General features: G+C 52.2%; 3 protein-coding genes across 17 annotated transcripts; all 3 read left to right on the forward strand.

The window, feature by feature from the left end:
* The first annotated feature begins 6,952 nt into the window (after window positions 1–6,952).
* On the forward strand, window positions 6,953–43,896 carry Dtx2 (deltex E3 ubiquitin ligase 2). 14 transcript variants are annotated; one of them, XM_042267770.2, is made up of 13 exons: window positions 6,953–7,129; window positions 8,400–8,569; window positions 9,802–9,896; window positions 21,776–22,118; window positions 23,332–23,968; window positions 27,673–27,720; window positions 33,097–33,200; window positions 37,047–37,184; window positions 39,176–39,249; window positions 39,767–39,925; window positions 41,485–41,646; window positions 42,263–42,352; window positions 43,297–43,896. In XM_042267770.2, exons 4-13 carry the CDS (start codon window positions 21,851–21,853, stop codon window positions 43,522–43,524), a joined length of 1,908 nt encoding a protein of 635 aa, XP_042123704.1. In that variant the 5' UTR covers window positions 6,953–7,129; window positions 8,400–8,569; window positions 9,802–9,896; window positions 21,776–21,850; the 3' UTR covers window positions 43,525–43,896. The 14 variants fall into 14 exon arrangements, with proteins under 14 accessions (XP_042123704.1, XP_015857454.1, XP_076417128.1 ...); XM_042267771.2 differs by having other exon boundaries at window positions 6,962–7,129; window positions 9,802–9,907; XM_016001968.3 differs by lacking the exon at window positions 9,802–9,896.
* A 5,594-nt stretch (window positions 43,897–49,490) lies between these two features.
* Window positions 49,491–56,296, forward strand: Upk3b (uroplakin 3B). Its single transcript, XM_006971270.4, has 6 exons — window positions 49,491–49,712; window positions 49,859–50,008; window positions 50,956–51,181; window positions 52,575–52,654; window positions 53,840–53,969; window positions 54,899–56,296. Exons 1-6 carry the CDS (start codon window positions 49,631–49,633, stop codon window positions 55,056–55,058), a joined length of 828 nt encoding a protein of 275 aa, XP_006971332.1. The 5' UTR covers window positions 49,491–49,630; the 3' UTR covers window positions 55,059–56,296.
* A 3,333-nt stretch (window positions 56,297–59,629) lies between these two features.
* On the forward strand, window positions 59,630–76,429 carry LOC102925430 (uroplakin-3b-like protein 1). Of its 2 annotated transcripts, none has more exons than XM_006971400.4 (7): window positions 59,630–59,770; window positions 68,741–68,995; window positions 71,268–71,420; window positions 71,597–71,816; window positions 73,011–73,087; window positions 73,348–73,456; window positions 76,154–76,429. In XM_006971400.4, exons 2-7 carry the CDS (start codon window positions 68,914–68,916, stop codon window positions 76,251–76,253), a joined length of 741 nt encoding a protein of 246 aa, XP_006971462.1. In that variant the 5' UTR covers window positions 59,630–59,770; window positions 68,741–68,913; the 3' UTR covers window positions 76,254–76,429. The 2 variants fall into 2 exon arrangements, with proteins under 2 accessions (XP_006971462.1, XP_076416545.1); XM_076560430.1 differs by lacking the exon at window positions 59,630–59,770 and adding an exon at window positions 65,478–65,828 and having other exon boundaries at window positions 76,154–76,424.
* Window positions 76,430–103,120: the final 26,691 nt, after the last annotated feature.

The raw sequence follows: 103,120 nt of genomic DNA on the forward strand, positions 1-103,120 counted from the left end.
TTTATTTATTTTTTGGTTTTGGTTTTTTGAGATAGGATTTCTCTGTGTATAGCACTAGCTTTCCTGGAACTTGCTTTGTAGACCAGGCTGGCCTTGAACTCACAAAGATCCGCCTGCCTCTACTTCCAGGGTGCTGGGATTAAAGGCGTACACCACCATTCTCAGCTTGGACTTTTTAAAAGCATTTTGCCTGTGTGTGTGGGTGTGCGTGCATGCATGAGTGCACACCTGTGTACATGTGGAGGTCAGAGGACAATTTTATAGGAGTTGGTTCTCTTCTTTCACCATGTGGGGCCTGCCCATTAAACTCAGGTTATCAGGCTTGGTGGCAACCTCCTTTACTCCCTGGACCATGTCATTGGCCTCACTTTCTTGTGTGTATGTGTGTGGGTTGTTTGGGGGTGGGTGTGGGGGTGCTTGTCTCACACTGTAGCCCAGACTGGCCTGGAACTCTCTTATCTCCTTGCCTTAGCCATCTGGGTACTTGGATCACAGGTGTGTGCTACCACCGTGGGCTGGTGAGGCATAACGGTTGTGGGGTAGTGGTCCATTTGTCATCCCACCTGATCTTACTCCTGTCAGTCACCTCGGCCTCCAGTTCTCCCTAGCTTACATGGAAATGCACGTGCACCTGCTTTCTTTTAGGGCCTTAGAGATGACTAGTCTTTGTGTGCCATGTCTGGCGTGTGTTCAGTGGGCACTGTTTCTCAAAAAAAATTATGTCTGAGGCCCTTTGAGGCCTGTTGGCACATGATTTTTGTTTGTTTGTTTGTTTTTGTTTGTTTGGGACAGGGCTTCTCTGTAGCTTTGGAGCCTTTTCCTGGAATTCACTCTGTAGCCCAGGCTGGCCTCGAAGGCACATGCCTTTTGTCCCAGCACTCAGACAGGAGAGGCAGGCAGATCTCTGAGTTCGAGGCCAGCCTGGTCTACAAAGTAAGTTCCAGGACAGCCAGGGCTACACAGAGAAACCCTGTCTCTAAAAACCAACCAACAAGCCAACCAACCGATCAACCAAATAAATAAACGGAAAAATTACTTTGAAAACTATTTAAAAATTTGCGTGTAGGGGTGTTGTGCCTGCCTGTCTGTCTGTACACCCTGTACACCGTGGGCACGCCGTGCCAGAAGACGGCATCAGATCCCCGGGGAATGAAGTCCCAGATGGTTGTGAGCTGCCATGTGGGTGCTGCAGAGCAAACCCAGGTCCTCTGCGAGCAGCCTGCTGAGGCCAGAACTGGGCACTGCATCCCCTGAAGCTAGAGTGCAGATGGTTGTGGGCTGCTCCATGCGGGTCCTTGGAAGCAAACTTGGGTTCTCTGGAAGGGCAGGGCGTGCTCTTCAGTGCTGAGCCCTCTGTCCAGTCCCCGCGAGGCACTGTTCTGTGAGTGTGACTCCAAGGACATGCTGGGGACCATTTCTTGAATGAAACTCCATCTGTTCCTTGTCCTCAAGTTTCCGGGTGTTGTAACAGTCTGAGAACGTGTCCTTCATTCAATTCCTTTCATTTCCTCATAGCAAAGAGGAAGTGGCTGTGTCTGGGGTGCAGAGGAAGTGTGGCTAGGATCTGACATGCAGGCAGGGCCATCTGATCTTCAGCTGAAAAGCTATCCCGTCCCCAAGAGAGGTGGCCTCCCCCCAGGGATACTGAGGCAGGCTTGCAAAAGAGAGCATTGTGGAGACATGGGAGAGGGTGGAGGCTCCGATCCCTCCATCTGATCTGCTTTAACTGATGAGGAAGGTAGAAATTATGCTCATTTAGGGCCGGGTGATGGCTTTCCCAGGAGAGACACATCAAAGATGTCAAGGCAGCGATTAGGCTGTGATTAGAGATGAAATGATGTGTAACCTGGGCTGGCATGATGGCTCAGTGGGTAAAGCTGCTTGAGGAATGGAGTTCAAGGTCTGGTTCCCATATGGAGGAAGGGAAGAACAGATTCCTGAACGCTGACACCTCACCTCCAGACATGCACACACACACACACACACACACACACACACACACACACACACACACGGCTTTTTTGGTTTTGGTTTCTTGAGACAGGGTTTCTCTGTGTAGCCCTGGCTGTCCTGGATCTGACTCTGTAGACCAGGCTGGCCTTGAACTCAGAGATCCACCTGCCTCTGCCTCCCGAGTGCTGGGATTAAAGATGTGTGCCACCATGACTTTAATCTGGCCATTTGTTTTCTCTTTGAGACAGGGTTTCTCTGTTTATCCCTGGCCATCTTGGAGCTTGCACTGTAGACCAGGCTAATCTCAAACTCAGAGATCCATCTGCCTCTGCCTTCCAAGTGCTGGGATCAAAGGTGTGTGCCCCTACGCCGGGCACCATTTTTTTTTTAAATTAATTTTTTGGTGTTTGAGACAGGGTCTCTAGGTAGTCCTGGCATCTCGGCTATGACTGTAACCCGGGCTGGCCTTGAGCTCACAGAAGTCCTCCTGCCTCTGTCTCCTGCCTGTGCCACCATGCCTGGCTGTCAAGCTTTGTTAAAATTGACATAAAATGTTGTTTTCACTTCATCCCTCTTGTACCTTACGCTGCTCAGAAATAGACCTCACCACTTTGTTTACTAAGAAAATGTCTTTGATACTTTAAAAAGATTGTATTTTATGCGTGCAGGTGTCTTGCCTGCATGTATGTCTGTGCACCAGGTTCCTGCAGTGCCTGTGGTCAGGAGAGGGTCTTGGATCCCCTGGAACTGGGGTCACAGATGGTTGTGACCTGTCATGTGGGTGCTGGGAATCGAACTCAGGTCCTCTGCAAAGTAGCAATCACTCTTAACTGCTGAGCTCTCTCTTTCCAGCCCCTGAAATGCTTTAAATCTTTTCCCCCCAACCACCAGATAGAGTCCTCGATGTGTAACCCTGGCTGTCCTGGAACTGACAGAGACCCACCTACCTCTGCCTCCAGAGTGCTGTAAAATTCATTAACTTAATTTTCTCACGAGTTACACTCTTCAGGCAATGTTAAACATGGGGTATTCTCTTCACAACCATTAAAGATGTAACTTGAGAGCCACCAGGAAATCTGTGCAGACCTAACTGTAGCTGGGTATGGTGGCACATGCCCTTAATCACATCGCCGAGAAACCCTGTCTCAACCCAAAACAAAAAACTTAATCGTGATTGTCTACAAGAAGCCCATACTTGTCCTGTTGGGTGAACTTTACTCTCTTTCTTGGAGAACCCTATTTAAACAAAATGTACACTTTTGTACACTTTTGGATTGTATGGACATGTGTGGGCACATGGTAACTGATCCTCTGGGATCAGTTACCACGAGGTTGCCAGGGACTGAACTCATGTCACCAAGTTCAGTGGCAGGCATCTTTCCCCACGGAACCATCTTGCTGATTCCATTTTCCTTCCTTCCTTCCTCTTCTGGTTTTTCAAGACAAAGTTTCTCTGTGTACCTCAGGTTGTTCTGGAGCTTGCTTTGTAGACCAGGCTGACCCCGAACTCATAGAGATCCACCTGCCTCTGCCTCCTGAGTGCTGGGATGTGTGCCACCACTGCACAGACCATTTTTCTATTTTATTTATTATTCTTTTTCTTTTTTTCTTTTTTCTTTCTTTCTTTCTTTCTTTCTTTTTTTTTTTTTTTTTTTTGGTTTTTCGAGACAGGGTTTCTCTGTGTAGCTTTGTGCCTCTCCTGGAACTCACTTGGTAGCCCAGGCTGGCCTCGAACTCACAGAGATCCACCTGGCTCTGCCTCCCAAGTGCTGGGATTAAAGGCATGCGCCACCACCGCCTGGCTCTTTTTCTTTTTTTCAAGACAGGGTTTCCTCTGTGTAGCTTTGGAGCCTATCCTGGAACTCGCCCTGTAGATCAGGTTGGCTTCGAACTCACAGAGATCCGCTTGCCTTTGCCTCCCAAGTGCTGAGATTAAAGGCATGTGCCACCACCCGACTCTATTTTTCTATTTTTAATAGTTCAGCTTTGCTTCATTCTTGGCTCACCCTAAAACTCATTTATTTATGAAGCATGAATCCCAGTTTTGCCTAGGTGGAAATCTCTGAAATGCTACCAATGCGGTATGGGGAAATTGTGTCCCAGTAGCTGGAGAGAATTTCAAACTAGCCAGGGCCTAGAAATATAGCTTAGCGGGTAGAGCGCTTGCAAGTAAACATTAAGCTCTGGTTCAGAATCACATAACCCAGGCCTGGTGGTGCACAGTTGTAATCCCAACAGGTAGGTCAGGGGTTCAAGCCCACCTTCAGCCACAGAGGGAGTTTGAGGTGAGCCTGGCCTCTTCCTGACCTCAAGTGGGGCTGGCCAGCAGCTGAAAGTTATCTTGACATATGTTCCCCAAACCCCCCTTTTCTCTAGTGTCTATGGCTGCTTCCTACATTTGACTTTGTTCCAAAGGCTTCAAGTACATCCTCCAGAAACACTTCAGGGATGAGCGGAAAACTTTGGCTTTGTGATTCACAGAAGACAGAGGCAAAAGGGAAGCTGGATGTGAATGAGTCATTAAAGGACTGAAAATTAATATTGTATACACAGTGAAAATGTCAAATATCTTGTTTAAGCCTTGGAATTATATACATGTAATTACATATGTATATATAAAACTTACTTAGTCCATATAATGTTACGTGTGTGTCTACACACACACACACACACACACACACACACACACACACACACACACATATTAAAAAGAGGCCTTGAATTTGAAAAGGCAGCAAGGAAGAAGATACTTGGGAGTGGTTAGAGGGAAGAAAAGGAAGGAAGGGATTATGGGGTGATATTTTCATTTCAAAGAATAAAATACCTTAAGAGAAATCTTGTTTAATTCATTTGCTTAGATATTAGAAGAATGGGATAGAGGTGTGGCCCAGAGGTACCGTCAAACTAGTTAAAAGTCAATCCATGGGGCACCAGTCAATTGCATTTTCACTGAAAAGAACGTAAGGATGGGGTGGGAGTGTTTCTTCACCTTTTTAGAGTATTTGTCTGGGATGTGAATTCAGTGGATTTAAGATGAAACTGTTTTAATTACGTGTTTATGCACAGAATCTAAAATATAAGGAAGGCTACAAGTGTAAAACAAACTGGGTCACACAGTGAGCTCAAGGCCAGCCTGGGCTACGTAGGGAGCATTTGTTTAGAAAAAAAAAGTGGGCCGGGTGGTGGTGGCACACACACCTTTAATCCCAGCACTCAGGAGGCAAAGGCAGGTGGATTTCTGTGAGTTCGAGGCCAGCCTGGGCTACAGAGTGAGTTCCAGGATAGCCAGAGTTGTTATACAGAGAACCCCTGTCTCGAAAAACAAAAACAAAACAAAACAAAAATATATATATAGTGATTGGCTACAGCTGAACTTTGGGGATGAATTTCATATGAACATCAGGCCATCTGATGGTTCAGCAGGTAAAGATATTTGTCACCGAGTCTCATGGCTTGAGTTCCATCTCACGACTCACATGGCAGGAGAAGAGAACTGAAGGACACATCTCTGTTCTCTCTATGCATGCTGGGGCATGCCCTGTCCCCGCACAAAGACATAAAATTAATAAAAAATATGAGCCCTTATCTGTTAGTTCAGACTTGGAAAACGGCAATCAGCAGATGGGGGGGGGGAGTCTGTCCAGTGCTCCAGGGCTGGGGAGGGATGTAGCCCAGTTAGAGTGCTTGCCCTGCATGCTGGAAGTCCTGGGTTCCTCCCCCATGGAGAGATGACACACACCTGCAATCCCGATGCTCTGAAGGGAGAGGCAGGAGGATTAGGAGTTGAAGGCCATCTTTGAAGCCAGGCTAGGCTGTATAAGACCCTGCCTAAAAACAAAACAAAACAAAACAAAAAAACCCTCCACTAGGAGGGACTTATATAGACAGAGCTTTTGGGGGACAGACTTGTGTATTCCTTGAGGCTGTGAAGTCATTAAGATCTTACACGTGGGTCCTGTGTGGCTACCATCATCACCAGGAGATGCCAGGTGCCATCCATTCATCAGAAATAATGAGCCAGCAGCTGTATCTTATCAGACTGTCCCTCCAGAGTGTCAGATGGAGACCAATTAGCAGAGGCAGGCAGCACAGTTCTGCCTTTCCAAGCAAAACAGTAGCAAGCGCTCCAGCCCCTCGGCGACAGTGCCGATTCCAGGCCTCTCTGCTTTGCCTGTGTTCATCTTTTCTGGCTTCTGGGTCAGCTGGGAGCTGGTTCCAGGAAATGGGACAGGTTCCATCATGTGGAGTCTTAAGGACTTCTTTTGCAAACCCGAGGGTCTCCTGCCTCCTTGCTAAATAAGTGCTCTACCACTGAGCAGCGCCTCCATAAGCCAAGGCTTAAACAATTAAAAAAAAAAAAAGGCTACTTTCTTATTTTTAAATTTAAAATCTATGTTTCTTGAAACTGTGTTTGTAAGCTCAGCCATTAGGAAGCAGACGCAGAAGGATCAGGAGTTCAAGGACAGCCTTGGCTATGCAGTAAATTCAAAGCCACTGTGGGCTACATGAGACCCTGACTTAAAAAAAAAAAGTGAATTTCACGCGGCTGGGGATTCGTTAGTAGCAAAACACTTGCCTAATGTTCTTGCCTTGAATTTGATCCCCAGCACCACAAAAAAGAAACAGCAGGGGCCGTCAAGATGGCTCAGAGGGTAAAGGCGTTTGTTTGCTGTCAAGCCTGACAACTTGAGTTCTATCCACGGAACTCACGTGAAGGTAGAAGGGGAGAACAGACTCCTAAAGTTGGTCTTTGACCTCTGTACGTAACCCACCTCCATCATATACACACAAATTAATAATAATAATAATAATAATAATAATAATAATAATAATAATAATAGACATAAAAATATTAAAAACCAGATGAATCAGTAATTAACGAAGGAGTAAGTCAGTAAGCAGTAAGTGAGGGAAGGCTGGGTACATTAACATCTGCTGGTGCATTTTGGTTCCGCCCACTCCGCCTCGCCAGAACTACATTTCCCAGAAGGCACCGCTTGAAGGGGGGGGGGCATGCGCAGCGCGGCGCTGGGAGGCTGCGACGCCGAGTTTCACTCCGGCTGCCTCCCGCTCGGAGTCGGAGCTGTAGTCGGTGGGTTCTTGCCAGGCCGAGCCAGAGCTGAAGCCGGAGGTCGGCGGTCCTCTCCACCTGTTCCCCCTGCTTCCCTCAGACTCGGTGAGCGGGATGGGCGGGCCACCTGCTGGCGCCCAGGCTGGGGTCCTGAAGGTGGGCGGGTGGGTTGAGGAGAGGGGGGCTATTGAGCCAAGCTGGGACCGGAAGGGGGCGGTCGTGCGAGGGAGGGAGGGCCGTGCCGGCGGGATGGGTGAGTCCTGGGGGTGCCGGGAGCTTTGGGCTCCGGGGCACCGGGGTTCTGGAAGCGGGAAGTCGTAGTTGGGACGCTCTGGGCGGTGGGGACAGGGCTGGGTGTGGTGAGAGCCCTATTTTTGCAGAAACGGGGGTCGCATGCCTGAGAGTTTGAGCCCTACAGGACCTGGAAGAGCAGTGAGGCTATGGCTAGCCCTGGCTCCCTGAGGGGACAGTTTCGGTCCTGAGGGGGCTGCACCCAGGCAGTGGTGCTCCACCAATGGCTGCGAGTTGGACTTGGGAGGCGTATGCCTTTCCATTCTCGGTCTCTCTCAAACTGGGTCCCTGGGGCACTTTGGGGGAGCCTCTGTTTGAAGCTCCGCTTTTCATCCTATCCCTCGGAGCCAGCTGCGGGGCGCCCGCGTTAGCTTTGCCTCCACAGCGGCACAAATACGAATGTGTACCGAGGCAAGACCTTTAAGGAACTCTGTTTCTACATGCCATCCTTTGTGGTTCTGGAGAGCCCAGCAACGTGGTGGTGCATGCTCGTAGTCCCAGTACTTGGGAGACTAAGATACCAGGGTAGCGAGTTCAAAGCTTCCCTGTGCTGTGTCGCAAGCCTGTATATTAACCATGCCCCCTTCCAAAGCAAAAAACAACAGAAAAAAAAGTGTTAGCCGGGTGTGGTGACTTATGCCTGTAATCTCTGCACTTGTGAGGCAGAAGCATGAGAATCAAGAGTTCCAGGCCAACCCTAAGCTGTATACTGTGGACCCTGCTCAAAAAAAAAAAAAAAAATGGTACCAGTTCTATAAAGTGGACTTCTAGTAGCCAAAAAAAAAAAAAAAAAAAAAGGGGGGGGGGATTGATTTCAGCTATTCAGGTATCTAGGCCCTTGGTGTATTTACTGTGTGGACTGTCCGATGGACTGGTTTCTGAAGTCCTCTTACGGGCTCCTGGGGAAGGGCTTAGTTGAGTGGTCTGAGAAAGACTGTCATACCTTCTGTGCTCTGCCCAGGCTGTTGGGAAATAAGTCTGGTAATTTCCAGTCACCAGCCACAGCACACGGGACCCAACATCTGTGTGCTCATTTTCTCTTGCCGTTTCTTCATTGAAGACTTAATCATCTTTTTTGGCAAAGGTACCTCGGAATCGGTGTGGCTGAGTCAGCAAGCCCGCAGATTTGCCCGGTTTTTGTTGTTTGCCGTTCATATCAAGATGGGAACTCAGACAAGTTATTGCTCCTGAAGATAGATCTGGTGTCTCCATCAAGAAGGGACAGTTTGGTGCCAGCCCTTCAAGTGAGAGGAGGTGAGAGCCATGGGGAAATTCACCTTGATGCTTTTGAAATCTGGTTTTCAAAAGAGAAGGTGGGTGTGGGCATTGAAGGGAGATGGCTCAGGTCCATACAGTGCTTGTCTGACGAGCGTGAGGATCCAGATTCATTCTCCAGGACCAGTGTAAAAAGTGTGGCGTGGTGGTATGTACCTGAGATTCCAGTGCTAGGGAAGAGACAGGTGAATCCCTGGGGTTTGCTGGTCAGTCAACCAGCTGAGCCTATTTGGTGAGTGAACAGGTTGATGGTACCCGAGGAACTGCAATCCAGGCTGTCCACCAGCCTCCAGGAGCAGCCATGCATCTGTGCACACATTCACATAACTTTTACACATGCACACATATAGAGAAGCAGGCAGTGTGGATGGTGGGATTCTGGGGTTCCAGGAGCAAAGTGAAGCCTGGGAGTTGATTGTTGATCGCCTGCTGTTGCAAATAAATTCAGTTGGCTTCCTGCCAACCCTGCTTCTGTCTAACCAGTCTTAGAGGATGCTTCCTACCTTAGGACATGCTTTATGGGCTGGGAGGCAGCCTTCGTAGAGTGCTTAGCTAGCATGCAAGACCCTGGGTTCAAGCCCCAGCACTTGAAAACATTTTATTTTTTATTATTACTTTTTTTAAAAAAAATTGTTGTGTGTATGTGCCATGGTGTATATGTGGAGGTGAGGGGCAGTAAGCAGGAGTCAGTTCTCTATCACATGATATCTGGAGATCTAAATAATCTATTTTTATCTTATACGTTGGTGTTTTGCCTGCATGTGTGTCTGTGTGATGGTGTCAGACTTTGAAGATATAGACAGTTGTGAGCTGCCGTGTGTTCTGGGGATCGAACCAGGGTCCACTGGAAGAGCAGTCAAGCATGCCTAGCAAGGTGGTGAATGCCTGTCATCCCACACTTGGGAGACTTAGACACAACTGGGAGTTTGAGTTCAGCCTGGGCTGTGTAGCCAGTTCACCCTTGCATGATATTATAAGTTGTAATCCTAGCATTCGGTAAACTGAGGCAGAGGATCATGAGTTTGGGGCCATCCTGGGATAGGTAGTGAATTCCAACCCAGCCTGGGCTACATGGGGAGATAATTGTCTCAAAACTAAAAACAAACCGACCAACAAACCTATGCTTTGTAGGCTAGAGAAATGAGTCACTGTCACTGCCTTTGAATCAGAAGCTTTTTTTTTTTTTTCCTGTTTGCACAAACCTCTGCCAGGTGCCAGACAAGATCTCCTCCTTCTGGCAACTTCTGGGGTGAAAAGACAGACATGCCCGTCAGTGACAGGGGGTTGTGATAGGTGTGGTGCTGAGGTGAGTCAAAGGTGAGTCCCCTCCTCAGGGGGAGGTAGGCAGCAGGGTCAGGAAGGCTTCTGGAAGTGGTGGCCAAGGTGAGCTGGGGAGAAAGTGGGGAGAAAGTCTGGAAGGAGTGTCAGCATCTGCACAGTCCGGAAGCTTCCAGGGCCGGGGCGGGCCGCTGTCGGTGCAGCTGTGTTGGCCGGTGCAGCTGTGTTGGCCGTAGAGTGGAGAGGCCGGGGGTGTGGGCAGGAGGCAGAGTACATATAGCTGGTCCTGAGGGCCTTGTCAGTGGCTAATGGATTGTCATCCAAAGATGTGCATACACCAGAAGCCTGGTCTCCGCTGTGGTCCTGGCACCGTTCAGCCTTTAAGAGGTGGACTCCAGGGCCAGAGGAGATGGGTCAGTAGTTACGAACACTTTGGGGTCTTGCAGATGACCCTGGTTCGCTTCCCAGCATCCAGGTCAGGCAGCCACAACCGTCTGTAACTCCAGTTCCAGGGGAATCCAGTGTACTCTTCTGGCCTCTGTGGGCGCCCTCCTGCACATGGCATACAAACGTGCAACACACACATGCATATAGATAATAAAAAAAAAATATTTTTAAGGAAGTCATTAGTGGGCTGGAGAGATGGCTCAGAGGTTAAAAGCAATGGCTGTTCTTCCAGAGGTCCTGAGTTCAATTCCCAGCAACCACATGGTGGCTCACGACCATCTATAATGAGATCTGGTGTCCTCTTCTGTCATGCAGGTATACATGCAGGCAGAATACTGTACGCATAATAAATAAATAATTTAAAAAAAAAAAGAGGAAGAGGAAGTCATTAGCTCCAGAGCAGATTAATGCTGATCTTGTGCAATGGGTTATGTCTCCCTGAAGCCACCTCCACGTGCTCGGTCACTTCCGTGCCTCTATTTCTCTATCTGCTTCCCTACTCCAAAGGGCTGGTACTGTGTCTTAATGGACCCTCCCGCCATGACAAAGATGAGCCAAATCAATTGCTTTAGGGCCTGGGAAGGTAGCTTAGCTGGTAGAGTGTTTGCCTACCTTGCCTCGAGCCCTGGGTTCCATTCCCAGCACTGCATAGGCATGGTGCCACAGTCCTGTCGGGTGGTGGAAGCAGGGGGATTAGGAAGGTCAAAGTTGACCTCAGGTACCTGATGAGTTCATGGTCAGCTTGGGGTTCGTGAGACCTTGTCTCAAAAATAACCAAGTAAGGGCTGGAGAGATGGCTCAGAGGTTAAGAGCACCGACTGCTCTTCCAGAGTTCCTGAGCTCAATTCCCAGCACCCACGTGGTGGCTCATAACCATCTGTAATGAGAGCTGGCGCCCTCTTCTGTGTACGTAATAAATAAATCTTTAAAAAAAAAAATAACCAAGTGAAAAAAAGTAATAGTTTTTCGCTCATAAGTTACTTAACACCACAAATGTATGCCAAAGCTCTGGAGACTAGAAGGATTTTAGAATTCTATGAAGAGTAGATAGAACACTGTAGAAGTTCAGAACGTGTTTTCTCTCTGTTTTAATTGGGCCTTGGGCCTGGGATGTAACTCAGCCGTAGAATAACTGCCTAGAATCTGCCAGTGAGGGCCTGGGGCATGGCTCAGTCATAGAGCCTTGCCTGGCATGGTCAAGGCTCTGGGTTCCGTCCCTAGCACCAAAACATACAATACATTTTAATTGAAAATAGAGGTGGAGGTTGAGGAGTTGACTGGGTGGGTAAAGTACTTGTGCACAAGCTTGAGGATGTGAGTTTGGATCACCAGAACCCATGGGAAAGGTGAGTGGACCAGTGCACGCCTGTAATCCCAGTGCTGGAAAAGTGGAGCCGGGGCAGTCCCAGGGGCTCGCTGGCCAGCTTGTCCTGTTGAATGGTGGAGCTCCAGGTTTGTCTCAAGAAATAAGGAGGCCGGGGCTGGGGAGATGATGGCTCAGTGGTTAAGAAAAAGCACTTGCTGCTCTCTTAAAGGACTGAGGTTCAGTTCCCAGCACCCACATCAGGTTGCTCACAAAAGCCTATAATTCCAGCTCCAGGGAACCATCTTGTGGGCTACATGGGTACTCACACACAGACACAAAATCAGTGTTTTCTCCACGAGAAAACGAGGTGCTGTGGATGACACCCAGTATCAACCTTTGGCCTCCACACACATGTCCCCACATACCTGCATCCACACACACAGAAAGTACAGGTTGGGTGAGGATAGTCCTCCACCTTCGGGGTGGAGCAGAGCATGGAGGAAAGGGAACACAGATCTTCAGTTAAATTCTTTTTTGGTTATGACATTGCCCTGCCCAGAATGGCCTGGAATTCTCTGTGGAGTTAGGGCTGCATAGAGTATCGGACTAAGTGACACACCCGCCTCTGCCCGCAGAGGGCTGGATTCCATATGTGTGCCCAGCATGTCATGATGGCTGTGAGTGTTGCCCTGCAGAACGTGAACTTCATTCTGCAGGTTCGGGGGACGGGAGAAAGAGATGAGATCAGAACAGACACTCAGAGGGGCTAATCTTGCACCTGTGTTTGAGGTAAGACTAGGAGAGATGAGTTGGTGAGGCCAGCTGGGAGGACGTGCTTACGTCTGTGGGAGGCAGAAGGGCCGCAGACAGATGTGGGCAGTGGCAGCCGAGGAGGTGATGATTGTGTAGGCTCGAGGCAGCTGTTGGGGATTGTGGACAGAAGGTTGAGAGGGAGCGAGGATCTCCAGTTTTTCTCATGGCTGCCTGAAGCAGAGTGGAATCTGGGAAATCCGTGGGGCAAAGGAGAATGGGAAGGAAAGTGAGTGTCTTCACATTGCCTGTGTGCGTGTGTGTGTGTGTGTGTGCGCGCGCTCGAGTGCCTATGCATGCATGTACATGTGTACGTGGCTGTGCATTCACATGTGTGTGAAGCCGGAGGTTGATGAGAGTCTTCCTTAACCCCTCTCCCTTCCTCATTTTTTTGAGATGGTCTCTTCTGGAACTCCCTGGTCCTGGCCAGTGAGCTCCAGGGACCCTCCTGTCTCTGCCTTTCCAGTGTTGGGATTGTGTACCACCGTGCTGAGTTTTTCATGTGGATTATGGGGAATTGAACTCAAGTCCTAATGCTTGTATAGCAAGCCCTTAGCAGCTGAGCTTCGGACATTTTGCAGAGAATTAAGAGGCCAGATGTTAGGGCTTGTGGGGCACTCGGAGTGCTGAGATGACTGAGCAATCTCTTAGGTGATTGTTTATCAGGTGAGAACAGCTTGATTAATGCACACACATTGCTCTTCATGCATGGTCTGCTTTTCAAATCTTTCAATTTTTTTCTGTTTTTTTTTTGAGATGGGTTTTCTATTCTCCTCTAGTCCAGGAGGGCCTCCAGTTCACCGTGTAGCTAAGGATGACGTTGAAACGCCTGATGCTCCTGCTTCCGCCTCTCAAGTACTGGGATTGCATGTGTGCACTACTGTTCTGGCCTAGAGGTCTGCTTATTTTACTTTATTTTCTTGAGCTGAGCTTGAACCATAATGTGTGCACATTGCTAAGCAAGCATTCTACCGGTGTGCTGTGTCCCACAGCCGCTCTTCTAGGATGTGTGCATGCATGTTTTAATATACTTATTCAGTTAAAAATTTAAAGTTTATTTACTTTGTGTGTGTGCATGGTGTGTTTGCTAGAGGACAGTTTGTAAGAATTGCCTCCTTCATCCTGGAATTGAACTCAGGAGTCAGGCTTGGTGACCAGCACCTTGATCCGCTGAGCCATCTCATCACCCATTGTGGGGTTTTGTTTTTTGCTTTTGTGAGACTCGCGTGTGGCCCACACTAACCTCATGCTCTCTGTGTATTTGAGGATGACCTTGACTCCTTTTTATTTTATTTGTGTGTGGGGGTGCGGGCGTAGGAGCCACGGTGTGCATGTGGAGGCCAGAGGACTTCATGGAGCCTGTTCTCTACTTCACTCTTGATGTGGCTAGTGAGGCTTGAGCCCAGGTTGTTAGGTCTGCATGACAAGCACTACTACCCGCTGAGCCATCCTGCCTGGCCTGGCACTCAAAGAGCTCTATCTGCCTCTGTCTCCAGCTGTGCCCTGCCCAACCTTGTTCTCTTGGTCCTCCAAGTGCTAGAAAAACTGGCATGCATTGTCAATTTTAGCCTTTCTCCCAGGTTGTAATTTATATTTCCACTTTTTTGAGGGGGAGTTTGAGACGTCTTTCTTTGTAGCCCAGGCTAGCCTTTAACTTGCAGTACTCCTCCTAACCTCAGCCTTCCAGGTGCTGGAATAACTAACTGACTTATAGCCATGCACCACCAGTGCCTATTTCACCTCTGTTTTTGTTCATAAAAAGTTTGTTGTTAGAGGCATTGAGGATTGAACCCAGTACCTTGTGCTTGCTAGGCAAGTCCTCTACCACTGAGCCAGGCCACAGCCCTTCATTCACTAGAAGATTCTAAGCAGGCATTCTACCACACTTCTCTTAGAATAGATTCTGCTTAGAATACCTCACTGGGGGATTCTAAGCAGGTGCTCCACCACTGAGCCACACCCCAGCCCCTTACTGGGGGATTCTAGGCAGGTGCTCCACCACTGAGCCACACCCCAGCCCCTCACTGGGGGATTCTAGGCAGGTGCTCCACCACTGAGCCACACCCCAGCCCCTCACTGGGGGATTCTAAGCAGGTGCTCTACCACTGAGCCACACCCCAGCCCCTCACTGGGAGGTTCTAGGCAGGTGCTCTACCACTGAGCCACACCCCAGCCCCTCACTGGGGGATTCTAGGCAGGTGCTCTACCACTGAGCCACACCCCAGCTCCTCACTGGGGGATTCTAGGCAGGTGCTCTACCACTGAGCCACACCCCAGCCCCTCACTGGGGGATCCCAGGCAGGTGCTCTAACACAGAGCCCCGTGAGCTGTTCTTACAGTGACTGGAATGCAGTTACTCTTGTTAGTTTATAAACTTTTTGTCTCATGGCAGCAGATTTGTAACTGGAACAATCTGAAATATTTGCTTTTGGTGTTGGCAGGAGGTTTGCTATTTCTCCTAATCCTGGACAGTCGTGGGAACGGTGGTGCCCTGAGCAGCTCCAGGGTCTCCTGTACCCAGGCTGGCTTCTAACTACAGACCCCGCTTGCGCAGTTGGGCACTGTTTGAGCAGCTTCTTTAGTCTGAGCAGCTTGCTGCTGGTGGTTTTTTTTTTTTCTTTGCTATCTTTTGTTCTGTGCTCACTATAGAACCTGGGGCCTTGTGTATGATAGGCAGATGCTCTACCTCTAAGGTACACTCTCAGCTCTTGAGTACGCCTGTCATCCCAGTCCTTGGGGGCAGAGGCAGGAAGATTAGGACTTCAAAGCCCTCTGCTTCATAGTGAGTTGCAGACCTGTCAGGTCACTGGGTCTGACCCACTGCACAAGAGTGAAATAAAAGGAGGATTGTAGGTCTGCAATCACAGGATGGTTGTAACCCTCAGGCGACACCCAACACCCAGGTGGCTTGTTTTTCCTGGAGGTCAGGGATGGGGTGTGTGCGTTGGCAGGGAATTGCTGTAATGAGTTGATCAGGCCCCTGTAACTGAAGCCCCACCCGGAGAGGAGCCGCTGTGCCCAGTAGTGATCTTGAACAGCAGAGGTAGTAGCATTGGCTTGGTTTGGTGGTGACTTTGACCTTTTAAAAGTGTTTGACATCTTAGGTCAGTGCTCGGTCACCGAGCTGTGTCTGTGGCAGTGTGTGAGGTGTTCAAGAGATTTAAAAACATTTTTAGGCTCTGTGTGTGTGTGTGTGTGTGTGTGTGTGTGTGAGAGAGAGAGAGAGAGAGAGAGAGAGAGAGAGAGAGAGAGAGAGAGAGAGAGAGAGTGAGAGACAGACAGAGACAGAGACAGACAGAGAGACTGACTGACTGGCTGGCTGGCTGGCTGGCTGACGGGTACCCGTGCCTATGTGTGGATGGGGAAGAAGTTAGACCAGGATGTCAGGTGTCCTCTGCCAACGCTCTCCGCTGTATTTATTCCCGTGAAACAGGGCACTGACCGAACTGGGAGCTGGCTTCTTCCAGCCAGCGCCTGTGTCGGCCCCCAGTGCTGCGGTTACCGACACAGCCACGCAGAGCTTTTTTACAAGAGTAAAACCATTTCTTCAGCCTCAGATGATTTTTTATTTTCTATTTATTAAGTAGGAAACATACTTTCTAACTTTAGAAAATGTGAAAAAATGGCAGCTGAGGATAGGTGTGTTTCATCGGCAGATTGCCTACTTAGCATACGAGTGTCAGGGTTCTCTTCTCAGCACCAACTTTTAAAACTTATTTTGGCCGCTGGCAGTGGCGCATGACTTTAATCCCAGCACTCGGGAGGCAGAGCCGGGTGGATCTCTGTGAGGCCAGCCTGGTGTACAGAGTGAGATCCAGGACAGACACCGAAACTACAGAGAAACCCTGTCTCAAAAAAACTATATATATATATAGTTATGGGAGAGAGAGAGAAAAAATTGATTTTTTTTTTTTTTTTTGAGACAAGATTTCTCTATAGAGCCCTGTCTGTCCCGGAACTCACTTTGTAGACCAAGATGGCCTTGAACTCGGAGATCTTCCTGCCCTCTGCCTCCTGGGTGCCAGGATTGAAAGTGTGCACCACCACTGCCTGGCTTGTATGGGTGTTTTGCCTGCATGTATGTGCACCGTGTGCATGTCCCGTGCCCATAGAGTCCAGAAAAGGGCATTGAACCCCTTGCAGCTGAAGTTACAGACAGTTGTGAGCTGCCATGTGGGTGCTGGGAATCGAACCTGTGTCCTCTGGAAGAGCAGCCAGCGCTCTGAACCTCTCTTTAGTCCCTTCAGCACCCACTTTTAATTTTGTGGTTTGGTTTGGTTTTATGTGGTCTGGTGTTATGGTTGAAAGCCGGGGCTGTGTGCATGGTAGGCAGGCAGTGCCTTACACTGTAAATCACAGCTCTTATTTGAAAAAAGCATTCCTTTTTTTGGTTGTTGTTGTTTTTTGTTTTTTCGAGACAGGGTTTCTCTGTGTAGCTTTGCACCTGTCCTGGATCTCCCTCTGTAGCCCAGGCTGGCCTCGAACTCACAGAGATCTGCCTGCCTCTGCCTCCTGAGTGCTGGGATTGAAGGCACCACTGCTGCCTGGCAGTATTCCACTCTTCTTTATTGTGTGTGTATGTATGCTTTGTGTGTGCTCATGTGTGGAGTGCACAGATGTGGAGGTCAGAGGACGGGTTGCAGGAATCTGTTCCCTCTGTCTGTCTGTCTGTCTGTCTCTCGGCCACCACCCCCCCCATGTGGGTCCCAGGGATCACACTTGGGTCTTCTCAACAGCCCCCATTTTTTTAAAGTCAGATTTTCTAATAAGAGTTTGGCATTTCTTTGTTAGATTTGTACTCGGGATCTGACGTTTCCTGGCCCTTGGAGAGGCTTTCCCAGCTTCTGAGACATCTTTCAGGTCTCTGTCTGCTTACTGTAACTGTCAGTTGGTTGGGTGTGGAGTTTCAGACCCATGTTTCTTGGAAAGCACCAGAACTCGGAGAGCCAGCTTAGCAAACAGCTCGCAGGATGAAGTGGGCAGGTTGGCTGCCTGTGGTAGCTCAGGCCTATAATCCCAGCTCTTAGGAGCTGACGCAGGAGGATTTTCTAGAGTTCCAGGCCGGCCTGGACTATAGAGTAAGACTGTCCTATAAAACAAGGGGCTAGAGAGATGTTCGGCTGTTAAGAGTGCCTGCTGCTTTTCCAGAGGATCCGGTTCCTCACAGCTACCTGTAATTCCAGCTCCAGGGGTGTCTGAAGCCTCTGCAGGTACCTGAACTGATCGTGGCACACAATTAGAAGCAAATAATAAAAACTGTAAAAGAGCTAGACATCGTGAGTCATGGCTATAACATCACTTGGAGTCCAAAGCAAGAGAATTGATTGGATTTCTAGGTCAGTTTGGGCTATAAGGCCAGATCCTGTCTTAAAAAACCCCATGTAAGGGCTGGTGGTACTTATTTCAGTGGCAGCCTCGGGTGCCATCTCCAGTATTAAAAGAACTTCCCACATTGTGGGTGCTTATATTGTTTCCAGATTGAGGCTTTTCCCCACAGCCAATTAGTGTAATTTCCATAATTAAGAATAGCCCCTAAATGGCCCTACCATTCGGTGCTGAAACAAATTAGGTTTTTGGAGGGCAGCTTGGTGCTGGCTGGGGCTGTGGTAGAGAATGGGCACATTGACACTGGGCACAGTGTGTGTGATGCAGGGTTCTAGCTGCTGGGCATGTCTAGGTACCAACTCAAAGGCCCAGGCCCCTAGAGTGGGTGGGTCTCCCCCTATATTTTTACTATATTTCTTCTTTGTGCGTGTGTCACGGCTTGTGGGTGGAGGTCAGAGGACAACTTGCAGGTGTCCTTTTCTATCATGTGCATCCTAGGGATAGGACTCTAGAGCCAGGCTTAGTGGCAGTTCCCTACCTACCTGTTCAGCCGTCTCACTAGCCCTCTCTCCCTCATTGGTCCTGGGGTTTCAGACCCTCTTTGTTGAAGGACATTTGGGGTTCTGTTGTGTCATGTTGGAGTCAGTAGCAGCTGTCCCCTCAAAGAGACTGACTCTAGGACATGCAGGTCTGCTGGGATGATTGTGGCCTCTGTGCTAAAGGGGACAGGACCGTGGAGTCACCGCCCTGTGACAGTTGTGGGCCAGAGGGCTCAGGAGGAAGACTCAGTGGAGTCGGGAAAGATTTGCATGCATGCTCAGTCAGACACCAGCAGAATCAATGGCTGGAGGCTGGGAAAGGCTTGGAATCTTCTGGAACTTGCTAGAGTCAACTGTGGCTGGGCATGAGGTCCCAAAGATGGAAAGCTCGTTATGAGGGGGACCTGGCCAGCTGTGTATGTGGTGGTGGACCCAGGATCTACTGTGGCCTCACACCTTCATGGAAAGCTGGAGCCCGCATCGCATCGATGACTATGGCCTGGCTCTTGTGCAGAGCTCTGTGAGTTGGTTGATCTGGGGATGGACAGACATGTTGGAACATAGCTGTGAGCCGATGATGCTGTAGGCCCTGGCTGCCTAAGCCATGAGTGACATCCTGGGAGTTACAGGCTCCAAAATCAACTGTCTGGTTTATGTCTAGGCTAGGTTATAGGCACTTTTAATTGTAGATTCTGAGCTGAGCCAGCCTTGCTGAGAGCACCCCAGTTCTCGTCCTCAGGCAGTGTCTGGGCCTTTGTTGGAGGCCTCGATGGCTTGGTGGCAGCCTGGCACCCAGAGGTAGGCTCATGTCCTCACAGGCCTGGTTCACTGCCTGAGTTTGCATGCCGTGGTCTCCCTTCCCTTTGCCTCCTGAAGGGCGTGCAGGGGAGAGGAAACAGTAGAAAAGGCAAAGCCTGCGCGTGCAGGCCGCCTGAAGCCTGGTGCTCCGTGGACACCTAGAAGTGACACTGGTTGGTTTGTTGGAAGTATCCTCTCATGTAACCCAGGCTGGCTTTGAACTTCTGATCCTCCTGTGTTCCACTATACCCATCTGTGTTTTTGCGTTTTGAGTGTGTTGTGTGTCAGGTACACTCTCCTGTGAGGGTGCATATGGAGACCAGAAATGGATGTCACAGTGTCTTACTTCTTTCCCCCACCTTATTTTTTGAGGCAATGTCTCTCCCTGAACCTGGAGCTCACCTGTCTCATTTCAGCTAGAACCCAGGCCTGGGTTCTAGGCACACTGTTTTGTGTCCCTCCAGGCCTGGGTTCTAGGCACACTGTTTTGTGTCCCTGCAGGCCTGGGTTCTAGGCACACTGTTTTGTGTCCCTCCAGGCCTGGGTTCTAGGCACACTGTTTTGTGTCCCTGCAGGCCTGGGTTCTAGGCACACTGTTTTGTGTCCCTGCAGGCCTGGGTTCTAGGCACACTGTTTTGTGTCCCTGCAGGCCTGGGTTCTAGGCACACTGTTTTGCATGGATTCTGGGCATCTGAACTCAGGTCCTCTTGTTTGCATTGCAAACACTTCACCCACTGAGCCATTGTGACGGCCCTTAATGTAACATTTGTTTCCTCCCCCCCTCCCCCCACCCCCCCACCCCCGACAGTCCCTATATAGTCCAGGCCAGTCTCAAACTCACATTCTTCCTGCCTCGGCCTCCAATGCGCTGGGCTTTACAGGCATCTGTCACCACACCAGGCCAGGGTGTGTGTGTGTCGGGGGGTGCTCTATACTGCATGACTTAGTTCCTATGAAATCACTTACCAGAAATGTCAACATCTCCATGTTCTAAGTGAAAGCACACACACTGAGCGAGCAGGGCTTCCAGAGACTTCCAAGCCTCTGCCTCTGTGTTCTGGCCCTTCTAGGACCATGGCCCTGGCCCTCTGGCAGCTCTGAAGGGGAACAGAGTCGAGAAGCTCTGTCTGTTGCCATCTGAGCGAGCAGGTTTCAGCTCCCCGCCTGAGAAACGGGGGGATTTGACATGAGCTTAGGCAGCTGGTGCAGTTCAGGGGCCAAGAGCTGGTGCAGGTGTGAGGGCACAGGATTGTGCCCTGGCAGGCCTCGTGGGACAGCTGTGGGCACATCATGACGTCACTGCCTGACGTCTCCAGCTGTTTTAAGATCGTGTGCATGGAATGCCTGCTGGGTGCTGGCCCTACGCCGCCGTGAATAGGGCATTGGGCTGTCGTCTGGGGGGTAGGGAGACATGGGGCAGGATTGTGCCTGTATGTGTGCCCGTTCTGTAGAGTTCTGGTTGGGGTGTGTGTGTGGGGTGTGTGTCGGGGTGTGTGTGTGTGTGTGTGTGTGTGTGTGTGTGTAGGGTGTGTCGGTGTGTGTGTGTGATGAGCTCAGGTGACACTGGGGGAGTCTAGGCAGGCAGTCTACCATAGAGCCCCACCCCCTTAATCACACAAATTGAGCGTGAAGGATGTAAGTTCTCTGGAGAAGATGGAGTGGAAAGAGGAGCAGAGTGTCTGGGGGGGGGGGGGGTAAACAGAAGCCAGTTAGCTGCTGAGCAAGGCACAGGTACAGGGAGGGCCGTGGAGACAGCCAAGGGACACTTTAGTTTCTTATCTAGGGTTTCTTGTGGTCAGTGACAGTCCCTTAGCTGCTTGTTTTGTCTTGGTAGTGGTTTTGTGTGGTATGTGCACATGTGCGCATGTGTGCATGCAGAGGGCGGAGGAGGACTTAGGATGTCTGTTTTCATTTTCCGCCGTACTGTTAGGAGACAGGGACTCTCACTGAACCGGAAGCTTGCCGTTTGGGCCAGACTGGTCATAACTGGAGTTACAGATACAGGTAGCATGCCCAGCTCTTCTGTGGGTTTAAACCTGGATCCTTAGTTTGTACAGCAAACTGTTCCTATCCACTGACCCATTCATTACCTGCGTGTAAACCCCACCTAAGCCACTGCCCCAGGGTGTCCTGGAGTCCTTGTTCCTGAGCCTCGGAACATCTGAGGGGACAGGGTAGCAGGTGTTACTCTGTCTCACAGCTGTAGGGCTCTCACACAAATGTACAGGGTCATCGTGGCCTTCTCCACAAAGATTTGGGGTGACTCACAAATACACTGAGTCCCAGGGGCATGGCTCAGCAGTAGAGCATCTGCCGAGCATTCCTCATTTATGACTGGGGGGTGTGGCTCAGCAATAGAGCAGAGAGGAGCAAGGATGTGTGGCGTGTGCAGGGAGAAAGGAAGGAAGGAAAAACTGAGCTGAAAGTCGTCGACTCAGAAGGAAAGGACTGGGTAGCGATCGGCACGCCCCCTCTCACTGTGCTCCCTGTTCTGGAGTGTTTGCTGAAGTAGGGTGAACACAAGGAATGGCTTTTCATGATCCTGTCTGCTGGAGCAGGATGGGGTCAGGAGTTGGTTCGTGGTGCTCTGAGGGTGGTACAGGAAAGTTGGCTTTAGCTGCCTGACAAGCCCCCCACCCCCACCCTCAATGCGTGTTAGTAACTGCTGTGTCTTGTTCCCAGGTTCCCCAGAGGCGCTGGGCAATGAACCTGAGCCTGCAACCCAGAGTGGTCTGAAGCCTTCAGGGAAAGCAGAAGATGGCCATGGCCCCAAGCTCGTCTCTGCCGCAGGTGTACCCTGGCCCTGTGGTGGTGGCTGTGTGGGAGTGGCAGGATGGGCTCGGCACTTGGCACCCCTACAGTGCCACTGTCTGCTCCTTCATTGAGCAACAGTTTGCCCAGCAGAAGGGCCAGCGCTTTGGACTAGGGAGCCTGGCCCACAGCATCCCTTTAGGCCAAGCCGACCCCTCCCTGGCCCCTTACATCATCGACCTCCCCAGCTGGACCCAGTTCCGCCAGGATACTGGTAAGACCCTTCAGCCTCTGGTACACTGCCCGGCTTTGGGCCGGGTGCCATGCTAGGTTTTAGGTTATGGTTGTGACTGGCACACCTTCTATCCCTGCCCTTGACATGAGCACACCTGATAGAAGGGTGCTGTAATCAGTAATCGCTTCCAGGGCTGGGAATGTAGCTCGGTTGCTGGAGTGCTACCTAGCACGCAAGAAGCTCTGGGTTCTAGCCCAGCACTGCATAGACCCAGTGTTGAGTATAGACCTGTAATTGTAGCATTCTGGAGGCGCAGGCTGGAAGGTCAGGAGTTCTAGGTCAGGTTAGGCTACATGAAATCTTGTCTCAAAAGAAACCAGCCATCACCTGGAAGAAATGGACCTTGTAGTAGTGGAGGTGTGTTGGGAGCTCATGAGGAAGCTCTCCTGGCGACTTCCTCCTTCATCAGGCTGGCTAGCATGGATTTAGGGTGCCATGGTAGTTGACAGAGTCTTGTGGTGCTTGCCTGTAATTCCAGCACTTGGGAGGCTGCAGGTGGAGGATTTATAAGAGTTTGGGACTAAACTGTCTCAAGGGGAGGGAAAAGAAAAAGCCTTATTGAGTGTGAGCCATGTTTGACAAGTGAGCTGCTAGCCTCTCTTGCCATAGAGGGTGAGCCTTGCTCTGTGACTTGGTCCTTTGGTGCTCTTTGCCTTGTGAGCCTCTGTACCCTGCAGTGAAATCTGGACAGAATAGATTGCCAGTCCCTGAGTCAAATAGCAGTGTGACCGTATACCTACAGTGATGATGTTGAATTACTCGGGGGGGGGGGGGGGGGGGGGGGGGGGGGGGGACACGGGACTGAGGCTGGGGATGTAGCTCAGTGGTAGAACACATCCCTGGAATGGATGAGGTCCCTGGGGTCCATCTTCAGCAACACAGACACGCACAGACATGGAGACATACATAAGCAGACATAGATGCACACATAGACATACGTGAACCTCAGACATACCATCCGTACACCACAGACACATGCATACAAGAGGTGCATATACAGACATATAACCAGACACCAACATACTCAAACATCACACACACACACACACACACACACACCCTGGGCACACCACTGTTAAACACCTTCCACAGACAGGTGCACACACATACATAGGCACACGCATGTCCTGTAGTGTCAGTGTGTGAAGTAGCAGGAGGGTTTTCATTTATGAGTCCTGATCCTTCTCCACAGGCACCATGAGGTCTGTGCGCAGACACCTGTTCTCACAGAATTCCGCCCCGGGCCAGGGCATCATCTGGGAGTGGCTGGGTGATGACGGATCTTGGATAGCCTATGAAGCTAGTGTCTGTGACTATCTGGAGCAGCAGGTCGCCCGGGGCGTCCAGGTCGTGGACTTGGCCCCCCTGGGCTATAACTACACAGTCAACTATGCCACCCTAACGCAGACCAACAAGACGTCCAGCTTCTGCCGGAGCGTGCGACGCCAGGCGGGGCCGGTGTACCCGGTGACTTCGATCATCGCGCCCCCAGGCCACTCGGGACTCGTCTGCTCTTGCCAACAGTGCCTCCATGGTAGCGGGACTGGCCCTGTGTCAGGTCGCTACCGCCACTCCATGACCAACCTGCCTGCATATCCTGCCCCCCAAGCACCCCACCGGACCGCCACTGTGTTTGGGGCCCACCAGGCCTTTGCCCCATACAATAAACCTTCGCTGTCTGGGGCCAGGTCTGCGCCCAGGCTGAACACCGCCAACCCCTGGGGCACAGCACCTCCCGTTCCGGGCAGCCAGTCCGCGTTTCACGCCAGCCTCTCCCGCCTGGGGCCGCATCTCCTGCCCTCAGGACCATCCGCCTCCAGTGGAGCCAGGTACCTCCAGTGCGAACTTCACTTTTACCCATGCGGAAAGCCTCCCTCAGCCCTGCACCTCCACGCCTGCTTGTCCCTGGTGTGTTGTCTCTTGCAAGTGCCACATGTGTGCTGAGGCTCCCTGGTTTTCCAGTATGGCACCCCATGGAGCTGCCAAACCATGGCACTTTGATCGCTGAGTCCTGGTAGCCCTGAGGTCAGCAATCTTTTTTTTTATTTTTTAATTTTAAGTAACAGGGTCTCATGTAGATCGGATTGGTCTCAGAATTCCCTGTATAGTGAGGATGATCTCAAACTTCTGATCCTCCTGTCTCTACCTCTCATGGGCTAGCGGATCAAACCCAAGGCTTCGTGCCTACCCGGCAAGCACTTCACTGAATAACCACAGCCCCAACTCTTTGTTTTTTAAAACAGACTCATTCTGTAGCTCAGACTGACCCAGAACTCATTCTGTAGCTGGGGCTGTCCTTGAACTTTGAACAAGCTTCCTGCCTCGGCCTCAGTGTTGGGATTGTAGGCCGTTACCCGCTGCTCAGCAGTCCTTTCATTCTCAGGGTGGGAAGGTACACAGTAGACCTTTGCCAGGGCTTGTGGACTGCCTGGGGGGTCTGCGCCCGAGGACACTTTAACATTCCTGTTGTCTCGTTTTTGTCTGTTTTTTTTTTGAGACAGGGTTTCTCTGTAGTTTTGGTGCCTGTCCTGGATCTCACTCTGGAAACCAGGCTGGCCTCGAACTCACAGTGATCCACCTGGCTCTGCCTCCCAAGTGCTGGGATTAAAGGTGTGTGCCACCGCCACCTGGCTTGTTTGGTTTTTTGAGACAGGGTTTCTCTATGTAGCCCTGGTTGTCCTGGAACTTGCTCTAGACCAGGCTGGCCTCGAACTCACGGAGATCTATCCATCTGACTCTTCCTCCCAAGTGCTTGGATTAAAGGTGTGCGCCACCGCTGCCCAGTTGAAGACAGAATGAATGAGTACTCGCTGACTCCTGCCAAGTGCCAGGCAGTGCAGATATGGAGTGGAAACAGCATCTGTACCTATAACCCTGAGCCCACAGTTTAGTTCAGAGGAGCCCAGTGGGGTAGGAAGGTGGATAGAAAGGTAGAGAGTGTGGGGTACAGCTTCTGAGAAAGATGATGATGTCAGAGGCCTGACCATACCAGGCGCTGTGCTTCTAGTTCTGTCTGTGTGTGGTGCTGGAGAGGGAGCCCAGGCCTGGGATTCAGTCTTCTTGTCTCAGTCCTCCAGACGGTGGGGTTATAAGTTCTGCCCTCACGCAAAGCCAGGTGGAATTTTGTCATATTTGCTGGTTTGCTTCGTTTTCATGTGTTGTTGGTACTTTGCCTGTATGTATGTCTGCGTCCATGCATGCCTGGTGCTGGAAGATGATGTCGGATCCCTTAGAACTGGAGTTATTGACAGTTGTGAGCCACCATGTGGGTGCTGGGAATTGAACCTGGGTCCTCTGGAAGAGCATACAGTGCTTTTAACCGCTGAGCCGTCTCCAGCCCCCAAGTCAGGTGGTGTTTTTAAAAAATCATATCATTACCTTTCTTTGGGTGAGTGGGTGTAGGTGTCACAGTGCGTGTGTGGAGTCAGGAAAACTCGCGTGCGTTGGCTCTTTCCCACCACGTGGGGCTGGTTTGAGCTCAGGTCCTCAGGCTTGATGGCGCTCTCCTTTACCCACTGAACCATCTCACTGGCTCTGGTGCTTTATGCTTTTCTTGATTCTGTTTTGTTTTTAGAAAAAAAAATCTCCCTTTGTATTCCAGGCTGGCCTGAATTCCTCCTCCTCCTCTTTCCTCCTCCTGTGTGTTAGGCAATCACTCTACCATCCCCAGCACCTCCACCAAAGGGGCGGGGGAGTGCCGGGCACACACAGGTGTCTTACAAAAGCTGGTAGTGTTCTCTAAAACCCACTTAAATACGAGCTGCCAGGTCTTTGTTACCTGGGGAAGTTTTATTCTTCATGGTTGTGACATGGGCAGGGCTAGACATCAGGGATGTTTGCCTAGAGTCTCTAGATGAGGACCTGCAGATAGAGCTTAGTGCTAGGATACTCACTAGAATCCTTCCTTCATGCTTGTGGGGTGGCTCAGCAGTAGAGCACCTGGCTAGGATTCCCCAGTGAGGGGCTGGGGTGTGGCTCAGTGGTAGAGCACCTGCCTGGAATCCCCCAGTGAGGGGCTGGGGTGTGGCTCAGTGGGAGAGCCCCTGCCTAGAATCCCCCAGTGAGGGGCTGTGGGCATGGCTCAGTAGTATACTGCCTACCCAGCTTGATGCCTGGGTGCTAAAAAAGAAAAGCAGTTAGTTGTGTGGGGCACGTCGAGCGGCACTGAAGCTGGCCTGAGTGTGCAGGGAGGAGGGGTCTGCTAGACCAGGGAGAGTAGAGGCCAGGAACAGGTCTTCCCGGGTGTCTCTCTAGAGCTGGGGTATATGGATCTCCTCTGGGAATTGGGAGTGCAGACGGGTGTCACTGTCCCTGCAGGCTCTCACATGGACATGAGCCTGCAGGGCTCCAGGAGGTGCCCCTCTCTCGTGCCACTCACCCTTAGTGTGTGGGGTCGGTCTTTGAGGGAACGGGATCCTGTGAGCAGAGTGTCAGCCTTGTGGAATTGTTGCGAGTTATTCTGAGGGAAATCATCCTCTTTTCCTGTCTTCCCTCTCCTCTTCGCTTCTCTTCCTTGCCGCTCTTTTTCTCCCCCCCCTCCCCCAAGCAGTGTCTCACTCTCTAGCCTGGCCTGGTCTGGAACTGACTGTGTAGCTCAGGTTGTCCTCAGATTCTGATCCTTCAGCTCCTGAGTGCCCGGAGTGTAGTGCGCCTCCATGTCCTGCTGGGGCAGACTCCTCAGCTGTGACTGGGGACTCTCACAGACTTACTTAGTAAGTCTTGGATCTTTCCTCCTGGTGTGGGGCTCCTGTCGGATGGGGTCTCTCCCCACTTGCAGGCCTATAGATAGACACTGCTAGGACCCTGGCAGGCCAGCTGTGTGATGGAGGAGGTCACTGGGCCGGCTTGTTGCTGCCGGACAAGCGCTGCCTGTGGCGACTTGCCCGGTGGCAGGAGCCAGGAGGACCTGGGCCAGCCTGCTGTGTTGGTTGGGCGGCCTCAGAGCAGGCTGGCTGCCTCGGCCCAAGTCACTGTGTGCATCCGTGTTTCCTCGGGCTGTTCAGGAGCTGGGAAAGGTGTCCTTTCACTTACAGGGACCTATCCAGTCTGAGCAAGCGTTTACTCAGATCTCTTTAAATTAAAAAAAAAATCACATGGCCGGGCAGTGGTGACGCATATCCTAGCACTGGGGAGGCAGAGCCAGGCGGATCTCTGTGAGTTCCAGGCCAGCCTGGTCTACAGAGCGAGCTCCAGGACAGGCTCCAAACCTACACAGAGAAACCCTGTCTTGAAAAAACGGAAAAAAAAAATGACATGTCTATATTGTATATGTGGGAGGGTTGGTGTGTGCTTGTGAAGGTCAGAGAACAACCTGTCGGAGTCAGTTCTCTTCCCACCGAGGAGAGCCTGGGAATTGCTCTCGGGTCCTCAGGCTTGGTGGCATGTGCCAGCCTTCCACGTGTCATTGATTCTGTGGCCTTCCTCAAGCACTCTGCTCGGATGGGTCGTAGAGCCATGGGCTTAACTAAGCCCCCGATCTCTTCCCCAGCTGGCACTGGAGAAATGCAAACATTTGGCCCCTTTTTCTCCCCAGGGGCTGTGGTACCAGGTCTCCGAGCCAAGGGAGAGTCAGCAGCACTGGGTGAGAGTTTGCAGTCCCCTGACGGAGCCAGCGATGGCCCCGCTTTTGTGGAATCTCCTGCCCTTTTTCGGTTTTTGGTTTTGGAACATGTGTGGTTGGCCGTCCCTTTGCTCAGGCTCGGTGAGACTAGCCGTTCCCCGGGAACATCGCTCCAAACAGAGCTGTGTGAGCTGTAACTGAGCTTCTGGGGATCGCTGCATTTCCTCGTAGCTGAAGTTTAATCCCTTTAAGCATCCGAACTGCTCTCATGAAGGTGCTGGAAAACTTTCCAGAATGTATCGTGCTCACGCCCATCTCTGTAACGCACGGCGGGACAGCTTGCTTAGGTTTTTTGATGAAGGGGGGTGACAAGGGCTGGCAGCTTAGAAACGCTAGCCGGGTGTACCCAGCCTGTGCCCTACAGGCTTCGTCTCACTGAGGACAGCCATGACTGTGGCCTCACACATGATTATAAACTTAGATAAGACAAGAATGGGTGTGTGGGGGTGCACACGTGTGTGTGCTGTGGACATAATGTACATGCACATAAAAGCCAGAGGTTAACCTGGGGTGTCCTGCCTCAGGACCTGCCCACCTTGTTTTTAAAAAGGGTTTTGAAAATATGTGTATTTGACATGAGGTGTGTGTGCATGCCTGAGGAGGTCAGAAGAGGGTGTTGGATTACCTGGGAATGGAGTTACAGATGGTTGGGAGCCATCACATGGGTACTGGGAATCAGATCTGGGTCCTCTGGAAGCCAGTGCTCTTAACCATCTTTCCAGCCCTTGATACAGTTTTTACATTAATTTTGTTCCTGTATTTTGTGTGTGTGCACAAGTGTGTATTTGCTTACCACACTGGGTGTAGAGCTAAGAGGACGGACGGCCCATGGAAGTCCCTCCTTCCATCATGTGGGTGCTAAGGATCAGTTCAGGTCCTCCCTCAGGCTTGCAGCATGTGCCTTGACCCACCTAGCCATCTCACCCTGCCTGTCACCACCACCCTCGCCCCTCCCCCCTCTTTTTTTTTTTTAGCCAGGATTTTGCTGTGTAGTCCGATGCCTTGGACTCTGTGTAGCTCAAATTGCCTTGGACTCATGATCCTCTTCAGTCTCCCGACTTGAGGGTTTACAGGCCTGAGCCGCCACACCCAGCAGCATGTGCCCTGTTCTTGCTGCTCCTCTGAGGGCCTTTCCCCCACCACTGCTGCCCTGGGAGTCTGGTCGCAGCCGCCTGTGTGATTGGAACTTTGGGTACAGGCTCTGCCTCATCCCTGTTCTTGCTGTGGGTCTTTGGCTCAGCCACTATTGGTTTGTGTCCCTGGTTCTCTTTGGGATTAGAGCATTGTATGTTGCAGGTCCAGAATTTTCCTTTATTAAATTTTATTTTACTTTTTTTTTTTTGGTTTTGTGAGACAGGGTTTCTCTGTGTAACAGTCCTGGCTATTGTGGAACTTGATCTGTAGACCAGGCTGGCCTCGAACCTGCAGAGATCCACTTGCCTTTGCCTCTCCAGTGCTGGGATTAAAGGTGTGTGCCTGTATGTCTGTATGAGGGTGTTGGATCCTGGAGTTACAGATAGATGTGAGCTGCCATGTGGGTGCTGGGAATTGAACGTGGGTCCTCTAGAAGAGCAGTCAGTGCTCTTAACCAGTGAGCCATCATCTCTCCAGCCCCCAAACTAGTCTTCTTTTTGGGCTGAGAGTAGAGGGGACAGGAAGCCCCTAACACCAGGCTACCTTTTTTTTTTCTTTTTTCTTTTGGTTTTCTGAGACAGGGTTTCTCTAGGTTAACAGTCCTGGCTGTCCTGGAACTCACTCTCTAGACCAGGCTGGCCTTAAACTCAGAGATCCACCTGCCTCTACCTGCTGAGTGCTAGAATTAAAGGGGTGCACCATGACTGCCTGGCAAATGAAACCTCTCTGACCACTCAGGCCAGCCGTGGAGCACTGCTGTGTTCCAGGCCCTGTAGGAGGCCTTCCCTCAGTCCAGCTCCAGTTGGGTGTGTGACTTCCCAGCTGGATGAGGTCACAGCTGCCTGTAGCTTCCACCCTCCAGCTTCTGTGATCTGTGGCTGTCTCTGGGGCAGGTCTGGGGCAGACCGTGGAGGCAGTGGCTGGTATGCCCATGGCTGTACAGGAACCAGAGAGTGCCTGTCCTCTGTGCCTGAGTGCCTTCCAAGTTCTGGGCTGGGCCCTGAGGAGTGTTGAGAGCACATGGGAGGTTTTGTAATCGTGACATTTCATCATCAGCATGGGCAGGGATGCTTGGAAGGGCCCAGGAGGGCCCCAGGAGTGGGGAGGAGGAAGAGCTGGCAGGAACTCAGGCCAGCTGTTCTTGAAGAGCTCTGCCCCAAACCAGAATGGCTTGCATGTGGTGTTACCATGTGATCTATGGAGCCATCTCTCTAGCCCCCAGCCTGCCTTCTTTTTGAAGCCCACCACACCAGGCTATCTTATTTGTAGAGAACATTCAAGAAATTCAAATAAAACTTTTTTTTTCTTTTGAGACAGGGTTTCTCTATGTAGTCCTGGCTGTCCTGGAACTCACTCTGTAACCCAGGATGATCTCGAACTCAGAGGTCCACCTGCCTCTGCTCCCGAGTGCTGGGATTAAAGGTGTGCCACCACCACCTGGAAATGAAACCTCTGATCACTCAGGCCAGCCGTGGAGCACTGCTGTGTTCCAGGCCCTGTAGGAGGCCTTCCCTCAGTCCAGCTCCAGTTATTCTGTCTGAGGGACTGAACTCAGGGCCTCACTTACATTAGGCGGGGCTCTACCACTGATCTCATCCACAGGTCTCCTTTGACATTCACGTGTGTGTGTGTGTGTGTGTGTGTGTGTGTGTGTGTGTGTGTGTGTGCGCGCGCGCGCGCGCGCATGTGCATCCATAGCACGCATGCACTTGTGTCTGCGTATTTACGCACACCCGGAGGTCAGGATAGCTTTCAGGAGTGAGTTCTCTCTTCGCACCATGTCAGTTCCAGGGGCTCGAACTCAGGTCATCCTCAGACCTGTCAACAAACGCCTTTGCTCACTGAGCTTCTCACCAGCTCCCTGAGACCTCTTTTCCCTTGAAACAAACACTCAGTTGTTGCCCAGGCTGGTCCTGAACTCGGTGACCCCCTGCCCCAGGCTCCAGAATGACTGGGTTGACAGACCTGTATCCCACGTTCGCCTGTTGTTACTGTTTGAATGTGAGGAATGAGAACCAAATGAATAACTTGGATCATAGTCGATGTGGTAAACTCAGCCCGCATCTGTGGTACATGTGTGTGCTTGTGTATGTGTGCATGTGTGTGCATGCATGTTGAAGCCAAAGGTCAACACTGGGTGTCTTCTTATGCTACCTTTTTGAATATATTTATTATTTTGTTTGGCTTTTTGAGATAGGGTTTCTCTGTGTAACAGCCCTGGTTGTCTTTGAACTCACTCTATAGACCAGGCTGGCCTTGAACTCACAGAGATTCACCTGCCTCCCAAGTGCTGGGATTAAAAAGGTGTGCGCCTGACATTTCCTTATTTTTATTTTGGCTGCCCTGGATCTCTGTAGACCAGGCTGGCCTCAGACTCAGAGAGATCCACCTGCCTCTGCCTTCCTTGGTTTTTTTTTTTTTTTTTTTTTTTTTTGAGACAGAGTCTCTCCCTGAACTTGGAGCTTACTGATTGGCTAGACCTGCTGGCCTGCAAGCCCTGAGGATACAAATTCCGGTCCTCATGCTGGCAAGAATTTACCCACTGAGCCGTCCCCCCAGGTTCTGAACCTCTCAATTAACATTTTATTTTATGAGCGCCGGAGCACCTCAGTAGTTAACAGTCTCTGAGTTTGTGCTGTAGAATATTATTTCAAGATGTGTTACTTTTGTTTATGCTCTGGAACGTTTGCTTAATAATGCAAGGACGTGTTTGATTAAATAATGTTCACCTGTGGTCAGGAGGCTGCGGCAGCGACTAGCTGACAGGAAGTGGTAGGAGGAGCAGGTGAGAGGGTTTATAAGGAGGGGCGAGGAGAAGCATGGCTTCTTGGAGGACTCAGGCAAGGAGAGGAGGTGAACTACTTGCTATTCAGCCCCTGAAGAGCAGAATTAATTCCACCTTAACCTTTGAATCTTGAGCTCTTTAGAGGGAGAGGTTTAGTTAAGTTCCCTTCGTAGCTTTGGAAGAGTTGGAGCCGGAGGAAGCAGGTTTCCCTCCGCTCCGGCCTTTGCGGCTCCCTGCTGCTGGTAGCTGCGGAATTGCAGCTGCTGATTCAGACAGCTGTGGCTTAAAAGGACAGCAACCATTTAAAAAAAGGACAGCAAGTTTGCTTCCCAAGCATCCCGTGTTGGTCAGCTCTCAACTGCCTGTGACTCCAGCTTCCTCTTCTGGCCTCCTCAGGCTCTTGCGCACACACACACACACACACACACACACACACACACACGCACGCACGCACGCACGCACGCACGCACGCACGCACACACACACACATATATAATTATCTTTAAAAAAACTTTAAATTTTAATGTTTGTTGCAGTGCTAAGGATAGAACCCAGGGCCTTTCACACAAGACAACGCTCCATCCCCAGGACCCTCGCTTCACTAAAATATCAAATCCCTAAGCTTTATTTTGAGGATTTATTTTGCTAGGAATTTTGCAGAAATAGCGTGGATCTAACTGGTTTCGTGGTGTGTGACACTGATCGATCGTCCTGTTCTGTCAGTGTGGGGCTCTGTTGCTTGTTAGAGTGGCCCGCCTCTTCCGGTACCCCGGAGCTTTCCTGTTTTGTTTTCATTCCTGGGTTACTCCATTGAGACAGTCTCCCCACGTAGCCTCGGCTGGCCGCTGGCTGACTCTGAACGCAGACCAGGCTGGCCTTAAAGTCCTGTTAGCTTCCTCCTCTGCCTCTTGAGTGCTAGGAATACAAGTGTGTGTCACAATGCCCAGCCGAGAGCCTTCCGTAGTTACATTTATGTAGTGTGTGTGGATGCCCACGTGCCATACCCACATGCAGGTCAGAGGACAGTTTGCAGGAATTGGGTCTCTGTTTCCACCCTGTGGATTCTGGTTGTTGAACTCAGAGCCGCCGGCTCAGTGGTAGGAAGCTCACAAATACAGTGATGAGCCATCTCATTGGCCTCGATGCTCTCTATGTATGTGTGGATGCATGTGTATGAATGAATGATTCCGTTTTTAATTGGAACGCTGTATGTAAGTGACAGAATGCCTTTTAAAAGTCACTTGAAACCTGGTTGAACACACCCTGTCTTCAGAGTTTCTGAAGTGCCCGAGGAAACGGCACACAGGCCTCCACCCACAGGCTGCTGAGAAAGTACAGCCAGAGAATGCCCCAGCTTGTAGATTCGCTGCTGCTCAGCCAGCTGCCATCCACTGAGTCTGCTCTCTTTTCTCCCCAAGTGCCTCCTTCCCCAGCGGTCCCTCCTCCAGCAGCCCAGGGAGCGCCCCCACCTCTGTGCCCGTGCAGATGCCCAAGGCCAGCAGGGTCCAGCAGGCGCTTGCAGGTAAGTGTCCTGACAGACTATCCCATGGGGTTAGTGGGGAGGGAATGGTGGAGACGGGGCCTGGCACCCTCGGGTCCTCAGGGAAATCCTAAGGGACTCCCAGGGAGCAAGTCTAGGAGCCTCTCCAGCCCTGGGGGAATGTCAGGCCTGGTGGATACTGTCCTAGTATTTGCATCCGCTTGAACTATAGTTCATTTCTTTTGGCCTTAGTTAGGTCTTGCGTGTATGTGTGTCTCATGATTTATTACGTATATGTATGAGCCTGAATGTGTGTATGTTTACCACATGGGTGCAGGTTCTCGAAAAGGACAGAAGAGGGCATCGGATGCCCTGGAACTAGAACCAGAGGCAGTTATAAGCTGCCATGTGTGTGCTGGGAACCAAACCGGAATCCTCTTCAAGTGTTTTTAACAGCTGAGCTATCTCTCCAGCCCCTAGGTCTTGGCATTTTGTCTTTTGATTTGTTTTGTGAGTGTGCATGTGGGGGGATCCAGAGGACTTCCTCAGGTGCTGTTCTTCAGGAGCTGTTCACCTTGGTTTGTGAGATCAAGTCAGTCTCTTGTTGGCCTGGGCCTCGCGGGCTGTGCTAGGCTGGCTGACTCCCTAGCTAGCCAGCTCCTGGCATCTGACTGTCCCTGGCTCTCCTGCCCCGGGCTTGCAAAACTAGGCACACCACTGGCCTGCTTTATGAGGTGCTGGGGGTGGAGCTCCGGGCTTTGGGCATGTTAGGCTACACTCTGCCAACTACATCCCTACCCCTAATTTGGTCTTGTTTTGTTTGAGAGAGAGGGATTCCATGTAGGCCTTAAACTCTCGAGCCGGATACCTCAGCGCCCTGACAGTTGGGATTACAGTTTTTGTTTTGAGATAGAATCTCAATATTGATCTTCTTGCCGCAGCCTCCTGAATCCTGTCTGGTTTGAAGTCTTTCTATACCCACCTTGTAGGACACAGTGCACCCTTAGCTCCTTTATGTTGTATTGGTGTCCTGAATATGGCAAGAGCAGTGGACAGGGCTGGTGGCTGTGGCACAGACAGGTGGGACAGTCCAAAGGTACTGGGCCTGTGGCTGTCCATTTCAGAGAACTGTGCTCAGGAAGGGTGCGTGGGCTTGGCTTTTGTGGGAGAGACTGAATAGGACATGAAAAGGTCCTTTGGAGTCCAGGAAGGTCACTGGGACCATGCATGCTGGTGCTTTATAACACCTTGTTGTTGGGGACCTCTGAGGTCACTTGCCAGTCGTGTGGTGTATGAAGAGGGAGGCTGGAGAGGTGACTCAGCAGTTAGGAGCACTTGACGCTCTTGTAGGGGATCTGGGCATGGTTCCCACGCACCGGGGACCCAATGTCCTGGAATTAGAGGGCCGCACCTCCATGCCCACCGTACGGAGCATTGAGGATGGAACTCAGGATGTCGTGCATGCTAGGCGAGCACCCTGCTAGCTGAGCCCCAGCCCCAGCCCAGAGGTCCCTTCCTTCCCGGGCGTCTGCATCCTGATGTAGGGTGCTTTGTGACTGGGGTTGTAGGACTGAGCACTGAGTTGGATGGGAGAGGACTACTGAGACTTGGTTCCTGGGGCTGGTAGTGGTGTTCCAGGCAATGTCTCTGCGCCTCCGCAGACACACACCGCACCTCCGATGTAAGGGTATTGCCGGGATGCGAGGCAGACCAGAGTGGGTCAGTGGCATCCTTACCCTGTGGGCTCATACTGAGGGAGTGGTACCAGCGAAAACAAGCTCGGGGCCTTTCAGATGGCTGGTGCAAAGAGGAAACCGGAGCGCGGTGCAGAAGCTGAGGTGGCAATGGCAGACATGGCTGTCACCCTCAGTGTCTACCGTGACGCCTGCCTGCTGGGGGACACCTGCCCAGCGCCTGGGCTCTGAGGGAAGCATCGCGGTGTTAGTTGCTCTCCTTGTCACTGTGGCTAAATACCTGGTGGGCGACCTAAGGATGGAGGCCGTTTGTCTTGGTTTGTGGCAGCAAGGGTGTGAGGCAGCTGGTCACATGACCTGCAGTCAAGGGGTAGAGAGAGCTGATTGCTGGGGCTCAGCTGGCTCGCTCCGTTTTGTTCTGTCCGAGACCACATGGAATGCTGCTGCCCGTGGTTAGAGTAGGCCTTCCCACCTTAGCTGTCGTGATCTAAAAATCTCCTCCTCAGACATGGCCCTGCTCTGTCTCTCGGGTGATTTTAGATCCCGTCAGGTTGACAGTGTTAACCCTCACAAGCCCATCTGTCACCGTGACACCCGAGCAGGATGCTGGTCCGTGGGCCATTGCAGAGTCGGGGTTCTCTGAAGGAAAGCTAGTCCATCCCTACTCATTCTTCCTCCTGCCGCTTGCACCCCCATTGCATTTGAGCCTGGGAACATCCTTGGAATGGGTGACCCTTGGTAACTGGGTGGCTCCACCCAGTAAGCCTGTCCTGTGTGCTCTGGTGCCTCCCAGCGAGAGGCCGCCACATGGTCCCCAGCCTGCCGCAGCCCCGCTGCCTGCCACCGCCGGCCTCTGCTCCTGCCCGCAGTGTGGCTCTCTGCCTCGCTGAGAGCTGTGGCCCTGGCTGCCCCCAGCCCTTGTGCAGCCCCTCTGCTGCAGGGGCCGCCCTCTGGGAGCCGGTCCTGGGAAGGAAAGGCTCGTGGGAGGGCTGGGCCAGCCCTGCAGGCCTGTGCCAGGACCAGGAGAGCGCTGTCACGGTGGCTAAGAAGCCGGGGCCTCCGTTCCTGGAAGGAGGTGCTTTGGACCCAGACTCAGACCCCGGGGGACCTGTGTTTCTGTGTGGGTTTCAGTGTGACAGGGACAAGAGAGCATTGTACCCCAGGACGCGTCAGGTTAGCAGGGGGTGTGGAGGAGGGCAGCATCAAGTGTCCCTCCAGGAAGGGTGGGCCCAAAGGATGGGGCCACGGGCCTGTGGTTTGGAGACAGTAGCCTGTCCAGTGTCGACCCGGCCCAGTGCGACTCCTTCCTAGTGGTGAAGGAGGCCCCGGGTGGGGCCCTGGGGTGGCTCAGTGGGGAGCAGCCCCTGGACCACTGCTCCAGCGGGTCAGCTGTGTGTCAGCTCCTTCACCCCTGTGTCCCAGCACACCAGCGGTGGGGGGAAGTTAGGTTCTTTGGTCTCACAGCCTGAGGACGTGCTGAGAAAGCATCCCTGTCGGGAAGCCAGAGGGAAGACTGCAGGCAGCGTGGCTTCCTCCTCCTCCTTGTCCCTCGGTCCAGACCGTGGCGCAGGGGACAGTGTTCCCCCCCACCCCTGGTGGAGTGGTCTTCGCCTCAGTTAGCCCAGGTGCTCAGCGCTGTCTCCTAGCGGTTCCAGAGCCTGTCAGGTTGATGCTTAGTGTCAGCCATCCCCATGGTTACGCAGTCCAGACAGGCTGTGGACAGCTGCTGGACAAGCCAGGAAGGCACAGCCCGGCCAAGGGACTCCAGGGAAGACCTCAGGCCCTGGACGCCTGCCCTGCTGGGACTGCCCCTGTTGCCACGGCTTGGCTGCACCCTGCCCGTCTCTTCCTCCCCTGCGCCTGTCATGGGGCAGTGCCATGCAGGAGGCCCCTGGGCTGTTCTGCGCCTGCTCCCCAAAGCCACCTTGTCCTCACCCCCCTCCCCGCATGCTGTGGGCACAGGCTCGGCAGTGGCTCATGTAGACTTCTGGGGAACTTGGGGTCCAGGTTCTCGGGTGTCTGGCCTGGGGAGGCACTGCACCCTCCCAGTGACCAGACTCCCCTCCTGGGGCGATGCCCGGTCTTGGTGGCCGGTCACCATGTCATCACCTCACTCCCAGCAGGGCCGTGGACGCCGAGTCGGAATGCCTCCCCCTAACGTGTGTCCCCGCATGTCTGATCTCGCACCGTGCAGGCATGACGAGTGTCCTGTCAGCCATCGGACTCCCTGTGTGTCTTAGCCGCGCACCCCGGCCCACCGGCCCTCCTGCCTCCCGTCCGGCCTCTAAAGGGCACAGCTCAGTTAAGAGGCTGAGGAAAATGTCCGTGAAAGGTAGTTCCGGTTCACACACACTCTAGCCCTGCTCAGCTTCCTCCACGTCTTGCTGCCTGGACTCTCTCCTCTGCCCTCCATGGCCTTCTCTACTCCTGCACCTCCTCTCCCCGCCCTGTCTGCCAGCAGAAGTGGCTCTGGCCTTTACCGGCTCAGGGGTGGTGGGCGATGGCCTTGTTACCGAGGCCCTGGAACTGCAGTGCCCATCTGGCTGCCCGTCATGATGCTGCTGTCTCTTCAGGGAGCGTCACTGACCTTGACCCTTGATCTTGTTGCTGCCGCCTCCTACGCACTGGTGTTACAGGCGCGCACCACCACACCCAGTGCATGGGTTTGGAACCCTGGGAGGGCTGCTCGCATGCTAGGCAAGCAGTCCGCCAGCTAAGCTAAAGTCCCAGCCCTCTGCACGCGCTTGCCTTCTGCTTCTGTGGAGACACGTTTGTGGACAGGGCAGGCCGGCGCCTTCTCAGTACATACACTCAGTTTGTTTGTGAAGAACACAGACCTTGGTAGTCCCTCTGGCCAACTTGAGTGTCGGTGACTCTCATGGGATTGGTGTGGCCGGCCAGCCTGCTTTGAGAAATGCCAGTAACTGAGGCTCCTTTCGGCTCTAGAAGGCTGAGTGGGCAGACAGCAGCAAGATGCTCAGCTGACTCTGAGCAGAGGGAAGTCAGGTTACCCAGAGACTGCTCTGTGTGGCCACGGGGCCTTCCTGTCCTCGGTTTTGAGATAAGTATTGCTGTAGACCCAAGGCTAGCCTGGCATTTCAGTCCTGCCTCTCAAGGCATGTACCACGGTGTGGGCCTTTCTAAAGGGCCCCTGGTCTAGGGGAAGTCCTTCCTGTGTGGCGGCCACTGTGCTGTTGATCTTTTTGTCTGGTTTTCTTGCCAGCGGCCAGAGTGTGAGTGCTTTGCAGGGATTGTGAGGGGCGTGTGTGTGTGTGTGTGTGTGTGTGTGTGTGTGTGTGTGTGTGTCTAGTGTCTCTTGTATGTGTGTGTTTGGTGAGTTATAGGGCATATATAGGGCATATGTGGTACCCTCTGCTGGTTTCTCTATTGTCCAGGAGCCAACAACTCACACTTCCAGCAGTGACAACTTCTTGGGTGTCTGAGGTGGTAGGGTTTGGTCATAACACATGAACCAGAACCAAACCTCACTTTCCTGACTCCGGCTTCTGCACTAAGCCGTCTCTCTGTGGCTGTCGCCTGCTTCTCTGGTCTGGAAGGGCCCTGCAGTCCGGCTCGCTCATACCTATCTTCTCAGCCATGGGTGGAAAAGGCTGCAAGATGGCCTCAGACAGGAACCTCACTGTGACCTCAGCGTAGACACTGGGGTTCAGGGCTGCATTGTTCTCCCTGGCCCCCTTTCTGTCCCAACTCTTCTGTACTTGGAGATGTCTGGTCCCTGGTTCAGGGCTCCCCTCAGCTTCACGCACTCATGCATAGCCAGCCACTTCCGGGAGCACTCAGTTCAGAGTCCAGTGAGCTTTTGACCAAGATCCTCCAGTCCCAGGATGTGTGTGTCGGGGTAATGTGTTATGACGACGGTGGCGTTTTCAGTGCCCGCAGATGCTCACATTGCCCCACTCCATACCCACCAGACTCAGACTACCTCTGTCCCTGAGTGTCCGTGTGCGTGCTGACAGTTGGCAGGCGGCGGCGGCACCAGGGTCTGCTGGGGTACTCTGTTCTCAAAGCTGCCCTTCGACACTTCTGGGGTAGTTTCCGGGGGCATGGCTCAGGGGGACTTGCTGCTCTGTTGCCGATCCTCTGCCTCCTGTGGACCAGTCCTGCCCCCAAGCAGGTGGCCTGGGTTGGGTGTGGGCATCCTGTGCCTGCACTGGAGGCTGCCCTGTCTTTCGAGCTAACTTTTCCTGTCTCGGCCCTGCTAACGGTTCCTCCTTGCAGCTGGGACTTCTGCCTGCCTGCTTCCTAACTCAGCCCTCCCGCCCCGCAGGCCTGGGACAGCACTCACATCTTGCTCTCTTCCAGAAGGGGCGCCTAAGCCGGAGCCGGAGCATGTGATCAGAAAGTACACCGAGGAGCTGAGATTGCCCCCCGATGAGGTATGTGGCCTGGGAGGAGGCCGACGGTGTGCTCTGGGACCTGGTGTTGACTTTAGGGTTGGGTAGACATGACCAAGATGAGGTGGCCAGGGCTCAGTCTCACCTCACGGCCAGGCTGAAGCCCTGAGCAGTGTGCTTTCTCCTCAGGCCTGTGGGGTAGACAGGACTGTCTGGCTTCGCTTAGGCCAGCTTTGTGAAGGAACAGGTGGCCTTTTCCAAGGGACACCCTTTCCTCTCTGGCTCTTGTCTCTAGTGAGAACCATTGGGTTGGTGAGTTAAGTTCTTTGCGCTTGGTGGCCTGTGTTTTTTGGTCAGCCCTTGAAGAAGGTAGGGGAGAGATGGCTCTGTGGTCCCCTGTTCTGGAACAGCCGCTGGACTGACTCTGAAGGCCTAGCACCCCTTCTTCTGACCGAGCCGGGCCTGCCCCCACCCCTGCTGGCTCGCTGTGGCCCAGCATTGGCGTGGCAGTGCCGGGGTGTCTGCACGGTGGCAAGCATGGCTGTGTGCCTCCCTGCAGGACTGCATCATCTGTATGGAGAAGCTGTCTGTGGCCTCTGGGTACAGTGACGTCGCTGACGGCAGGACTCTGGGGCCCATGGCTGTGGGCCGCCTCACCAAGTGCGGCCATACCTTCCACCTGCTCTGCCTGCTGGCCATGTACTGCAACGGGAACAAGGTACCACAGAGGGCTGGGTGGGCCGCGGGGACCTGTCCTCACAGCCCAGGTCGGCCTGCGGCCTCGGGGTGTGGTGTCACATACCTGTCACCTCCGGACTCCGGAAGCTGAGGCAGTAGGAGCGAAAGTTGTAGCCCAGCCTGAGCTCTGTAGAGACCCTGTCTCCAGACAACAACAGAGAAGTAGCCCAGGAGACCTCTGTGCTCGGACAGCAGCAGGCTGTCGGAAGGCATGGGCTCACTCCCGCCTAGACCAATAGGGGCCTGGGCCAGGGGTCTAGCGTGGTGGTAGAGCACCTGCCTAGAATCCCCCAGTGAGGGGCTGGGGTGTGGCTCAGTGGTAGAGCACCTGCCTAGAATCCCCCAGTGAGGGGCTGGGGTGTGGCTCAGTGGTAGAGCACCTGCCTAGAATCCCCCAGTGAGGGGCTGGGGTGTGACTCAGTGGTAGAGCCCCTGCCTAAAATCCCCCAGTGAGGGGCTGGAGTGTGGCTCAGTGGTAGAGCACCTGCCTAGAATCCCCCAGTGAGGGGCTGGGGTGTGGCTCAGTGGTAGAGCACCTGCCTAGAATCCCCCAGTGAGGGGCTGGGGTGTGACTCAGTGGTAGAGCACTTGCCCTGGGTTCCACCCCCAGCAGCAGAAAAAGAGCCAAAGGCTTAGAGATGTTTCTGAATGTGCATCGGGTCCCTGAGGCCCACCCCAAGCTGTCGGAGTATGGCCAACATGACTCCTCAGGGAGGAATCCTAGGCTCCTCTGAGCATTAGGCCTGTGTCTCCCTTACACTCCCACTTGCACACATTTCATCCCCCCTGTGACAGTCCTGAGTGGACAGCCATGTGCAGATGAAAAAACTCAGGGCACCGAGCATGGACACCTGCTTTCCCAGCACTTAGGAGGGTGATGCCCACGGCTCAGGAGTACACGGCCAGCCTGTGCTGCCTGAGATCCTTCCTCACAGACAGAGCAGGTGAAAGCCTAGCAGGAGCTTAGAGGAGCTTTCTGTACAAGTGCAGCCCTGCTCCATGTAAGGTAGAAGGAGAAAACCAACTCCGCCAAGTTGTCCCCTGGCCTTCAGGTGCACGCGCAAACGCGGAAACACGCGTTAACCAACAGTTAGCTAAATAAAGACAGTGCGTCTGTCCGGGTCCTGACGCACTCCTGACCGACGGCAGCGGCCCGGCCACGTCTCTCAGGTGGAGTCCTGACTGAGTGCTGCCCTGTGGAGGAGTTTAGTCAGGGGTGGGAGGAGGTGCGAGGGGACCAGGTCACACTGTAGTGGCTGAGGCCCCTGTTCCTGCACACGCCGTGACAGCCCTGTGACCCTCAGTTTCCTGCCCTGTGACCCTCAGTTTCCTGCCGTGTGCCCGTCTCCCGGTACCTTGCCAGTTGAGTGGGAATCGGGTTTGTGGTGCACAGTTTAGCCTCTTCCGTGCGCCATTGAGGTCGTTTCTGTGAGGAGAGGCTGGGGGGGGGGGGGACACGCTGACCCCTGTGCCCTCTGGCCCCGGCCGGCTGTTGAGGTGAGCTGGACCGCCAGCTCAGTCCATCCGTCTGCCCTCCAGGACGGCAGTCTGCAGTGTCCTTCTTGCAAAACCATCTATGGGGAGAAGACCGGGACCCAGCCGTGGGGGAAGATGGAGGTTTTCAGGTTCCAGGCGTCTCTCCCAGGCCACGAGGACTGCGGGACTATACTCATTGTTTACAACATCCCTCACGGCATCCAGGTGAGGGCCGGCTCCCCCCCCCCCCCCGGACCTGGCCGGGTCACCGTTCCTGAGCACCCCCTTCCTGCTCACTGTGTCCTCAGTATCTCCATCCAGTATGGGGTCGGGATGGCCCCGCCTGGGGCGGTGCTGGGGGTTGGGTGACGGGAGGGAGAGAAGGTGGCCCTGGGCCTTCTGAGTGAGGAAGGCTCTCCACAGGAGGAGACGTCTGAGCTGAGGTGGTCTGGGCAGAAGAGCATGAGAAACATTTGGGGCTCCTGCGTGTGCAGGTGGTAGGGTGTGGGGCAGGAAGGCTGAAGGGGGGCAGGACCCTTATTGCCAAGTGTCCTGGTACTGAGGCTCCATGTCAGCATCCCACTCCAGGGCTCCATGAGAGCGAGAGTGCCTGTCCTTGCCCCTGGCAGAGTTCACAGTGGCCTTAGGAACGAGGAAGTTTCCAGACCATTGGGTGCAGGTTATGGACAGGTGACTACGGCTGGGAGACCACACTGACTGAGTGTTGGCCCAGGAGTGGACCCAGCTTGGAAGGCTAGGCTGTGGATGAGACAGGCGTCCACGGCCTGTGGGCGGCAGCCAGCCACAGTTCTGCCCTCAAGCTGTCTGCTTCCTCTCACAGGGGCCGGAGCACCCCAGCCCTGGGAAGCCGTTCACAGCCCGAGGCTTTCCCCGACAGTGCTACCTGCCAGATAACCCTCAAGGCCGCAAGGTAAAGTCCCCGTCCCCACCCCGTCTGCCCCCCCTCCCCGGGATCCACCGTGGGCTGCCTCTTACGGCCCCTCCAGAGTTGGAGGAGAGCTGGGCTGCATGCTGGGTGAGGATGCTGAGCTGCTGCTGCCGCAGGAGAGACTAGGGACACCCGCCAGCCTGGGACCTCAGCAAGGACTTGCAGGCCAGGAAGAAGCTTCCAGGTCCACAGAAAAGCTGCTCTCAGGGCTTGGCGATGGGCCTGGGGAAGGGCAGCGCAGGGCCCAAACCACAGGGTGAGGAAGCTCCAGGCTGCCGCAGGTCAGGCGCTCTGAAGCAGCAGCATGTGGGGGCCTCCTGGCTGCTGGGGCGTGCCTGGTGTGCCCAGAGCCCTGGCTTCAGTCCCCAGCTCCCCATAAACGGAGCCCAGTGGCACATTTCCACAATGTCAGCACAAACGTGGAGTTGAGAGCCATCCTCAGCTACACGATGAGGCCCAATCCCTCCTCCAAAAATCGAACTCCCAAACTCGTCTGGCCGCTGGGGGTGCGGGGCTGCAGGGGCCGTGTGTGGCTTTCCTGCGGCATCAGAAGCCAGCCCCGGAGCCAGTTCCGTCCTCCCCACTACGTGGGTCTGAGCATCAAGCTCGGGTCACCGGCTTTGTGGAGCCTCCACCGCCCAGTTCTGCTCTCGCCCCAAGCTGTGTGTGGAGGCCATGACCAGGGCAGGAGGCCTGCAGCCGTGAGGGGCAGCTGGTCCAGTCCCATCTGGAGGGAAGGCCAACTCCAGGGTAGTGCCAAGATGGAGAGGGCTGGGCTGGGCAAGGCTGCTGTGAAGTGCCCCAGGGGTCCCCACACGTGTGCTCCCGTGCCTGGGACTGCACGGGCCCATCGCCTGGGCCAACGGCCGTGTGGCAGCGCAGACCCTCAGTGCCTGTCAACGGACCCTCCTCCCCTCTCCCGGCAGGTCCTGGAGCTCCTGAAGGTGGCCTGGAAGAGACGACTCATCTTCACCGTGGGGACGTCGAACACCACGGGCGAGACAGACACGGTCGTGTGGAATGAGATCCACCACAAGACCGAGATGGACCGGAACGTGACAGGCCACGGCTATCCAGACCCCAACTACCTGCAGAATGTGCTGGCTGAGCTGGCTGCCCAGGGAGTAACCGAGGACTGCCTGGAGCAGCAGTGAGTCTTCAGGCTGCCTCTGTCGACCGCCCCAGCGGCCCCTGGGCGGGCGGGTGGGTGGGCAGGAAGGTGTGCCTTTGTTGAGAGGCAAGAATGTCTGTTGGGGTGCAGGATGTACCCCTCCTGAAGCTAGGGCTTCTCCTTGCCTCTCCTGCCACCCTCCTGTCTGGGCTGGGGTCTGCCTGGAAAGTGGGCACCCTCAGTATTGTACTTGTGGAGGCTTACGCTGGAGCTACCTCAGTCACAGGTGGGAAGGGCCCTTCCAGCCTCTGGTGGGCTGGTGACCCAGCAAGGGGTGAGCAGGGGCTACCCCTCCCAGCTTCTGGTCAGCTTCTCATACCTCAGATTTTATTTGCAATAAAGACCCTATAGCCAACATGTGTCTGTGGAAAAGTGTGTGTGTGTGAGAGTGTGTGTGTGTGTGTGAGTGAGTGTGTGTGTGTGTGTGTGTGTGTGTGTGTGAGAGAGAGAGAGAGAGAGAGAGAGAGAGAGAGAGAGAGAGAGAGAGAGAGAGAGAGAGAGAGAGAGAGAGAGATATGACCCTTTGTATGGCACACTTGCTGTGTGGAGCAGGGAGCCATCTTCCTTGATGCTCATTCAAGTCACATCTAGGAAGCGAGGACCGAGCTCAGCGGTGAGACTCTTGGGACACACAAACATGCTCCTTGCTGTGTGGTCCACAGCCTGCTTTACAAAGTGCTGTTCACACAGTGTGCTGTCTCCATGCTTCCCAGTGATGAGGATGCTCAGAGGTAGAGTGACTGGGCAGGGGCCTTCGGAGGCCTTTCTCTAAGGCCCTGGTTATTGAGTCTGGGTCTCACTATTTAAACCATATAATCCTCCTGCCTCAGCCTCCTTAGTGCTGGGATTACAGGTGTGTACTCCACTGCGCGTGACAGGTTCGTTCTCTTCCCTGAGTTTTGTCCTTTTCACTTCCTGTTACCCTCTCATTGCCCTGTTGTATTTTCTTGGCTACTGGGTTTCGTCAGCGTTGCTCGCCCCGACATGGAAGGGGATTATTCACAGGAACTTGGGCAGTTTAGCACTGGCTGAACCACTGGGGGACAGATGACTCCCTCTCCCCTGGCAGCCGCTGCCTGTAGCTCCGCAGGTGGGCCTGGGGCCTCATGCGCCCTGCCCTGTCCGTGATGGAGTGTGGGTAGGCCTCATCTTATACAGGTGACCACAGCGGCTGTGACTCTGAGAGGAGTGGCCGTGTCCTCTCCAGACGATAGCATGTCATAGTGCTCCCCACAGCCTCTGCCTCCCACACACTTCCTCCCCCCTCTTCCTCTTCTGACTTTCAAAGAACATTTTCATGTGGCTCTAAAAACACCGTATGCCCAACGGTGTAAGTTAGCCCTGGGGAAAAGGTCGTTGGTGTCCTTGGCAGAGCCCTGACTCGGCTGCACTCAGACCACATTTGTGACTCACTCCAATCCTGACGCTGCCTACGCAGGACAGCAGTTGGGATGTGTCCCAAATGTTGTCACCCTCTGGGCCCTTATGGAACCTTAGAGCTTTGCCATTGAAGGACAGCAAGATTCCGGAGGAAGATGCTACAATCACACACCTGATGAGGGAGTGTATCCGGAGCAGGAACGGCGGGGGGGTGGGGTGTGTGTGTGTGTGTGTGTGTGTGCACCTCAAGAGAAGGCTCAGCAGAGCATGCACTGCCCTTCCAGAGGACCCAGCTGATTTCCAGTACCTGATTCGGGCAGCTCACAACCACCTCCAACCCCAGGAGGGCCCTCTTATGCACACACATAACACCCACATGAATTTTAAAAAATCAACAGGGTCTAGAGACGTGGCTCAGCAGTTAAGTGTACATACTGTTCTTGCAGAAAACAAACCTGAGTCTAGTTCCCAGCACTCAAATTTGATGACTCCAGCTCTAGGGCATCCGAGGGCAGTGGCATGCCCACATATCCACACAGCCACAGGGACCGGAGGCGTGGCTCGGTGGTAAAACATTCGGGTAATTTGCAGGAGGCTTTTTCTCCCCATCCCCAAAGCAATGGACATACCATGTCCAAAGTGGGGTAAATGACTGTCCAGAACCTGAAACAGTGTTATGTGATTGATTGATTGGCAGTTGCAACTCAAAACCAGGAGATACATGCCAGGCAGTGGAGCAGCTGTCGTCGGCCCTCCAGAGGACAAGGCAGGGTAGAGGTCTCCAATGCAAGGATATAGAATAAGTTAATTTTATATATATAATCTCCAATACATCAGAAGTGACTCCTAAAGTACTGGGTAGGGAAACTGGCCGCTTACCCATTGTTGCTGGGTATGTAAAATATTACCACTTTGGGCAACAGTTCCTCAAAAATAGGGTTACCACATGACTGGTGAGTTTCATTCCCAGGGATCCACAGAGGGTTATTTTACAGGAACATGCCCACACACAAAAATGTTGTATGCAAATAATGTGTAGCAACGTTCCTAATAGGCAAAAAGAAACACCCCAACCCCCAGCTGCCCATAAAAAACAAGGCTGGTATTTGCATATGACAGGATCTTTATCCTAAAAAGGGGTGAAGCACTTGGGTGTGAGTCCTGCCAAGATGCCGGACAGAGAACCCAGGCTACGTGGCGTGGCTTGTATTCAGAGGTTGTGATAGGAAGATCCTGAATCCCAGTCCCAGGCCAGCCTTGGTGTCCTGGTTGGGTTTCTTTTGGTGGTGGTGGTGGTGGTTTTTTGTTTTGTCAACTTGACAAAAAACTAGATACATTTTGGAAGAGGGAACTTCAATGGAAAAACACTCCCACCAGACTACGTGTGGGCAATCGTGGGGGGCATTCTCTTGATTCATGATTGATGTGAAAAGACCTAGCCCATTGTGGGCAGTGCCATCCTGAGCAGGTGGTCCAGGACTAAAAGAAAGCAGGCTGAGCGAGCCATCAGACACAGGCCAGTAAGCAGCGTTCCTCCGTGGCTTCTGCTTCAGTTCCGGCCTCAGAGTTCCTGCCTTGAGTTCCCACCCTGACCTCTCAGGAGTGTAGCCTGAGAGCTGTACGCTGAAATAAACCCTTTCCTCCCAAGCTGCTTTTGGTCATAGTGTTAGAAATCACACTGATAGAATCACAGTGATAGAAAACCCTAATTAAGATACGGAGTAACTCCAGATGTGGTGGCACACGCCTTTAATTCCACACTTGGGAGGCAGAGGCAGACACATCTCTCTGAGTTCGAGGCCAGCCTTCTCCACAAAGCCAGTTCCAAGACAACCAGGGCAAAAAAAAAAAAAAAAAAAGATACTGAGTGGCATAGACCTGTCTCAGAAAAATAAGCTGAGGGGTCTGCAAAATGACTCTGGGTAGGTGCACTTGCCACGAAACCTGATGACCCTAGTTCCATTTCTAGGTCCCACATTGTGGAAAGAGAGGAACTACTGCAAGCTGACCTCTGACCTACACACACACACACACACACACACACACACACCATGGCACAAACCCCTCCCTCGAATGAGTAAATGTAATGAACAATAAATACGAATTAGACAAGCCAGGCCTGGCGGTGGTGATGCACGCCTTTAATCCCAGCACTCGAGAGGCAGAGGCAGGCGGATATCTGTGAGTTCGAGGCCAGCCTGGGCTACCAAGTGAGATCCAGGAAAGGCGCAAAGCTCCACAGAGAAACCCTGTCTCGAAAAACCAAAAAAAAAAAAAAAAAAAAAAGAAGCCAGGCCTGGTTGCACAGGCCCACCAGCTCTCTGTGTCATGAATCGGAGGCAGGAGGATTGCAAGTTCAAGGCTGTGCTTTGGTTACTGGGTGAGTTTAAGACCCAGCCTGGAGAGCATAAAGAAACCCTGTCTCAAAATTCAAAGTGAAAAGAGGGTTGGGGCTATCACTCCCTTAGCATGCAGGAGGCCCCTGAGTCCATTTCCCAGGAGAAATCTTTTGTTTTAAAGTTTGATTCGGCAATTCCTTGAACTTGAGGATTTAGCTCAGTGGTAGAGTGCCGGCCTAGCAAATGCAAGGCCCTGGATTTGGTCCCCAGCACTACAAAATAAATAATAACAAAAAAGAGGACTGAGGGTATGGCTTTGCGGAGTGTTTGCCTGGTATCCTCCAAGTCCTACGTTCAGCCTTTACTACTTCAACACAACAATAAAAACCACTGCGGTAAAATGTCTGTTAAAGTGTAGAAAGACAGGCGGTAGATCTGGAGTTGGAGGAGCAGCGGGGAGGACCGAGGAGTAAGTATTTAAGGCAGTCTTCCCATGTGGGATGATAAAAGGGATTTGACGTTAGTACCGATGGCTGTGCAACTTAAAAATACTCCCCCCCCCTTTTTTTCCTTTTGTAAATTAGGGGGCCACACCCAGCATGGTTGCTTAACACATGCACGGTCCTGTGTACCAATCCAGATCTTCAAAAGCAAAAAAAAAAAAAAAAGCACATGCATGCTGGCATAGTCCTGCACTCCTGAATCCCAGAATTTGGGAGACTAAGGCAAGAGGACAGGAGTGCAGGACTGCCTGGACTACATAGCAAGAGTTGCAAGCCAGCCAGAGATTCTTAGCAAGACCTGTCTCAAAAACAAGGGCGCGCGCGCGCGCACACACACACACACACACACACACACGAGTCACTGATCTGTGGGTCTTACAGCAGTATTTATGAGTTATATATGAAGAATACATGAACCGACAACCAGGGAGCCTGCATGGGACTGACCTAGGCTTTGCATATATGTGACAGTTGTGTAGCTTGTCCCTCTTGTGGGACCCCTAACAGCGGGAACAGAGGCTGTCCCTAACTCTTTTGCTGGCTTTTGGGACCCTACTCCCCGTACCGGGTCGCCTTGCCCAGCCTTAATACATGGGGAGGTGCTTAGTGTTACTGCAACTTGATCTGCCATGTTGTGTTGATACTCATGGGAGACCTGCCCTTTTCTGAGCAGAAACAGAGGAGTGGATTGGGGGCGGGGTGGGGGGGTGGGGGGATGCAGCGGGCTGCAGAGGGGAGGTGTAGGGAAAGGACTGGGAGGAGAGAAGGGAGGGGAAAACAGTCAGGATGAAAAACAAATTTTAAAAAATACATAGAATGAGGGCTGGGGGTGTCACTCAGTTGGCAGAGTGCTTGCCTAGCATGCACAAAGCCCTGGTTCCATCCCAGCATGATGCAGACCAGAGCTGTGGTGGATACCCACCTGTGATCCCACAGTTGGGAAGTGAAGGCGGGAACATCAGGAGTTCAAAGGTCATCCTCTGTTACATAGTGAGTCTGAGGCCAGCCTGGACTACAGGAGACTCTGCCTCAAAAGTCAATCAATCAATCAATAAACCGGGTGGTGGCACACACACCTTTAATCCCAGCACTCAGGAGGCAGAGGCAGGCAAATCTTTGTGAGTTCGAGGCCAGCCTGGTCTACAGAGGGAGATCCAGGACAGCCAGGGCTACACAGCAAGATCCTGTCTTGAAAACCCTAAAATAAATAAATAAATAATAAATGTAAAACTACATAGAATGAGATTCAAAGGGTTTGAGTAAGTGAAAAGCTTGACTTGTTCTGTCCTTTCGGAGGTCAAGTTTTTTGCTCCTGGAGAAGATGTGGATCCATGGGGCACAGGGGAGCGCACAGGGTACCTAGAGGGCAGCAGTGTCTGGGAGCTGCATGGGGCTGGAGCAGGTCAAGGCCAGCCTACCGAAGCTTGTTCCCCTGTCCTCACTTCCTGGGTGGGGATGGATGGCCAGAGGGTGGCTCCTGGCACCCAGAGTGCAGGAATCTCAGGCATGTGGTTCTGGGCCCAGATAGAGGAGGGGGGCTTCCCTCCCTCCCGGGGGCAGGGAATTAGGTGGTACCACCGTCTAGTCATCAGCTCTGGGGCGGGGGTGGCTGGAGGTCATGTGAAGGCCGATCCTAAGTGGCCCCTCTCCCGGAGGCCCCCCGCCCCCCACAAGAGCCCACCTAGCCCCTCCCCGTGATGGGCTGGACGCGCTGGGAGGGGGAAGGGGTGAATTCATATTTTCAGGTCTTTCCTGCTGTCCTGGCAGCCTGTGTAACCAGCCACAGTAGGCCAGGGGTGTTGGAGGTGGGGTGTAACAGGGCCAGCCCCCAAGCCTGCCTCTGGCGCGGGCAAGTGCTGTGGCAGTCATGGGGCTCACCCGGAGGCAGCCTCATCCCGGGCCTCTGCTCCTCCTGGTGCTGATGTGGCTCTCCCCAAGCCTGAGTCTGGGTGAGTGCAACTCCCGAAATGGACGCCCTTAGACCTGGGGGTGCCTGGAACCCATTCCACCTCCTGAACTGGGGGCAAGGGGTGGGGGAGGGGAGGCCCGCGGAACCGCCATGTCTACCTTGCTCCTCACCTTTGTCCCCCCATAGACCTGATTCCCTACAAGCCGCAGATAACAGGCTGGGACCTGGAAGGGAAGGTCACAGCCACCACGTTCTGCCTGGAGCAGCCTCGGTGCGTCTTCGATGAGCATGCCTCAGCCAACGACACCATCTGGCTGGTGGTGGCTTTCAGTAATGGTGTGTGGTGAGGACCGGGGGTCTTGGGGTGAGGGGCATAGGCTGAGAGGGGCTACCTGGAGTTCTTGGCGGATGGCAATGTTGACTTTGTCTCTGGGTGTGGGAGTCAGGGCCGGAGACTGGCCGGGTATGTGCTATGCCCCCAGGTGGGTAAAAAGTCCTCCAAGGTCAACAGGGACCGCCTCTCCCTCTGTTTTCTTTGAGGCAGGGTCTCCTGTAGCCCACGAGGAAGGCCTTAAACTCCTGATCTTGCTGCCTCTACCTACCAAGTTCTGGAATGGTGGGCATGCACAACCACACCCAGTTCATGTGGTACTGGGGATAGAGGCCAGGGTTTATTTAGCATGGCTGGGCCAGCACTCTACCAGCTGCGTGTTAAATCACAGCTTGCCTTAGAGACACTGGTCACTCCAACGCAGTGGTTCTCTGCCTTCCTAATGCTGCGGCCCTTTAATACAGTTTTTCAGGCTGGGGTGGCCCCCAACCATAGAATTATTTCATTGCTACACCATAGCTGTAATTTACGTGATGAATCATAATGTAAATACCTGATATGTGACCCCTGTGGAAGGGTTGTTCAACCCCCAAAGGGGTCATGACCCACAGGTTGAGAAGCACCCCTCTAAGCTATCTCATTATGTCACCTGGAGAAATCAGGCCGCGCCTTCTGCGGGTCGCTTCTTGAGACAGAAGCAGTCAGCTGTTCTCTATGCCTTTAAAATAATTGTTTTACATATATGTCGGTCCAGGGGTGTTCACGTGGAATTCAAGAGGATAGCTTGGGGGGGTCGGTTCTCTCCTTCCACCCCGGGGGTCCCGGGGATCCAGCTCAGGCCGTCAGGTTTGGCGCAAGCGCCTTGACCTCTCGCCATCCCTCTGTGTTCGTATACCTAACACAGCTACAGCCGCGGCCACTCTCGCCTCCGTCTGACCCTCTTTTCCTCCAGTCTCCAGGGACTTCCAGAACCCGCAGACCCCTGCTGAGATCCCGACCTCCCCACAGCTGCCGACCGACGGCCACTATATGACATTACCCCTGTCCCCGGATCAGCTGCCCTGTGAGGCTCCCACGGGCGGCAGTGGAGGTGTCCCGGTGCTTCGGGTGGGCCACGACTCCGGCTGTCACCAGAAACCCTATTGCAACGCTCCCCTCCCCAGTCAGGGGCCTTACAGGTGGGTGGGCGGAGCCCCCGCCTTGGGATTGGATGTTCTCAGGGAGGGACTTCTGGGACCAGATTCAGACCCTCGGGCTCCGGGACCTTCTTCTGGATGCTGGCCAGTCACAGCTCCTCCCCCACGCTAGCTGTAATTTACTTTCTTTGCGTAGTGGGGGCATCAAAAAGACAGTTTCATAGTGACACACTAATGTGATCCCAGCACTCTGGAGCCAGAGGCAGGAGGATCGTGAGTTCAAGGCCAGTTGCCGCTACATAATGAGTTTGAGGCAGGCTATTACATAAGATTCTGTTCAGCAAAAGATCATCTGGCTGGGGGTGTAGCTAAGGTGATAGTGTTTATTTTGCACGTGTGAAGCCCTGGGTTCCATCCCAGCACCCCATAAACCCGGAGTAGTGGTGCATGCCTGAAATCTCAGCACTCAAGAGGGTGAGAAGCCAGGGAAGCCAGGAGTATAGGTTATTCTCAGCTGCATATTGAATTCAAGGCTAGCCTGGGCTACATGAGACTCAACCTCAAAGAAAGAAAAAAGAGAGTCCTTTCCAAGTGTGTCCTAAGAGGGGAAAGTGGGTTTCAGGATGAGATCACTGTTTCTGGTCATAAGCAGATCTGACAGAATACATGGGCTTTCCAACCCACAGTACAGATGAAGAAACTGAGGCCTGTTGTGTCGGAGTTCAAACAAGGTTCTTTTCGGGGTTTATCATGAGGTGAAGATCGCAGGTGTCCTCAGAACAGTGGGAGCCCAGACTGCAGGACAGAGTCTCAGGAGATGGCACCTCTGTCCTTCCAGCCTCCCTCTGTTCCTTTACCATAGCTGGCCATAACACCTTTCTCCTGGCTGCTCCACCCTGCCCCCTTCCCATCAGCCACCAGTGCTGGCTCCCTCCACCTACTCTACTGGGCCCACCAAGCTCTCTTCCCAGAGCCAAGTCCTCCCCCTCCCTACTGTCCAGGCCCTGACCACACCCCTACCTCCATCTCTTTGCCTTTGCCAGGGCTATTAATCAGAGGCTTACCTTCTTCTCATATGGGTGACCCCCATAGTCTCCAGATCAGTACTCACTGGGGGATTCTAGGCAGGGGCTCTACCACTGAGTCACACTCCAGCCCCTCACTGGGGGATTCTAGGCAGGGACTCTACCACTGAGCCACACCCCAGCCCCTCACTGGGAGATTCTAGGCAGGGGCTCTACCACTGAGCTGAATCCTCAACACATCTTTATCTTTTTTTCTGAGACAAGGTCTTGCCATGTAGCCAGACAGACACTGAACTTAGGACTCTCTTCCCTCAGCCTATGGAATGCCTGGGACGTCAGGCCTGTGCTACCATGCCCAGATCGAGACATCCGAGTCTTAACGTTTGTCCCCATTGCTTTTCTGTCTCCAGCGTGAAGTTCCTTCTGATGGATGCCAGTGGTCCGCCCAAGGCTGAGACGAAGTGGTCCAATCCCATTTATCTCCACCAAGGTAGTGCTGGGGTGAGGGATTGAAGACTGACTTAACCTCTACCTGAGCCTCATGCTGTAGAGTAAGACCTGGGTCAGATCCATCATAATGGTGCTAAACCTTTGTTGTTGTTGTTTTTAGTACTAGACATTGACTCTTATGCATGCTAGGCAGGGGCTCTACCGCTAAGCCATGACCCTACCCCCTCACTGGGGGATTCTAGGCAGATGCTCTACCACTGAGCCACACCCCAGCCCCTTACTGGGGGATTCTAGGCAGGGGCTCTACCACTGAGCCACACCCCAGCCCCTCACTGGGGGATTCTAGGCAGGTGCTCTCTCTACCACTGAGCCACACCCCAGCCCCTCACTGGGGGATTCTAGGCAGGTGCTCTGCCACTGAGCCACACTCCAGCCCCTCACTGGGGGATTCTAGGCAGGGGCTCTACCACTGAGCCACACTCCAGCCCCTCACTGGGGGATTCTAGGCAGGTGCTCTGCCACTGAGCCACACCCCAGCCCCTCACTGGGGGATTCTAGGCAGGTGCTCTACCACTGAAGTACATTCCCAGCCCTCTTTTAATTTATACATTGAGATAGGGTCTGAGTTGCCCAAGCTGGCTTTGGCTCTCCTCTGTAGCCCAGGATGGCCTGTCCTTGAGATCCCCTGCCTCATCCTTCCAGGCAGCTGAGATTACAGACATGTAGCACCAACCGTAGCTCATCATCTATGAACCCTTGCTTAGCTGCCCAGTCCCTGCCTCATCAGCCCCGGGTCCTCTCTACTGCATTCAGGGAGAAGGGCCCAGGCATCATCTTCCACATATAGGCCAGTGTTGGGGGTGGCGGTTGCCTCAGAGACAGGCTACCAAGGCAATTGGGTGGGGTGACTGATGACTGTCATCTGAAGGCTTTCAATGCCTTCAGACGTAGGGACCAACATGGAGACAAGGTGAGTCCCCAGATCTGCCTGCTGCGTGCGTGCGTGCGTGTGGGCAGTGGTGGAGGGACTGGAGGGAATAGTCTAGAAGGCGAATCCAGTGTAGAAGAGGTTGGAACAATGGCGGACCCAGGCTGGTGGAGATGGACAGGATAGGTGGGTTTGGGAGACTCTCAGCCGAGCCTCGAAGCACGTTGAACTTGAATGGTGAGGGACAGACAGCCTTGGGGTGGATGGACAGCCTCTGAATGATTCCTATGTGTGCAGGGAAGTCCCCCAGCTCCATTGACACGTGGCCTGGGAGGCGGAGCGGCTGTATGATCGTCATTACGTCCATCCTCTCTGCCCTGGCCGGCCTCTTGCTCCTGGCTTTCCTGGCAGCCTCCACAATGCGATTGTGAGTGATGACACCCCGAGAGCACCTTCTCTGCCTGGAACCCCCTCCCTGTCCTGATCCCCATCCTGGAGTCCTCTCATGAATGCCGCAGTTCTGAGCTGGCTCATGCCCTGCCAGGCAGTGTGGAGAGAATTTCCAGTCTGTGTCTGTCTCCTGGGTCTGTGCCTTCTGCTGGGGCTCCTCCCCTGGCCTTTTTCTTTTCTCCAGGAGCCTCTGGAGTGGTAACTGCCGCTGGGGTAAATATTAAGGATGGCTACCTGGAGGAGGTGCCTCTCCAGTTGGCTCCACTGCAGAGGGAAGAGAGGCCTGGGGAGATGGGTTTGTAAGTACAGGACTCACTGCACAAACAAGGACCCAAGTCCAGAGCCCCAGCACGCACATAAAGTCCAGATGTGGTTGTGTGTGTCTGTAAACCTAACCCAGGCGAGGGAGGTCCCTAGAATCTGTGGCCAGCCAGTCTTGAAGGGTTTCAGGTAAAGGCTCTGTCTTAAAAAGATAAGGTTGTCAGGACGGCTCAGTGGGTAAGGGCTCTTGCCACCAAGCCTGATGACTTGGGTGGGACCTCTGTCTGGGACCCACATGGTGGAAGGAGACTCCTGCAAGATGTCCTCTGACCTCCACACGCAGCGTGGCATGTGACCCCCCACCAACAGATATATATTTAAATATATGAAATATAGAGAGATCGAGAAAGACACTCAACTCAGCCTCTGGCCTCCCCACATGCACATGCACATGCACACGCACACATAGGTGTGTACCCATGTGCATACATATATACACTACACATTTTGTGCACCAAATAAAAAGGAGGGCCGGTCGGTGAGGGGACAAACGGAGGGGTGAGTGTGCTGGGAAAGGGGACATGGCTGTCATGTGGCATCTTCTGGATTGGGATGTAACTCACCCTCCCCTTCTATCGTGTGCAGCTCCAGCCTGTGGTGGCCCGAGGAAGCCCCTGAGCAGCTACGGATTGGCTCCTTCATGGGAAAACGCTACATGACGCACCACATCCCCCCCAGCGAGGCTGCCACCCTGCCGGTGGGCTGTGAGCCTAGCCTGGATCCCCTTCCCAGTCTCAGCCCGTAGCCTGGTCTCTGCAGCTTGGGCCTGGGGTGAGGGACAGAGCAGGGACACAGGGCCTGTAGCAGGGTCTGGCATCTTCACAGCCCCTCGTATCTGTCTGGCTGTTTGATCTGCTTCTGTCTCTGTCCCTCACTAGGCCTCGGTCTGTAAGTGCATTTGGAGATGGTCAAGGTCAGAGTGGGTTCTGCCTAACTTCCTTTCCGTAAGGCTGGAGGAGGTGGTCCATCCCGTCCTTGACCAGACTTTGGAGAACTCAGGAGGGAGATAGGTGTGGTCTCGCAAGGCTGTGATCCACACACTTAGGGGGCTGAAGCAGAAGGGTTATGTGCGCCAGGCTAGTCTGGGCTGTAGAGCAGAACCTATCTCAAACAAACAAACAAACAAACAAACAACAAACAACAAACAACAAACAAGCAAAAGCCCAGAGAATGCCTTGCTCTGCTGCAGTTAGTACGCTGGGCTGGGCCCATGGTGAAGCACGGGATCCCCGGACCACCTTCTCTCCTACCCAGTCACCGGGGCTGGGGTGCATCTGCAGATGTCCCACCCCGTCCCAAGAGCCTGGCTCTTTCTGAGGGTGGGAGTCGCCGGTGTGAAGGTTAGAGCGTGTAAGTGGCTATTAATGACAGCTGGGCTACCTACCCCAGCCCCTCCACGCACAGGGAGAGGGTTCGCACACTTGTCTGCTCACTCCACATCATTTATTGCGCACCTGCTACGAGCCGCATACAGTGTTAGGCTCCGCCTCGGGCAAAGCTGGTTCTGACTTTGGAGGAGTCTGTCTGCCTCGCTTTGCACCTCAGACTGACACCTGTCCAGATGTGGCATCGGTTACTGTTGGGGAGATGCCATTGTCCTCAGGGTCACACGCTCACAGTTACCGTAGTGGGCTCTTGGGGGCCCCCAGCACTCCATCAAGGAAAAGCTCCCCGGGACAAAGCCGGTGCTTCCCGCTGTCACCACGCGGGGGCGCCCGTGTGCTGTAGGCACCTGGCCGCAGGGCCCGCGCATGCGCTCCTGTGAACCACTTCGTTGCGTGCCTGCACCACCATCCTCTCAGGAGAAGGGTGTAAGGCCGGCCTCAGCCAGGTCAAGCCCGCAGAGCTGTGCCGGTCTCCTCGATGGCAGACCTGAGGCTCACTGGCTTGCCTGCCCACACTGTGCAGCCACCCCGCCCCATGTCCCGTTGATCTTGTCGGATCAAGCTTTTTGGAAATGAATAAAGGTGACTGTGGCAGGAGTGTTTGTTGTCCACGCCGGCTCTGTGACAGGAGCGTGCCAGCCTGTGCTTTGGGAGCCACAGAGAGACCCACTCACATTTCAGGATCCAGTGGCCACAGCGGCTCTCTCCCGGCATATGCTTCAGTGGCAGATTTGGTTTGGTTTGGTTTTGGTTTTTCGAGACAGGGTTTCTCTGTGTCGTTTTGGTGCCTGTCCTGGATCTCGCTCTGTTGACCAGATGTTTATCAAGCCATAAACCCCTGTTTCAGAGTCGTATCCTCCATCCTGCTGCACCCCAGCATTCAAGTGACCCCTGGAGGTGTAGACCTAAGCTACACCCGGCCGAATGTTCCACTGACCAGAGAAACATAGAGCGTGGAGCACCTTTTTTTTTTTTTTTTTTTTTTTTTTTTTTTTTCCGAGACAGGGTTTCTCTGTGTAGCTTCGTGCCTTTCCTGGGACTCACTTGGCCTCGAACTCACAGAGATCCGCCTGGCTCTGCCTCCCGAGTGCTGGGATTAAAGGCATGTGCCACCACCGCCCGGCGTGGAGCAACTTTTGAAATTGCACTAGACAGGAGCGCAGGGCCCTGTAGACCAGGAGGGGTTTAACCTCCTTCCTTGGGATTGGAGAGAGTTAACCTCACCCCTACCCCATCCCACCAACTCGTCCCAGCACCTGTCCTGGTCTCCATGGATCACTGGTGTTTGCTGAGACAGCGGACCTGGGATGTTTCCACATGGGAGGAGAGACGCGGCTCCCTCCAGCAAGCTGTCCTCTGACCTTGACCTCCACGCATGCGGCACTTGTGCGCACCCCACCCACACACTCACCGGCGAACACAAGTAAGGGATTTTCATTTTTCAGGTGAGTGCATTCTCACGGGGCTCAAGGATCAGCTAGCCTTGGGAAAGGGTCCCCAGGCTTTGGGATCCTGGTGCCCTGTGCCTTGCTGTGGAGGCTTTTGCAAAGGCAGCGGCGATTCCCGCCACCGCCACACGGGGGCGTGAGTATGCCTTTGCAATCTCTACAAAGCAGTGAATGGGAGGGAGAACGGGGTAGGGCGGGCTTGGCGGCCGGCGCCCGAAGCATGAGAACGACTGTGATTTTGAGGCCAGCACTCGAGAGATGGAAGCAGGAAGATCAGGAGTTCAAGATCGTTCTCAGATACACAAAGTTTAAGGTTCTCAAAAACACAAAATTACACACACACACACACACACACACACACGAAAACGGAGACCTTTATGCACCAAAAATGAGTGTACTATCCAGCGAAAGTTCCAGCAGATTCCCAGGTAAAGGAGTTGGGGTGAGGGGACATCCACGTGTGGTGTGTGTGTGTGTGTGTGTGTGTGTGTGTGTGTGTGTGTGTGTGTGTTTGAAATAGGATCTTGTCGGGCGGTGGTGGCGCACGCCTTTAATCCCAGCACTCGGGAGGCACGGTCTTTTCTCAATTACTAGAGTGACAGGTATATGGGCTATCTGCCTGGTAATGCCTTTTTCCCCCTTCCCTATAGGAAATAACACAGCCTTCTTTAAAATTTTTAAAAATATTTGTTTTATGTGTGTGAGTGTTATGCCTGCATGTGTGTGTGTGTGTGTGTGTGTGAGTGTGTGCGCGCGCGCGCCTACGCGCGTGCCTGGTACCTGAAGAAGTCGGAAGAGAGGGTTGATTACCTGGCACTAAGGTTACAGAGGATTGTGAGTCACCATGTGGATGCTGGGAATCGAACCCGGGTCCTCTGCAGGAGCAGCCTGTGTTCTTGACCACTGAGCCATCACTTCAGCCTGGAGACTTGTTTCCAATCATTGTTCTAGATTCATGCAGGCGTTGCCAATGACCTGAGGGAAATTTACATCCCTAGCTGCCTGAATTGTCCCAACACCAACAGAGACACCGTGACATGGCTCCTTGGGTGAAGATGCTTGCTATCAAGCCTGTCACCTGAGTTTGGTCACCAGGACCTTCATGGTAGAATGAGATAACTAAACTCCCAAAAGTTGTGTCCTCTGACCTCCACTCACTGCCGCACACACAAAACAAAGAAATAAACTTCAATTTTGGTTTAAAATATACCAGCATATAAAGTAAATCAGTAGCTTTCTTCACAGACAACTAAACACGTCTCTCTTCCCCCGGAGTCTCAAGCCAGTAGAATGATGGCAGGCAGAAGTTAAGCATGCTCTAGTGTCTGGTGGCTCTTCCCTCCTCCCTAGTCCCTTCAGAGGGATGGGGCAAGAAAATGGAGAGCCTTAAGAGCAACCAAAGTTTCCAAAGCAGCACAGCCCAGCACAGCCCAGCGCAGCACTTGTAAAACCCATGGTGTGCAGCTCTTGCTGGCTGTGGAGTGTAGACAGGATGGCTCAGCCGGTAAAGACACTTGCGGCCAAAGCTAGGAAGTCTGGGCTTGATCCTGGGGACCCACAGAGAAATGAAAGGGGGGACCAGGCTCCACAGAGTTGGCCTCTGACCTCCACATGTACCCCGGGGCATCACCCGCACCCCAGGACATCACCCACACCCCGGGGTATCACCCACACCCCCTCTCCTGCAGAATGATAGTAATCCAGGAAGGGATGCTGGAAAGACGGCTCGCAGTTAAGAATGTTTGCAGCTCTTCCAAGACGACCCAGGTTTGGTTCCCAGCACCTACATCAGCGGCTCACAACTGCCTATAACTCCAGATCCAGGGATCCAGTCCTCTATGGTATCTTTGGGTACCCACAAGCACTTGCACACACACACACACACACACACACACACACACACACACACACACACACACAAATAAAATATATATATTTTAAAAATTGAGCCAAGTATGATGGTGCACACCTTTAATCCCAGCACTCAGGAGGCAGAGGCAGAGGCAGGTAGACCTCAGTGAGTTCGAGGCCAGCCTGGTCTACATAGCAAGTTTCAGGGCAGCCAGAGTGACCTAGTGAGACCCTATCTAAAAAAAAATAAAAATAAACAAAAAACTTAAACACTGGCCTTGATGGCACAAGCCAGCTCTTCCTCACAGGCGTTCATCTTCACAGTCTCACTGCTCTTCCAGGGACGTCTGGCCCAGCCCTGAGAGAACTTGACACCGCCGTGGGATTACATAGGTGGAGTGGACTAAACTACCAAAGGAATGCATGCACCTCTCCGAGAGCCCAGAGGAGATGGATACCCGCCCTGCGAACAGCTCCTGCTCGGCTGGCCGGGAGAGGGTTGTTTTAATAGCCAGTCACCTGCACAAGGCTGTTGGCAAGTGGCTGATGTTTCATGGCCAGATTCCCACCCCGTCTGGAGGCCATGCGGGGAGCCACCCAGCGGTGCTACCCCGCCCCAGGCTACGGCTGAGACATCGCAGAATCCAGCGGCCCTGTCCAGAACAGGCGCTGCTACGCTGGGCCCCTTCACACCCTGGCAGGACATTCTGCCCCAGAGTTCCTCACACCAGCAACACCAGCCAGTCCCCAGCACTTCAGGGACCAACCTTGGGGTGAGTCTTTAGGTCTCTAGTGCCAACCATGTCGTGAAGAGGGTTTTCTTGTTTATTTGTTTTGTTTTGAGAAGGTGTCTCACTATGTAGCCCTGGCTGACCTGGAACTCTCTAGGTAGACCAGGCTAGCCTTGAACTCACAGACACCTGAATGATGGGGGTGAAAGGTGTGGGTCACCACACCTGCATTTATTCCTTTCTTCTTGAGACAGGGTCTCCTATGTAAGCTAGGGTGGCATCCAATTTGTGATTTTTCTCCTCCACCTCCCAAGCGTTAGGATTACAAATGTAAGCCACCACACCCAGTGTGAAGGATTGTTTGTTTTTAGTATTACTCTGTGGTGGTGCCAGGGGTTATACTCAGGGCCCCCACATGCTAGGCAGGGGCTCTACCACTGAGTCACACCTCAGCCCCTCACTGGGGGATTCTAGGCAGGGGCTCTACCACTGAGCCACACCCCAGCCCCTCACTGGGGGATTCTAGGCAGGTGTTCTACCACTGAGCCACACCCCAGCCCCTCACTGGGGGATTCTAGGCAGGTGCTCTACCACTGAGTCACACCCCAGCCCCTCACTGGGGGATTCTAGGCAGGTGCTCTACCACTGAGCCACACCCCAGCCCCTCACTGGGGGATTCTAGGCAGGTGCTCCACCACTGAGTCACACCCCAGTCCCTCACTGGGGGATTCTAGGCAGGGGCTCTACCACTGAGTCACACCCCAGTCCCTCACTGGGGGATTCTAGGCAGGGGCTCTACCACTGAGCCACACCCCAGCCCCTCACTGGGGGATTCTAGGCAGGGGCTCTACCACTGAGCCACACCCCAGCCCCTCACTGGGGGATTCTAGGCAGGGGCTCTACCACTGAGCCACACCCCAGCCCCTCACTGGGGGATTCTAGGCAGGGGCTCTACCACTGAGCCACACCCCAGCCCCTCACTGGGGGATTCTAGGCAGGGGCTCTACCACTGAGCCACACCCCAGCCCCTCACTGGGGGATTCTAGGCAGGGGCTTTACTACGGTCCCTGGTGCCAAGAACTTTTTATTAAATGACATTTTTTTTAAATGATCCCTGAGGACACTATATAAGGAAGTGTCATGATACCCATTGGCCCATTATTTCATGGCTCATCAGTCAGAAACAAGTACTTTGTGAGAAAAGGAAAAACATCCAGGACTGGGGCGTATGACTCCACAGTGATTCATCAGTCAGCAGATCAGAGCTGTTGGAACACAGGGTGGGAACACACCTCACGAAACTCTCTCCCTCGCTCATCTACCCGTAAAGGCTGCCGAGCCCCAGGACACAAATCCAGTCCCCCGAACCCACACGGGGAAGGAGAGACTCAACTCCTAAAAGTTGTCCTCTGACCTTCATGCATGTGCTGTGGCCTGAGCACAGCCTCTTCCTCCATGCACACACCCATACACACACACACACACACACACACACACACACACATACGATAAATAAATGCAATAAAAGTTGTCTTAGGGGTCGGAGAGAGGTGACTCAGTGGTTAAGAAAACTGGCTGTTCCAGAGGACCCTGCACCACCACGGTGGCTCACAACCACACAACCATCGCTAACCTGGGTTCCAGGGGATCTGATGCCTTCTTCTGGCCTCCATAGGCACCAGGCACACATATGGTGCACAGACACACATGCAGGCAAAACACTCCATACACATACAATAAAATAATAACTTAAAAATACTTTTGGCTAGATGGTGGTGGCACACACCTTGAATCCCAGCACTCGGGAGGCAGAGGCAGGTGGATCTCTGTGAGTTCGAGTCCAGCCTGGTCTACAGAGCGAGATCCAGGACAGCCAAGGCTACACAGAGAACCCTGTCTCAAAAAACAAAACAAAAACAATTTTTTTGAAGACATGCCTATAATTCTAGCGGGGGGGCGGGGGGGGGGTGTTAAGGAGGAAGATTACTTCAAGTTCTAGGTCAGCCTGGGCTATAGAACAAGACCCTGTTTTGAGAGAGAGAGAGAGAGAGAGAGAGAGAGAGAGAGAGAGAGAGAAGGAAGAGAAAGAAATGGCGTGTGAGTATGAGATGTGAATGAGGGTTTAGAGGTCAGAGGTCAGACAGGGATAGCTAGAAAAGCCAGAGCTACTGAACCCCAGTCCTGACCGCCCCTCCCTCCCACCCCTCCTTGCTTATCCCAGCCCAGATGTCTCTGAGTCCTGTGGAGCCCACACCCGCCTCTCTGCCTCGGTTGCTGGGTTAGCCCCACCAGGAAGCCCTGCCCATCTTTTCCGGCTTCCACTTGCCCTCTGTGAGATGAACATTTAACCCAGAAGATGTCCAGGGTCCTTTGGCATCTCATACTGCACTCTTGACCTCCCAATCCTTGTGAGAGACACAGGCCAGAGAAAGAAAAGAATGCGTCGCCCTGACAACCATTCTTCTGCCTGGCTTCCCTCCAATGAGGGACGAGAGGAATGGCCATTAATCACCAGCCTCTCCCTCTCCAACCCTCTCCCCCTAGGCTCCTCAAGGAAAACAAGCCAAGTTCCTCAAAGCGTGTCATGGAGCCCCTGGGCTCAGCTTGGCCCCTCAGCCCCTGTGCCTGGAACCCAACCTGTGGCTCCGTTCCTAAGCCTCGGGGCCAAGGCAGTGGGAGAGCCCCCGGGAGTGCCAGGGAGGGACTGGTCCTCCAGACATCTCTGACACCTTCTCCTGGACGCCCTCCCCTAGACGCAGCTGAAACTAGCCTAGAGAGTCCGGTGCTGGGGAGAGGAGCCATGAAAGAGGGGACAATATGAACAGTAGTGGGAGCCCAAGGGAGGCGCCTGACCCAGAGTGACGTAGGGCACAAAGGGGCTTCCTGGGGGCGGGGCCATCAGAGGGGGGAGGGAGGAGGGGTAGGAGGTAGGTGTCACCGCTGATCCTGTGAGGTGCTCAACCCGCCCGCCGATGCAGGAGTGTGAAAGCACGGGTCAGGAAAGTACTGGAGAGAAGGATCCGCAGTTAAGAGAAGAGCACCAATTGCTCTTGCCGAGGATCTGAGTTCGCTTCCCAAGCCCACATGTGGTGGCTTACAGCTGCAGCTCCAGCCCCATGAGGAGCTGATGCCTCCGGCCTCCAAGGGCACCTGCACTCAGGTGCACATCATACACACACACTCACACACACACACACACACACACACACACACACACACACCACAGAGACACATGCACGTAATAAAAGGTAAATAAAAATCTTGAAAAAAAAAAAAAACCTTATAAAGTAGGTAGGGGAGATAGCCTGGGACAAGGCATGGGCTGCCCTAAGGCTACCCCAAGTATCAGGGCAATGCAAAGTCTTCCCTATGAGGTGGGGCTGCTCAGGTTAAGAAAGACGCAATAAAAAGCAGGAAGGTGAGCTGGGCTTGGATGTTCATGCTTGTAATCTCGCAGTGGGGAGGCTGAGGCAAGAGGTTGAGGCTAGCCTGGGCTACAGTGGAAGAGTATGATACTTGTTGTCATCGTTGTTTGTTTTAATCTATTGTCTTTTGGGCTGAGGGCACAGATCAACAGAGAGCACCTTGTTGGAATCTGCAAGTGAAGGACTGGGATGTCACTCAGAAGTAGAAACTCTTGCTTGGATCCCCCAGTGAGGGGCTGGGGTGTGGCTCAGTGGTAGAGCCCCTGCCTAGAATCCCCCAGTGAGGGGCTGGGGTGTGGCTCAGTGGTAGAGCTCCTGCCTAGAATCCCCCAGTGAGGGGCTGAGGTGTGGCTCAGTGGTAGAGCTCCTGCCTAGAATCCCCCAGTGAGGGGCTGGGGTGTGGCTCAGTGGTAGAGCCCCTGCCTAGAATCCCCCAGTGAGGGGCTGGGGTGTGGCTCAGTGGTAGAGCACCTGCCTAGAATCCCCCAGTGAGGGGCTGGGGTGTGGCTCAGTGGTAGAACACCTGCCTAGAATCCCCCAGTGAGGGGCTGGGGTGTGGCTCAGTGGTAGAGCTCCTGCCTAGAATCCCCCAGTGAGGAGCTGGGGTGTGGCTCAGTGGTAGAGCACCTGCCTGTTTTGTGTGAGGCCCTGGGTTCAATCCTCAGCTCTGCAAAAAGGACAAAATAAACCAAGCGTCTGAGGAGATGCAGGAGGACAGGAGCTCAGGTGGTGGTTGTAGCACTCCCACGCATACCCCACCGGGCTGCTCCCAGGGTGCTGCTGGGGTGACTGGTCGGACATAGGCTCCTCCCTCTGTCCTCTGACAGCACCTCAGTCTCGAGCCACTCAGATTCAGTACAGAGGGCCTCACATCTTCAGAGAAAGTTCGAATCAGAGTCTGTTATGGTTTAAAAATGAAATTTCCGCCGGGCGGTGGTGGCGCACGCCTTTAATCCCAGCACTTGGGAGGCAGAGCCAGGTGGATCTCTGTGAGTTCGAGGCCAGCGTGGTCTACAAAGTGAGTTCCAGGAAAGGTGCAAAGCTACACAGAGAAACCCTGTCTCGAAAAATCAAAAAAAAAAAAAAAAAAAAAATGAAATGTCCCCACTCAGACCCCGGCTGGTGACAGTGTTTTGAGTTGTGGGATTTGGAGGAGGTGGGACCTCCCTAAAGGAAGCAGGTCCCTGGACACAGGCTTTGCAGGGTCTATCCTGGCCCTGCTTCCAGCCTTCTGTAGCTCAGTAGCCCAAGCCGGTCTGGAACTAGAGTCAATTCCTCCTGAGATTATAGGTATGAGCTGACAAACTTGGCCCCATTTTAGTTTTTTGTTTTTCGAGACTGGGTTTCTCTGTGTAGCCAGGGATATCCTAGAACTCACTCTGTAGACCAGGCTGGCCTCGAACTTGGAGATCCACCTGCCTCTGCCTCTCAAGTGCTGGGATTAAAAGTGTGCGCCACCACCACCTGGCTAAAACAAAAATTAATTTAAAGACACTATGTTATATGATGCCATTAAAAACTTGCTCTACTAAAAGAAAGAACTTTATTTATTTATTTATTTATTTGGTATATTTTAAGGAAAGAACTTAAAATTTTTTTTAAATCTGTTTCTTTATTTGTACAAGTGTTTTGCTGGCTGTGTATCACTTGCAGCCTGGTACCTGTGGAGTCAGGAGAGAGCACTGTGTCCACTGGAGCTACAGACATCTGGGAAACATCACATGGGTGCTGGGAACTGCACCTGGGTCCCCTGGAAGAGCAACGGGACTCTTAACTGTTGAGCCATCTCTCCAACCCCTCTTCATATTTTGGAGGCAAGCTTCTCAGGCTAGCCTGGAATTTCCTGGGAATGCAAGATGGCCTCAACCTGGGAGAGAGATTTCAGACTTGTGCCATCATGCCTGTTCTTGTTGGTGGTGGTGGTTTTGATGGTTTGTTTGTTTGTTTGTTTTTGTAGCTTTTGATTATATTTACCACACTGGAGATGGAACCCAGAGCCCTGTACATGCTAGATAAGCACTCTACCACTGAGCCACACCCCAGCCCCTCACTGGGGAATTCTAGACAGGGGCCCTACCACTGAGCTACACCCCAGCCCCTCACTGGGGATTCTAGGCAGGTGCTCTACCACTGAGACACACCCCAGCCCCTCACTGGGGAATTCTAGACAGGGGCCCTACCACTGAGCTACACCCCAGCCCCTCACTGGGGATTCTAGGCAGGGGCTCTACCACTGAGACACACCCCAGCCCCTCACTGGGGGATTCTAGGCAGGTGCTTCACTGCTGAGCCTGATGGAGAAAGAACTTCCTAGTTTATGGTGGTGGGTACAGGAAGCTCTCAGGGGACTTTGGGGGTGACAAGCTGCCTGTCATAAGAGACACACAGCACAATTGGTAGAGGTTGAAGCCCACCTTGTCGTAGAAAGACTCAGGACTGGGGTGAGGTTGAGGGACTCTGGAGCATTTCCCACTTGATAAGGGTTTGGAGTGGGGGGCACGGAGTACTCTGTGCTTTTTCTCTGGGTCCAAAAAAGCCCCCGATCCCTCTCTCTTCAGAGGGCGTGAGGCAAGCGTGATCAACCCCTGGAGGCACAGTTGCCCTGTCTACCTCCTCAGACCGTGGGTGTGACGGTTGCTAAGGAGCTGAGTCTTTGTTTGGTGACCCAGAGTTGGGTGAGTCTTTGGAATTCTACCTGACTTGCATGAGGAAGCAGCAAGTGAGGGGCCCCCTGCCTTGTGAGTCACTCCCAAAGGTACACAGCAAGAAAAGTCAAAAGGGGTGGAGTATTCCCCGGGGCTTGGCATGGCCACCAGCTGGCCCCTTTTGGGTCCCAGGACCACTCCCTTCATGCTAGTTTTCACTAGTGCTGGGCCCTTCTAGGACCCAGAAGGGAAGAAGCCATGCTGTTCTGGCCATCCACCTGATGCTGGGAAGCAAAAAACAGCAGGCCTGGGCACAGCCAGACACACTGAGCAGAGACGTTTCCATATTACCAGTTTTCGGACAAGTCTAGTTGCCAGATCATAGACCCAGCAGGAACCAGGTGGAGCTAAACAGGATGACCCCTGCCCTCGGTTTAATGGAGCAAGAGGCAGCTACCACATTCCGGCTTAAGTCTGAAATGTCCCCCAGAGGCTCATGCCTTGAGTACTTGGCCCCCAGCTGGTGGCCCTGCTTGGGAACGTAGTGGAGGTGGCGGGGTCTAGTTGCAGAAACAGATCTCCAGAGGTGGGTCTGCAAAGGTTATCCTGAGCTCTCTCCGCTTCCTGGTTCATCATGATGTGAACGACCTTACTACATACTCCCACTGCCACGAACTGGGCAGTTCCCACGATGCCTGGTGGGAGGAGGGAACGGACTCCACAGTGTTGTCCTCTGATCTCTACATTAGCAGGTGCGTGTGCACACACACATGTGCACACACACACATACACACACACACACACACACACACACACACACACACACACACGTAAACATTTTTTAAAAAGGCCAGATACAGGAGTGCACATCTGTAATGCCAGCACTTCTATGCTGAAATGGGAAGTGGAAACAGGAGAATCACCCAGACCTCCTGGGCCAGCTACCCTGGAGTATGACACAATATGGCAACAGAAACCAGAAAGACCCTGACTCAACAAGGAGGAAGGGGAAAGTTGTCCTCTGACCTCCACACAGGAGCCATGGCACGCACACATGTCATACATGCACATACACAAAGATAAATAATTAATGCAATGGCAAATAACAAAAAGAAAGGGGCGCTGGAGAGATGGCTCCGCGGTTAAGAGCACTGGCTGCTCTTCCAGAGGTTTCGGAATTCAGTTCCCAGCATCCACGTGGTGGCTCACAACCACCTGTAATGGGATCATATTCCTTCTTCTGGTGTGCATGAAGACTCAGCCAACATACATAAAATACACGAGTAAATAAATCTTTTTGTTTGTTTGCTTGTTTTTTGTTTGTTTTTTCAAGAGAGGGTTTCTCTGTGTAGCTTTGGAGCCTGTCCTGGAACTCACTCTGTAGCCCAGGCTGGCCTCGAACTCACAGAGATCCGCCTGCCTCTGCCTCCCGAGTGCTGGGATTAAAGGCATGTGCCACCTGGCTGAATAAATAAAACTCTTTTTAAAAAAGAAAAAGAAAGGAGAAAAAAGACTGTAGATTGAAAAAAACAGAAAAGAAAAAAAAGTGTTTATTCCTTTCAGTACTTAGTTCTGGGTCATTTGTTATCCACCGTAGGTAGCTAAGACAAGGGTCTCTGCTGTACTGGCTAGAGCGGAAGCCTGGGGCAGTGGGCAGGGATGGAATGGAGATGGGAACATGAGAAGTTAATGAATTGTTTGCCTTGAATTAGACATGGAAGGGGAGCGAGCAGCAGCCTGCCTGGGTGTTGGGAGAGCTGGGCTGCTTCCTAGAGTCACGGCTGACCTGGCTGACCCGCCTGAGGGTGCAGGTGTTACCCTCCCTGACGGAAACATCCTCTCATCTGTATGATACGATTCATCGGGAGGCTGACCCTGCCCGGTTCTGGGGACTTGAGAGAGGATGAGCAAGACCATGCTTTTGCAAGCAGCACCCTTTCCGCCCTGTTCGGTTGATTTGGTTTTAGACGGGGTGTACTGTAGCTGTGTAGCTGAGGATGACCCTGAACTCCTCGTCCCCCTGTGTCCACCTCCCGAGTGCTGGGATTACAGGTGTGAGACACTAACTGCATCTGGCTCCTTGTTCTGATGACTGCTTTCAACTTCCTTTTGAGAAAGAGAGAGAGAGAGAGAGAGAGAGAGAGAGAGAGAGAGAGAGAGAGAGAATATGTATGTATGTATGTATGTATGTATGTATGTATGTATGTATGTATGTATACACCCGCCTCCCATATATTTGTGATTCTGGGGAAGAACCCAGAGCCATTTACATGCCAGGAAAGAATTCTATCACTGAGCTACGTCTCAACCTATGTATGTATGTATGCATCTATCTATCCATCTATCTACCTATTCTCTACCTATCATCTATATAACATCTATTCGCTAAGCCATCATCAGTCTATCTGTCTATCTGTCTGTCTGTCTGTCTGTCTATCTGTCACCTTTCTCATACATTTCTCACACATACACAGAGATATAGAATATTATCTATGTGGATATACACTGTGGCTTGCTAACTGTGGTGACGCTCTCCTGTAATCCCAGCACTCAGGAAGGAAGGTCAGGAGTTCAAGGCCATCTTTGGCTATATACTGAGTTTGAGGCCAGCTTAGAGACTATCTTAAAGTAGAGGGGAGAGAGAGGGAGAGAGAGAGAGGGAGAGAGAGAGAGAGAGAGAGAGAGAGAGAGAGAGAGAGAGAGAGAGAGAGAGAGAATCAGTCCCAGGCCAGCATTTGCTAGGACCACCTCAAAGTTTTGCCAGTGAGCTTAGGTGATCTTGAAGGGACACCTACCTTCTGTGTCCCTTGTCTAGAAGATAAAGGGACTCTCTCCCTCACTGGGGAGAGCTGCCTGCCCCATACCTGGCCCCTCCCAGCCAGGTCCTCTTGGAGTGGGGCGCACGTGTCCTGGTTAGTCTCTCATTGTTCTGTTCTCTTCAGACCCATCCCTAGTGATACTGAATCCTCCAGAGCTTATAGAATCAGCCCGTGAACCTGTCCAACCAGTTACATGGGAGGAGGGGGCACCCCCCAAAGCGGCAGCAGCCCAGCCCAGAGAGAGCACCTGGGACCCACTGCAGGCAGACCTGGGAGGAAGGACTGGCATCCCGGCCATGGCGCTCCGTGAGAGACAGTCTCTGCTGCTGATGCCACTGTTGCTGCTGGTGACTCGGGTCCAGCCTGGGGCAGCTCTGGGTGAGTGAAGCTGAGGAGTGCAGGGTAGCCCCACTTCCTCAGCCCTCTGGGGGAGGGAAGACTTCCTTTGAAGCTCTGGGGGGGGCACTCCAGAGCCCCTTCCCTTGGTTGTGGACTGGGTTTCTGGGTATGTCAAGGCATTCGGCCCACCTCACACAGTCACAGACGGACGTCTGTCCCTCACACCCACACACACACTGAAGAGTAAGAACGCTGCTTCTCTCTTTGGGATTCTCACGCCCACATTTTTACTAATGGCTCCTGAGTAACCCCCTCCTCTCCATACCCCCATTCCTCTTCCCTCAAATTAAGCAAATGTTAACTACCTGTTGTATACAGGATACTCTAGTCCTCTCAGGTAGGACAGGGGCTTTGTTTTTGTTTGTTTAGTGTGTGTGTGTGTGTGTGTGTGTGTGTGTGTGTGTGTGTGTGTGTGTGTCTGTGTGTCTGTGTGTGTATGGGGATTGGTGAATGCATGTTGTGAGGCAAGTATAGAGGTCAGAGGCCAACTGTCAGGAGATCCTGGGCACAGAACTCAGCTTATCAGGCCGAATGAATCTCTGTGAGTTCCAGGACAACCAGGGCTACACAGAGAAACCCTGTCTCAAACAGACAAAAAGACAGACAGACAAATAGACATTGTGGAGATGGCAATGCATGTGGAGCTCAGACGACCACCTCAGGTGTCAGTCTCCAGGGACCTGCCTGTCTCCACCATAGCTGGGCTTCCAGACGTTCGCCACCACACTTGGCTTTTTATGTGCATGCTGGGGATTAGAACTCATGTCCTCAGGTTTGCAAGGCAACCACTTTCCCCTTGAGCCATCTCCGCAGCCCTGAATTGACACGAGACTTGCACAAAAGTCCACTTCATCCTTCTTATTGTCCCAGTGTTAGGGGCTTGGAGTTGGAGGCACACCTTGGCTTTGGTCCTGGGTGAGGGAGGACTCGGGGAGGGTTGAGGGGAGGGCCGAGCTTCTCCCAGGAGAAAGCCGTTGGTGCTCCCCTGGGGTCCCCTGTAGCATATGAAGCTGTATGGATGGATCTGAGAAGGGGACAAAAGGGATGAGGATTTAAAGGACAGACACTGGTCGTGCGACCACGATGGTGTTGGTCATGTGACCACGATGAGGATGGAAGATGATGGGAGGGGGCAGAACTCTGAGAAGGGAGCACGATGTCTGTGAATGAGCTAGCCTCTGACCCCACTAGACGATCTGTGTCCCAAGCTAGGGTCTCAGTCCAGGGGACATTTGTGTGCCCCCCCCCTCTGCCCCTTCCATGCAGATCACCTCTCTCTGTCTCCTTCTGTCTCTGTCTGTCTGTCTGTCTGTCTGTCTGTCTCTCTTTCTGTGTGTGTGTGTGTGCGCGTGCGTGTGTGCGCGCGCGCACACATATGCACATGAGGGTACAGGTGTGTGGCTCTGTGGGGTGTGTACAGGTCAGCAGATGACCGTGGATGCTGGTATTCAGGGTCTTTCCCCCACTCTCTTTGAGAGAGGGTCTCCCATTGGCCAGGAACTTCGCCATGTGGGCCAGGCCAGTCTTCCCACCGGTCCGAGGGACCCTCTTGTCCCGGCCTCCCATCTCACTGTCTCTGGGATTGCAGGTGCCCGGCTGACTTGTGACATGGGTTCTGGGAATCTAAACACATGTCCTCCTGCTTGGGAGGTAAGCGCTTTACTGCATCCCGAATCATCTCTCCAGCTCTTGTTTTTTCTCATCAACAAAGGAGCCTGGACCACTGACCTGAGCCGGAGGGACACCCAGGGAATCTGAGTCTCCTGAACCTCCCTCTGTCCACCTGCCATTCCTTGGCCATCACCCCAGGGATACAGTACCCCTCCCCAATAGGCTGTCAAGAGAGGGGGGACCCAGGTGCTCTACAGCCCCCCAAGGACACCTGCCATAAAGATTCCTTAAATTTGGATTGGCAAAATGGCTCAGCTGGTAAAGACCCTTGCCTAAGCCTGATGATCTGAGTTTGCTCCCCGGGACCCACGAGGTCCCCAAAATTGTCCTTGACCTGTGGCACACATGGGTATGTAAGCACACATGCACACACACACACACAGAGTGAGACAGAGAGACAGACAGAGATAAAAAGACAGAGAGAATAAATAAATAAATACATCAATGAATTAATCAATTAATAAAACCGTGGTGGAAAAAAAATGGTTGGACTGGGGCTCCGGAGCAGGTCCGTCCTGCTGTGGTTAACGCTGGACTGATGTACTCAGCCTCCTCTGGCCTCTTTTCCCACTCTCTCCAGAGAGCATTAACTACATCCCCCAGCTCGCTAACACCACCCTGCTGGGAAGGCTCACACAGTCTACCTTCACCCTGGAGCAGCCCCTGGGCCAGTTTGAGAATGTCAGCCTTTCTGACCCAGACCCCATCTGGCTGGTGGTGGCTCACAGCAACGGTACGTGCTGGCTTTCTCACTGTGACATGGGCAAACAGACCTGGGGGCTGAGAGGTGCAGCGGGCAGGGGGAGGTGGGCAGGAGGTGCTTTGGGGGCCGTGGCTGGGAAAGGCTGTCAAGCCTGCCAGCATGGAACCATGTGATCCCCACTGGCTGACCCTCGGTGCCACCCTCAGCCACCCAGAACTTTACTGCCCCGCAGAAGATAGAGGACACACATGCCCCTGCCAGCTTTGACCTCAATGGCTACTACGTCACAATGAGGGCCAGCCGGGTACACTACCAGGGCAGCCAGTCTGGCAGCCAGCTTCGAGTCCTCCGTGTTGGCAATGATACCCAGTGCTCTTCCACGTCCTGGGGCTGTAATCCTCCTCTTCCAGGTGCCGGCCCCTACAGGTGAGCAGCAAAGACAGGGGAGGGGCCCTGCCTGGGACAAACACCCAGGGCAGCTGGATGGTTCATTGGGGTTAAATGGGGGTGTCTGGGTTCCCCAGTATTTTTCCTTCCTTCTTTTCTTATTTATGTATGTTAGTGGTGCTTGGGGTGGAAACTGGGACACGGAGGAAGCACACCCCCACCCTCTCACTGGGGGATCATAGGCAGGTCCTTACATCCTTCTTTCTTTTTTAAATTTATTTGTATTGTTTTATGTGTATGACTGTTTTGCCTACATGTACGTTTTATGTGTATGACTGTTTTGCCTACATGTACGTCTGTACTATATATGTCCATGGTGCCCAAGGAGGTGATGAGCCTTCCTGTGGATGCTGGGAATCAAACTTGGGTCCTTTGCAACAACAAGACGTGCTCTTAAGCACTGGGCCTTTTTTCCTTCTTTAAGAAGAAGGAGAAGAAGAAGGAGGAGGAGGAGGAGGAGGAGAAAGGAAGAAAAAAAGATTTTTTAAAAAAAGATTTTAAACTATGTGTGTGTGTTTGTTCACATGGATGTGGGTTCCCTCAGAAGCTACCTAAGTCTGATCCCCTAGAACTAGAGTTACAGGCAGCTGAGCTACCTGACATGGTGAAATATGCTCTTAAGACCTTCTCACATCTTTTTTTCCCCCCGTTTTCTGAGACAGGGTTTCTCTGTGTAGCTTTGGAGCTTTTCCTGGAACTCACTCTGCAGCCCAGGCTGGTCTCGAACTCACAGAGATCCGCCTGGCTCTGCCTCCTGAGTGCTGGGATCAAAGGCGTGCACCACCACCGCCCGGCACGCCTTCTCACATCTTTTTAAAGTAGCAATCCTAACTCAGCCCTCACCCGCCATGGGAGGACCTGACCAGGCACATGGATCGTCCCTCATCCAGACCAGGCATCCACAGGTGGAGACTAGGTTTGGTCCTCTTTCTCCCCACACACATGTTTGATTTGCTCGTGTTTGGTATCGAGAGATCTCAATGCGCACACACAGCGAGGGCCATCACCCGTATCACACAGCTCCAATAGGCTGCAGCTTCTCTTGGGCTCTGGGGCTGTGCTCCTTAGTCCCGCTCAGGCTGCTCTCCCCAGAGGACAGGATCCCAGGCATCAGGAGCTGAGGGTTTCAGGAGTGTGGGGAGTCTCCACCACCAATGCTGGTCTCCTATTCAGAGTGAAGTTCCTGGCCATGAATGCCACGGGACCTGCGGCTGAGACGAAGTGGTCCAAGGACATCCATCTGCAGCAAGGTATGGGACATAAGAGCATCTCAAAAGGTAGAGGGCGTGCTAAGGGACCTGGGGACATCGGGGGCTGGGGAAGGTAGGTCTCCCCCATCAGGAAGCGGTGTTAGCCTATTCTCTGCCTTTACCCCTCCTCTAGTCTGTCCCTGTTCGATTCTCACATGTCCCCAGTGCACACAGGATAGTTGGTCTGGAAGCTGCCTAAATGGTCCTTTTTTTTGGGGGGGGGGGCGTGTAAATAATTTTTTTCTTTCTCGCCTGTGTAGCCCAAACGTTCCAAGGAGCCCCAGAGTCCCGGAGCAAGAGTACTGTGATCATCATTGCCCTCTTGTCAATCTTGCTAGTGGTCTTCCTCGTCCTGATCATAGCTGCTTGGTGAGTGGACAGGGTTGGTGCTGTCCCGCCCCCCCCCGCCCCCCAGCAGTAGCCTCGGTCGTTTCTTGCCGTTGTCTGATGAAGCTGTTCGCCCCGAAGGTTAGGCGAAGAGATCTGCAATCCCTCTCCCTGGTCGCCATCAAAGGCCTGGTTTCTCAGCGGTTGCCGCTTGCCCCCTCGCGGCAGTATGTGGAATTGCGAGCGGGTAGTCAGAAAACCTCCAAAAGTGAGGTTCTCTCCCAACCCCCCCAACCCCCAGGAAGAAAGGTGAATTGCGTTCAGGCTCAGTCCACTGGAAGCCTTTGCTTTGAGATCTCAGGCTGAGAGCTGGAGTACTGGGGGCTGGCTGGCACAAAACTTCCCAGAAGAAAAGACACCCAACGCCTGGAGAGACTTGGAGAGGCATCTCGGTGAAGGGGAGGCAGGGGTGTGGGGAGGTGTCGGGGGAGGCTCCGGGAGACAGAGGCAGTTTGCCAGCAGGCATGAGCAGGGAGTCGAGGTGTCCAGCAGAGGAGCTGAACTGCGCCTCACAGACCCGTGGGAACCGGCAGTGGAGTGTGATCAAAAGAGACCTACTGATACTATTTACAGCAGTGGCTCTCAACTTGTGGGTCCCGACCCCCGTGCACATGCACGGCCCTTACACTGGGGTCACATATTAGACATCCCGAATAGCGGGTGTTTACATTGCAGTTCATAACAGTAGCAAACTTGCAGTTATGAAGTAAGCTGCAATGAAAACAATGTTATGGTTGGGGGTCACCGCCACATGAGGGCCTGTGTTAAAGGGTCGCGGTGGCCGGAAGGTTGAGAAGCACTGGTTTAGAGGACCCCTGGATTTAGGGTGGGGCCGGGCACTAAGCAGGTATTACTGGACCTATTAGGGTCAAAGCCTTCGGGCTGGCAGCCCTAGCAAGCTAGTTTCCATCATCAATCCTGGACGGGCCCATTAGAAAGCCGGGTAAGAATGAGAGGCAGGGGCCGGAAAGATAGCTCAGTGGTTAGGAGTGTGTACGACACTTAGTGCTGAGTTCTGCCCCCAGCACCCACGTTCGACGGCTCACAAACACCTGAAACTCCAGCTCCAGAGGGATCAATGCCCCTGGCCTCTACACACGCGCGTGCGCGCACGCACACACACACACACACACACACACACACACACTTCAAAGTAGTAGAATAAAGTAAATCAAAAATAGTCGAAGGCAGAGAAAGAGAAAGGAGATGTATTCAACAGGAAAGAGTAACAAAGAGACCCAATGACTCGCTGAGTCGATCTCTGGGATCCTGACAAGATCCTGACGTACGGTCTAGGTTTAAATAGAGGGGGTAAGGAATGGGCATGGCTGGGCAATCCTGGTGAAGTGTGGTCCCAGCCATCACTGCCCATCCACCACTGTCTTTGGCTACTCTCTGGCTGGCACCAGGCTTCAGGCCTTTCCTTCCCCAGCATGAGACTCGTGAGGAATTTCTTGGGATCCATTGTTTTATAGTCTGATAGCCAAAGGGGGGGCATAGGTATGTCTTTATTCCTGGGCCAAGGGTGCAGTGGTAGAGTTGATAGAGTGCCTGCCTAGCACACACAAAGGTATCCCCAGCACCGCTTAAAACAGATATTCGTGCCCGTGCACACCTGTAATTCCAGCACTTCAGAGGTAGAGGCAGGAGGATCAGGAGTTCAAGGCCAACCTCCATCACATAAGGAGTTGAGGGCCAACCTGGGCTAACTGAGACCCTATCTTAAAAAAAAAAAAAAAAAAAAAAAAAGATTATCTTCACTCCTGCCAGTACAGTTTGAAAGGGACAGAGAGAAAGCTGGATATGACATCACAGGCCTTTCATCCCAGCACTCGAGAGGAAGAGTCCAGTAGATCTCTATGAGTCTATGAGTTCAAAGCCAGCCTGGTCTATAAGGAAGTTCTAGTCCAGCTGGGCGGTGGTGGCGCACGCCTTTAATCCCAGCACTCAGGAGGCAGAGCCAGGTGGATCTCTGTGAGTTCAAGGCCAGCCAGGACTACCAAGTGAGTTTGAGGAAAGGCGCAAAGCTACACAGAAAACCCTGTCTCAAGAAACCAAAAATAAAAAAGACCTTATTTCAAAATAAAATAAAATAAAAAATAAATAAACACACATAAAAATGCACAAAATGACAGAGAGGAAGGAGCCGATTGTAAAGTTCTGTTTTGTTTTTTATGTTCCACTTGATTTATTTATTTTGCGTGTGGGCACGAGTGTACCACAACACACATGTGGAAGTCAGAGGACAACTCTTTTGAGTCGATTCTCTCCTTCAACCATGAGGGACCCAGGGATCGAACTCAAGCCCTCAGGCTTGGTGGCAGGCTCCCTCACGCATTGAGCCATCTCACTGGCCCACGTGTGCTCTTACACACACACACACACACACACACACACACACACACACACACGCAACTCCAAACTAATAACGACAACAACAATAACAATAACTTTAAAGGGTCCTGTTTAAACCCCACTGTGGTTTTCTAGAGCTTCAAACCATTGCGCAAGGGAGCTAGGAACTCAGCTGGCGGGGCTGTTTTCATGAAAGAGAACCCTGTTATTCTTCTCTAAACTCCCCACATCAGTTTCACCCCTGGAATCCACACAAAAGTGAAGCAGAGTTAAGACCCTTCATCAATCCTTCTCTCCCGTTTTCTCCCACCCAAATTTCCAAAGCTGCTGGAGAATCCCTGTGTCCAGCCCAGCGCAGCAAGTTCGCATGAGACGATATCACACCCACCACACGGACAGCCTTCGAGCCGAGCGGAGTTCCTGAGAAGTTCCCAGGGCTTTCTCCAGGGGCCAAGCGGCTGAGCCTGAGCTGGGGCCTGCCTGGAAGTTTCTGGAACTCTAGGGGGAAATGCTTTTAGCCCAAAGCTTATCAGAAATAAATTTCCCTACTATCTTTGTATTTATCTCACATATACCTGGGCTCACCTCCCTGCCATTCTCTCTCTGTATGTGTGCACACACGTGCTCATGTATGTGTGTGCGTGTAGAAACCCATCTCTCTCTCTCTCTCTCCACCTTGCTTTTTTTTTAATTTGGGTTTTATATGTATGACTGTTTGGCCTGCATGCATTTGTATACACCACATGTGTGCCTGGTGCCCCAGGAAGCCAGAAGAAGATTCCTTGGAACTGGAGTTCCACTTATAATTGTTAGCCACTGTGTGGTTGCTGGGAACTTAACTTGAGTCCTCTGTGAGAACAGCCAGTGCTTTTGACTGCTGAGCCATCTCTCCAGCCCCGCCTTGTTTTTTTTTTTTTTTTTTTTTTTTTTGAGACTGGGTCTGTCAGTGAACCTGGAGTTCACCAGTCCCTTTCAGCTGCCTGGCCACTGAGTCCCAGAGGTCCCTGTCTCTCCAGCCCTGGGCTCACAAACACAGGCTGTTGCACCTGGGTTTTTTGTTTTGTTTTGTTTGTTGTTTGGTTTTTGTTTTTGTTTTTGTTTTTTTTGAGACAGAGTTTCTCTGTGTAGTTTTGGTGCCTGGCCTAATCCCCCATCAGGCAGATCTCTGAGAATTCAAAGCCAGCCTGGTCTACAAATTGAGTTCCAGGACAGCCAGGGCTACACAGAGAAACCCTGTCTTGAAAAAAAAAAAAAAAAAACCATAAGCCGGGCGGTGGTGGCGCATGCCTTTAATCCCAGCACTCGGGAGGCAGAGGCAGGCGGATCTCTGTGAGTTCGAGGCCAGCCTGGGCTACCAAGTGAGTCCCAGGAAAGGCGCAAAGCTACACAGAGAAACCCTGTCTCGAAAAAAAAAAAGAAAGAAAGAAAGAAAGAAACAAAAGAATAAATAAATAAATAAATAAACAAACAAACAAATAGAATAGAATAAAAAGAAAGGAAGACTCAGGATTGAGGCCTGCCGAGTTACCCATGTCCCCTACCATCAAACAGTGGTCTCCCTGGCCCACAGGAAAACTGAACCTGTAAACAAGAAGCCTGTAGATAGTAGAGACCATGGACCCAGAAGAAGCCTTCACCACTATCCTGCTTGGCCAGCATCCTATCAAAGGCCAGGAGTGAAGCTGGGCAGGTGGTTCAGTCGGTAAAGTGCCTGCCAGGCAAGCATGAGCACCGGAGGTGGTCCCCAGAACTTACAGAAGAGGCAAGGTAGCACACAATGGTAATCACGGAGCTCCGAAGGCTGATGTGGGTGGATCTCCGGGCAGTCTAGAGCGATCAGCCAGCTCCTGGTCCCACTGAGGGACTCAAAAGGTGTGGGGGTGCACACCTCTAATCCCAGCCCTTGGAAAGCTGGGAGGCAGAGGCAGGTGGATCTGTGTGAGTTCAAGGCCAGCCCAGTCTACCTAGTGAGTTCTAAGATGGGCAGGGCTACATAGAGAGAGACCCTGGTTTGTTTGTCGTTTCTTTGTTTTTAACTAACAAAAATCTAGAAAAAGAAAAGTTAGGGTTTAGCTTGGAACTGTACTTGGTACAACCCACACTTCCAGATGGAGAAGCCCAGACGGGGCTGGGGGCTGGGGGCAGGATACCCGTATGAAGTTGTGGTTTCCAAAACTAGTATCAGCTCTGCTCGAAGCAAAACAGACCCACCCCAGCCTGCAACCTAATCCAGGCCACACAGGACGTATCATCATCAACCCTGCTCCACACCGCAGATGCCCGGTAAGGCTCTGCCCCCCACGATTTCCCTGGTTGCCAAGGGCGGGGATGCAGGGGGCGTTGCCCTCAGCTGTTGGAAAGACCCACAGCGGAGGCTTCCTGGAGCGCTGTGGCCTGGGTGACCGGGCAGGACACCTGTGCCAGGTGGACAAGGGCGGGGTGCCCAGACAACAGCGACAGCAGGTTTCTGCCGAGCAGTTTAGGGACAGCATGACCCGAGGCGGGGCGGTGATCGCTGGTGCCACACGTAGGGTCTCGCCCCGGGAGGCAGGAAGTCAGGCGAGGTACGGCTGGCTGGGTTCCCCGGTGCCTGCTAATGGCCCTAAGTAGTTCCTGATCCTGAACAGATAGATAAGGCTCCTCTATGGAGGAAGCTCTCAAGTGACTGAGTAGTAATTTAGCTGGGAGAAACAGGAAGGCTTAGAGAATAAACAGGGCTCCACCCTGGGCCTCTCTAGAGCCTTTCATTTATTTATTTATTTATTTATTTATTTATTTATTTATTTATTTATTTATTTATTTATTTATTTATTTATTTATTTATGAGACAGAATCTCATGTAGCCCAGGCTTGTCTCCAAGTCACTATGTAGCTAAAGATAACCTTGAACTAATCCTCCCGTGTCCATCTCCCAAGATGCAGGATCGCAGTCATGCCTTATCATGCCCACCCAGCCTTTTATTTATTTATTTCATGTGTATGCACGTTTTGCCCGCATGGATGTACGTGTATGTCTGATGCATGAGAGCCCCTAGGACGGGAGCTAAGGATGGCTGTGAGCACCGTGTGGGCACTGGGAACGTAGCCTGGATCCTCTGCGAGAGCAACAAGCATTCTTCACCACCGAGCCATCTCTCTGCCCTTCTCATTTCCCCTCCCTCCCTCCCTCCCTCCCTCCCTCCCTCCCTCCCTCCCTCCCTCCCTCCCTCCGTTCTCTTTTTTTAGACAGGCTCTCACTGTTACCCCTGGCTGGCCTATAACTTGCTTCTGCCTCCCAAATGCTGGGATCAAAGACATGCACCACCACACAGGGTCTCTCTCTGTAGCCCAGACTGGTCAGCACCCTCAGCCCCTCCATAGTCTTTTCACTCTGGGTGATCCTGGATAGCCTCTTACTCAGTCTAGACCTCGCCCCTCCGCCCAGGTCAAAAGCTGAAGTAGAAACTGGTTATGGCAACACACACCTCATCCCAGGAATGGGAGGTAGCCATGGGAGAGTCAGAAGTTCAAGACCAGCTGGGGTAACAGGAGATCCTGTCTCTAAAGGGCAAGGGGAGGGGGCGTCAAGCATGGGCCTCAGTTGGCAGAGTGCTTGTCTGTCATACATGCGGTCCTGGGTTCCATTGCCAGCACTGCGTAATCCTGATGTAACGGTGCAGGTGCACGCCTGTGATTTGAGGCTAGCCTGGGCTACGTGAGACCCCCATCTTAAAAACAAACAAACAAACAAAAAAGAGAGGGAAAGAAAGGCCAAGGTTGAATGAAGTGATCCTTAAAGCCTTCTGCTTGGTAGATCTTAAGCCACGACCCAATGAGCCACACCCCAATGAGCCACGCCCCCAATGAGCCACCCATGGCAGGAAACAGACGGTCATTTGTCCGGAAGAGCAATTGAGAGTGTTTACAGAGAGGAGGGGTGTGGGTGGCCTAGGGCTAGCAGGAACCCCTGAGCCCCAAGAATGATGGGTGCACACAGTAGTCCTGGAAAGGGCCAGGACCTATCCTGAAAGATGGGGAAACAAACCCCCCAAAAAGAGCCTGAGGACGCAAGCACCTTCTGCTGTCCTGCCCTGGGCTACGCCTAATCAGAAGCCAAGCTCCTGGACACACAGTAGGACAAAGGACAAGAATGGGATTTATTTTTTTTATTTGAGACAGGAAGGGCCTCATGTAGCCCAGGCTGTCCTCAAACTCCTTATGTAGCTGAGGATGACCTTGAACTTCTGATCCTCCTGCCTCTCTACCTCTTGAGTGCTGAAATCACAGGGGTGTGCCATCACACAATTTTATGGGCATTGGGGGTGGAACCCAGGGCTTCCTGCATGCTAGGCAAGCGCTCTAACCACTGAGCCACATCCCCAAGCCTTGTTTTTCGTTTTCATTTTAAATTACATTTAGTTATTTATTTTTCGTGAGTGCTAGGATTGCAGGCACAAACCTTCATGACTGACTTTCTCAAAATCTTGTTTCTGGCGACAGCCGCACACGTCAGCTGTCTCTTGTTGGTGCTAACGGCCCCCAACTTCTCCTTAGCTGTCTTATGTGTTCTCCGTTCCCATCCACTCCGTTACACAGTCTCATGGTCCTTCAAGGCGACCCATTGAACCTAGATCTGCCGAGTCCTGCATCCGCTCCATTCCGAGGTCCTCTGGTCCTTACATCAAACCCCGGACCGGTCCAGGCCAGCTTGTGTCCTGGACCAGGTAGGTGCCTTGCTTCCTCCCACAGAGACAGCCCTGCCACAGAGATGCAATCCACTGCCTTGGGACCTAAGGCCAAAGTCGACCTCAGCTACACATGGAGAGCCCAGCACAGCGTGGTTGCCATTGTGTGTGTGTGTGTGTGTGTGTGTGTGTGTGTGTGTGTGTATGTGGTTTTGTGTGTTTGTGTATGTGTGTGTATATGTGTGTGTATTTGTGTGTATGTTTGTGTGTATTTGTATTTTTGTATTTGTGTGTATGTGTGTGTTTGTGTATGTGTGTGTTTGTGTATGTGTGTGTTTGTGTATGTATGTATGTGTATGTGTGTGTGCATGTGTGTGTGGTGGGTGGGTGGGGGCTTCTTTATACTCTGTTCACCCTGAAAATATCAGAGTGGCAGAGAGTGGCTATGATCCAGGGTACCTGACCCTATAAAGCCACTGACCACTTTCCCTAGGATGACATGGGTGTCACATGACTCGTTCCCAGGAAAGATACAAAGGATAGTGCCTGGGTCAATGTCAGAGCCAAGGCTTGGTGCTCTGATTGACCCATCCTGGGCCTCAGCCTCCTAACCCATGATGAGTAAGCAAATTCAGTCCCTCCCCATCTATTCCCTTCCCCCCTTTTCTCCAGCCCTGTCTCCTCTCTGTTCTGACCTCCCTCTCTCTTCCTCCCTCCTTTTAGGCGCCCCTTCCTCTTTCCCTCCACATTCAGCGACTGTCACAGACTTTAACCATGTATCATGTCCCCTCCACGCCCAGAAAAGCACTCCTGGCCCACAAAGCCCAGCCTGTGACAGCTGATCATACACAGAGATAACGAGGGGACCTGCAAAGAGAGAGGGACACACCAGTGTGTGGCCTTGGCTTTGGAGGATGAGAGAGGACTTTCCAGGACGACACGGAGCCTCTGCTGCTCATCTGGACATCTCTATGGGATGTGCAGGGTTGGTGAGGGCAGTGGCTCCCACCCACCACAAGGTGAGGCTCCGACAGCCTGCTTTTTGTTTTCTCCAATTCCAGAGGGACATACCTGGGAACACGGATCAGAGGACAGTGGTGTGTGTGTGTGTGTGTGTGTGTGATTGGAACCCAGGGCATCATGTATGCCAGGAAATGTGCTATGCTTGAGCCACACCCCAGCCCCTCACTGGGGGATTCTAGGCAGGTGCTCTACCACTGAGCCACACCCCAGCCCCTCACTGGGGGATTCTAGGCAGATGTTCTACCCCTGAGCCACACCCCAGCCCCTCACTGGGGGATTCTAGGCAGGGGCTCTACCACTGAGCCACACCCCAGCCCCTCACTGGGGGATTCTAGGCAGGTGCTCTACCCCTGAGCCACACCCCAGCCCCTCACTGGGGGATTCTAGGCAGGGGCTCTACCACTGAGCCACACCCCAGCCCCTCACTGGGGGACTCTAGGCAGGGGCTCTACCACTGAGCCACACCCCCAGCCCCTCACTAGGGGATTCTAGGCAGGGGCTCTACTACTGAGCCACACCCCAGCCCCTCACTGGGAGATTCTAGGCAGGTGCTCTACCACTGAGCCACACCTCAGCCCCTCACTGGGGGATTCTAGGCAGGGGCTCTACACTGAGCCACACCCCAGCCCCTCACTGGGGGGTTCTAGGCAAGCCCCCACTACAGAGCCACGCCCCTGAGCCATGCTCCCACCACTGAGCCACACCCCCAGCCCTTTTTTCTACTTTTTATTTGGAGACTGGGCTCTAAGTTCCCTGACTTGGCTTTAACTCACTCTGCAGCCGGGCCTTGAACCTGCCACTCTTCTGTTTCATCCTCCTGAGGTCTGGATGGCAGACCTGTACCTCCAGCCCCACATGGACATGACAATTTTAAATGGAGAAATTCTGTCTGAGGAACCATGTGCCCCCTGAGAGCATCCTGATCACAGATGGGTGGGCAGAGCCTGTCTTGTGGCCTCTTTCTGTCTCTGTTTTTCCATCTGTGTGCCCCCCCCCTCCACATCTCACTGTGTCATGTCCCTATTTTTAACCCTGACCATGGGAACTGAAGTCACTTCCCAGGAGGACGCTCTCTGAGCTGGCTCAGACCTGGCTGTCCCAATACACTCAAATTCACATAAAAAGCTGGCTTCCGCCTCACTGAGCCCAGTGGGGGAGAGAAACAGAAAAGGCAGACAAAATGGATGTTGGGCCAGCAAGGTAGCTCATTGGGTAAAGGATTTTCCTGTTGAGTCTGAGCCTCCGAGTTCCATCCTGAGACCTACCCAGTGAAGGAGAGAATTGACTCCCTCTGACCTCCACAGACATGCCACGGTATGTATGGGCATGTGTGCACACATACACTACACAATATACTGCACACATGCACATTACACACACCACACATATATACACATATACACACACCACACATATATGCACACACACACACACACACACACACACACACACCACACGCACATAAACACACACAAATGCAGTAAAAACTTTATTGATTATCATTTTGTGTGTGTGATGTGCGTGAGTGAGTGCATTTGTAACATAACACGTGGGTGGAGCCCAGAGGACAACCTTGGAGAATCAGTTCTCTCCTTCCACCGTGTGGGACTCAGGCATGGAACTCAGGTCATCAAGCTCGGTGGCCGGCACCTTTACCGACTGAGCCGTCTCCCTGGCTCCAGGAGCAACTTATAATCCATCTCTAAATGGTGGGCGCAGCTGGGGCTCCTTCTGGCCCTGACTCTTCCTCCAGACACGCCGCTGTCTCATTCCACGGGAGCAAACTGTACCGCGTAGATCGCCGAGGAGCGGGACAATGGGTAGTCCAGTTCCATTGGCTCAGACAGGGGTGTGTTTACAGCCCTTGACTTTTTTCTGAGATTTTATTTATTTTGTATGTGTCCGGGTACGTGTGTGGAGGTCAGAGGACAACTTGTGGGAGTCTGTTCTCTCCTTCTACCGTGTGGGTCCCGGGAATGGAGCTGAGGTCATTAGGCTCGCTGGCAGGCATCTTTACCCATGGTGCCATTTTGCTGGTCCTGTACCCCCTTCTTGGCACTGGACCTGAGGCTCTTCTAAGAATACTGACTTACCCAAGGAGTCTGTGAGTCCTGGCAGTCGAAGCCAGGCAGGGAAGAGAAGAGGGAGGCCAAGAAGGAGGGGGCCTATTGTCCCAGTGTTCGGGGCGGTCAGGATGCTTCCTGCTCAGACCCCGTAAAGACAGGGGAGTTGTTTCTACCTTGGCCACACAAAGTGGCAGGGAAGATATTCTGAGAGTGAGGTCTCTCCAGGCACCCTGCCGTGGGTTCCTCCCAGGAAGCGTGGCCCAGGCTGCGGGGGGGCTTCCCCTTGGGAATCCTGGAGATGTATCAAGATGCGGGTACTCAGTGTGCCAGAGGCCATAATTTTCTTGCTCGGGGGAGTCTGATCTGCCCAGAGTCAGATCTGAGGTTCCCAGGTCACCAGGATGGTGGTTCCTGGTTCACACACAGTCCTCCACTTTTGCACCCTCTATTTTCTGGTCCTTGCACACACCCCCATGGTCAGAACCCAATCCCGCTCAGGTCATGTGTTGCCTTCTGTTGGTGGCCATGATCTGTCCACCCCCAGCCATTTGTCCTTTGAATCACAAGGTCCTCTGCGTGATGGAGAAGCCATAGGGTCATTGGGCATCATTGTCCTCTGCATGATGGAGAAGCCGTAGGCTCCTTGGGCATCTTTGGAGGAGTGATAGGATGGAGAGAGGCAGCCGAAAACAGACATGGATGCCTGGAGCAGCCTTGTCCACCATTATTCATGTTTCTAACCTAACCCAGAAGCCCAACTGAACAGTGACGAGGGGGGATGCAGCTCATATATTCTGGCCCTGGTACTTGCTTCTGGCCCAAGACAGGATGGGACAGTTCACACACATGAACCCCCAAGTTACTGGGGCAGTCCTGTGGCTGGTATTATTTTATGAATGGGGAAGAGGTGTGGTCTATGCCTGGGAATGGGAAGCACGTGACCGGGTGGGGACCAAGCAGGGGAGTGGTGGTGAGGGACCCACACTGTAGCTTGAGGCTGAGTCTCAGAGTTGAGGGCTGGAGAGGCAGTTCAGTGTTTAAGATCACATACTGCTCTTGCGGAGGACCCAGGTTCTGTTCCCACCGCAGGCACTGGGTGGTTCACAACTTCCTGTAACTCTAGTCTGAGGAGACCTGATGTACTCTTTTGGCCTTTACAGGCATGGGGCACACATGTTGGTGTATACACTGTGATGGTTTGAATGAGAATAGCCTTCCTGGGCTCATAAATTTGAATGCTCTGTTCCCAGTTACTGGGATTGAGAAGGATTAGGAGGTGTGGCCTTGTTTGAGTGGGTGTGACCTGGAGTAGGTGGGGGGTGGACTTTGAGGTTTCAAAAGCCCAGGCCAGTCCCAGAGTCAGTCTCTCCCAATTAAATGCTTTCTTTTATAAGTTGCCTTGGACATGGCGCTTCTTCACAGCAACAGGACGGTGACACACACACCTGCATATAGTTTAAAAAATAATTAAATTTTAAAAAAGAAATAGAGTTGAGTCTGAACATAACGGCAAGCCTTTAATCCCAGCACTTGAGAGACAGAGGCAAGTGGACGTCTGTGAGTTCAAGGCCAGTCTGGTTTACACAGAGAGTTCCAGACCAGCCAGGGTTGCACAGAGAAATCCTGCCTCAAATATAAAAGCTGAAGATGATGGGGGAGGGAGGGGAAGGAGGGAGGAGGAAGGAGAAGCGGAGCCGGAGAGATGGCTCAGAGGTAAAGAGCACTGACTGTTCTTTCAGAAGTCCTGAGTTCAATTCCCAGCAACCACATGGTGGCTCACAACCACCTGTAATGAGATCTGGGGCCCTCTTCTGGCCTGCAAGGACACATGCAGACAGAACAGTGTATACATAATAAATAAATAAATAAATAAATAAATAAATAAATAAATATCAAAAAAAGAAGAAGAGAAAAGGAGAAAAGGGGGAGAAGGAGGGAGAGAGAGGAGAAGGGAGGAAGGAGGAGAAAGATCGAGTCACATCTAAAGTTCTGGGTCTTTCCTGGTGTCAAGAGTATATGGCGATGGGTGGGAGGAGTCTTCACAGCAGGCCCGAGAGGCCCTCTTTTTGTTGTTATTTTTGTTTGTTTGTTTCGAGACAGGGTCTCTCTGTGTAGCTCTGGCTGTCCTGGATCTCACTCTGTAGACCAGGCTGGCCTTGAACTCAGAGATCCTCCTGCCTCTGCCTCCCGAGTGCTGGAGTTAAAGGTGTGCGCCACCACTGCCCAGCTGAGAGCCCCTTTGGATCTCCAAATCAGACTGGAAGAGCCATGCATGGCATGGGGGGGGAGGGGCTGGTTGCTCGTGGAGGGCGGACTGATGGGGCCCTTGGTGGGAGGCAGGGATGGTGGGATTTTCCACCCTCCTAGGAAAATCCTCTGCCTGGACAGTTGATTCCCCAGCCCTGGTCTCCCTCTCCCCACTCCACCCCCACCTTCCACAGTGGAAGAATGAGACAGGGCGTCTCCATCCCCTTTCTAGAAGGTTCCGGAGGTTAATGAGGACAAAGCACGTAACGCCACTCAGGGGATGCGATTCTGGGAAGAGAGGAACCTGAGTCTGGGCTAAAAGCCAAGGGTGGGGTGGGGACAGCACCACCGTCCCTCATCTGTCCACGGGCCGCCTCAGGGCTACCGCTCAGCCCCTCTAACCAGCCCAGGGTCCCAGGGCAATTTCTGAGAAACTAAAGAGACAGAATGGAGCATTCCACGGGGCAAAAGAGTCCCTTCATTTCCTCTAGGCACCTGCACAGCCGGACCGTTAGAGGAAGTGGCTCCCCGGGGTCCGGACTGTCTTCCTTAGCCACAGTTTGCCTGCCTTGGTCTTAAGGCTCGGCGGCCAAGGTGAATGGAGAAGCCTGCTGAGAATCTATCCAGGTCCTTAGAGGACCGCAGCCAGGCATAGGCTAAGGGGCCAAGAAGGTCTATGCTGGTTAAGTTTTGCCAACTTGACACACACCTGGGCGCACCTGGGAATTGGGAATCCCAGCTGAGGAATTGCCTCCGTCAGAATGGCTGCAAGCAAGTCTGCGGAACATTTTCTTTTTCTTTTCTTTTCTTTCTATTGTTGGGTCCGGGATCTCGCAATAATGGGGGACAGACCACCAAAGTCTATTAAACCAGAAGCAAACTTTTACTCCAGAAAAATAAAAATTAAAAACAAAACAAAATAAAAAACACTGCGGATCACAAAAGCTTATCAGCGAGCTGAGACCACAGCCAATGTTGGAATTCTGGGGCTGTGGCCATGGGGGCGGGTACTGGCCCCCTTTTATAGTGTAGGCATGAGGTGCCTGCTAGGAGTCATGTAGGACCATCAGGCATGGGATGCATGTTAGAAGTCACGTAGAAACAACTATTAAAAGTTGACCCAGGTCCAGGCAGTTGTTGGCTCTAGGGGGCCAGGGGGTTAAAAGTTCACCCCTGGCTGCTGACAGAGGAGCCGGCTGTAAGCAGACAGACATTGTTAGCAGTTAAGCTTTAGAGATGATGGCCGTCAGTTTTCATCTCTTACGCTTATAATTTTATATTTCTGTATTCCTGGACCCTTTACTTTCTTTGTTTTGTCTTGTTTTTTTTTTTTTTTTTTTTTCTAGACAGGGTCTCTCTGGGTAGCCCTGGCTAGCTAGGAACTCACTCTGTAGACCTTGAACTCAGAGATCCATTTGCTTCTGCCACCGCCCAGCTGCATTTTCTTGAGGAATGATTGATGTGGGAGGATCCTGACCACCGTGGGCAGTGCCAGTCTGGAGCAGGTAGCCCTGAATGTGTACGACAGCAGACCGAGCGGGCCAGCTCAAGCAAGACAGTGAGGAGCGTCCCTCCATAGTCTCTGCCCCAGTCCCTGCCTCCAGGTTCCGGTCCTGACTTCCTCTGAGGGACTGTAACCTGTAAGTCAAACAAGCCGGTCCCCACCCCTAAATTGTTCTTGGTCATGGTGTTTATCACAGCAACAGAAAGAGCAAACCAGGACACTGTCCCAGGGTCAGTCCGAGAGAGGCTCCTTGTATCCATCCGTACCTCTGGACTCACTCCCCGTCATGGGGACAATTGTCTCTAAACTCTTCTTTCCTGTCCCAGTTTCCTGTGAGTGCCCAAATCCCTGTCACTCTCCCTAAACTGCGTGCATGCTTACCAGCGTTGCCTGCTCAGCATAGCTACAGTTTCCGGGGTGGGCGGCCAGGGCACCAAGGCACACAGCCCAACCATCCCCAGGGACCACACAGAGCTTCCAAACTGCAGAAGAGAATTCTCTGCTCATTCTCCTCACTTTTATAATACTGGGGATTGAATATAGGGCCTCATGTGTGCTAAGACATCACTGGGGGACTCTAGGCAGGGGCTCTGCCACTGAGCCACACCCCAGCCCCTCACTGGGGGATTCTAGGCAGGGGCTCTGCCACTGAGCCACACCCCAGCCCCTCACTGGGGGATTCTAGGCAGGGGCTCTACCACTGAGCCACACTCCAGCCCCTCACTGGGGGATTCTAGGCAGGTGCTCTACCACTGAGCCACACCCTAGCCCCTCACTGGGGGATTCTAGGCAGGTGCTCTACCACTGAGCCACACCCCAGCCCCTCACTGGGGGATTCTAGGCAGGTGCTCTACCACTGAGCCACACCCCAGCTCCTCACTGGGGGATTCTAGGCAGGGGCTCTACCACTGAACCACACCCCAGCCCCTCACTGGGGGATTCTGTTAAATTACATTCTCTTGACATACAAAATGACAAGTTCTCACTAAGCTGTCCAGACTGGCCTTGACCTCACTCTGTAGTCCAAGCAGTCCTTGAACTATTGATCACACTTCCTTTTCTTTCTGACTTGAGGCTCAGAGAGGGTGAGTAATTGGCTCAGGGTCACACAGCAGGTGTGGTGCTTAGCTTTAACTCTCAAGGAGGAATTGTCTGCACTGGACTGGCCTGTGGGCATGGCTGTGGGGGAATAGTCTTAATTAACTTAACTGGTGGGTGAAGACCCAACCACCAGCAGCAGCATTCAGGGGGTCTTCAACGGTAGACGAGCGGAGGAACCGAGCTGTGCACAAGCGAGCCTGTGAGCATTCCTTCCCTGCTGCCCTTCATGGTGGCTGTGAGGTGACCAGACGCTTCCAGCACCTGCCGCTGAGCCTTCCTGCCATGGTGGCTGTGACCTCTCAGCTGAGATACCCCATGGCTCCTTCTGTCAGAACATCTCATCACAGTGGAGAGACAAAATGGAAACAGTAGGAAGTTTTCCTTTTTGGTCACGGAGTCAGGATTTGAACTCGGTCTACACCCAGACCCTGCATTCTTCACTGTGGACCTGTTCTAAGAATGTTATTTAAGCCCAGCGGTGGTGGTGCACGCCTTTGATCCCGGCACTGGGGAGGCAGAGGCAGGTGGATCTCTGTGAGTTCGAGGCCAGCCTGGGCTACAGAGTGAGTTCCAGGAGAGTTCCAGAGAGGCTCAAAACTACAAAGAGAAACCCTGTCTCGGAGAAAAAAAACAACAACAACAAAAAAAAAAGAATGTTATTTAGGGGCCAGAGAGATGACTCAAAGGTTAAGAGTACTGGCTGCTCTTCCAGAGGATCCAAGTTCAATTCCCAGCACCCACATGGCAGCTCTCAACCATCTATAATGAAATCTGGTGCCCTCTTCTGGCCTGCAGGCTGAACACTGTATACATAATAAACAAAACTAAAAAGAAAAAAAAGAAAAAAAAGAATGTTATTTAATACCAGTTGTCTAAATGAGGCAGGTTAATTGTCCAGGTCACTGGGGCAGGCAGCATCCGGGGGATGTGCTCAGCCTGCCCCTCCGGGCTGCTCACAACTGGGGACTCAGATTTCTTCCCACACTATCTATCACTCAGAACCTGCCATGGCTCCATGTGCTTCTCCTGGAGCTGGTCCCTCCTCCTGGGCGCTGCAGGGGCAGGCTAGAATTTGGCTTCCTCAGACCTCTGTGCAGGGGTGACCCCTTCTACCATCACCCCGCTTTCTCTCCACCAGCCACCTTTTCAGACATTTCCTCCTCTTTCAATGTCCCGTCTCCAGGGGCCTGCCTCCTCCCAAAAGTCTGCCAATGACTCCTCCTGGCCACTGTACAAAGAAAGGGAAAAGTTCGGGGTAGGTGATCTTCCTCTGCCCAGGAGACACCAGAATCCTTGCAGTCTTGGCTCATCGGAATGGTTGGAACGCAACGCTCCCCATAATCTCTGGAATGTGAATGCTTGGTCCCCAGTTGTGGCTCTGTTTGGGGAGACTCAAGGGGTGTGGCCTTGCTGGAGGAAGTACATCTCGGAGGGTAGGACTTAAAGACTTAAACCACTTCAAGTTCACACTCTGCCTCCTGTTGGCAGGTTGGGATGTAAGCTCTCAGAGGCTGCTCCAGCCGTCATGCTGGCCGCCTGCTTGTCCTCACTCTGGTTGGTAAGGTCATCTATCCCCATGCTGAGGAGTTCCTCCGATGGTCTTAGGACCTACATCTTCGGGATTCCATCACAGACTCTCCAGGAGTCCTCCAGGGTTCCAGCACCAGACTGGGAACTTCTGAGACAGCCAGCCTCTTGAATCGAATAAATAACTACTGGATTCTTGTCCTTTCTGTTGTGACACAGCCATTGTGGGCCCCCCAGACCACAGCCCGTAAGTCAGTCCTGTAAATCCCATATATATTGTTTTCATTCTCCTCCTTTAGAGGATGCTCACTAGCACACTCACCTAGTAGAGTCCTTGTCTGTCATACTTGAGGCTCTGGTTTCAATTCCAATGCACAGCAGTAATCCCAGCATTTGGGATATATCCTTGGCTATATAGAAAGTTCTATGCCAGCCTGGGCTCCATGACACCTTACTTCAAATTCTCTCTCTCTCTCTCTCTCTCTCTCTCTCTCTCTCTCTCTCTATATATATATATATATATATATATATATATATATATATATATATATATCAAGCTATTTCTCTCTCTCTCTCTCTCTCTCTATATATATATATATATATATATCAAGCTAAGCATTTTAGCAAACCAAGCATATTTTGGCTCATGCCTTTGATCTCAGCACAAGGGAGGGAGAGGCAGGTGGGTCTCTATGAGTTCGAGGCCAGCCTGGTCTATGTAGGGAACTCCAGACCAGCCAGAACTACCCAGTGGGATTCTGTCTCAAAAGCAAAAACTACAACAAAACAAACAAAACTCAAGCCAACAGAACAAGTTCTGTGGGGTAAAAAGTGAAAATTCATTGTCTCCAATTAAAAAAAAAGCATTGAACTATTTTCCGAGTATAACATCCTGTCAAGTCTAACCATTGTTAAATTTAGCATTTCAAAATGCCTCAAGGAACAAGAAAACAACTTGTGAGCCACATTTTCTCACTTTGGAACAAGCTCCAAGATTCCCAGGAACGCAGGATGCGTGTGAAGAAACCCAGTCCAGCCCCAAACCAAGGCACACAGCTTCCAAAGCTACGGGAGAAATCTGGGTGGGGCGGCACAGCCTTCCCCCCAGCACCCCAGAGGCAGCACCGGGAAGACTGGCCCATATAGCTCGGAGGCTAACCTGGGCTACATTATGAGTTCTAGGCCAGTGACAACCACAGAGAGACCCTGACTCAAAATAATATTTTTGTGTGTGTGCCTGTCTGTCTGTCTGTCTGTCAGTGTCTGTGTGTCACAAGGTCAGAGGACAGCTTTTGGAAGTCAGTTCTCTCCACTTACCACTCTGTGTGTCCTGGGGATAGAATTCAGGTCATCAGGCTGGTGGCAATTGTCTCTACCCACTGAGCCATCTTGCCGGCCCAATAATATTGTTTTTATAGCCACAACAAGTGTACAATGTTGGATGCATTGCATTACTTTATTGTGGTTAAAAACAAACAAACATTATTGAAAGCTGCTGGTGGCAAAAGTCCATGAGAGTAAACAGCAGTGACAACTAGTGTTCAGAAGGTCAACCTATCAGAACCAAGGGTTCTGTTAGAGGAAACCATCACACAAGGTGTTATGGAATTACTGCCTTTGGAATGAACTGGCTGTCTCTTGTAAACTTCTTGTACAATAACAGCTATGATTCTCCCCATTTACCGTGCATGTCCATGTTATGTGTACATGTAATCTCATGACTGCATCTCAATCTTGGGCACAACCTTCCCTATACATTTGGGGTAACTGGATAACTGTCCCCAGCTGTGTTTATTTTTTATTAACATAAATCTGGCCAGGGCCATTCTCCAGACAAAAGTATTTCAGCAAAGACACCTTTTTCCAAGGACTAAACTGCACATAGATAAACATTAGTTCATCTCACTCACAGAGAAAAGAACCACTAACAATTAAATCCTCAACCCCTTACCTTCACCCCGGGTTATTTACATAAGACCCTAACTTAAGAGATTTACTGCTCCCATTCCTGGGATGATGTTTTAATCATTTGCTAGATACTGAGTCAAGGCAGTTACTTCCCACTGACCCGAGGAGACTGCCTCCAGGACAGGCAGGTGATAGGTGTCAAGCTTCTTTCTTGTGCAAATTAAGTTTTTATTCCTCCTCAGCCAGGTGCTATTCCTAGATTTTTTCTCCTCAGCAATTACTCTGAGTGAAAGTGCTTTTACTAACCAAATGCTACATGCTCTGACAGAGGTCGATTACCCACCTAGCATATGTCCCCTCCCTATCAGAAAGCAGCTGCAGCCTGGATGAGTGGGGGGTGGGGGGGCAGGAAGCGGCGCCAATGACTTACTGACCCCTAACATTCTACCTAGCCATTTCTAGATTAGAGTTTGAGCACACAAATTCCCTAATTGATCTTAGCCTTTAGTTGACCCCACCAGAGAACTCCCCTTCAGTCACTCCCCTTTTGGGTTGTCATTGGAAGCTGACAATTATTGCTTTATGTGTGGATTCTTATCCCCTCTCTCTGAGACCCTGAAAACTTCAAGCTTTTCATTGCTTTGCCAAAGAATTATTACATATGTACATACTGGTTCTCTGAGAGCACTGGGAGGATGGATGGAGAAGAGCAAAGATGAGGACGGACATGGAAAGAACTAGGGAGAATGATGAGAGAACAGCAGAAGGGATTGAGAGCAGGAGGGATCGAGAGGAGCTAAGTATGAGAACAGGAAAGAAACTGTGTAGATAGAACTGACTTAGAAGAATAAAGTGAATGAACTAACGAACTTAGTGTGCTTAGATTCAGTGAATATCCCTCAGATTAGAATCCTCAGCTGGCCGGGCTGTGGTGGTGCACGCCTTTAATTCCAGCACTCCGGAGGCAGAGGCAGGCGGATCTTTGTGAGTTCAAGGCCAGCCTGGTCTACAGAGCGAGATCCAGGACAGGCGCAAAGCTACATGGAGAAACCCTGTCTCGAAAAACCAAAAAAAAAAAAAAGAATCCTCAGCTGGTTGTCAGACTCTTCCGCAGACCCTGGGAGCAAACAATATAGGCTGGACCTATTATTGCTTGCGTTAAAACACGTGATGGGCCAGTGATGGCTCCCGGATGAGGGTGCTCACTGCCAAGCCTGGAGTAAATTCAAACCCTGAGACTAACATGACCGAAGGAGAGAATGAGCTCTCTAAAGATGTCATCTCCCCTCCACACACTTGATGTGGCAAAACATGCTCCCCTACTAAATAAACAGGTAATAAAATCACAGAGTGTAAACTCACTATCTTATGCTCCCTACTAAATAAACAGGTAATAAAGTCATAGAGTGTAAACTCACTATCTTATGCCCCCCTACTAAATAAACAGGTAATAAAATCATAGAGTGTAAACTTACTGTCTTAGCCATTATGGGGGTACACACATTGTTGCCCAAGAGATCTCAAGAACTTTGCACATTGCTAAGCTGAACCCTAAACTCATAAACCCTTTTCCCTACCTCCAGCCTCAGCTAACCAAGTTCTACTTCCTGCTTTCTATAAATTTAACCTTTAAAGTGGAATCACGGGAGTGTGGTGGCGCTGTATTCCCGTAATTCCAGCTCTTGGGAGGCTGAGGCAGGAGGATCAAGAGTTCCAGGCCAGCTTTGGCTAGGAGACCGGGAAAAGTGTAACAGAAGAAAAAAAGGGGTGGGGTGGGGAAGAGAAAGGCAACAGAGACAGGAGGGGGGAGGGGAAGAGAGGGAAGAGGAAGAGACGAGAGGTGTGTGGAGCTCATGATTCTGAAGTTGTGTGGGAGAGAGACTTCCCCTGTGGTGGCAAGCACCACATGATAAGATGAGGCAAAGGGCGCAGAGAGAGCTAGCTTCCACAGTGTGGCCACAAATCTATGAACGGGTTAGACCGTTCATACAAGAGCCCTGGACACTCAGCCAGCTACCACAGGTCCCAGCTCAAACACCATTAGTACAGGGCTTTAAAAAATACTTTTATTTATCCATGTGCTGCTGGTGATCAAACCTAGGGCTTGGTGCTCCCTAGGAAAGTGCTACACTTCCGTCTTAGTTAGGGTTTCTATTACTGTGAAGAGACACCATGACCATGGCAACTCTTATAAAGGAAACCATCTAATTGGGGTGGCCCGCTCACAGTTTCAGAGGTTTATTTATTATCATCATGGAGGGACATGGCGACATGCAGGCAGACATGGTGCTGGAGAAGGAGCAGAGAGTTGAGAAGGAGCTACATCTTGATCCTGTGGGCAACAGGAAATGAACTGAGACACTGGGCTTGAGCATATATGAAATCTCAAAGCTTGCCTCCACAGTGACACACTTCCTCCAACAAGACCATACCTACCAGTAAGGCCACACCTCCTAATAGTGCCACTCCCTATGATTTGTGGGGGCCAATCACATTCAAGCTACCTCTTTCCACTTCCCGGCCCCCATAAGCTTGTAACAATAACATAATGCAAAATGCACTTAGTGCAATTTCAAAAGTCCCCACAGTCTGTCACAGTCTCAACAATGTTTAAAAGTTCAAAGTCTCTTCTGAGATTCATACAGTCTCTAAACTGTAATCCCCTATAAAATCAAAATAAGAAAAAAACAGACCACATACAACATATAATGGCATGGGATATACATTACCAAAACATAGGGAAGGGAGCATAGTGAGGAAATCTGGACCACAGCAAGACAGAAACCCAGCTGGGCAAACCCAAACTCTGCATCTCCATGTCTGATGTCAAAGCGCTCTTCAGGTCTCCAACTCCTCTCAGCTTTGTTGACTACAGCACACTTCTTTCTCTTGGGCTGGTTCCACTCCCTGTTAGCAGCTTTCCTCAGCAGGTATCCCACAGCTCTGGCATCTCTAACATCTTGAGGTCTCCAAGGCAATCCAGGCTTCTCCTTCACAGCTTCACACAATGGCCTCTCTGGGCCCCCGTTCAGGGACACCCCTGACACATTCTGATCTCAATGATTTTCCTTAGTCGCAGAGGAATATTCCACAACCCCTTTCTTCTATCCTTGATTCTAAAGCCAGAACTATGTGGCCGAAGCTGCCAAGTTACGATGCTTGCTGAGGCTGGAACATGGTCCACTTGTTCAATTATATCTTCACCAGCTTTCTGTTTTGATCTCACTCTGTAGCCCAGATTGGCTTTGAATTTTTCTTGATTGTCTCTGTGTGTGTGTGCATGCACATGTGCATGTGCGTGTGCATATGTGTGTGTGTGTGTGTGTGTGTGTGTGTGTGTGTGTGTGTGTACATGTAGTGTATGCTGCTATAGAGGTAAAAGGCTAACATCTGCATCTTCCTTCATTACTCCTCATCTGAGGAGATGTGTAGGCAAGAGACTTCCCCAATGGTATTATGCATCACGTGACAAGATGAGGCAAGCTGTGCAGAGAGAGGATTAAACCTAGGGCCTGCTGCTCCCTATGTTTATTCCCATTGAGTCAGGGTCTGTCCCTGAACCCAGAGCTTACCAATATGTCCAGTCTTGCTAGTTAGCTTCTTTTGGGGAATCCAATCTCTGCCTTCTGTGCACTAGGATTACAGGTGTGTTATCACACCCAATCAGCTGAATGACAGGTGTATTATCACACCCAACCAGCACAGGTTCTGGGGATCCAAACTCTGAGCTCCACACTTATGAGGCAAGAGTTTTAGCCACTGAACCATCTCCTCAGACCTCTGGCCTTGAATTTTCAGTCTCCTGCCTCAGTCCCCTGAGTACCTAGGATGAGAGTCCTGAGTACCAGGCCTGGCTTAACATATAGTTGAAAATGTTAAGATGCCAACACTCGAAATTTGGGAAACACATCGAAGTCATAGCCCTTTCCCAGCATGCATCGCTGCCCACTCTTCAGACCTGGGTGAAACATCACTCCTTATCTGAAGGTACCCTGGCCTGATCTCTCCTCCACGCCCCTCATTTCTCACTGTTGCTCTCACTGATTTATGTCCGTCCTCCAGGTCAGTTTTGAGCAGCAAGGAGATTGGCTTTAGTGGGTGTGGTAGTTCGAATGGAATTGACCCCCATAAGCTCCATTAGGAGGTGTGGCTTGGCTGGAGGAAGCGCGTCACCGTGGGGGTGGGCTTTGAGGTCCCCTTTGCTCAAGCTTGGCTCAGTGTGACACTAGTTAACTTCCTCTTGCCTTTGGATCAAGATGTAGAACACTCAGCTCCTTCTCCAGCATCATGTCTGCCTGCATGCCACCATGTCCCACCATGATGATCATGGACTAAACCTCTGAATTGTGTGCTAGCCCAGTTAAATGTTTTCCTTTCGAAGAGTTGCTGTGGTCATGGTGTCTCTTCACAACAACGGAAACCCCAAGAGAGTGGGTTGCATTGGGTGAACAAGTGCTTGGGCCACAGAGTAGAACCATGGCTGGCTTGATCATAGATCCCCTAGGGACTAGCTTAGGGCTTGGTAAATCCAAGTACTCGATGAGTACTTAATACATAGCCATACGAACTAGGGCTAGGCCAGGAGGGTGAAACAGGAGAATTCAATGTTCAAAGCCAACCTGGGCTAACAAAGCCACATTAAGACTATTGTAAGGCCGGTTGGTGGTGGCACCCCCTTTAATCTCAGCACTTGGGAGGCAGAGGCAGGCAGATCTCTGTGAGTTCGAGGCCAGCCTGGTCTACAGAGCGAGTTCCAGGACAGGCACCAAAGCTACACAGAGAAACCCTGTCTCAGGAAAAAAAAAAAAAAAAAAACCCAAAAGAAGAAAACAGAGGGAAAAAAAAGACTACTGTAACTTAGCAAGGCCATGTCCCAGAACAAAAAGTAAAAATAGGGCTAGAGAAGCAACTCAGTGGCAGACCACTTGCATAGACTCCCCAGTGAGGGCTGGGGTTTGGCTGTGGTAGAGCCCCTGCCTAGAATCCCCCAGTGAGGGGCTGGGTTGTGGCTGTGGTAGAGCCCCTGCCTAGAATCCCCCAGTGAGGGCTGGGGTGTGGCTCAGTGGTAGAGACCCTGCTTAGAATCCCCCAGTGAGGGGCTGGGGTGTGGCTCAGTGGTAGAGACCCTGCTTAGAATCCCCCAGTGAGGGGCTGGGGTGTGACTCAGTGGTAGAGCACCTGCCTAGAATCCCCCAGTGAGGGGCTGGGGTGTGGCTGTGGTAGAGCCCCTGCCTAGAATCCCCCAGTGAGGGGCTGGGGTGTGGCTCAGTGGTAGAGCCCCTGCCTAGAATCCCCCAGTGAGGGGCTGGGGTGTGGCTCAGTGGTAGAGCCCCTGCCTAGAATCCCCCAGTGAGGGCTGGGGTTTGGCTGTGGTAGAGCCCCTGCCTAGAATCCCCCAGTGAGGGGCTGGGGTGTGGCTCAGTGGTAGAGCCCCTGCCTAGAATCCCCCAGTGAGGGGCTGGGGTGTGGCTCAGTGGTAGAGCGTTTACCTAGCATGTGTGAGGAGACCCAGAGTTCAATTCCTAATATGCTAACTAAGTAAATAGGCAAACGATGGAGGGGATGGAAGGATGAAGAAAAGTGAGTGGTTGAGCTGATCAACAAGGGCATCCTTCTGTGGCCAACAGCAACAGAGGAAGGGGACTGAGCACTGTGGGGGCAAAGCTCAGCCTCTCTCCAGGATTCACCACCCTCTGACTCACACCCTCCATAGAAAGATCAGTTTCTGGAAACTTGCTGCAATCTTGCCATGCACCCTCGCCTACCCTAAATTCTGGTCGACAGCGCTGTCCTCCTGAGGAGACTATGTTCTGAGATGGTTGTGAGCCACCCTGTGGGTGCTGGGAACCCAACCCAGTCCTCCACAAGAGCAATGAGAGCCCTTAACTGAACCATCTCTCCAACCCCGACATTGAATCTTTGAAGTGCAGTGTGAAGATACTCAAGTTCCTTCCTGGGGGGCCAGTGAGATGGCCTAGTGGTAAAGTACCATCCAACCCAATGAGTTCGATCCCCAGGACTCCCTAGATCCCTCCAGACACTTGCAATGAACCACGCATACACATGCACAAGCCAGTTAACTGTAATGGAAATTAAAATTTGTTTTATTTTAAATCTCTCATTGGATACTGTAGCCCGGCAGGGAACCCCCTGCCTTCCCAGGTGATATTTTATTTGTGTTCTAACAAAGAAAGCTTGCCTGGAGATCAGAGGACAAAGGCAGCCACTATGTTATAAACATAGAGGTCAGGCAGAGGTAGCACACGCCTTTAATCCTAGCATTCGGGAGGCAGGGATCCATCTGGATCTCTGTGAGTTCAAGCCTACACTGGGAACAGAGCCAGGTGTGGTGGCACACGCCTGTAATCGCAGCACTAGGAATGAAGGAAGATGGCAGGGCACAGAAAGGTATACAAGGCATGAGTAAGAGGAAGTTGCTCTCTTTCAGTGGAGAATTTCGTAGAGGTAAGAACTAGTGGCTTGCTCTCTGCCTCTCTTATCTGTCAGCTTTTACCCCAAAATCTGGCTCTGGGTTTCTTATTGTAAGACCTTTAGATGATTCGTGTTACAGTCGCCCAGCAGGGAACTCCCTGCCTTCCCTGGGGCCGGTTGCCTTCTCCAGCCTGCCACTGTCCCTGGCTCCCAAGCCCCATGACGGTTGTGGATTATAGCAATGTCTTGTTCAGCATGGAGATGTTTGTAGTGGTGTGTCTGCACCTCTCCTCGGCATGATTTAATTTTTATTTTTGTGTTCTTTCTTGGACTGGAACCTGTAGATGTAACCAACCATCTTGTTAAATAAGAAACACAGAACCAATGCAAAGAAGAAAGCCAAGAGATCGGAGCTAAGAGCCTTACCCGTCTAGCCTCTTCAGCCAAGAGACCTACTTCCTGTGTTTTTGTCTTTATATAGACTTTCTGTTCTGCCTTCTCATTGGTTGTAAACCCAACCACATGACCGCCTCCTCACTGCCCATCTGTACAGACCTCCAGGTCTTCTATGGTTGGTATTGAGATTAAAGGCGTGTGTCTCCAATGCTGGCTGTTTCCAATGTGGCCTTGAACTCACAGAGATCCAGAGGGATTTCTACCTCTGGAGTGCTAGAATTAAAGGTGTGAGTGCCACCATTTTCTAGACTTTGTATCTAGTGGCTGTTCTGTCTCTGACCCCAGGTAAGTTTATTAGGGTGCACAATATTTTGGGGAACACAATACCACCACAGGAACCCATGGTCTTGTACATGGTAGACAAGTGCTGTGTCACTGGGCTACATCCCCAGCCCTGTCACCTGACTGTACCAGGCAAGCGCTCACCACTGAGCCACCCCCTCAGCCCCTTGCTTCCCTCTTTATTTTGATAGTCTCACTGAGCGCTCACCACTGAGCCACCCCCTCAGCCCCTTGCTTCCCTCTTTATTTTGATAGTGTCTCACTGAGCTGCCCAGGTTGACACTGAACTTGCAGTCCTCTTGCCTTAGCCTTCTAAGTTGGTGGAATTAAAGGCCCACCTCACCCCCACCCTTTCCTCAGCCCCACCCTCCTTAGCCTAGCTCTAGTAACTGTGTTTTATGACCCAATCCTGCAGGAGGTGAAGGCAGGTAATGGAGGCTGAGGTCGCAGCTCAGCACTGAAGCACTTGCCTAGAATCCCCTATGGAGTGTCTTGGGACATGGCTTAGCATCAGAGTATTTGCCTAGCATGTGTAAGGACCTGGTTCCAACCTCAACACTGATAGAAAAATAGAGGGAGGAGAGAAAGAAAGGAAGGAAGGAAGAAAGGAAGAAAGAGAGAAAGAAAGAAAGAAAGAAAGGAAGGAAGGAAGGAAGAGAGAAAGAAAGAGAGAAAGAGAAAGAGAGAGAAAGAAAGAAGGAAGGAAGGAAGGAAGGAAAGAAAGAAAGAAAGAAAGAAAGAAAGAAAGAAAGAAAGAAAGAAAGAAAGAAAGAAAGAAAGAAAGAAAGAAAGGCTGGAGAGATGGCTCAGAGGTTAAGAGCACCGACTGCTCTTTCAGAGGTTCTGAGTTCAATTCCCAGCACCCACATGATGGCTCACAACCATCTGTGATGAGATCTGGTGCCCTCTTCTGTGTACATAACAAATAAATAAATCTTAAAACAAACGAAGGAAGGAAGGAAGGAAGGAAGGAAGGAAGGAAGGAAGGAAGGAAGGAAGGAAGAAAAGGCTCCATCCAACCAAACTTCTTCCCCCAACCTTGCGGTATGCACACATCCTAAGGACGGAGACGAGACAGACCTAGGGTGTACTGATGCAGAACCCAAGCTCACTAAGCGAGGACGGTGGTAACTTTAATAGATTGCCTAGAAAAATGATCCAGCATGCCGCAGGACTGCAATACCAGGACTTGGGAGGTGGAGGCAGTAAGATCAAGAATTCAAGGCTAGCCTCAGCTACATGGCAAATTCCAGGTTAGCCTAGGTTTCATGAGACCATGTCTCAAAGAAATGGAGGGCTGGTGGGATGGCTCAGCATGTAAATACACTTGCTGCCAAGCCTAGTGACTTCTGTTTAATCCCTGGGATTCATGTCGTGGAAGAAAAGCTACAAGCTGTCCTCTGACCTGGTCCATATGCATGCTGTGGCACACACATGCCCAAATGCATACACACACACACACACACACACACACACACACACACACACACACACACAAACACACTTGTGCGCGCTCCCGCGCGAATGTAACAACTATTGGTGAAATTATTAAGGCCATTCCAGTTAAAAGGAAGATTTATTTAGTGGGTAACTTACAAATTAAGGGTTAGGTAGGTCGCGGGGTTTGGGGAAGGTGTATCGCAATCCAGCGGTGTTCTCTGGTGCTCTGCTAGGTCCACCTCTACCGTTCATGGTCCTGGAACCGAGAGAGCACTCGCCCATCCAGATCTCGGGTCTCCAGGTGCCTCCCCTGGCCCCGCCTGTAGGCGTGACAGTTGCCAGAGTCTCAATGGAGGTTGGAACTTCCAGATCCAAGCTGGAATGGCTACCCACTACAAACAACAACACTTTTTTTGAGATAGGGTTTCTCTGTAACCACCCTGGCTATCCTGGAACTCACTTTATAGACCAGGCTGGCCTGGAAATCACAGAGATCCACCTACATCTGCCTCCTGAGTGCTGGGATTAAAGGCGTGCACCACCACATCTGGCTAGAATGTAACAAAATTTTTAAAAGAGAAATATAATAGTCAAAAATACCCCCAAGGGATCATTGTTTTGTATATGTCACTTAAAGATTATAAAATCAGTGAGAAGCAGATGGCAACCTTCCTCTCTGTTGGTGACTTTGTCCATTAGAATCTCATGTAGCTTGGCTGTCCTGGAACTCCTTATATAGGCAGACATGGCCTTGAACCCCTAATTGTCCTGATTCCACTTTCCAAGTGCTGGAATTACAGGTGTGTACCACCACTCCTGGCTTTAAGTGTGACAAAGTGGGTGTGGTTCATGTATGAATAGGATAAGAGGAATCTCAGGTCAGCATCCCACAGGAAAACTCAAACATCCATTTGAAACAGTCAAAATATGGAAGTAGCCTAGCTGTCCGTCAACAGGGGAATGCATAAAAATACATACAGGTGGGTAGGTAGGTGGATAGAGGGAGAGAGAGAGACAGAGAGAGACAGAGACAGAGAGAGACAGAGACAGAGAGAGACAGAGACAGAGAGAGAAGAGATGGGGGATGAGGCCCAGAGATTTAGTGTTTGCTGCTCTTGCAGAGGACCTGAGTTTGGTTCCAAGCATCTACAACAGAGACTTCAGTTCCAGAGGGATCTGATGCCCTCTTCTGGCCTCCAGGAGTACTTCACCCATGTGCCGCACATAAATAAAAAAATCTGTGTGTATGTCTGTATCCCCCAAGGGAAGCTTAATCATCTGTAAGAAAGAATGAAATTATGTCACATGTATGAAAATGGATTTGAACTGAAGATCATCATGCTAAGAAAAGCCTTCCGACTCAGGAAGACAAATGTTGCATGTTTTATTTCATATCCTGAGTCTAGATTTTTAAAAAGCACGTAATTTGTGGAGTGTAGAGGTGAAGAGGGAAGAGGAGAGGGCAGTGGAGTGTATGCATAAGTGAGAACTTCATAACAAAATCTTGCCTTCCTTTCCCCTCCCTCCCTCCTTTCTCCCTTCTCTTTATTTTCTTTCTGTTTTTTACTTTTTAAAATTTGGAAACAGGGGCTGGGGATTTAGCTCAGTGGTAGAGCGCTAGGCCCTGGGTTCGATCCTCAGCTCAAAAAAAAATTGGAAACAGGGTCTGGTGTAAGCCCCTAGCTGGCCCTGGACTAGACTCATCGTGCAGCCAAGAATGACTTTGAAGACTAGACTCAGTCCACCAAGTGCTGGGATTATAGACATCTGAGACCATGGTCTGCTTTTGTAGAGTAATTTAAAAAAGACAGGGTGGGGCTGTGAAGTGGTTCATCCTGTAAAAGCTCCTGCCTCAGGGCCTCACTACCAGAGTTCAATCCCCAGAACCCACAGCGGAAGGAGCAAAGGGACTCTTGAGAGCTGCCTTCTGACTTCCGCTCCCATGCTGTGACACAAAGCACTCCCCACACACATCACAAATAAGTAATAAACGGAAAAATGGTGATCATGTGCAGTTTTAAGAAATAGGACACTAGAGCCAGCAAGATGACTCCAAAGGTAACATCGCTTGTCACTCAAGCCTCATCATCTGGGTTTCACCCCTGGAACCCGTGGTGGAAGGAGAGAACTGACTGCCACAAGTCGTCTTCTGACCTCCATACGCGTGCTGCGGCATGCGCGCACACATACACGCACACATGCAAATGATAAATATTTAATTTAAATTAAAAACAGAGAAACTAGAATAGTACAGGAATGAGAATTTGCGCTTTTATGCCCCTTGCCATGATCTTCTTCCCATCCACAGCAGCTCAGCTCTTTGCAAGGATTTGATAACTAGTACGTGGCAGAGCAGGGGGTGGGGGGGCTGGGGGGGCTGGCACTCAAGTCTGCATTAGATTGGGAGGGAGGGATGTCGCTTGGGGTGGAGGAGGAGGCAGATCCTATTACCCAGGATTCTGGCTATTGGGGTGGAGAAGGACGCACAGAAGTGGACCTTTCTAGGAAGGTGGCTCTGAGTGTGGGTGAAGGACCATGGTAGGTAAGAACATACCTACAGTCACCTGTACCCGGGAGGCCAAGTGTGGCCCTGCCTGGGGCAGCCTGTGTGAACTCCTGAGGTAGCTCAATGGAGTTCTTG

This window comes from Peromyscus maniculatus, chromosome 23 (assembly GCF_049852395.1).
Source record: "Peromyscus maniculatus bairdii isolate BWxNUB_F1_BW_parent chromosome 23, HU_Pman_BW_mat_3.1, whole genome shotgun sequence".
In the NCBI taxonomy this organism is placed as follows: Eukaryota; Metazoa; Chordata; class Mammalia; order Rodentia; family Cricetidae; genus Peromyscus; species Peromyscus maniculatus.

What these genes read in the sequence shown, in the direction of transcription:
- Dtx2 (XM_042267770.2), top strand. Translation starts at nt 21,851, where the DNA reads ATGGCCATGGCCCCAAGCTCGTCTCTGCCGCAGGTGTACCCTGGCCCT. An exon ending in TGTACTGCAACGGGAACAAG is followed by an intron (nt 39,926 to 41,484) that starts GTACCACAGAGG and finishes TCTGCCCTCCAG; the next exon opens with GACGGCAGTCTGCAGTGTCC. An exon ending in ATAACCCTCAAGGCCGCAAG is followed by an intron (nt 42,353 to 43,296) that starts GTAAAGTCCCCG and finishes CTCTCCCGGCAG; the next exon opens with GTCCTGGAGCTCCTGAAGGT.
- Upk3b (XM_006971270.4), top strand. Translation starts at nt 49,631, where the DNA reads ATGGGGCTCACCCGGAGGCAGCCTCATCCCGGGCCTCTGCTCCTCCTG. An exon ending in GGTGGTGGCTTTCAGTAATG is followed by an intron (nt 50,009 to 50,955) that starts GTGTGTGGTGAG and finishes CTTTTCCTCCAG; the next exon opens with TCTCCAGGGACTTCCAGAAC. An exon ending in TCCCATTTATCTCCACCAAG is followed by an intron (nt 52,655 to 53,839) that starts GTAGTGCTGGGG and finishes CTATGTGTGCAG; the next exon opens with GGAAGTCCCCCAGCTCCATT.
- LOC102925430 (XM_006971400.4), top strand. Translation starts at nt 68,914, where the DNA reads ATGGCGCTCCGTGAGAGACAGTCTCTGCTGCTGATGCCACTGTTGCTG. An exon ending in GGTGGTGGCTCACAGCAACG is followed by an intron (nt 71,421 to 71,596) that starts GTACGTGCTGGC and finishes TGCCACCCTCAG; the next exon opens with CCACCCAGAACTTTACTGCC. An exon ending in GGACATCCATCTGCAGCAAG is followed by an intron (nt 73,088 to 73,347) that starts GTATGGGACATA and finishes TCGCCTGTGTAG; the next exon opens with CCCAAACGTTCCAAGGAGCC.